A 144,179-nucleotide genomic window follows, 5' to 3' on the forward strand; every position below is an offset into this window, starting at 1 on the left:
ATCTGAAAAGAAGCAAAAAAATTATTTTCGATGTAATTCTTTCGTTAAATTTCAATAAAGTAAAAACAACATTTTGAATCTACGCTATTTGCACATTTTAAAGAAACGACTAAATACGCTTGCAAAGTAAGACAATTTAAAGGTCCACCCTAGGCCTACTAAAATTAAAGGTCCACCCTAGGCCTACTAAAATTAGAGGTCCACTATAGGCCTACCAAACGAGGCTCACTCAGTCTCACCTCGTGACTCAAAGACCATAACCATCTACCTTTTAGCCCAAATAAAAAAAAAAATTGAAGGATTTATGTTGGGGAGAAATCCCAAGCAAAAAGAAAAAAGAGAAAGAGAAAAGGGAGAGCGAAAAGAGCGAGCCATGAAGTACTTAGCCCGTACCTCCCGAAGTGCGAAATTTACCCAAGTAAACGAAGGGAAAGAATTGAGTTAGCCCGTACCTCCCAAAGTGCGGAATTTACCAAACAGACGAAGGAAAAGAATTGAGTCAACCAATCCAAATCATGCCACAAAAGCTACATAAAGTTCTACGATGTCTACCCTTTCCAGTCCTTATGTTCTTAGACGCCTTCGCTCTAGGGCCCCTGTTCAGCTCATTTAACCCATCCATGTTCTCATTGCCATAACCCAAGAAACCATTACCTCGACCCTTGTTCTTGAACTTGTTATCAACTGCAAACCACGTACGGCCATTGACACGTGCGTCATACCCATTATTTCCAAAACCTGCTCTTACATCACCATTAGCATAATGACTATATAACTTGTTTGAATACATCCTGTTGATATACCCTTGAGCCGTCCCCATGCTATTCATTGGCCTTGGTTGATGTAATCCTCGTGCTTGACTAATACCTATACAACTCATTCAACCCATCTTTCAAGCCGTCTTGAGTCGTGAATTAAAAAAAAGAAGACAAATGAAAAGTACATTCTACACTTAACGCTTAACAAAAATAATAATAAAAAAAAATACTTTGCAAAGCCCCTTTAAAGTTCGTCTAAAAAAGGGAAAAGAAGCATTTAGCGCACCAAAAAAGATCCGCCCAGAAATAATTTTCAGCGCCCACAGCTGGGCGCCGAAATCTTTAACGCCCCAGCCTGGGCGCTGAATCTCTCTGCTTGCCAAATTTTGTCCAGAAGTGCTCGTCATTTTATCCGCACATGCACGGAAAAATAACGAACACTTGGAGGGGTACAACACGTATTCAGGTATACGTACCAAAAAACACATGAAAAGATTTTTGTGCAAATACATGTACTTAAAAAATAAAACAAAATTTTGGCTTACGGCAAAGCGGCAGATTAAAATAATAATAAACTTCACTTATTTCACCCTATTTCAAACATTACGATTCCACTCGAACGTACTTGTTTAAAATCGGCATTCTAAAAAAACCATTTTCTGGCTAAGAACTACGCAAGACCTGATTCCAAATTAAATTTATTTAAGGCGGATACGTAGGCAATCCATGATTCGGTCAAACCAATTTGCAAAAATGTTAAAGCCTATAGAATAACAAGAATAAGAAATAGAGTCCCTTATTGAAATTTAATTACTTGCAATCCAAGTCGAAAGAAAAATTTAAGTCAAAGGAAGAATCCAAGTCATCAAGATGCCAAAACGAGCACACGTCGAAAAATAATAAGGGCACGTACCCTTGCTAGAAGGAGCACTCACACTCCTAGGCACTTAGCCAAGACTCAAAAAGATCGCTTTGCCTCAATTGAATGAGGGCTAGCGCAAGCGTCCATTACCTCTAAAGTACTCGACTTGACCCTCCCTAAAGCGAACTAACTCACTTAAAGACCTTCTTTCACCACTAGACATAGTCGTTCTCTTAAAGACCTTCTTTCACCACTAGACACAGTCATAATCGCCAACAAGTAGTAAAGGCAGTAAGCTTGCAATAAAGAGGATTGTTCTACGGCGTCGCCCCATCGTTCCTTCGAACTCAGGGCACCCGTTCATGGTAATTCAAATGCTTGCTAATCCCCTTTGGAAAAAAAATCAGACATTGTCAATAGGACTTGGCACTTAACCAAGGCTCACCCTACTCAGACATATGACACGGGCATCTAAAAATCGAAATCTGAAAGCATCACTAATGGGAAGACATAACAGCAACTGGGGGCTAAAAATTGAAATGAAAGATCTAGGGAAAGAACTAAGTATACCTTGACCTTTTGTGCAGATATACACCAAGTAAATCTAAGTCAATTTGAGAACGATTTATATTCCCGCAATTCTGGAAAAGATGGCCCTAAAAGCCTAAAAGCATATGCCAAACGGGCACAAGTATTATCTTGACACCTGCACCTTGGCTTCCAGCAAATCCTTAGACAGCATTCCAAAAATCGTAACAGTATTTTGATTCACTCATGTAATCCTGTACGAACCCTTCTATAAGTCAACCTACTTAGGACACCTCGGATTGTACACAGTAGGACTCGGATTTCAAATAATTTTCAAAGACTTCTTCGAACATAATAAAGTGTCGTTGGTTTAAGCTAAGTATGCGTTTATCTCGATGTTGCAAGTAAGTCAAAAGATTTCTAAATATGATTATGGGTAAAGAAAGGAACCTAGCTTTTGGTCAAGGCACACTTCAACATGTGACTACCTTGACCATGGCAATGTCGCACAATACGACAATTACAAGAGAAGTAGCAAATCACTACTCGAACGTACCTCGCACTAAACGAGTCTGGTTCAAACTATTCATGATCCATGTCACCATGAATGCATAAAAACGTATGCTAAGCATTATAGCACCAAGCCAATCCCGTAGCTATAATTGGGGGCTTGAGAAAAACACTCTAAAAATGCTCGAAATGACGATTTTACCACAAATTCTCGACGCTAATGCTATACATACGTCATAGGGGTACAATCCTAAGGTTTGATCGTGTAAAACAAACCTTAGAATGGCTACAACCCCTCCCAAATTCTAAGCACTACTTAGAATATATAAATTCACCCCACTAACAAGGGTAACTGAAAATCGCGAGTCACCACAAAACTCTGATCAAACTACTGCACATAACGCTCGCCCTACAAGCGCCCGTTACACATTCTACGTCGTTCTAAAGCAAAAGCGAAAGAAAAATCAAGGATAAAAACAAGAAATAAACATCTATGAATCCTCGCATCAGACGAAGTAATAAGTCGTAGGTGCTACACTTGTTCGAGCACCTGAACGAGGCGTGATGAGGTACCCCAATGCAAAAAATAATAATGATATCCTACATTATCGCGGGCACGACCAAGAGTAAGAGGCAAAGACTACTTATCGCCTAAATTCAAAATGCAAGGCCCACGACTTCTACATTAAGGATTAAAGGTAGCAAAACATTACCTACCACTGAAGGGATAGCTCGCACCTACACGAGCGGAACCCCAAGGCATCTTTCTCGAAAGAACCTACCAAAAATCGTACGCCAAAAGGAAGTATCCCAACATGCATACTTGGGGGCTCCAAGCTACGAAACAACCATAGCAAAATAAAAAATCTCGAAGCAAATGTTTGAACAATCAAAAGGGCACGATGTTTGAGCCCACTTCATGAATGGGCCTGAACCCTATCAAGCTTCTAAGCAAACTATTCAAAATCAGTCATTGCTCAAAAAAAAATGATTCAAGCAAACTGATTAATGGACCGCACACAACGGCCATTCTATGAACGCTCGTTCGCACATACATATCATCTTTTCTAAGTATCGAACATTTACAAACGCGTTCAAAAGAAAAAAAAAACGAACGAACAAGAGGCCAACTATGTCATGAAGAAACCTCGCCAGAAATCGTTTTCAGTGCCCAGCGCTGGGCGCCGAAATCTTTAACCCCCAGGCATGGGCGCCGAAAATGATCCCAGACCCAAAAAAAGGGCCCCTGACTTCTATAGGGCCCTGTCGTATCCGTTCGACTCGAAAATTGCCGGTTTCTGAAGGTCGCACCTCACGGCTTTGTTAAGAGTAGCACACCACTACAAAGATCACTCGCACTTACGAGCACGATCCCGAACACGATCAAGGACATTACGAAATGCGTATCCCCAAGGAACCTCTTTGACAAGAAATGACCGTTAAGCACGAATGCTTGGGGGCTCGAAAAAAATATATATTTCAAAAGAGAGTATGCAAAGTTAAAACAATATTCCCAGACTACGCTATACGAAATCCCGTGTTTGGATAATCTCGGAAGATAAAACCAGATTACGACCTCAAGACAAAGGTCGCCGTTGATACTTATACATGGTCCCCTGATCGAAGACCCAATTAGTGGCAAAATTGAGCCGTAAAGACTAGCTCAAAACCATGAAAGATGATGACCACAAGACAATGGTCCGTCTAAGCACGGTGTCAACCCATATTCAGGTTGTAACTAAATCCGAGCATCCCTCGAAAGAATTCTCTCCTACAAGAATGAATAAAAAGAAATTCTCAAGAGAAATCACAAGAAAAAATGAAATAGGGACTTGTCCACCTCAATCAGGCAAGACCGCGGCACGCGAATCCCAAATCAAAAGACGAATTCAGGTTCTCTCACCTCCAGCGAGCGGGGCATCCACCCTTAGCGGACAGGGCTCGCCCACCTTCAGCGGGCGGGGTCTGCGTCACTAGCCGCGCAGGTCCTCAGTTTTCGAAAAATAAAATCTTCAAATTCAAAATAGGCTCGCCATCTTTAGCCGGCGGGGTCTACGTCACAAGCCGCGTAGGTCCTTATTTTCAAAAAGCACAAACAAATTTCAAAATAGATTCGTCCACTTCTATCGGACGGGGTGTCCACCCTTAGCGGACAGGTTCGCCATCTTTAGCCGGCGGGGTCTACGTCACAAGCCGCGTAGGTCCTTATTTTCAAATTTCAAAAAACAGATTCGTCCACTTCTATCAGACGGGGTGTCCACCCTTAGCGGACAGGCTCGCCATCTTTAGCCGGCGAGGTCTACGTCACAAGCCGCGTAGGTCCTTATTTTCAAAACTTCAAAACAGATTCGTCCACTTCTTTCGTGTTAGGTTATGATACATATGACAATTCATAAATCATGCGGAAAAACCATAAAGCCAGGAAAGCATATTATTTACACATAATCATTTAGCATAGTTTAGATGCATACACTTAGTTGCGTGCCTTCCCTAGCTGCGCCCGAACCGAACAAGAACAAGTCTTTAGGACTCTAAATGTCGTCCCTCCGTTGATAGTCCACAGCACGTCTGGATCCGCCTTAAGCTTGACCAACTAGAATCGCCCTTAAGGTACTTAGAATTTTCGGCTAATGTAGGCAATTATATGATTGAATTTTTTCTCTCAAAAATCACTTTGAATACTTGAATCGTATGTGCAAATAATGACCCTAGGCCCTTATTTATAGAGGTATGGAAAAGGAATTGTAATCCTACTAGGATGTGGATTTGTTAATTAGAACTTTATTAGGACTCTAAATAACAAAGCAAATCTAATAGGATTAGGATTTTAATCTTCGCACGAATCCTTATAGGATTAGGATTTCCCGCACACGCATCGTACAAGCCGTGCACCCGCGCAGGCCTTGCGGCCCACGACAAGCGCACAGCCCATGTGCGGTGCTGCGCGCGCGCGCGCCCTTGGCTGGGCCTGGCCTTGCGCTGGGCCTGGTCGAGGCGTGCGTTGCTGCGTGCGGCTCGCTGGGCGATGGCCTGGCTTCGTGCTAGGCCTTCGTCTAGCGGGCCTCGTCCGATTCTAATTCATACGATACGCTTCCGATTAAATTCCCGATTCCGGAATTCATTTCCGATACGAACAACATTTAATATTTCCGATTCCGAAATTAATTTCCGTTTCGAACAAATATTTAATATTTCCGTTTCCGGAATTATTTTCCGATTCCGATAATATTTCCGATTCTGACAATATTTCCGTTTCCGGCAATATTTCCGATTCCGGCAATATTTCCATTTCCGATAATATTTTCCGATACGTACCATGTTTCCGTTTCCGGCAACATCTACGACTTGGATAATATTTATATTTCCGATACGATCCATATTTCCGTTTCCGGCAATATCATCGTTTCCGGAGTATTCATTTCTTGCCTGTGACGATCTCAGCTCCCACTGAAACCAAGATCCGTCGATTCCGAATATCCATAGATGGAGTATTTAATTCCATTAAATACTTGATCCGTTTACGTACTATTTGTGTGACCCTACGGGTTCAGTCAAGAATAAGCTGTGGATTAATATAATTAATTCCACTTGAACTGAAGCGGCCTCTAGTCAGGCATTCAGCTCACTTGATCTCACTGAATTATTAACTTGTTAATTAATACTGAACCGCATTTATTAGACTTAATATTATATGCATACTTGGACCAAGGGCACTATTTCCTTCAGTCTCCCATTTGTCCTTAGGGACAAGTGTGCATTTCCTAATTCCTTTGTCACTCGATGCTTGCTCTTGAACATAAGGTAAGAGTTGTCATCCTTATTATGTCCAGAGGTGTTCCTCGGTTTCAGAGTTCAACTGATCAAATAAACAGATAATCATAGCCTATGATTCATCCGAGCACGGCCATGCATTTCACAGTTTCTAGCTCTCCGAGTGGCCTTGTACAACTTTTAAGCATCTCATCCCGATTTATGGGAGGACAATCCCAATCTTGCGATCTTGAGATTAGACTTCGTTTGATAGGTGATTACCTGAGCGTTGCCTTTATAGCCTCCTTTTACGGTGCGACGGTTGGTCGACGTCAAAGCAACCAGTTCTCAAACAAGTAATCTCAAATCACTCAGGTATTGAGGATTTAGTGTCTAATAATTTTAATGAAATTTACTTATGACAGATTTTCATCTCTTACAATAAAGTTTCATAGGTCTTGTCCGATACTAGTCTTCCCAAAGTAAGTATCTATGCAAATGATTATGACATTGCCATGTCCACATAGTTCAAGAAACAGAACTACTAGTCATCTTGCATTCTAATCGTCTAACGTTTTCTATGCGTCCAATTTTATAGAAAACTCCGACTAGGGACCATTTTCAACCTTTGACATTCAAGTTCACTTGATAGACATTTCTTAGTCACAGGACTGGTCCTGACAGTCTATCTTGAATATATCGTCAAATTGAAGGGTCTCATCATTTAATACTAAACCAAGATTAAATGGAATATGAAAATACATTTCATATATGATAAATGTTCAACCCAATGTTTTACAACCATGGGCCTCAAACCCATCTTTAAAACAGTTCATGGAATTTCAAAGCTATGCTTGATTTCCAGTGCTACAACGTGAGTGTTGCTTCTCACTTGTTGCATAGGTTTAGTTATCATGCTTTGCCAATCTTAATATCCTTTTTATCGAATGTTCTTCGAGATATGATGATAAGATCTTTTGAGTATGTTTATTTTGTGATCTAGTCTTTCTTGCTACATTAGTGGTACTACGCATTTTGCAATGAAGAACCATTAAGTCAACAGACATGTGATCTTCCCAAGTTCAATGAAGAACTCATTAATATAAATAACTCTGTTTTATTGCTTCTTAGGCAATAAGTACTTTTACTTCAACTGTTTAGGTTGCTAGTGATGCTTTGTTTGGATTTACTTATCCAAGCAGTTCACAGATATGTGGAAGACTTTCCAGCTGTATCTTTGGAACATAGAAATTAATATTTTAATTTCCCACGCAACAACTCATGGTCTCCAACCCATGTTGCCATTTCAAAACACGATGCTCTATAGCTCGTCCTTATCAATGGTTTAACTCCAAGGGAATCTTGCTTGATCCTTTGCCAGTGTTTATGCGTGTAGCATCAATATTTAGCATATCTTTATTTCCTTGAATCAAGAACTATTCCTATGTACCTTTTCAAGTACCATAAGTATTCTTGATCTCAATCTAGTTGATCTTCACTTAGATCAATAGAGATTGGTATATGTTCGTCATGCCTAAAGTCATACGATACATTTTTGGCGATCCTCATATTATATCATACATGATAAATTCTTTTGCAGAATAATTCCCAATTGAATTGTATTCATGTAACTTTAGCTCATTCAATTTCAGTAGATACTGAATCCAGCTAAATTCTTTGACATATAATATAGGTTAAGAATCTCACTTAGATCCTTTGATGTTTTAACTTAGTAAATGCTTATACATAGTTCAAACATTAGATTTATTCACATGGGTCGAATATCTCCAATGGAGTATTTCGTGTTTGATTTAGTAAATGCCATTACTTAATCCAAAACAATATTATAAGATCTTTGTAAATAGATCTTAGTACCCAGTATGTACTAAGTTTCGCCTTGGTCCATCATTGATGAATAATCTCAAATCTAAGTCATTAGCATTTGAATGTTATTTCACAATAGAGAGATATGTGTGTGATACACATAGGACCAATTAAGTTTTACGTACTCCCACTAAACTTCTTATATATCTATAAGATTCATGTATATTTTATGAAACTAAAATGCTTATTAGCTTCACTTAAAATACAGTTCCAATTCCCAATTGCTTGCTTAAATCTGTACTTAGATTTTATAAGCTAGCTTCCTTTTCAAGCATTACTTGGATCCACAAATCCTATGACATGTCATGTGCATAGTTTCTTCCAACATTTGATTGAGGAATATGTTTTGTCATCCAATTGAATATGTACCAATATGCAATCATTGCTTGATTTATAGACTTGAGCATTACGATTATGCATGAGGTTTCAACACAATCCACGCCGTGAATTTACTTGTAACCTTTAGCAACTATTCTAGCTTTGTGTGTGAACACAATTTCATGTTTGATGGTTTTTATCCTTAAAACAAACTTGCAACCAATAGGTGTGAAACTATTCTTGCAAATCAACAAAATTTCAATTTTGTCATCAAAACATTGAGTATGTTTATGGCCTCTAACCATTTAAAACATTTGAGTCTATATATGGCCTCTAACCATTTTAGGGGATCTGGGTTTCGTCATAGCTTTCTTACAGGTCACAAACTCATTAATCTACATGATAATAGTTTGACTGCAAGTTGTAGGTTTCTTTACTATCTAATAGAAGAATCGCATAGATTCAGTGACCTGAACTCTATGCCTACTTGGTATAGAACATCAAACAATAGAATATCAATAGCCACTTGAAAGTCCTTTGAATATTCTGTTCTCCTTGAAGCACTTGTAAAGTCTTCTAAGAGATGTCTATTCTTTAAAGCCACTTCTAAAGTCCTTAAAGAATACGTGTTCGGATTTTCTAAAGAACTTCGAAAAGCCTCCGGAATGTCCATTTATGTTTGTTGTTCACCTTGAAGACTTTCGAGGTCTATTTTCTCCCACTTGTCATTTTGGAAACGAATCTCCAAAAGGACATTATTTCGAGCAAACAAACATTATGTTCTCAAAAATTCGTGGTAGAAACAATACCCTTGTGTCTCATTTGAATAAATCACAATGAAACATATATCTATACTTGGGCCTTAGTTTGTCGAATGACAAACACTAAGCTCCCACTGAGTTTTGCAACTCTCTAGATATATTTTATGAAAAGTTATTCTGAAATTACTTTTCAATAGCTTTGACGAATTTGGCTTAGTTTGGTGGTAGTTGAGCATTTTGTTTTAGAAATTATAGGAAAAGTCCTTATGATTCATCATTAATCGAATCAAGTACCAATTGACTTCGATTATTCCAACTAAGATATGCCATATCTTATGGACCTAGATTGTGAAATTACAACACACAACAATTGATGATCATATTTGGTCTCAAGTAATCATCAACATGATCTAACCTAGATCTTTATGATTTCTTGCCAAGTGGATTTTATACTTCTGAATCTTGGAACTACCCAAACAGATTCAACTTATATCACATTTGAGTCAATAAACCTATATTCACTCAAATCCATGTGAAATAATAAAGTCATAAAATCTTTCTTTAGCTTTGAACTCTATTGTCTAGGCGTTCTAACAATAGTTCATATCTTTTGTTACTTTCAACAAGTAAGACTAGTCGTCTTAAATTGATCTAGAAATCAATGAACTTTCAAAAGTTTATTAAAATAGAGCTTTTGAATGTTAACTTGTTGATATGGTCTAAGCAACAATGCCAAAGATTAGTGGAACTCAAATCAAGGGGTTGATTTGAACCTAGTAAAGTTTTTATTGTTAAGGAGTTGTTTGTTTTAATCAAGCATATTGACTCATCCCGTAAATGACCATTTCATTCAAATAAACAAACAAACAAACATTGTTTTTGTTCTTCTGAATGTGAGTCTTTCTGTGTTTGAAGCAGAAATTTAGGTATGCTGATTATGGAACAAAATATCCATTAAGTTCCAGCCTTTGAAAGGACTTAAAACAAACTAGATGACCCTACAACTAATGTAGCATTGCCATGCTTCATTTCCCACTTGTAGGTCATTAGTGTAGCCTAGCTTCCATTGTTTGAGTTATTACCGAAGTAAGAACCTCAAGCGGTATATGATACCAAGGAAGTTTGATTGCTAGGTCACTTTTCTTTAAACATAAACTTATAGGTAGAAACGGAATCGTAAACTCCTTTCATTTGTTCCTTGTTTTCCTATTTCTTGTACCCTTTCTTATAGTCTTAAGAATTGAATTCTTTAGTGTTGACTTTTATACTTTGTTAGACATGTCCAATGTCACCAACAAGGTTCTTTACCATTTTAATTTATGTTGAATATTTTGTTTCAACTAGATGATCTTACCAGAAGCTTCTAAAGTTCTCTAAGCATCGATCTATTCGAATGTCTAGGGACTAGACTCATTCGAGAATTAAATGGAAAAAAGATTTTAGGTTGTTAACCATTGGTAAAGCTGAGCGTTTAAACTCAATGCTTTATGATCTCAAAACTACATTGTATTTTGAATTCACAAGCACCAATTGGTTTGCCATTCGATTTTGATATTCGAAAACAACCATAAAAGTCTCGAAAAGAAACGTACATTTTAAATTGCTCATTTTCTCTCATTTCCGTGAATCGTTCTTGGATTCACTACCAATCGAGGAAATTTACTGTTACCTTCCTAAAAGGATTTATTGCAGTGCAAGATATTTAATTATAAACAATAATTAAAACATACATTGAAGCATGCAAAGTCTAAACATTTATCATGAGTAATAACTTGAAAAGCAATCATGCAATTTAAACAAGTTATTAGCATTTTATTCGAATTTATTGTTCCGGCAGGTGTAAATAAAATGATTCCAAGATCCTAAAACCATTGAAGAATTAAGCACAGTTTGTCGACTCAATTCTAAAACATCTTAGGTAAGCAAAAACCTTTTGCTAATAGTCTAGAAACTATTCTTGGTTGATAGGCACGTCTAAGAACTTATTAGGTAAACCTATCGATTTTGCCACGACATAAAAGGACTCCTTACTTATATCGTTGAGTTTCACCAAAACTAACATGTACTCACAATTATTTGTGTACCTTGCCCCTTTAGGACCAATAAGTAACACCTCGCTGAGCGAAAACTATTACTAGATTGATGTAAAGGATATCCAAACAAGTGTATATTTTGGCATGGCACCTTATAACTCAATTTTTAAGTTTGGAACTTAAGGCTCTTACTATGTTGGTTAGACTTTAAGTGAACTAAAATCCTTAATCATGCAACATAATCAAGCCACAATCTCATGCATAATTAAGACATATTTAAAGCAATAAATAACTTAAAGCATGCATAAGATAAATGTGATCTAGTATGGCCCGACTTCATCTTGAAGCTTCAACTTCAAAGTCCGTCTTGAAAATCTCCGTGGGAGGCACCATTTTCTTCAAATAGGATAAGCTATAATTAAAACTAATTACAACTATTTGATGGCACGCAGACCATATTTGAATTGAAAAACAATTTTTGGTACTTTAGACCAATTACATTAAAATTAATGGTACGCAAACCATATTTTCTATCCTATTTGGGCCATACTAGTCACTTCATAACCTGCAAAACAGTACATATACAATATATACCATTCACCCATTCATTATCATGAATGGCCCACATAGCTGGTTAGTTAAAACACATTATGCATCACATAAACATTTGCAGCAATTAATCAAGGGCACCAATAAACTACAAATTATTCAGTCCTTATTAATTCTAATCAAGTTGTTTTAACCTTAAGGATTTGTAGACCTAATCAAGAGTATATGACTAAAAAGGGCTCCCACTTAAACCAATAAATTCATATGCTTTACTAATTTTAAACATAAAAATGTATTTCTAGTCTAATCGGAAACATACAAATTTAATTAAAATTTAAAGCTCATATAAATTTATAATTGAATCCATAAATTTAATTTAATTTCAGTCGTATTTAAATTAATTCATGATTTTAATTTTAGTAAAATAATTAGAATAAATAAAATTTATTATAATTACAATATTCAAAATTAAAATCCAAGAAAATAATTTAAATTATTAATTTTAAAATTAATTAAAATTACGTAAACTGAAAATTTCAAATTAAAATTTCAAAACGATATAATCGCAACGCAACAATCCCACGCAACGCACGCCCATGGGCCACACGCACACAGCCATCGCTGGCCATGTGCGCGCAGCCCATGCGCTGCGTCGCATCGCTGCTGCTCACCATCGCAAGGCATCAATCGAACACGCGAGCTGGTGCTCGCTGCGCGCGCCAGCGCTCGATGCACGCGAGCCAACGCTCGCTGCGTTCGCTTGCCAGTGCTCGATCCATGCGAGCCATCGCTCGCTGCGCGCCTGCCTTTCCCGCACGCGAGCTTGCGCTCATCGCACGAGGCAGCAGTATGCGAGCTGGCGCTCGCTGCGCGCGAGCCATCGACGTTGTGCGTAGCGCTCGTGGCACGCGAGCTTGCGCTCGCTGCGCGCGAGGCTCCGCATGCTTGCGCGAGGCAGTGCGCGCTGTGGCGCAGTACGCTTGCTGCCCACACGCGACTGCTCGTGCCTTGCTCTCGCCCCTGCCCACACGCCCATAGCTCACAGCCCACGACACAAGGCAGGGCTGCTGCCTTGTGCTGGTGCACCATGCCCTTGCTCGCTGCATTCGTACCGCATGGGCGACGAGCTCCCTTGCTCGTCGTCGCATGCCCGCACTATACAACACCCCTTAAGGGTAACACGTAGCGTCCATTGCTTTGTGCGTGCAAGTTATATGAGCGAGTCGCATAAAAATTTAAAATTTATATTCAAAATTAATAAATAATATTAATTTCATAATTTTAGGGCGAAAAATCAAAAATTTATTATTTAATTGATTTCCGATTAACATGGATTCAAGTCTAGGTCATAAAAATTTAAAATTTAATAGAAATTTACAATTTTTATGGTGGTTTTTAATCATAGGTATCTAATTAAATTATAACTAATTATGAAAATCAAATTAATTCTAAATTATTCCAATTTTCAACAAATTAATCATAATTACAAATTAGATTGCATAATTAACAAGGCTAGGCATTCAAACTTGTTAAACATATACAGTAGGTCAATCAAAAATTCAAGATTTATCAACAAGAATCGCAAATAATTAATTTAACATCTTAAATTTACGAAATTTTGCATTCGAAAAACTAAAACCTCCGAAAAGTCATAGTAAGGCTTCGAATTTGAGAATTCTGGGTTCGGCCGAAAATTACTATTTTTGTCAAAATTTTAGAATGCCTTTTACATGCGGAATTGACACAAAAACCACTCGATTTGGATGAGTAACGAAGAAACTGCCGAAAAACTGCGTACGTATAATTAAATAAACGCAATTTGCAATTAATTAACAATTACGAAAATTAATCACCCCTTTTAATTCTTGCAAATTTGTAATATTTAACCATGTTTATGCAATTTAGATTATGAAAATAATAAGAGGCTCGTGATACCACTGTTAGGTTATGATACATATGACAATTCATAAATCATGCGGAAAAACCATAAAGCCAGGAAATCATATTATTTACACATAATCATTTAGCATAGTTTAGATGCATACACTTTGTTGCGTGCCTTCCCTAGCTGCGCCCGAACCGAACAAGAACAAGTCTTTAGGACTCCAAATGTCGTCCCTCCGTAGATAGTCCACAGCACGTCCGGATCCGCCTTAAGCTTGACCAACTAGAATCGCCCTTAAGGTACTTAGAATTTTCGGCTAATGTAGGCAATTATATGACTGAATTTTTGCTCTCAAAAATCACTTTGAATACTTGAATCGTATGTGCAAATAATGACCCTAGGCCCTTATTTATAGAGGTATGGAAAAGGAATTGTAATCCTACTAGGATGTGGATTTGTTAATTAGAACTTTATTAGGACTCTAAATAACAAAGCAAATCTAATAGGATTAGAATTTTAATCTTCGCACGAATCCTAATAGGATTAGGATTTCCCGCACACGCATCGTACAAGCCGTGCACCCGCGCAGGCCTTGCGGCCCACGACAAGCGCACAGCCCATGTACGGTGCTGCGCGCGCGCGCGCGCCCTTGGCTGGGCCTAGCCTTGCGCTGGGCCTGGTCGAGGCGTGCGTTGCTGCGTGCGGCTCGCTGGGCGATGGCCTGGCTTCGTGCTGGGCCTTCGTCTAGCGGGCCTCGTCCGATGCTAATTCGTACGATATGCTTCCGATTAAATTCCCGATTCCGGAATTCATTTCCGATACGAACACCATTTAATATTTCCGATTCCGGAATTAATTTCCGTTTCGAACAAATATTTAATATTTCCGTTTCCGGAATTATTTTCCGATTCCGATAATATTTCCGATTCTGACAATATTTCCGTTTCCGGCAATATTTCCGATTCCGGCAATATTTCCATTTCCGATAATATTTTCCGATACGTACCATGTTTCCGTTTCCGGCAACATCTACGACTTGGATAATATTTATATTTCCGATACGATCCATATTTCCGTTTCCGGCAATATCATCGTTTCCGGAGTATTCATTTCTTGCCTGTGACGATCTCAGCTCCCACTGAAACCAAGATCCGTCGATTCCGAATATCCATAGATGGAGTATTTAATGCCATTAAATACTTGATCCGTTTACGTACTATTTGTGTGACCCTACGGGTTTCAGTCAAGAGTAAGCTGTGGATTAATATAATTAATTCCACTTGAACTGAAGCGGCCTCTAGTCAGGCATTCAGCTCACTTGATCTCACTGAATTATTAACTTGTTAATTAATACTGAACCGCATTTATTAGACTTAATATTATATGCATACTTGGACCAAGGGCACTATTTCCTTCATTTCGGACGGGGCGTCCACCCTTAGCGGACAGGCTCGCCATCTTTAGCCGGCGGGGTCTGCGTCACTAGCCGCGCAGGTCCTTAGTCGCTGCAGCGATAACTTTTTCTGGTTTTCCCTTTTCCAAAAATAAGGATTGGTTTTCCGTTTTTTTCCAAAAAAAAAAGAGCGATGTGCTGGATTTTCCTTCGTTTTACGTCCTATAAAAACAAGGGGGTTTTCTCGTTTAGCCAGCCCTGAAAATGAGAATCTTTAAAAACATTTTTACCTCGTGGTTGGGCTTGGCCAGGCCCAATTACAATTTATACCTTTGATTTCGAAAACATCTGTAGCTACTTCCAATGACAAAGTGAGGGAGTTTCTACGCATCTTTAGATACTTCCAATGACAAAGTGAGGGAGTTTCTATACTATCCGTTGACAAATCCCAATGACACGTGAGGGATATGTTGACACTTCAAGTGATGACCCTTAAGTCAAATGTTATCACTCGGGGGCTCGTGAGACCCTCGCAAAAACAGGTCACCATGACTTGTGTGACGCACTCCGTCTAATACTTTGACCATCGTCTTACTCCAAGACTCAGTCAAAGTGGGGGCTAACTGTAGACACCTACTTTTGTCCCCATTCCCGAAAGGGAAGGTTCGATGATGAAACCATAAATCTCAACTTGGTAACGCATCTCCTATAAAATAATGAATCTCAATCCCCCTTTTCATTTCACCCGAAACCTGCTATTTATAGAAACCTTCTATTTATGGAAACCTGCTAAAAATAGTAACTGTCGTAATGGGTAGTTATTAAAAGTGGCAAGTCATAAAAGATAGAAACCTGTCAGAATTAGGTGTTGCACTCCAACATAAATCCTAAATGAGATAGAAATTGCGAAAGAATCCTATTCCTAATACGATTCGAAAATAAGAGTTACGTATTAATTAAAATCCTAACGAGCCTAGAGTTCGTAACGGGCCCAGACGCATTCCGTCATAAAATTAATACGCACTAAAAGACTCGGATAAGTCTCAAACACTCCGGATTCTAAGAGTCCAAATCTGACAAAGAACTCGGCCCAAACATCATTTTCAATGCCCAGACTTGGGCGCGGAAATTGCCTGGATCCTATTTTCAACGCCCAGAGCTGGGCGCCGAAATCTTTGATGCCCAGCCCTGGGCGCTGAAATTACCTGGGACGTGTTCTTTCCTAATTCCTCGTGGATTAGTGTTCTACAAATCTATCTTTCCACGAACTCTTTTCTATAAATATAGCCCGAAGTTCGACGTGAAAAACACAACACACAATTAATATTCTGAGTATTGACTCTTAACCCCTAAGCTTAAGCCTCACGCTGCGAAATTGATCACACGTTCTGTCGCAATCGATCCAAAAATCGAACATAACGTATCCTGTCCCGTAACTTGAGATTCGTTAAATAAAAGGAGAAATAGCAAAGTCAAAGTGGTTAATTTTCTGAGAACCGTGACGCACCTCTCAAGGGTGTGTCGTAATGTGCCCCTTCGCATGATTTAATTGCTTTCCTCGCCCTTTTATCAATTGTTAAACTAATTAAATCTGATTGTTATATCACGCCTAAGAAAGATAATATTTTGGGAAATTGGATTATCATGCTAGGTCCCTTAAAACAATCTAAATCAGATAATCGCGATCGATCTAGTATTATATGTTGCATATTGTTAAAATCAACTCAGATTAGTTTAATAGTTAACGCATGTCCCTTCAATTATTTATGCTGAGCTAGTAAGGATATCCTGCCTCTGGAGTTATCGAAGAGCGAGTACTTCTCTCGGTAGTTACAGTCCCCCGAACCCTCAATCTCTATCTTGCGGGTGTATGTTGAGAGATCCCCACACCAGGGATCATAAGGGAACCTATGGCCGTCGTGGTCAAACATAATTGCACTCCCTTTATGTCACGATAACCGGGTTTTGTCAGTTTTTCTCATTGTCGTTAAAAACTGAATGGCGACTCCTATATTACTAGTCAATTGGGTGTAAACTCACAGGAAATCCAATTACACTTGATTTGACAAAAAGAAACGTCACACCCACGAGGGACGAGGTCACGCATTAGCCTCGCGCTTTTTCGACCCCCTCGCAGTTCTAAAAATAGTTTAAGGTAACTACCAACAGTATAGACGGACAATTACCATAACATATTTTCAACAATATTGTCAATACTTAGTTCTAAAAATAGTTTAAGGTAGTTACCAACAATATAGACGGACATTTACCATCGCAAAAATCAACAACAATGTTTTTTATTTATTAATTTATAAATGAAAATTAAAATGAAAATAAATTACGAAAAAATAAAATAAATCTCGTGAATGATATAAATAATAGTTTTTTATATAATTTATTGACGAATATATTGTCAAATAACAAATAGATTATAATATAAATTTTTATAGATTAATCTTGCGAGTGACTCACTTTTCAAGTTATTCTCTGTATGTGCAAGGTTTTTTTATTTATTGAAATAAGATAATGCATAAAGGTCAATAATTTATTAAAAGAATATAAAAAAAAATTGTTAACAAAAATTGGCTTCATCAAGGTTTGAACCCTAGACCTACGGGACAAACAACTAAACTTAGCATGTTTGTAACCACCAAGGCAGAATCATTTAAGATAACTACCAACAACATACATGGACACCGCCAACGCACAAGCCAACAACAATGTTAATCTATATCGTGTTTTGGAAAATCTTAAAAATCACGAACAAAAACTTTGTTCTTGGCTTTGTGTGTTGGTAATGTCCAACCTTTATTGTTGGTAGTTACCTTAAACAATTATCCGAATAATTCGTTAAATTAACGATTTTTTTCTTTTTAAATCGTAACTATATAATTTATTTATTCATTAAAACCAACAAAAATAATAATTAAGTATATAAATTATATTTAAAAAACAAATAAGAAAAAAAGGTATTTAAAAGCTTAAACAAATTAAGATATAAATGAAAATTAAAATAAAAATTAATTTACGAAAATGGAAGAAGACAACGACAATTGTCGGTTTTGAAATTAATTCTTTTCTAGTTCTGTTATTCGAAATTAGAGTTATAAAATCAATTTATTTATTAAAATTCAAAAGTGTAGTTGTTGAATGTATTTATGTGTTCAAATTCGAAATTATAGTTGTTGAATGAGTTTCTTTGAGCTTGTTTTTGAAAATTCAATTTGGGTCTACTATAATTTGTTAACATCGTTAGTTAAACTAATGAAGCTACAAAATATGAAACAAAGGTAAAAATGAATAAAAAGTATAGTAAAATATCCCAGGGAAGAAGTATTTATATATAAAAATTGTTTAAGGTAACTACCAACAATGTAGATGGACATTACCAACACACAAAAGTTAAGAACAAAGTCCTTGTTCGTGTTTTGGTAATTTCAATATATTTCATGCTCTCCAAGTTGTAAATTATTTTGTCAATTTTGAATATTCAATTGACTTAATCTAAAATTAAAGGTTTTTTTATGTTTTTCCATCGCAAAAAAAATAATCTCGTGAGTGATATAAATGAAAATCTTTTAAATAATTATCTTAAAAGCTTAAACAAATTAATCTATAAATGGAAATTAAACAAATAGATTATAGATATATTATAGCATAAACTTTTATCTTTTTATATTTGAGGGTATAAAAGCAAACGCCAAAAAATCTCAAAAGAAAGTTTTCATCAAGGCTTGAACCCCGAACCTAAATGTCAATAATACTTTAGAATTTTTGAAACCACCAAGGCACAATTATTTTTTGTGTAATAAGTTACAGATTTTTGTTATATAGCAAACCTATACTTGGGAACCTCAAAAAAAAAAAATGTTGTCCGGGCCTCAATTGCCCGCCCAGTATTCTGCCTTCCGTCCCACCACCAACAGCGAACTACCGCCATCTATCTTCGCAACCACCACCAACGAACTATAGCCGTCACAGCCACGTCCCTACCACCAGCGCGTGGTCAGCCACATCACAACCACCACCACACGGTCAACCACGTCCTAACCACTAGCGCAACTTCCGCCGGCTTTCCTTCGCAACCACCAGCGCCTCCCAATCTCTGTTCGCAACTCCCTACCACCCTGCATCTCGATCTGTTCGCACGGCACAACCCACCAGCCACCGTTCTGCAAGACCACCCAACCACCGTTCTGTAAGACTACCCAACCACCGTTCTCCGAGACCACCCAACCACCGTTCTCCGCGAACCACCCTTCCGCCGTCCACACTACCACTGAGAGAGAAATGTTATGGGAATTTTATGAGAGAGAAATTTTTGGGTAATTTTAGGAGAGAGAAAATTTTGGGAATTTTTTGTGAGGAGAGAGAAAATTTTGGGTTTTCTTAACAAAATTGAGAGATGAAATTTGGAGAACCGCCAAAATAATTGAATTTGGGGAACTTAAATTTTGAGGAACCGCCAATTGTGCGTGCGTGTACTTTTTGTCACAGTAAGTCAAGGTAACTACCAACAACTTAGATGAAACTATCCAAAACAAGATATAATTGATATTTTTGATGGCTAGTATATTGGTAATGTCCATATATCTTGTTAGTTGTTACCATGAATACTTTTTAGATCTAAGTATTTCAAAATAAGTGTTTTTTCCCATTTCATTTGAATTCGTTTTTAAGCGTTCCGTGTTTAAATTGAAATTAAAGTTATCGTTACTATTAAAATTTAGCAATAATTGTTATGTTGAAATATTGAAAAACCTTGCATTAAATTAAATGGATATATAAAATTTTGTTATAAAGGTAGTTTAAGGTCGTTTATTTTTAGCAAAGTCGGTTAAAACTAAGTAATTGTTCCCATTCTTGTTCTATAATATAGCCTTGAAAACCCCTATTGTTACAAAATTTTAAGAATATGTTATGAAATGTGCATTGTTAGACATGAAATAGAAATTGAAACATCATTATTGAACCGAAGAATCATGTCACAATTCAAAACAAGCTCATATTCCGGCTAACTTGGCTAAAACCCCTTTCTTTTATCCGTTCTTTAAAATTCATTTGGTTAATACATTTTCTATACAATGTCAACACTAGATTATAGTGGAGCAAATGAGTCGATACTTCCGCGAACTACTCACAAACAAGCTCGGCCAAAACTTATCCAAACTCGTTTGTTAAGTTAATAAACGTACAATCTTGAACAAATAATGAATCCATGGAAGCTATGATTTCCATTTTAAATTGTTCACAATAGGGGAGAAAATGAGTCGATACTTTCACGAACTACTCGCAAACAAGCTCAGTCAAACCTCATCCAAACGCGTTTGTTAAGTTAATAAACGTACAATTTTGAACAAACTCGATTGTTGTAATTGAATAAAGCTCGAACAACTTCATTATCGACTCGTTAACACCCGTGAACAATTCGTTTGAATTATTTTTTAAGCATTCCGTGTTTAAATTGAAATTAAAGTTCTCGTTACAATTAAAATTTACCAATAATTTTTATGTTGAAATATTGAAAAACCTTGCATTAAATTAAATGGATAAATAAATTTTTATAAAGGTAGTTTAAGGTCGTTGAATTTTAGCAAAGTCGATTAGCACTAAGTAATTGTTCCGATTCTTGTTCTATAATATAGCCTTGAAAACCCTTATTTAAAAAAAAAAAAAAAAAAAACTAGAATATGATATGAAATTTGCAGTGTTAGACATGCAATAAAAATTGAAACATCATTATTGAACATAAGGTTGGACTTACCAAACAAACCATTGAATCTTAAATAATTCAACAATAAAATGATTTAAAGAAGGAAAATAAATTACCTTTGTTTCTCATTTTATAGCTTCATTAGTTTAATTGACGGTTTTTATTCCTTTTAACTCATATTTATATTATTTAATTATGTATTAAAACCAATAAAAATAATAATGTGACACCACCAACACACAAGCCAACAACAATGTTTATCTATGTCGTGTTTTAGAAAATCTTAAAAATCACGAACAAAGACTTTGTTCTTGGCTTTGTGTGTTGGTAATGTCCAATCTATATTGTTGGTAGTTGCCTTAAACAATTATCCAAACAATTAGAATTCATAGAATAATTTTCTATTAATTTTCTTTATTTAAAGTTAATAACCCAAGATAAATGACTGAGCATAAAATTGCTCAAGCTTGGTTAAATAACTACGAGTTAAAAAAGAATAAAAATCGTTAGTTAAATTAATGAAGATACAATATAAGAAACAAAGGTAAAAAAAGTATAGTGAAATATCCTAGAAAATGAAGAAATATTAGGATCTATAAGTTTTTTAAGGTAACTACCAACAACCATAGATGGAAATTACCATGACATAACCCAACAATAACGTGCGTATGACAAATAGTGTGTTGACACCTTTATTTATTACTTTGTAGCTTAATTAGTTTAATTAACGATTTTTTTCTTTTTAAATCATAATTATATCATTTATTTACATTAAACCCAACAAAAATAATAATTAAGTATATAAATTATATTTTAAAAAAAATAAGAAAAAGAATGTAATTAAAACCTTAAACAAATTAAGCTATAATTTTAAATTAAAATGAAAATTAATTTACGAAAATAAGGGTGGATACTATTTATATTGTGTTTGAATATTATCTATGGATTATGTTGGCAATAACCATAAGAACATAAGAACGATAACGCACATCCATAAGAAAATGGTTAATACTTAGTTCTAAAAATAGTTTAAGGTAACTACCAACAATATAGACGGACAATTACCACAACATATTTTCAAAAATATTTTTCATACTTAGTTCTGAAAATAGTTTAAGGTAACTACCAACAATATAGACGGACATTTACCATCGCAAAAATCAACAACAATGTTTTTTTATTTATTAAGCTATAAATAAATGAAAATTAAAATTAAAATAAATTACGAAAAATAAAATTAATCTCGCGAATGATATAAATAATAAGTTTTTATATAATTTATTGACAAATATATTGTCAAATAACAAACAGATTAGAGTATAAATTTTTATAGATTAATCTTGCGAGTGATTTACTTTTCAAGTTATTCTCTGCATGTGCAAGGTTTTTTATTTATTGAAATAAGATAACGCATAAAGGTTCAATAATTTATTAAATGAATATAAAAAAAAATTAGTTAAAAAAAATTGGCTTCATCAAGGTTTGAACCCTAGACCTAGGGGGACAATCATAAAAACTTAGCATGTTTTTAACCACCAAGGCAGAATCATTTTTGTGTAATTAGTTGCAGATTTTTATTATATGCTAATAATAAACTAGGAGACTTTAAAAACATATTGGCTAAATTTAACCCAGCCCGATTAGGGTTCGCCGCCCCCTTCCCGTCGCCGCCCCCAACGTCGCATCCCACCCCACGTTGCACCCCCTCCCCCGTCGCAGCCCCCCCGGTGCACCCCTCTCCCCCGCCGCCGCCCCTCCCCGTTGCAACCCCTCCCCCGTCGCAGCCCCCCACGTTGCACCCCCCTCCGCTGTCGCATCCCCTTCCCGCCCCCCTTCCCGTCGCGCCCCCCACGTTGCACCCCCCTCTCCCGTCGCATCCCCTTCCCCACGCCCCCCCTTCCCGTCGCACCCATCTCCCGTTGCGCCCCTCCCCCGTCGCTGCTCACTCCCATTCACATCCACCTCCACTTCGCCACAATCGCATCCACCTTTTACTCCTCCCCTCTTCCACGCAATCAACAACTCGCACCAGAACGACGCCGATCGATGGTCGTGCCTACCTGCCGCGTCCATCCACGCGTAGTGGTCCGGCGACGGCTTGGCCAGAGGAGAGAGAAAGCTACAAACCCCATTCTTCATTAAATTTGGCTAATTATCTTAATTACCCTAATTATTATTTTTTACATATTTGCAAAATACAAATAATTAGTTTTGAGAAATTCAGAAATTACAAAACTATTTTCATAAAAGAAATTGCGTATTTAAATTTAAAGATAAAAACAATTAAAATCATTAAAATATAATATTTATATTAAATTTAAAGATAAAAGAAAAGCTTTTTTTGTGGCCCATATTAATTCTAAGCAATGGTCATTTTTATGATGACCATGATAGAACTATCCGAAGAGAACCCAATTTTGTGTATTTAAAATCACTGTATATAGTCCATGTTTGTTAGATTCAAAGAGCAATGTTGTTGGGCCATAATACTTTGTATTTTTTTTTAGTATAGTTTTTAAGTGAAATTGTATTGGTTGCCGCTTTATAATTTGTCCAAGTTCCCCACTTCTATGAATGAACAATGAATGAATTAATTGATTGGAAACATGTATAGTGGAGATGACGATGATGTATTTCTTAAAAATATAGTAATGGACAAAAAAAGGAAGATTAAATCAAAGGAAATGAGCAAAAGTATTGTGATTGTGGATCATGGATTGTTGGAAGACTTAACAAAGAGTATGTTGATCCTCCAGATATCAACAAGTAAGACCAGTAGTTCTTTAATAATCTTTACTATGTACTTCTATATTTGGTTATATGTTCTGTAGACCCGAAATTTGGTTATATGTTATGTGCTCCCTGATAACACTCGTTGGACATTTAATGAACATGGTGAATAATTTCAATGTACACGTATTATATGTTCTTTGGATTTGAAGTATATGTTCATGTGCTATATGTTCTTTGGATTTGGATTATTTGTTCTTTGTATTTGAAGTATATGTTCATGTGCTATATTTACTTTGGGTACTTTGATTGATCATTGTGTACCGGAGTGCGTAAACCATATGTTCTTGTATAATGGTGGTGCCGATTGTAATTTTATTGACTTTGACTCTGTTCTTTTAAGCATTTTTCATGTGTTGCCTTTATGGTTTTTACTCCACATCATGTTATTTGGATGAGAAAGGATTATTAATATGTTATTTGGATGGGTATTATATGATCTTAATTGAGGTCTGAGTATAATAGCTGCATTGTTTACAGATATCACAAATTCTGCCATAATGAAATATATGTATGTTTTGTATAATTGTAATATTATGTCCTATCCTCTTCATAAATTAAGGACTTACAATGAGTTGACAAGAATTGGACTACGATCCAAATCCAACTCAATCCTTTTCTGTTTTATTAACTCTGCATTTTAAGTGTAAACTTTTTAGGATAATAATAACATGACTAATACTTATTTCCAGAGGGAGTATAAGGCTTGTTCAGTGACTACATGATTAGGCCTTGTTTGTTTTGACTTTCGAGTCCTCACTTTGGCTTCTTTAGTTTACTTCATTTGACTGGTTAAGAGAAGAAAATATAACTTAGATCTTTATGGCCCTTCGCTAGAATATTGGTTAAATAAGCGCCCTCTCTGCATAACAGTTGATATATGCTCTTCTGGCTGTTCTTTTTCGAAAGATATTAAACTTCCTTTCTTTTAATATAAGTTTTGTTCTTTTTTAAGGCAGCATGCCACATCTGTAGTTGTACACGATTCAAGTGCACCTAATGGGAAAGAAATACATGCTCCACCTTTTGAAAACGAGCCAAAAAACAAAAGAATACGGTTGAAGCTTGTAGGACAAAAGAAACCAGCTGCTCAATATATTGAAAGGTAAAGTAGAGAAACTTTTGTGTGAGACCGCCTCACAGGAAAGACCGCCTTGTTGGCATCCATGTGGCGCGCTCTGACGTCATGCTGACGTCATCATTTTCAAACAAAAAAATCAACATTTTTTTTTTCAAATTTTTGTTTTTTCAAAAAAATAAATTCAAAATTTTTTTTCAATTTTTTTTCCCGGCCTTATCTAATTGCCCTTTTAGCTTAACTAATTGACTTCTGGCTTAACTAATTGGATTTCAAGCTTAACTAATTCAATATAAGGCTTAAAATTTATTTTCGACATTTTTTTTTCTTCGAAAATTATATTTTTTAATTTTTTTAGTACTAACTAACTAGTGTAAAACATAACTAAAAGTCATAAAATCATAACTACCTGAATAACAAAATAGTTAAGATATAAAGACAAATAGTTAAACTTATGAGTCGAATAGTTATTATTTTTAAACAAACTTATTATTAACTAAAACTCATAAAATCTTAACTAATTAGTTCATATGCTTAACTAATTGGTTCCGTTGCATAACTAGTTGATTTTCATACTTAACTAATTGATTTCGGTGGTTAACTAATTAGTTCCAATGCATAACTAACTGGTTCCGGTGCTTCACTAATTGGTTCTCATGCTTCACTAATTGTTTCCCGTACTTAACTAATTGGTTATATTGCTTAACTAATTGGTTATATTACTTAACTAATTTGTTACATTGCTTAACTTATTAGTTAAAATTCTATAATAAAAGTCATAAAATCGTAACTAAACCCCGTAAAATTGTAACTAAAGCCCTAAATTGAAACTCAAAAATACGTAACTAAAACTCAAAGAACCTTAACTAAAACCAAGAAAATCGTAACTAAAACTTAAAAACTCTTAACTAAAACGTCAAAATTCCGAACTAATTATTTCAAACTAATATGAATTTAATTATAGCTAAAACGAAATTATTTTTAACTAAAACGAAAATACTCTTAACTAAATGTAACTAAAATGAAATTATTCTTAACTAAAACCAATTTAATCCTGACTAATATAAATAAATAAAATTATTTACATTTACAATACAAATTTGGATATTAAATTACATTTCACCACCACCATCTCCACCGTCAACATGAGCAGCACCGAGCACGTAAGCCACCGCAACCTCCAACATCAAGCGGCGACTTAGAATCGAAATCAAAGGAGGCGAATGCTTAACGGCGGCGGCTCTCCTTCACTTCCTCTTCTAGGCGACCTAACCGCCGCTTCTACCACCACCACTTCCACCAAGAAACGGCTGACAATTCATTTATTCGATCTACTCAAAAACCTAAAAACAATGAAAACCTGAAGTAGAAGAAAGAAGCGACGCCGGAGGTTCGATTACGACGATGGAAAGGAGGCAACGCCGGCAGCTTCAACGACGATTCCACCGCCGATATCATCATACTCCGATTCCCCCTTCCGTTGCAAAATCCTCCGATTCTTCACGCCACCGCTTCGGTAATATTCTCAAATCTTCAACGGCGGAGGAGAAGCATCAACTTTTTAGCAGCATAGTAGTCATGGAGAGGAGAGAGAGGGACCGAGGGTTTAGGAGAGAGAGAGGGGGGAGGCAGAGTGTTTCTGTGAAGGAAAGAAAATGAATTAGGGTTTGAAAAATAAGTATATATATATTGCTGATGTCAGCTATTGCATGGCAATTTGAGTGCCATCAAGGCAGTCTCACAGGAAAGACCGCCTTATACAAAAGTTTGTATTGTGTTATTAAATGCTTTTGTTCCATATATTCATCTATTTGTTGTATATTCTTCTACATGATAGTACTACTACGGATGCAATAGCAGGACCAAGCCACTCAATTGATATGATGGGAATAATATCTACTAAAAGTGTGCCTCAACCACTTATTCAAGGCAATCTAGGTACAACAATGGTAGTTTTGAATAAGCCAATCAGAAAGAATAAGAAAGGAGCTTGTTTAATAATTGACCTACTGTTCTTTTTTGGTATACATTATGTTCTTATAAAGTCAATTCATGTTCTTTATTAACTTGTTTAATAATTGGCCTGATGTTCTTTTTTGGAATTCAATATGTTCTTATATAATCACTTCATGTTCTTTTTTTACCTTGTTTAATAATTGACCTGATGTTCTCTTTTGAAATGCGTCATGTACTTATATATTCACTTCATGTTCTTTTTATAATTAACAATAGGGGAGAACACACCCATCTCTACACCAGCAATAACCATTCAAGCAGCAACTAGTTTATTATCCAAGTGAACACAAGAGACATGTTCGGTAGTTTTACTGTAGGTTTATGCGTTCATATAATGCAAATGATAAATTACAGCCATTGCCATGACTTTAACACATTACTTTCTGAAACAGGAGACGCAAAAGCTCACGAGCTATCAAAAATCCAACTCACAATATTGAAAACTACAGAGTAATAAATATTGAATTGTTATCATTAAAATACATATATAACCAACAAAATTAAAATTAAGTTATACGATAGACTTAAGTTATACACCGCAGCACATTAATGCAGTTTTTTTTTTTTGGTAAGCAAGCATTATAATTATTACCAAACAAGGTCAAATACAACCTAGCCAACTTAAACTGAGAAGGCATCAAAACACAACTAACTGCCACAGTAGCCAACACAAACACCTAGCAGCTAACAAACTAGCTACACGCAACTACACAGCAATTACAAACTGAGAAACCAACTACTGTCTCTTCTACTCACTTTCTGACTCATGACTACTGTGATCCTATCTCTCACAATATGCTTCAAACTCCCCATAACAGAATGCACTGCTGGCACAGAGTTTTCCCAGAAACTTTGATTTCTGCTTTTCCAGATCAGATATACCAGAGTTGCCACCCCTGCATAACATACTTGAGTTCTAAATTTAGAAAACCTCCTTCTTTTAATACTACTGATTACATTCTGCAAACTTGTACCAGTAATCTGAATACCAAGCTATGTAGTAAGACCTTGCAGACACAGCAGACTGTATTGACAGTTGAAAAGTAGGTGCTCATGAACTTCATCACCTTGCTTGCATATTAAACACTCAGCAGAAGTGCTAATCCCTAGTTTTGCTAGATTGGCTGTAGTCTGCAATCTACCTTGCATAGCCAGCCAACAAATAAACATATGCTTTGGCACATTCAATCTATTCCAGACCACCTTATCCCACTGAATATGAGGTTTATCACCAGTTAGTTTGCCATACACTTGTTTCACAGAATAGTGTGTCATGTTTTTAAGATCAGCCTAAGAGTACACTTGCTTCAATTGATCCCTTGTTGTACAAATTCTTCTCCAGTACCAACTTGCAGAAGCATTAGGTTGGTACTCCCACCAATCCCCATCCTTGAGATACACTGAATTAATCCACTTAATCCATATGTTATCCTGCTTATTGGTGATAGCCCACACATATTTCCCCATACTAGCTATGTTCCAAGTGAGCACATCCCTAAACCCCAGACCACCCTCCTGCTTAGGGGAGCAAACTCTTTCCCAAGCTATGTTACTTGGCTTATTACTGTATGCTTGTCCACTCAATAAGAATGCCCTATAGATTCTGGTAATATCAAGAAGTACACTCTTAGGAAGAATGTAAACCTTAGCCCAATACATATGCAAGCTCAACAGCACTGAATTAATCAGCTGCATTCTAGCAGTGTAGGATAAATTCCTAGTGCTCCACATTTTAATCCTTGCTGTCATTTTATCCACCGAAACATCACATTGGCCTGCAGAAATCTTTTTAGAGAAAATAGGCACTCCTAAATACTTGAAAGGCAGAACACTTCTAACAAACTCGGAAGCTTCCACCACTCTTGTCACATCAGAATCAGCCATGCCATGACAATAAACAGCAGATTTGCTTTTATTAACCATCAGACCAGATGACTTTGAAAACAGGGCAAAAGCTAGAAGAAGGGAATAAATGGAAGGATAATCCCCTTTACAACACAAGATGAGGTCATCAGCAAAACAAAGATGAGTGAGTTTAAGATCTTTACACCTGGGATGGTATTGAAATTGAGGCAACTCAGTCAGCTTATGCAGAATTCTGGATAGGTATTCCATGCATGTAACAAACAATAGGGGTGACATAGGGTCACCTTGTCTCAAACCTCTCTCTGACTTAAAGAAACCATGCATTGACCCATTGATCACAAGGGAAAACATTGGGGTTGTGACACAAGTCATCACCAGTTTCACAAATCTATCAGGGAAGCCTAGAATCTCCAACATCTCTTGAAGGAAGCACCAATCAACTGTATCATAGGCCTTTTGTAAATCTACTTTCAACAAAAAACTTGGCTTAACTGACTTCCTTCCATAATGTGTAACCAGATCCTGAATTACCATGATATTATGGACAATGTACCTTCCATGCACAAACCCTCCTTGATTCTCAAGAATCAAGTCTGGTAACACCTGTCTTAACCTCCCACATAGCACCTTAGTAACACACTTATAAAGAGTATTGCAACATGAAATAGGCCTTAACTCACTCACATTTTTTGGACATTTTATTTTTGGAATTAAGGTGATTACTGTGTGATTAATCTCCCTTAAAAGCTTACCACTATTCAGCATATCAAGCACTGCATTGATTACCTCATCACCTACAATATGCCAAGCATCTTTGTAGAAAAAAGAACCAAAGCCATCTGGACCAGGAGCTTTAGTGCCTGGAATAGAAAACAAGGCACTCTTCACTTCTTCTTTAGTGTAATCAGCAGTAAGAATTGTTCTATGTTGGTCTGTAATCACAGGGCCAGTCAACACAATCTCCTTGAACACAGGCTTCCTGTCAACTTGAGTTGTGCCAAGCAACTTCATATAATATTCTAGGAAAGCACCAGAAATTGTATCAGTTGTATCTTGCCATTTCCCATGCATATCATGTATGTTGTATACTTGATTCTGCACATTCATGGTCTTGATACTCTGATGAAATAATGCAGTGTTCTTAATCCAGTCCAACTTAACTTTTTGTTTTAAGAAATCCATATACACCTGATGATGCCTTTTGTATTCCTTGATTGCAGCTAACTCTAATTCAGCTAACTTTAAATCAGTAGCATTAGAGTGCATAGCTTTCTGGGCCTCCATCAGTAACTGGTGAGCTTTAATATCAGCAGCTTGGATATCAGTGAAACCAATCTTATTAAGCTCCTTCAAGGCAAGTTTAATCTTCTTTAATTTAGAAACTAGCACATACATCTTGCTTCCATTAATCTGCTCACTCCATACATCTTGAATGATGGCATTGAAATTAGGAGCTGTGTTCCACATTGTGAAGTATCTGAATGGTTTCCTTCCACTTGCAGCCCTTGGAGACACAGTGAGAAGCCCAGGAGAGTGATCAAACTCTCCTTCACTCATAAAACACACCTCTGCATCCTTATAAACATTCTGCCAAGCTGGATTAGCCAACACTCTATCCAGTTTAGAAAACACTCTAGCACTACCCTGCTGTTTATTATTCCAGGTAAACATATTCCCCACACATTTCACATCCTCCATACTACAATCATGCATACACTCATTAATGTCAGCAATTTCAGCTTGCCTCACATGAGCACCAATTCTCTCCTCACTAGTCATAACACAATTGAAATCACCACACATGATCCAAGGTTCCTGTGTGTTCAAGGTCTTTAAATCTCTCCATAACTCCAGTCTCTGCCTACTCTCATTAAAAGCATACACAAAAGTACAATAAAATCCATCTATACCACTCATAGGAATGACATGGCAATGAATGAATTGAACTGTAACAGCTAGAATACTCACAGTGAAACTGCCAGGTTTCCAAGCAACTACAATCCTTCCACCTTTATGAAAACTAACATTCCCAGTGAAACACCAATTTGTGAACACTCTTTGATAAAGTTTACCAAGATTGGCACCCTTCACCTTGTGTTCAAGGAGCCCAACCAACCCAATATCAAACTGCTGGATGAACCTTCTCCCTTCATCCTGCTTTTTAACTGAGTTGATGCCCCTTACATTCCAACTGAGTACTCTATCCTTACATTAATGCAGTTTATTATAGCTGATTTCCACACTTTCTGATTCCGTAATGCATAATTAATTGTTCCAAATACATACCTAGACACTTAATTAATGTCAAATTAATGCAAAATAAACAAATACCTTTAGTTCTATCAACAAAATTATCAGTTTGATTGTCAACATCGTTGTAGTCATTATTTTCTTGAGCATCATCCGACTCCATAGAGCTTGAATCTGCCATGACGAATTATCTACGGTTTGTTTATCTTTTTGTAGGCAATTTAGTTTTTTTTTTTTTTGAGTAAAACAAACGCTTAGTTAGTTAGGCGTAATTAATTGTGAAAATGGGTCAAAGTTTGTTGGCTTTTAGTTTGTTAGACGCAATCTTTATTTTTTCTTTTTTAATTATAAAAGGTAATTCTATCTTCTTTTTATTTTTTTAATTTTTTTTAAATGCAAAAAGTATCAAAACGACGTAGTTTTGATAGTGGTGCACGTAGAGGTATGTGCACCACAGTCCACCTTCTAAATTGCGGTAACTAACAACTCTCTCAGCTCAAGAGTAACCAATCACATAGAAATAATAAAAATCATAGAATATAGATAATACACAAGATAATAATACAAGAAAACTTAATATCAGAAAATAAATCAATGAAATAAGGAAAACGTTAAAGAATCCTTGAGAGAATAATAACCATTGAAAACATAACAAGTAAAGTAAGAAAAGTTAACCAAACCTAGTACGACATTTTAATATATATAAAATTTCATTTATCAGGTAGAGGTAAGAACGAAGCGCAAGTGAATCGCAAGACACTGTTCCTATGAGGGGGTCGAAAAAGCACGAGGCTAATGCGTGACCTCGTCCCTCGTGGGTGTGACGCTTCTTTTTGTCAAATCAAGTGTAATTGGATTTCCTGTGAGTTTACACCCAATTGACTAGTAATATAGGAGTCGCCATTCAGTTTTTAACGACAATGAGAAAAACTGACAAAACCCGGTTATCGTGACATAAAGGGAGTGCAATTATGTTTGACCACGACGGCCGTAGGTTCCCTTGTGATCCCTGGTGGTGGGGATCGCTCAACGTACACCCGCAGGGTAGAGATTAAGGGTTCGGGGGACTGTAACTACCGAGAGGAGTACTCGCTCTTCGATAACTCCAGAGGCAGGATATCCTTACTAGCTCAGCATAAATAATTGAAGGGACATGCGTTAACTATTAAACTAATCTGAGTTGATTTTATCAATATGCAACATATAGTACTAGATCGAACGCGATTATCTGATTTAGATTGTTTTAAGGGACCTAGCATGATAATCCAATTTCCCAAAAATATCATATTTATTAAGCGTGATCGAACAATCAGATTTTAGTTAGTTTAACAATTCACAAAAGGGTGAGGAAAGCAATTAAACCATGGAAAAGGGACACATTACGACGCACCCTTGAGAGGTGCGTCACGGTTCTCAGAAAACTAACCACTTTGACTTTGCTATTTCTCCTTTTATTTAACGAATCTCAAATTATGGGACGGGATACGTTCTGTTCGATTTATGGATCGATTGCGACAGAACGCGTGCTCAGTTTTGCAGCGTGAGGCTTAGGCTTAGGGGTTTAGAGTCAATACTCAGAATAATAATTGTGTGTTGTTGTGTGTTTTTCACGTCGAACTTAACGGTCTATTTATAGGAAAGAGTTCGTGGAAAGATAGAATTGCAGAACTCTAATCCACGAGGAATTAGGAAAAAACACGTACCAGGTATTTCCAGCGCCCAGGCTGGGCATCAAAGATTTCGGCGCCCAGCTCTGGGCGTTGAAAATAGGATCCAGGCAATTTCAGCGCCCAGGGCTGGGCGTTGAAATTGCTGTTTGGGTCGTTTCTTTGTCAGATTCGGACTCTTAGAATCCGGGGTGTATGAGACTTAATCGAGTCTTTTAGTGCGTATTAATTTTATGACGGAATGCGTCTGGGCCCGTTACGAACTCTAGGCTCGTTAGGATTTCAATCAATACGTGACTCTTATTTTTTAATCGTATCAGGAATAGGATTCTCTCGCAATTTCTATCTCATTTTGGATTTATGTTGGAGTGCAACACCTAATTCTGACAGGTTTCTATCTTTTATGACTTGCCACTTTTAACAGCTGCCCATTACGGCAGTTACTATTTTTAGCAGGTTTCCATAAATAGCGGGTCTCTATAAATAGCAGGTTTCGGGTGAAATGAAAAGGGGAATTGAGATTCGTTATTTTATAGGAGATGCGTTGTCAAGTGGAGATTTATGTTTTCATCATCGAACCTTCCCTTTCGGGAATGGGGACAAAAGTAGGTGTCTACAGTTCCTATATAGTCAAAGTCAGGAATACGTCCTTCGAGAATACGTCTCTAGTCTAAGTATGGCCACACTCTCAACGCAGTAGACAGCACCCTGAAGCTACTAGAGTCGAACGACGACAATGAACTAAAACCGTATACTCAACGGAATCCGTCCGTTAGAGTTGCATGCTCCTCTCCATTGGGAATCCGTCCCTCCGGATATCTTAATCTTAAAAACCATTTCGAAGGGTGACCCAAGTCACATAAAATAATAGGTCTTAAAATAATCAAAATAATTATATCGGAAATTTGGAGTCACCGCAACCTCATAATTAACGACTTAAACTCCGGGATTCCATTTCCCATAAATAAGTGAATCCGTCAATTAAAAATAATAGTTTTAACCACATACATTGTTTGATAAACAAATTATGAAATCAACTAATCGTCCTCCAGAGTAATTAACTCTTGCAAGACAAACACCTCTTACGACCAAAAACAGGAACATGTAAAATCATACCCAAAGTATACAAGACCAGTTTTACATATCTAATAGAATAGAAATTTATACGGAAAAATAGAAGAATAAACCTCCACATGCATACATAAATGTCATACTCATGAAATGCATAAGACAATAAGACAAAAAACTCCACATCATTGACGTAACTCTCTAAACCACTCTATATTTCTTTGTCATGAATAATGAAAAACATAATTAGCATTTGAAGTGATTCTATTATCACTAACCCATAAACTAAAATTAAAAGAGTCACGATACCAAAGCTAAGAACAAATTACAACTCAGCAATCCCAAACACTATGATAGCTCCATGATAATACACCATAACTTAGAAAATGACACTAACAACTTACAAAAGGAGACACGATCTTACCATTATACGAAATATGCAAGGTGAATCTTAAACATCTCATATAATATACTTTCTGAGTATTGCACAAAACTGACGAAAGAATTAACCCAAACATCATAGTCCTAAACATGGTAATACACAAACACTTTGACTATAATCTAGTCTTCCGATTATCGCTATCTAATAGATTAAACTCAAACAAGGACAACTATTAGTTACCTTGGCCAACTAGAGGAGTGCAGGTTACGTACGTTACGATTAACTAAGTGTTCCCGTTAGCTTCTTTGATCTTGCCTTCTCCTTGGAAAGTTGTGCATGCCAATACGTTATTAAAATGCCCAAATTATACTAAGAACTCAGCAATGAATTAAGAGTGAAGGGGGCAAGAAGAAGGAAGAGAAATAAAATGAAATGAATATGGGTTTCTTATTACTCGATCGGTGGAGGATAAAGGGATAATGAAGAGTTGTAACTCTAGAGAATTTGAATAGCTAGTCAATAAAACTAATGAGAGATTAATGGAAATTCAAAGATTTTAATTTTGAAAAAGAAAATTTATCATTAGGCCTTGACGGTAGAAAGACAAAAGGTTAGCTAATTGTGAAATAAATTAATTGGAAATAAAAAGTGGGTCTAAACAACATAATGTACATTAAGAGAAATACCAACTAAGTATAAAATAAAGTATAATTTGGCTAATTAAAATACGAAAATATGAATACGGTAATTTTTTAAAGATATTAATAAATTTTAAAAATATTAAAAACATGGGGTGTTACATCATGGGCTCCATACTTCTTAAGTTCTTTTGCAAGGTGTCCCAAATGGACTTGCTTGACCGATTGGTGATGAGGAAGTCAAACAAGATTCCAATCACATGATGGAGAATGTGAGCCCGAACAAGTTTGTTGTCTTTCTCCTTCTTGGTCAATGCTTCAGCCGCCTTCTTGACATCTTCCGCCGAAAGGGAGGGATCCGGTGCTACCGCCTTGCTTGCTTCAATTGCTTCAATAACATCCTCATAGAGCACATAATCTATTTCAAGTTGCTCAAAAAAAATCAATAATTTTTGTGACCATCTCTTGTAGTTCTTGCCATCAAGAGTCTCCCACTTAGAGTGGTCGGGAAGGGTCTTGTTCATCATAGAGTTAGCCATAACAATAGATATAATATCTCATTTTCAAATTGTTGTATTTTAAGTGTTTTCAAGGCTAAAATGAAGAACAATAAAGTAAGACTTACGGAACTTGTTGTGCCGTGGTAACCAAACCACTGCCTTGAAAACGAGATTCGGTGCAACCGGGGTGTACAATTGTATTCACCTATTTGTTCCCTAAGGTTTACACCACTCTCAACACACAATGGCACTCTTGGGTGTGAGATGGAGTTACTAGAACTTATGCCCAAAAGAGAGGAAGAAAAGGAGATGATAAGGGAATGATGTAAGCAACTCAAGAAAAGAAGCATGTATTTATAGGATTAGAGGAGGATACAAAACAGCCCTAAGAAATTAGATGACTCAATGGAATCTAATGACATTGAACAACCCATTAAACCCATGATAATGAAGGGTTTATAACCCCCATAATCAAGAGAAATAATGGAACAACTTAATCACCATAATCAGAATGATAGTTGTCCATAAATCATACTTAAAAGGCCATCATAAAAGAGGAATCCAAAGAAAATATCAAAACCGGACAAAACAAATGAATGATCTCAAAACCGGCTGGTTTCTCAAAACCGGTCGGTTCCGAGTTCAACAAAAAAAAAACCTTCATAAACCACCCTGTTCTCAAAGCTTGCCATTTTTCCTAAACCGCCCGGTTTTCGGTGCACATCAAGAAGGTCTTTTAATTTTGATTTTCCACTTGGGCTCGAAACCTGCCGGATTTGGAAAACCTAGCAAGTTTTCGGAGCACTTTTCCATCTTTAAATTCCAACAATTTCGCCATCAACGTTGATTTCTTCACTGTCATTTCCTTGGATTCCGAGCTCTGTAATGTTGAATTGTGTTCCATTTGCGGGAAATAATTAATCTAATCCGTTCGTAAGGCGTCTCTAAGTTCCTCATGCACTTTTCTCATTTTCTCCTGCGCCTTAATTATTTCCCAAAATTTCTACGGTTTATTTAAGATTCTTTTAAAAGTTCAAATAATTTTTTCAATGTATCCCCAATTTAGTGAATTTAGTGGTTTGTCGTCTTATCTTATTGAATTAATTCTCAAGGTCTTCCTTTCCCCCAATTTCTAGGGTTTTGCTGAGTTTTTGTTATGCATTGTATTAGCTTCTTCAACCTTGTAAAGTATTCTTATCAGTGCCCCCCTAAAAATCATTTTGCTTTTGGTGATTGCATTTAGATTTTGTGTTTTGTAGATAGCTTCAGTGTAGGATATAAGTATGAACTTTCCGCTATCCGTTTGAACCTACAAATAAGCAAGTGCATCTTATTTCGTGTGTTGTGTTTTTTTTTCGAGCAATCTACCACTTAATTCCTGATTTAATTTTTGTATGGTTGTAGAATCCTGCGGCTATGGCTATAAATCACACAAGCTATGCGTTGTCAGAATTTGAAGGTGACCATACCCCGTTTGCTGGTGATGACTTTATCGGATCATATGTCATATTAGGGACCAAGAAAATAGAGGGAAGTCCATTCCAGTCTTGCTGATCTGTTGAATTTTGTAGATCATCTTACATATATTTGGTTAAGACTTGTACATCTGCATTTAATAATTTTAGGAGGGAATTGAATGTGTAGCAGCTGATTGTGCTATTGGAGGGTCATCTATATATGTGTCTATTACTTTATATAGTGTTTTGCTTATCTTGTTTCTATTAACTACTAATAATAATATTCAGTAGTTATCAAGTGCCCGAGACTTACTGGACCCAAAATATCACTAGTTTCAGTCATGCGGGTATTTCATTATTCTAACCTCTTCTGATTTTCCTAAATGATAAGCTATATAAGTAAAATATATATAGTTATTGCAAGACCATACTCGTTTTTCGTGGACTTTGATAGATGTTTGTCATTTGATCTTATTTGTACTGCAGTCAAGAAACAACACTCATGTTCTTATCTCAGTCTCACTAAAACTTTTCAGTGACCGGTGAACTTTTCTGCCTCTATAAAAGTAACTTTATGTCTCTGGTCTCTTTGTTATTGGAGTTTATATTTATTTATTTTTATATTGTTGAATCTTGTTTCCTTTCTTAGATTTTTAAGATCAGGAGTGCAAAAGGCGTCGGAGAAGTCACTGTTGTTGTTGTAGTTGTTATTTCCTTTCATTGTGGTTGATGCTGCTGCTGTTGTGGGCTCTAGTTATTGGACTCTTGTGTTTCTACTTCTATCCTCTTGCTCAAGATTATAACTCTAGCCCAACTCTTCTTTATCTATTAGCTATTAGTTCAGCTTAAGCAGATTATAATCATGAAATGCAAATGTGATCTGGTAGACATAAGGTAAACTTATCCACTGTGATTCTGTCAAAGTTTCGATTTTGTTTGGTCGTATTTGAAGTTTTAGTGTTAAGTTTTGATCTTGGACATTGTTGAGATTGTTTTTTGGTAAGCCAAGAGTGGACCTATTTTCTCTAAGGCCACATAAAGTGGTTTAATCTGTATGTATAATACAGAGCTAGGCACTAGCGTAACTTGGAGGGAGTTGTTATAGACCAGGAGAATTAAAGATGATTCTGGAGATTTAATACGAAACACTGCTGTTTGGTTTAATCTGCGATGTTTGTTCTACTGTTGTATGTTCTCTTCGGTTGGCTTGGGTGTGTCTGATCTGATCCCGAGTTATAAAACTAGGCTGACGTGGTTGTGTTGTGCTAATACTAGTGCTCTATTGTTGTTATGATGTCCTTTTGGCAATGTTGTTTTGTTCTGCTCTGGTCTGCTCCTGCGTGCACTTTGTTGTTTTGCACATTGCTGTTGGCACATTACTGTTGTTAAAGCCTGATGGTGGTCGTGTATCTGAACATCATATAGCATGTGGTGCAATCATTTTGTACAAAGCTATTTTAGACCAATGTTTTGATCTAAATTTTAGCATGTGTTACTTATCATTTGTTGATCCTCTAAATTTTTCATGTTTTTTTTTGCTTTTTCCTTTCCCCTTTGTAAGTCATTTTTTCTTATCACTTTTTATTTTTTATTTTGTTGTTTCTATAATGATTCATGATTTTCTTTACAAAAACACAAAAAAGGTGAAGTGTTCTTTTAACTTTCCGCTCCTTTCTAGTTTGTTAAGGTCACAATGACGATCTCCTATGACATTCATGTTAGCCGACCCCAAATCATTTTGGGACTAAGGCTTTGTTGTGTATTTTTATACGGAGTACTTCATTTCTATAGACTTATAGTTGCATGTTACATTGAACTTTTTACAGGTCTAATTAATTACTTCTTATAAAGATTTATAATGCCCCAAAAGCGTTTAGAATGATGTTCTCTTTTCTTTTATTAGTGTACTAGTATAGTACCCGTGCGATGCACGATTTATAATAACAATATAAATTTATATGAAATCTGGTAGACAATTATCATCAAAGTAGGGTTTATAGATGTTCTACGTAAAATTAATGATGGATAAACCTGTTATTGCTCATTTGAAGTCGTCTTATTTATTAAAACAAATAAGAGTACATATCTGGTATGGTCCTTCCCAGTTTGCTGTCATCTTGCCTTGTTTTTGCGCTTTTCCAGTTGCGGAGGTTCTACGAAGTACCAGATCGCCTACCTCTAGTTTTCTATGATTTACCCATTTGTTTTAGGCCATGCTCATCCTATTCTTGTACGCTGCTGACTTGATTTCTGCTTGTAGTCTAATCTATGGCAAGAAATCTAACTGGTGTCAGAGCAAGTTGTCGTTCTCATGCTCTTCGTAATGCTGGAAGCGAAAGGTGGGCAGTGACACTTCTGTCGGTATGACCGTTTCTGATCCGAAGCTCAACTTGAAAGGGCTCTCTCCCGTTGCTTCTTTAACTGTCGTTCTATTCCCCCACAGCACCTCAGGGACTGTGTCGGCCTATTTGCCTTTGAATTCGTCTAGCTTTTTCTTTAATGTCGTGAGTATCTGTTTGTTGGCAGCTTCGGCTTGGTCGTTGCTCTGGGAATGACATACTGAAGCGTAAGCGAATTTGACTCGGTATTCTTCTAGGAAAGCCCGGATCGGTGTGCAGTCAAATTGGACCCTGTGATCAAACACTATTGTTGTCGGTAATCCGGACCTTGTTACTATATTCTTCCAGATAAATTTTCGTACCTGGTTGGCCGTTATCTTTGCTACCGGCTCAGCCTCTATCCATTTCGTGAAGTAATCTACGACGACAATCAAGAACTTTCTGCCCCCTGAGGATGTAGTGAAGGGTCTTACGATATCCATTCCCCATTGGGCAAGGTTTAAAATGGGAATCAGGTCGTTTGATGGCATTCGGATTACTGGGGCGAATAGCTGGCATTTTTCACATTTCTTAACATAATTTTGCGCGTCTTCTAGCATGGTTGGCCAGTAGTACCCCTGCCTTTGACAGATTAAGGAGAGTGTTCCCCCCCCCCCCCCACATGATTTCCGCAGATCCCCTCATGCATTTCCTCTATGATCTGTGGACTCGTATGCCGTTAGGCAGGGTAATAGGGGTAGGCTGAATGCCCTTTTATACAATTGCCCCTGGTATATGACGTACCAGCAGTCGTCTTTTTTCACCTTCTTTGCCTCATTGATGTCGGCTGGCAATATTCCTATCGTTTTATACGCCCAGATATTGTCATACCATTCTTTATTTGTCGTGATGACCATTACCTCTTTGCCTTTTCCTTCAATGCTTCTTCTGTGCATGATTTCTATCATCACAGATCTGTCAAGTTCTATCGCTTTTGAGCTGGCCAGTTTTGCAAGCCTGTCTGCAGCGGGTTTCAATGCTCTTGGGGACCAATGTGATCTCGAAAACTTCCAATCTTGCTGCCAGTGTTTTCAATTTTTCCAGATATCTCCTCATGGACGGCTCTTTGGTTTTATACTCCCCTGAGAACTGATTTGCTACCAACTGGGAGTCGATAGTCATAGTTACCCTCTTGGCGTCTTCCAACAGACATAGTTGTATCCCTGCAATTAATGGTTGCCCCGTATTCTGCCTCGTTGTTAGATGGCGTGAATGTGAATCTAATCGCGTACTCAAATTTGTCGCTTGCCGGTGAAATCATCACTATACCAGATAGTGTTAGGAATGTTACCTCTAAATAGATAATATCTAGTGCTAAAAAGTTAAACCAAATTAATACTATTAGTGCTGCTAATATTCAGATACTTTTGTAGTCATTATATGTTACTTTTCTAAAATCATTATAATATAATTTAGGAGTTTTTGCTAAAAAGGACCTTTTATAAGCATTTCTTTGCGAGAAATGACCTTTTATGTCAAAATTGGTAAGATGGGACCAAAAACACAACTTTTTTTGTCAAGTGGGACCTTTTGCCGGATTCTTGGAGTCAACTCTATTTTCAGGCATTGACTTCGACACGTGGCAACCGTTAACCGCCACGTGTCAAACTATTTAATAAAAAAAAATTAAAAAAAAATATTAAAATTTATTTTTTTCCCATTTCTTTTCCCTCCAAAACAACTCCTTTTACTTAATGTTTTTTACCTAAAAAAATGAAAACGCGATTCTCTCTCCTCTGCTCCTTCAACTTCTTCGTCCTCCTCCATTAATGCTGGGAAGGTGAACAATCATCAAATTCGCAATAAGTGCAACACATCCAACGTCACAGGTAATTATTTCACTCTCTCTCTGTAATTTCTCTCTCTCCCTTCTCTCCCCTGTCGTTTTCTTGCCCAGAATTGATTCCATTTGTACTAATATTCGTCCTTGCTGCAATTCCTGCAAAAATGGTGAAGAAGAGTCGTGGAAAAGGCAAAAAGAAGGACGAAAGCAAAAACGTCATATTTACTTTAAGGAGAATAATTAAACACAGGTCAGATTGCTTTCCCCAATTTTTATGCAATTTCGGAATTTTTAATTAAGTTAAGTGGAATGGAATCTGGGTTTTAGAATGATAATAAACTAATGGTTAATTAAATAATTAAATAATGAATTAGTAATTGTTAATTTTGTTGTTGTGACTAATGAATTGTTAATTGGTATTTGTTAATTTCAACGCATTTAGCCCTAATTTCAATTGAATTTGCCCTAATTTTCCCTAATTTGCTGTAATTCGCCTTAATTTGGATTACCCCTAATTTTCCCTAATTTTCCCTAATTTCCCCTAATTTTCCTTAATTTGCTGTAACTTGCCTTAATTTGGATTAATAATGAATTTAGTTGATGATTAGCCCTATTTTAAATTAAATTGAATTTGGCTTAAACGAAATTTGAAATGTTTGGTTTTGTTGGGTTTGTTTGCAACAGGTTTAACGGTAGGATACCGGTAGAATATCCGGTTTATAAATTAATGGAACCGATTAATATTAGGTTGTATCACGGGGGTCGGTTTGTTACTAGGAATGGTAAAACTACGTACGAGAAAGGGGATAGTGACAAATATGGGATGTCATTGCATCCTAATGTTAGTGAAGTGTGCTACTTTGAGTTTGTTGGTTGCGTGAAAGGGGATTTGGGTTATGGAGAGGCTGGTCAGTTTTGGTATAGGGAGCATGGACATACCTTGCTTAGTAGTAGGAAAGAGCTTAAGGATGACAGCGATATTCCTGATTTTTTGTTTTCTAAGGGAAAAGATGGGTGGTACCATTTATATGTTGTGCATGAGCCACCAACACCCAAGGTCACTAGGTATGGACCAAACTTTATGGGAGTGTATACTGATTCAGAATCTGATGGGGGGTCCACATTGGGTAGCTTTATGAGTGATTCAAATGTAGGTGGGGAGTCATCACAAATGAGCTGTGCCAATAATGAGAGTGGTGAGTCATCAAACCCTAATTCCTCAAACAACAAAACACACTCCTCACAACCTCCACTCACACACTCAGCTGCATTGCCTCCCTCTCAAAAAAACACTGCTGCTCTCACTCCCCCTACACAAACAAAACCAGATTCTGTGAACAACAACAACAAAACTTCAAATCCCAGCTCACTAAACACAGTTAACAACCCAGTCAAACCCCTTGTTTCCCTTGAACCTATACTTGAGCAGGAGGAGTGTGAGGCTGATCAGGGGAAGGGGTTACAGTTCACTGGAGATCAGGGAGAGGTTCAGGAAGAGCATGGAGAGCAGAGTGAAGGAGACAGTGAGGTTGACAGTGATGTTGTGTTGAGTGAAGGTGATTATGAGGATGACAGTGATGATGATTTGTTCACTGAAAATGTGGATCTTGATGTATCTGATATAGTAGCTAGCAGTTTAGAGGGGGTTCATATTCACAGTTCTAATCTTGATGTTGGGGATGGTTTGGATGCTGGAATAAATTTGGGTGAGGATGCAGACTTGAATGATGGCAGTGAGGATGAGGTGTTGAGTGTAGATGGGAGTGAGGATGAAGAGGTAAGCTACCCTGTGTTCAACCCTAGAACAGACTTCAAGATTGGGATTAAGTTGAGTGTTGGTCTTAAATTCCCATCTAGGAAAACATTTAGGAAAGCTTTAAGGAATCATGCCATTGAGAACGGATACAATTACTATTTTTTGCACAACAAAAGTCATAGGATCACTGTTTATTGTGCTAATAGGTGTGATTGTGAGTGGAAAAATGCTAAGAGGGTAAAATGCACTTGTGATGCTAAAAGAAAGTGCAATTACAAGGTCCATTGTAGGAAGGTCAAAGGTGAGGAGACATTTCAGATTAAGAGTTTAAGGTTAAGACATGCGTGTGGGCATCAACATGACAACCCTAAGGTGAGTTCTGAGTACTTGGCTGAAAGGTACCTTGAGGATTGGAGGGATGACTCATCCACAAAGATGGACACATTCATTAAAAGGGTAAGGAGGGAGGTACAATCTGAGGTTGGATATTACAAGTGCTATTATGCAAAGAAACTGAGCTTGAAAATGATTTATGGGGATGCTGCAGAGGAGTACAAAAGGGTTTAGGAGTATGTTGGTGCAATTAGGAAGCACATCCCAGGTAATACAGCAGTAGTGAAGCTTGAAGGCATTGAGAACAACACTCCCATGTTTCAGAGAATGTACATTTGCCTTCAACCTTGCAAAGAAGGCTTCATGGGTGGTTGTAGGCCTATCCTAGGAGTTGATGGCTGCCATTTGAGAGGACCATATCCAGGAATCTTGCTAACTGCTGTATGGAAAGATGGCAACAACAACATCTTTCCAGTAGCATGGGCTGTGGTAGAAACTGAAGATAGAGACACATGGACTTGGTTCCTTGAGCTACTTGTGAAGGATATTGAATCTGTGAAGGATGCTGTGACATGGGTGCATGAAAGAGGGGAAGAAATTAGTGATGATAATGCTGATGTTACTTACATGTCAGATAGGCAGAAGGTCTGTTCTCCCTCCTCTTTGCTCACTGTTTTTCTGGATGCTAACATTTTTGTTTTTTGTTGTTGCTAACATTGTTGTTCTTTCTGGTTTTTGGTGCTGTAATGCAGGGGTTGCTTGAAGCTTTCAGGACTGTTGTTCCAAATGCAGACACAAGGTACTGCTGCAGACATATATGGGCAAACTTTAAGTTGAAGTTCCCAGTGGAGGCATACAGAGAGAGCTTTTGGAAAGCTGCTAGGGCTTCTACCAAGGTCAGTGTTGGTTTTGATTTATTCATGTCAGATATAGTTAGCATAAGTGTGATGCCATAACTTGAGTGTTATGTGTTTATTTTTGGTTTTTTGTTGTTGTGATATCGGAAACGAATACGAGTCCAAGTTCTTGACTCGGGAACTTTTATCGGACACGAATACGTGTCCAAGTTCTTGACTTGGGAACTTTTATCGGACACGAATACGTGTCCAAGTTCTTGACTTGGGAACTTTTATCGGACACGAATACGTGTCCAAGTTCTTGACTTGGGAACTTTTATCGGACACAAATACGTGTCCAAGTTCTTGACTCGGAACTTTTATCGGACACGAATAAGTTCTTTACCCAATCTGTTTTTTTTTTTTACATAAATTGATTGTTCACATTGTTGTTTTACTATTTGTTTCATTTCAGCACCATTTTGATAAACACATGGCTGATATTAAGGATTTAAATCCAGAGGCATTTGTGTATTTGAATAGTATCCCTGTCATCCATTGGTCTAGGCATGGGTTTAGTTCTAGGGCAAAATCTGGAATGTTGTTGAACAATTGTTGTGAGAGTTTCAACCATGTTCTGAAGGAAGCTAGGGAGAAACCCATACTGTCTTTGATGGAGTGGATTAGGAGGTATATGATGAAGCGGTGTTGTGCAAAGAGAGAGGGGTTGAAACAGTTTGTGGGTTTGATAATGCCATCTGTGTTAAAGATGATTGAGAGGGGACAAAAAGAGGTGAGCAAAATGAGGTTGATTCAATCTGATTTGTATGAGTTTGAGGTGGATCATGATGGGGACACCTTTGTTGTGAATCTTCAAACAAAGACGTGTGGATGTTATAGGTGGACACTCATGGGAATCCCTTGTTGGCATGCATTGGCATGTATAGCAAAAAGAAGGTTGAACTACGAAGATTTTGTGCACCCGGCATACCATGTTAAGACGTATGCTGCCACATATGCACCACACTTCTCTCCTATGCCAGGTGAGAAACAGTGGGACAAGTCACCACAGCCACAGCCACTCCCTCCACCATATAGGGTGATGCCTGGAAGGCCTTCAAAGAGAAAGAGGAAGAAAGAGGCTGGTGAGGCAAAGGAGAACAAGGTGAAAAGGGCTAGGAAGCAAAACACTTGTGGGAATTGTGGGCAATTGGGCCACAACAGGAAGAAGTGTGGGAGACCAGCTGCACAAAGTGTTCCAAAGCAGCCTAAGGGAAGACCAAGAACAAAGACTGCACAGCACACCAATCCTGCACAGTCTGCACAGCAAGCAACAACCAACCAGTCTGCACAGCAAGCAACAACCAACCTCAACCAAGCTGCACCTATCCAAAACAGAAGGCAATCACCTGTCCCAAGGAAAGCTGCATCCACATCAGCACAGCCAACTGGTGGGAGAAAAACAGTGGCATCAAAGGGCAAACAACCAGCCCCTGCAAAGCATCCAAGTAAGAAGAGGAAGACAACTTCAGTAAACGCTCTACAAAGCTCACAATCATCACAAAAGGTTGTGTTTCCTTGGCAAAAAACTAGCATTTGAATTTCCTAAACTTTTGCAATGTTTGTATAACTTAACAGTAGCATTTCATTTTGGGTCAGATTAGTTGACAAGTTGTTTGTTCTGTAAAGTCAACTTTGGTCATATTTTGGAGAAAGTCAACTTTGATCATGTCTTTGCTTTGATAATTTTGGACAAATTCAGCTTTGCTATATATATGAATTGATGTGGATTACCAATCATATTTGCCTCGTGTTTTAAAAGTCTACTAAGAAACGTAGCCTCAACTCGTCTCGACCTCGATATTTGCCCGTCTCAAACTAGACATATATATCGAGGTCAGTCAAACTCTTTTAAGTTCATGAATAAAACGGGTTTATAAACCGACTTCTACTTCAAAGCTTCTTAAATTTTACATTTAAAGTCGGGTTTTTAAAACCGACTTCTACAATAAAGCTATTTAGGCATTTACATCGGGTTTATTAACACAACTAAAACAACACATGTCGAGTTATATTCATTTTACCTCGGGTTGCAAAACCCGACTACAAAAGCATTTTTTTCATATTTTATCCTCGGGTTTATATTACCTCGGGTTTATATGGCAATCATTCAAAGATTAGCAATCATTCAAAGATCAACAACTAGCAATGACCAACAATAGGGAAGAAATTCTTTATTAATCATCATTAACCATCAAAGTCATTGCACTAATACATTTCGTCCCGTAATTTCAGTGCATTCACCTAGAACTAATCTACGCAAACACCATGACATACAAAGCACTGACCACAACTGAAACAATAGCACAAAGAGAAATAAGAATGTAGACATGTTCATTCTTAATCTTCGAACTTCCTTCTGCCATCTTCCTCATCTTCTCGTACTTCACCTTCATCTTCTCATGCTCCTCATTCAACCTCTTCATTTCATGTTCCATGAATTCAGCTCTTCCCTTAATTATTTTCATCTCCATTGCAAGCCTCTGCTTTTCTGAAAGAAGATGATTAGTGACGTCTTTTTGCCACTCAAGAATGTCTTCATCAACCCAATCAAATGCATCACATCCCCTTTGCCCAGTTCCGAAGTTGTAGAATCTGCAACTTTTAAATTTCCTCCCCGGATTCTCATGTGTCCATGATGTTCTTTGAACAACGGGATACCCACAACCACACATTTTCGCTTTTTGATGGGACATTGTCAATCTAAAACACAAATACACAACAAATTACAAAATCCCCAATTTTCGTAAGAACCCTAATTTTTTCGACCTAAAATTACAACAATTGAAGAAGATTTTGGGGGGGAAAAATAGCATACCTGAATCGTGTAGGCTTGAGTAACAATTCGTGGCAATCAATTTGAGATATCAAACACTTTCCTTCAACCTTGAAACTTCACCAACAATGGCGTTTGAAGGAGCAGAGGAGAGAGAAAAGAATTGCGACCTTTTTTTTTTGTCAAAAAATTTCAGTTAAAAAAAAGTTGTTTTGGAGGGAAAAGAAATGGGAAAAAAATAAATATTAATTTTTTTTTTAAATTTTTTTTTATTAAATAGTTTGACACATGGTGGTTACCGGTTGCCACATGTCGAAGTCAATGCCTGAAAATCGAGTTGACTCCAAGAATTCGGCAAAAGGTCCCACTTGACTAAAAAAGTTGTGTTTTTGGTCCAATCTCACCAATTTTGACATAAAAAGGTCCTTTCTCGCAAAGAAATGCTTATAAAAGGTCATTTTTAGCAAAAAAAATCCTATAATTTAAATACCTTTTTCATCGGGAACTGTCAATGATAGTTCTTACTCTTGTTCCACCATGATTGTTGGGTCATCAATTTGATCTTCCATTGTCGATAGATCTTCGATTTCGTCTTCGACTTCCTCTCTATGGTCCCCATTATCACAAATCTGTAAATTATCCATTGAAATTTGAAGATATATTGTTCGCACTCCATTATTTTGTTCGAATCTGTAAATTGCACCTTTATTTTGCAGATCAGATCTTGAATTTTGAAAAAACTCAACTCCAAAACTTGATGGCTGCGGCGCAAAAAGAAATGATGTTAATGATGTGACCAGTCTCACCAAAGACGCGCCGTAAACAATAAGGAATACTGGTACAATTTGCGTTAAGCGGGTCCCCACTCAGTGAAACTACCTCCCGCCTTCCACAACCAATGATCCCAAAGGAAAACGAAATCCAGAAACTTGGAATTCGGAACCTTACGTGATCACCCTTCTTCTCTATCTTCTTTTCCTGAATAAATTCTTACCATTTTAAATCAATTTTCACTCTTCTGTTTCCCAGTTCTCTCTTTTGCATTCAATTTAATCCATTTGGAGTTGAAACCCAAATTCGAGATTGATTGTATACATTGATCAATTGATCAATGTTTGTACTCGGGGAATAAGAGTTGAATCGTAAAATACAAAATCTTTTTTCGATTTGGGAGGGGAGGAGATAGAAACACAGAGAGGGCGCGCGCTGCAGCAAAGATGATGCTGCAGTATAGTGGTTTCTCAGGGCTTAAGACCAAAAGGGTACTCTTCTTTTTCATCTAGTTCTACCTTTTCTTTTCTTTTTTTAATTATCTGCTAATTTTTCGCACTATTTCTCTGAATTTTACGAGATTAAAATGTGTTGATTGTACTAGCTGAATTTGTTGGTCTTCCTTTAATGTTTTGTGACTCAATAGTTTTGGGAAATAGCCGAGTTGTTGATTGATGTTAGATTGTGTAACTCCCTGAATTGGAGTTATTCCATAGATGGTGGATTACAACATTAGTCCTAGTTGCATTAGGAAATGCAGGATTACAATATTAGTCCTAGTTGTATTAGGGCAATGGAGGATTACAACACTAGTCCTAGTTGTATTAGGAAACCTAAGAGAATTCTTTTCTCTATCACACCCGGAGTCATAACGGGAGGTTTCTAAAATCCAAATATGTGTCGCGGAATGCTTTTGTGAAAATATCTGCAAATTGATATCGTAAAGGAACATGGAGCATCCGTACTTGCCCTAATGTAAATATCGGCGTGCTTGGTGCGTTAGTGTTTTACTGGGTTGCGAGTAAGACAAATTGCACTGACATTATCACAAAAAATAATGATGGCCTTATGAAGATGACAATGTATCCTAAGTAAGAGATTACGAAGTTAGCATGCCTCAGCAATAACATTTGTGACATCTGCCTTGTGTAATTCTTTTTGGAGGACCAAGTGGTATGATATTAATGTGACCCGTGATCAATGGTGCCCCAAATATTTCACAAAATCCGCTTTAGTATATCAAAGTGGGGTTCTGGGGATAATGCATGAAAAAATACACTTGTTGTACCGCATAAGTTATATCAGGATGAGTAAAAGTGAGGTACTGAGGAACACCTGTCAAGTTTCGGAAAGGAGCACCTGTCAAGTTTCGGTACTTAGTACGATCATGAACCTTCGGACCTGAACTTGCGTTGCATCCTTACCAGTGTGCATTCCTACACGCTCCAAAATTTTTTGTGCATACTTATGCGGAAAGAGAAACATAAAAGGAGTGCGAGTGACAGTAATACCCGAAAGATAATTAAATGGTTCTAAGTCATATATAGGAAGCTCGATCTGCAAATGAGTAATGATGCAGTCTCTCTCTGATGAAGTAACCAAAATATCATCAATATATAGAAGTAGATAGGCCATGTCATTGTCTGCAATAAAAAAAAATTAGCAAACCTTTGTTACCAGAAATGCAATGCTTGTTTGAGACCACATAATGTCTTGCAGAGTAGGGGCTCTACGATCCACAAAACCTAGGGTTTGATGCATACAAACTGTCTCTTTAAATCACCATGTCGGAAATGCATTTTAACATTAAGTGGATTAATAAACCACTTCAATAGTCGATTTAACAATCGGAATAAATGTCTCATCACTATCAACCCGAACACCGACCTCCTATGACCTATCTTCACAAACAAGACGGCCTTTATGCCTTATGAAGTTACCTTTGTCATTTTCTTTATGAAAAAAAATCCGCATGTAATTGACAATATTCATCCTCAGAGGCTTAGATGCCAAATCTCATGTCCCCGTTTTATTTAAAGCACCATATTCATCTTGCATTGCTACATTCGAATTAGGGTTTGCCAAGGCTAATTTATGATTTTTTGGTAAGGGTGAATAGTATTTGGTAGGACCTTGAGCTCGAAAGCTGAGGGCATACTTTGGATTTGGTTTAATAATTCCATGTTGGGATCTTGTTTGCATATGTGGATATTTAGGCAGGGGACGAGTTGGGGCGATGGGTTGAAGGCCTCGCATGGGTGAAGGAGTATATTGCGGTCCTAGACTAGGACAATAGGCGTGTAGAGGATGGTTAGACCACTGGGCTAAAACGCTAGGTACTCGCACGGCCCAACTGGTGAGCATTCTCCCCATAAGCAGCGGATATGGAAGAGTGAGTTGTTGACTGGGTTTGTTAAACCGGACTGGGGAGAGGAGGCATACAACCTGCGGTCTTAGTTTTTAAAGGCACGAGATTCACCAAGGCCCAAAAGACCCCGGAGCCTAGGCCGAAGGCGTGCACCTCTCGTATATAAGGTGCACAATTTAAAAAAAAAATTGTTGTGTCTGGAAAAAAAATAGTACTTCCTCCGTTCCACAATGATGCATCGTTTCTCTTTTGGACGCTATTCATTAACTAATTTGACGATTATTCTTTCACATTATGTAAAAACAAACATAGTCAAGTGAGATCACTTGTTAAATTCGTATCAATGCGAGGATTCCAAATACCAATTTTTTATAATTTTTATTTACACACAATTAGAGATATTAATGTTCAAAGAAACATGTTAGGATACGTGAAAAAAGAAATGATGCATCCTTTGCGAAACGGAGGAAGTATTACTTGTTGTCACAAGGAGGTAAAATAGTAATTATAGTAAAACTAAAAGCCTTTTTAAGGGGAAAAAACAAACAAAAAAGGGACTAAGGAAGGTTTAAGTAACTTTTTAGTCACTGGCTATTTATTAGATTCTCAAAAGAAGTGCGCCACACAACACATAAAATAGATATATTAAAATAGAAAAAGGAATAGTTAAAGTGACGTGAAAGACACAAGGAAAAAATGGAGAAACTTTGGCTTTTCTCTCTTCTCTTTTTAATATAAAAAATTATAACTATTAGGAAGTCATTAATCGCGTGGTTTTGGCATTTCTTTAAAAAACTATTTACTTGTCAACAATTGGACCCTTATACCATAAGGCACTGCTCCTTGAGCCTGGGAAAATGTGCATAAGGCGCGCGCCTTCTGTAGGGTGCCCGAGGGACCTGAACCTTGAGCCTACGCGCGCCCAAGGCACACCATTGAAACTTAGCGTGAGATAGTGGGATAGTAGGGGAGGGTGCCTATTATGGGGTGGTTATAGTTGAATTAATGGGGAATTGGGCATGACGTATAAGCACATGTGTGAGGAGGGGTGATCATTTATCGGAGCCCAAAATGTTTTAATCATTTGAACAATATTTATTCAAATTGTTGTACGAAAACTTAGATTTATCATACGTTACATAACGCGAGATGATGATCTTTTTAATGGATAAGTCTAGGATAACCCAAAAACATAGGAGTTGATCTTGGAGTAATTTGTGTGAGGTTGTGGCCGAAGATTTGGGTAACAAAGACAACCGAAAAACCCGGATATGATCATAGGATGGGGTTTTTCGAAACAATATCTCGGTTGGGGTCATGTGTATGAGAGCTTTTGTGGGAAAAATGTGTAGGAGTTACGCTGCGGTCTCAAGATTATAATCCCAAAATGACAGGGGAAGGGAGGCATGAAATAGTGAAGTGCATTTGACATTATTTATTGTGCAGTTCATTCTTTCGGCTTTACCATTTTGAGAAGATGTGCGAGGACAAGAGAACCTAAATATTAAGCCATGGGTGACACAAGATAATTTGAATGGACCATTGTCAATTCACGACCATGGTCACTTTCAAAGCTTTTATAGGTCGTTCAATTGCGTGTGTACATGTGATCTAAATTTATGAAATTTTGAAATGCTTGAGAATTTAAACTTGGAGTCCACAGATACTAAGTAAAATCATCATTAAGTACTAAATAATATGTGTGACCATTAGTACTATTAATAGTAGAAGTCCATAAATGGGCATGAATAATGTCAAAAGCACAGGATGTATTACTATGTGAATCATAAAACGGAAGTCTAACATGTTAACCAATCTGACAAGAGACACAAAAAATAGCATTATTGCTCCTCAATGTGTTAAGAGTATGAGGCCCGGGGTGACCTAAGTGGCCATGCCAAGTGCTAGTTGTAATTAACGACATATGCAGAGGGGAAGTACCGTTGGGTAGGTGGAGAATTGGTGATGGGTTATAAGTTATAACTCATAAGTCCCCTCCCTGACTGTTACACCTCATAACTATCTCGTCTAAGGTCTTGATCTTTCACAGAAACCCCAATAGGATCAAACTCAACAAACTATAGATACCTGATTGAGTGACACAAGGTTTTTGATTAAATTGGGTGCAATATTATTTAGGGATAAAGGAGGTTTAAGAGGGGGTAGTTGGGTATGTCCAAAGGTGGTGACAGGATTAGACTTGTAACTAAGGTATTTAGAGAGGGAACATGTGTAGGGTTACCTGATTCATGGTTTGCTTCAGTATTGGGTACAGGTTCGGGTTAGCAATTCGTGGGTTAGCTGGTTTTAGGTTCGCAAGAGAGATTTGGAACATTTTTTTCCCGGGTTTTTAAAAATTCGTTCAAAATATTAGATATTATAAAGATTTTATTTTAATACTCATACTCAAATAACAAGTATTTCCTTCTCAAGTAAAAGCACCAACATTTTTTCTTTTCTCGCCTTCCTTGGCCTTCAATAGCTAAAGCTTGGGTTTCAGATTTGGCATGACAGTACCTGAGATTTGGTTCGCCGGAGAACCGATTTGGTATGGGCGAACTAATTCGAGATTCGCGGGGGTACCCGCTATTTTGGTAATGCTGAACAGATGTTACCAAAATTAGATGCCATATGTGACGTAGCCCCTTTGTCGAAGTACCATAGATTGTCTGATGGAAGAGACGTCGTAGTAGGAAGAGTTGCCATTAGAACTGAGCGTGAATGAGTGAAGTTACTGTTGGTATGCGTGGTGGAAAATAAAAGTGAACGAACAGGACTACAATCAATCAACGCGTGAGAATCGAGATAATTGTGCGAGGCTATTTTGTACAAAGGACAAATTCCACCGCTAATCACACCAGAAGATGTAGTAGATTGAAATGCACAAATTCTATTCCACGCAGCAAACAAAAGTCAACACAAGACATTAACTTTAAAAATGGAATTTGTTATCTAATCAAGAATTCCCTTATTTATCATTCTTTTTTATTCTTTTTTTCCATAACCTAGCAACTTTGATAATTAAATTACCAATAACACACCACCAATTATGGAGGAGCAATGAGTGAGAGATTAATGAAAGAACAATTTGGTAAATTAAGCACGTTAAATTAAATACGGAGACAAACCAAGAGTTCAACTATACCAAGTAGTTTGTGATAGCGGAAGAAATCGCAGTAGATCGTGGACTTAGATTAGATCATGTCCTCGATGCTTGATGTGGGGGTTGATTAGGTAAGTAATGGTTAAGAACACAAGTCCTAATTAGATCTAAGAGAAAAAAAAATCTTTTTTTATGGAAACTAAAATTTTACCTAAGCTGTGAAACCATGTTAGGTTGTGCAAACTCCCCGAATTTGATTGTACTCCATTGATCATATTTATAGGTGGATTACAACATTAGTCCTGATTGTATTAGGAAACAGTATGCGACTAGAATTCTACTTTACATAAATATCCTAAGTGAATTCTGTTCTCTATCAATTGATCCTCATAGTTTGTTTCTTGAATTGGGTAGCGTGGTTAGAAATTGTTTTAGTTGTTTAAGTTGTGTTATTAAGTTGGCAATCCATTAAGTAACGTTGGGGCTTTAGTGATTTGTGAACTGAAATTGATTTCATCCGTTAAGATTATAAAACTTGCTTGTATTCAGGTGTTTAGTTATGGTTTACTTGTCAACTTGGTGGTATGGAATGAGCTTAGGCACTGGCTAACTATTAGGCTTGTTATTTGGAGGGGAGGTGCCTGAGTCGGGTCAGTGCGGGGTCATTGTATGTCCGGGCCTGTCACATGCTGTTTGATGTTCACTGGAGAAACAAACCAAGAAAGTTAAGGTGGGAGGGGGGGGGGGGGGGGGGGGGGGAGAGGATGGTGAGTTCTGGCTGTAATTAGGGAGGAAGAGGAAAATTCTAGTAATACTAGCAATTGAATTTCATGGATTTCGGGTAATATTCAGTTTTTGAACATACTTGAGACCGCGGTTTGTTGTTGATTTCTAAAATGATATTTTAATGAGGAGAAAATATGATATGTTGTTTTTCTAACTGTTAGATCATACTAATGTAATTTGAATATTAAGCATAGTGTTGATAAAACTCCTTGGCTAATAAGAATTCACTCGGTAGTTTTATTCTACGTAATTTATGACATTGCCTTGCTTCATGTCCTGTTTAGTGAAGTGAAATTTGAAAATGTCTTTTGAACTATAGTAGTTTGGCCTACTGGTACTCTTTCAGCAAGGGTGATGGTATTTCAAGGATGAGAAGGAGAGCAAATAGATTCTGTTTTTGTCCTGTTGGTGATAAGATTTGGTTTCTGTTTTGCTCACAGGTTGTATTTGAAAACGTATTCAGTGTGCTTGATTCTGTTAGTCTCGAACATTTGAAAGAACTAACTGCAAGGCGTAGATTAATTGAAGAATCGATTAATGCGACCAGTTGCATCACAGAAGCTACTGCAAGGGAGATGTCCGGAGGGCTGACTTCTCGTAGTCAACAGGTTAGTTATCAAGTGCAATGGTATTTCCTGGTATGGACCAGTAAACTTTCTTTTTGTCCCTACTGTGTTGGTTTATAGGTAACTCATTTAGACAAATTGAGCCAGTACCCAATAGTATTATCCTTCTATTCTATGTTCCCCTGATAACTGAAATATACTAACGGCCAGTTTGGCACATGGTAATAAAGTAATGTGAATGAAAAAAGGCAATAGTAATGGTAATCAAGGAATGAACATGAGATTTGGTAATTGAAATGTGTTTGTTTGGTATATATTAATAAAGAATGTGTAGAAATGAGAAAACCATAGTGTCACATGTATGTCACATGTCTCCCATGTGAGCAGTTTGTTTGCTGCATTGTGGCACTGTTTCATTGGCCACTAAATGTTGGTGTGCTGTCCTTTTGTAGTTGGTTGTTTTTCCTAGGTTAGGATCTTCCTAGGGATTGTAATGCGCTATTTAATATATGGAGTGATTGGTGTGCGCAGCGACCAATAATGTAATTATGTGCTTTGCTGAAAACAAAATGAGTGAAATGAAAACAGCAAACTTGCTGTAAAATCGTTCAAAACTTCTTGTTTTCCAGAATGGTAATGAAAAAAAAAATCCATATCTTGCCTTTGGTATGCAGTAATGGGAATACAACTAACCTCTCCCCTTCCCTTCTAGAATGGCTTCCACCGTCAAGTAACAAACAAATGGATTGAAAATATGAAGAAAATATGAAGAATATAACCAGCATAATCAAATATGATTGCAAACATCTAGCTTGCACCAGATGCTTTTCACGGAGAAGAGAGAAAGAAAAAAGGTAAGATAGGAAGTGTAGGAACATGTATTACATTTTCAAGAGGAATAATGCATAACCATTCCACTCTAATCCAGGGTTCTAGCTGGTAATGAAATTGTGGTAAATGACAAATTTTATTACCAGATTTCATTCCTTGGCATTACCATTGGAGGATGCCAAACGACCAAAACATGGTAATCAAATTTCCATTCCCATTACCAACCATCTATTACCAGTTACCAAATGGGCCGTAAAGAGTCTAAGACATGGCTTCTCTTTTGACGTCCCAAAAGGGAGAGTGTCAGCTTACAGTTGTGGTCAGTGGCAGCTATTCTGATTGAAGATAATCTGTCTTTTAATAAAATTCTCAGGCCTGCTCCTCGTCTAAAACGTTCTTATATACGTACTCATCATGCTACTGTTTATAAAGGCTTATGTATATTACAACAGCCTCTCTTTCCTCTGCACCGTGCCCAAGCCTAGGCTGGTTTGGATAGACATGATAATGAACATTCCACTTTCATGGTAGTTAGATGGCTGTTCCTTATAATTACTTCTTAATTTATGGTGCCTGTCCCGTTCTGATGGCTCTCTGATCAAACCAATTTGTTCCTTAGTAACACATTTTTTTCAAAATTTTCAGGATATCCAGAAACTGGAACAATATTTGCCAATATTGGAGAATTTCATGGTCCAAGTTGATTCGATTAGTCGAAACAAAAATTTGTTAATTTCAGAGCTGAGAATACAGTGGAGTAGCACCCTTAGTTCATTGAGGTTTAGATTTGGTGGTCCAAAGTTTTTCCAAATCAATAGTCTGAATTATGAACTTGGGATGTCTCTTTTCCTATATGGTGTGACTATCCGTGAGCGGGCTTTTGAAATTCTTTCAGAAGGTTAGTACATAGGTCGCATAATCTTAAACTCACCTGCTTATCAAAGTTTTCTATTGGTTCTTCATGGCCCCATCTGTACTAATTAAATCTGAAGTTTATCATTATCATAGATATGCAGCAGTCCGCCAGCCTTTTGAGAAAAGCTGCTGGAGTTTACAACTATTTGAAGGCTGAAGTCCTTCCACTGTTGCAATCTATCTTGCCTCCGGAGAAGCCACCTGAAACTACAACCAATGTCGCTTTTGTCATGAATAATATTTGCTTGGCGGAGGCTCAGGTATGTTATATAGCCTCACCGGATCAATGTTAATGATTTATGTCATCTTCTGTTTTATAACAGAGAAATGCACTTGGATAATTCGCTTTTAATTCTTTTTCAATTTTTCAAGTTTTAATTTACAGGCGATAGCCATAAGAATTGCTGAGAAGCAGGGAATGTCTGATGGTGTTTTAGCAAAATTACACTTTGGTGTTACACAGTTTTTGGGTGAAGCAAGTTCTCTTCTGCAATCAGGGCCTAGAGATATTTCTCGTACATTTTCAGTAAGTACATCGATTCATTTCTGCCCTGCTGTACTTTTGGTTTTACAACTGTGGTTTCTGTCAATTTTGATATGCCCATTCCTTTTTCTTGTCATAAACGCCATAGCTCCGATTTTGTTTTCCACAGGAGTATATAGTTTCATGCAGTACTCTACATGAATTGAGAAGTTATAGACACCTTGCTGAAAGCTACAAACAGTCAGAGCAAGTGGGAGTCGCTATTGGCCTACTAAACGGCGCACTCAGTAATTCAAACACCTTGCCTGTGGAACAGTCTTGGCGAGAAATTTTCAAAAATGAAGTTGATAGGATCTCCCTTATGCTTAAAAATTACAAGGAAGAGAATGCATTTGTGTGGAAGCATAAGATCCCATTGGATTTTGAGCTTCCATCCTTGGAGGGTAGAAAGGTTGTGATCGCCACTCCTTACGAGCCTCAAAGATGGGAAAGGGAAATTGCTTTCAAAAGAGGAATCTAAACCAAAATTACTTGTATAATATAATTTATTGTGTATAAAAGAGTGATTCTTTTAGCTTCTTGTGTATACATACATAATCAGCTGAGCCAGAAGTTTTATGACAGAAAATAATCAAAGGGGTTTTTCTCCTGCCTTGTTGATCTCATTCCAATAACTAAAGGACAGGAAAACGTATCCGTTGGTCGGAGAAGGATTTCACCATAAATAATGTGAAAATGTTGAAGCTGGAGCTGTTGACTGAAAGTTGGACGCAAAATTAAGTACCATTGAAGATAGAATGATATCATTGTTGATTTTTGATACAACTGTTTTATTTTTTTTACCATTATTTCCATTCTTGTTACCATTTGAATGTATCACAACACCATATAGTATAACCAATTGAGATTGGCATGAGTGGTACCCATGCAAACTCTCGCGGGAGATTAGTCCACTTGCTGAAGGCGATTGGGAACTCCTTGTAATAGAACAAAAAAAAAAAATTAATACCATATGTTATGATTTTATTAAACACCATTGTTTCGTTTATTTGGTACTATTGTCTTTTTTTTTGTACCATTTTTTTATTCTTGATACCATTAACTTGTTTTTTTTTTGTACCATTCAAATGTATCACAATAACATAATATGCAAAATGGTATGATTGTATTACTCAATGGTATCCATAAAACAGGAAAAAATAATCACAAAAAAATTGGAGTGTTTGCATAAAAGTTCAATGTATTTATTGCCTTGTTATATATTTTTGCTTATCTGTAATAGTTATTGAATATTGATATTTACTTCCTCATGACGGGTTTGGGTTGGTATTAAACGCATTATCCAACATCCACACCCATCGAACAGCCTTAAATTATTGTATAAAAAATTACATAATTTCTATAACAAAAATTAAATCGAAACATAAGAATTAAAAAAAAAAAAAAAATAAGAATTAAAAAAATTCGTGAAATAAATTTTTAAAGATAGTACGTAATTGTTTTTTTTAATAACATTATGACATCATATTCCAGTTATTTTTGCCGGAACTTGACTTCGGGTTGTAATTTAAAGTGGAAGTATAAGTTTAAAGTTGTACTACATAATTAATAAAATTAGAAGTTTGAGGTTGTAATTGACAAATAGAAAACTTTATTAGATTGTATTTTTGCCATATTTTTATAATGAGTCAACACTACAACGCCAGCTAAATTAGCGATTTAGACCACTAAATCACCAATTGAGTTGGCGACATAAGAGGCCAGTGCCAATTGAAATGGCACTGTACTAATGAAAAAGTTTCAATTGAAACCGACGAGTTACCTGGTAAAATTGTCGTTTCAATTGACGATTTTGCTACGGAACATCGACATTTCAATTGGCAATTTGATATTGAATAAAAAAGTCTTTTAAACTAATGCTGACGTAGACGATATATAGAGGAATTTTGAGAAAGAGGCATATTTCGGGAATGTTGACATCTTTAAATATTTAAACACACAAACTAGTGTTTTTAATACAATACTACAATCTACAATATAGAAAGAGTGGGGATAACTTAGTTGGTTACAGATTCCCTCCGATTTTAGGTCATCCTCGAATCGATTTTCATCTTCGCCATTGTGGCTCATTTGCACAACAAAAAAAAAAAAAAAAAACACACGAGCGATTTCCTTCAATATTGCTTAAAGAACGTTAAATTCACAAAATAAGGCAGTTTATAACATATTTCCCGTTATACGGTCCACGTCAAAACCAAAGGAACCGTACCCTGCAATGCCAAGTGGATTTGTGAGCACCACCCTTTTTCCCGAGACAAGGTTGGTAAATTTATGAGATGAAGGACATTCTCTTCTCCTCTTGTCGTCAGAGTGATCAATCATGGCTGCTCTTCGATGCAGTTTCAGACCATTTTCTTCTTATTATTATAAACCCTCAAAACTATTTCCCCCAACACAATCTCCAACTTGCAAATTTCCCAACGAGAAGTTATTGAACCCCTCTTCTCACAATCGCAGGTACTGTAATTATTATCTTCTTTCTTAATTCAAATGTTCCCCTTTTTATTATTGAATTGTCAATTTTAATTTCAATCAAACAGGTTAAGGAGGGCTTTATCAGCTTTGGTTTCTGAAGAAAGTGCAACTGGGTCTTCTTCATCTTCATTTACTGATTCTGGATTCAAACTCACTTATCTTGAGGTGGGTTTGTCAATTTTAATTTCTTTCAATCTATTGTGCATCATTGTCTTATTACTGTTTCAGATTGTGCATCATTGTTACATTACCCTTTAGTGTTTGAAATTACTGGCTTTGTTTGTTTTAATTAGCTTCTAGTGGCCCGATGTACTGACGTGCTGTCAAATGCCAATGTGTGTGAGAATTTAGTAATTCGTTATTCCATATTGTTCAAGTATGTAGTTTTGTTGATTAAGATCAGTAGATCACAATTTCAATTTTCTGTTTGTGTTTGATTAATTTCTTCTATTTTCCCAAAAGACCATGATGGAGAATATAATGTAGTATTTCTAAATTTATGTTATAAACATCGCATATTTACCGAGAAATGAAGCAAGCTTGCATTAGTTTATTTGAACCTCCTTCTTACCGCCTTTCAAGCAAGAGCCTCAACGAAGGGTTTGTTTTATGGTGTAGTTTGATTTAGTTAGGTCTAGTTTTGGACTTGGAACATTTTTATTTAGCATCTTTTGTCTTGTAGGGAAATAGCTGGTTATGGGAAGTAGGTGGTGTGAAGCTATTGGTGGATCCAATTTTGGTGGGTAGTTTGGATTTTGGCATTCCATGGCTCTATGATGCTACTAAGAAATTCTTGAAGAACTTTCAGGTATTGAGCTTTTCAACCGCTAAAATATGATCCAATTATATGGTCGGTATTTGTTGTTTCTCTTCGCCACCCCACATTAGTTGTTTAATGACCTTGACATGGTGTTCTATAGCTTAGTGATATTCCTGAAGTGGACTGTCTGCTAATCACACAAAGCCTGGATGATCATTGCCATGTAAAGACCTTGAAGCCACTCTCTGCAAAATTTCCTAATCTGAGAGTGGTAGCAACTCCTAATGCCCAGGCGATTTTGGATTCTCTTTTCAGCAAGGCAAGTCAATATAAATCATCCTCTTTTCTGCTTTTGCAGGGAAGCTTGAATGCTTGGCATTATTCAATTGGCTAGGAAGTTCCATAATTCCATTTGGAGTTTCTTTTTTTTGTTTGGTAGTTTATATTTGTCATTTTGCATGGAAAATATCATATATGCGCTAATGCAACAACGCATAAAGGTTTTGATTTCTCTATCATTTCTGATAAGCACTCCATGCACATCTGATGGCTTGTTAGCATATGTTTGATCTATTAGGCGGTTGTTTTAAATATCTTTGGAATTTGGTTGAGACGTTGAGTTGACCATATCCCCCCTAACTCTTTTCTTTTGCCTCAACATCATGCATTTTCTAACCTGAAAATGTCAGCTTTGTACATTACCCATGGAGGACCTTTCTTCCCCACTACAGTGGCTGATTGCTTGTTTTTGTTGTACTAGTAGATATAAGATGTCAAGGTACAGAGGTTAAAGAATATCAATTGGTATTTCCGAAGAAGTTATGCATCGATCCCTTAAATAAAATATCTGAAACCTGCAGCTCTTTGCTATTGTCATATACTCTTGATTGAATTATTGGCATCGCGGGAAATGTTTACTACTTTTATGTCTGGATTGGCTTCTTCTTTCTCTTGGTCTGCTTATACTTCTGAACTAGATGCATTGCCATCACTCCCATTGGAAAAGGACAACCTGAATTATACAAGCAAATCCCAATTTCTACATTCATTAAACGCCTTGACAGTTGAATGACTCAAAATATGGTTAGCACCTTGATAAAGATGGAGTTTAGGATGTGTAGGAAGTATATGGAGGACAATATACAGAGAAATTGCTTAAGAAAGGGAGCCTTTTGAATATGTGACTTAAATTTTTTGGTCAATGGACAGTTTCAATCATCAACCAAAGACATGTGAAGTATGCTACAAGATCATTATGGCTTGCCACATACTGAAAGAACTTCATACGTAGTCATATCTATATGTTGGAAACAGATTTCCAATAATCTAGACCTTTAGTGGAGAGAAACTCAAAATATGTTTTCTTTAAAAGACAACTACTCTTAATAATTGAGTAATCTCTATGAACTTATTTTCACAGAAGGAAGATGCAACACACTCAGATAGTCACGCACCCGCAGTACACACACAGCACAACACAATTGCAGAAGAAGGATATATTTGATTGATTAAAGCTTGAAGCTTGACAATACAACTAGAGACGTTCGAGAGGTCTCCTGCTCTCCCAGTTTTCTACTCAATAAATCTCAAGATATCCTACAATTCCCTTCCATTCTCCTTTTAATTACAATTGCTGATAATAAGACAAAAAGCAATTAATGAAAGTAAGCCAACAAAATAACAGCTCCAAGTGAGACAACTGTTTAGTCTGCTGCAGTGTTTCTCCCACTAAGTGGAGTGGTTCCTCCCCCTGACTTGGTTGCTGCTTCCTTCTCCCTTTTGTCTTGTAATGCACACTTCCCTTTCTTCCTCCTTGTATATGTCTGAAGCAGTTGTGGATGGTGCTGGGGTATTGCAGAAGACCTGGAAAATTTAAATATACTCTTAAAAATATGAGCACCTTGAGAATGATTCACCTTGCACTAATAGTTATCTGCATTGGCAGGAATAGCTTTTTAGTGCGTATTTATGTAGAAGATTATCATCTACCTTGTTAAGTTACTGGTGGGCTAAGGTTTTAACATTTTTGAGCGGTTTATGTTTACAATGTCCTTATTTTAAAATGTATCAGCATGATTCATGTCATTTGACTTTTAACTCACACGCTAATGTACTGATTTACAGGATGAAAAAAGATCTGAGCTAGATTTTTCTATAAAGAATACCTCAAAGTTTCATCTCCTTTAACTTTATCCGGTTCAATATTTTGCTAAGCATCGATAAGTTGTTAATTCGTTGAAGAAGAAGATAGTTAGTTATTTAGGGTAGAATTTCTATAAATAAAGAAATCAGACAGAGGGAAATAAGGTTGAATATTATTGAGAGTTAATTGTTAGTTTATTTTACAATTTGGTAGAGTACAAGCCTCTCAAATGATTGTAACTACCAATCATCTTCTTTTTTTTGTTCTTCCATTGATTATTCTCTAGCTATTTAATTCTTAGTATAATTACATGGCAATATTATTTTCTACGCCCATGTCTTTGGTACTGTTTGGCTCAGGTAGTCCTTGCTAAGAATTACCTTATCTTTGTAGTTATACGCGAAGATTAGGCCTTGGAGTAAGGGAAATATAACAACCTCACTATATTTTGAAGATATGTATTATTTTCTTCCTATGAGTCGAATTCAATTTTGAGTTCACAGTAGTTAGTACTCTAACTAAAATTAGATTTGAACTCGGCCCATTCCCAAAACTAGTCAAGCTGAGCCATAGTTTTTGCTGAAATGAGTCCAAACTGTTCACGAGCTGCTTTGTTCGTGGCGACCTCTATTCTGGGCTTCAAAACTGCAGTGTCACTGAAATTCATTGCATCCTAGCTGTCTAGCTCGGGTAGCTTCCCACAAATGCAGCAGCCACCCTCCTTTCCTTTGTCTTCCTGTTTGTTATTTTTAAGCATTGTTCTTCTCACTGAGTTGCTTGTGGTTTCTTTTTGCAGTTACTATCAACACCTTGGTTAGGCCTGTCATTCTTAAGAACAGTAGTCCACTAAGTTTGCTTTAACCCCGAAATTTCATTTGGTCAAGAGTTCTTTTCTTTTGGTTGATTAGCTTTCTTGATTTTTATGTTAATCTTCTAGTCTTCTGGGTAGGATAAAACTTAAAAGGACAAACATGTTAAGGTAATCAGCCTGGCACTATATTAGTAGCGTTTCACACATTATCCCATGATTCAGGATGCCAGAGTTTCTTACTCTTGAACTTGATTGATGATTAATTGGTTTGTCGTTCAACATTTGGATCTGTGGCCATCTTCAAGTTACATACATATTTTCTGTCAGTGCATACTTCTACTCTCTCCCAGATTGATTAGGCAGATCTGTTGTTAATGAAGAGATTCAACTCTAGATCAGTCATGTGGCTCATTAGGTGACCTTTACCATTTCGATATTTTTCTTGTACTTCTTGATTTTTTCAGCATTAGCTAGATGAAAATGCAAACCATAGTGAAGGTACAAGTTGGATACTTAGATTCTAGATAAGTCCTTGAATTGTTGATATACAGTCCATCTCTAATTGCTCGAAGGAGATTATAATTTGTGGGGGGAGTAGATCTGTAGATGCCATCAAGAGGCTCGAGTTTGGTGACATCACGGTGTTGTTGATTTGAAATTCCGCTCTGCGAACACTCATGCGTCTCGTGCAGGCGTGCAGCTGCACACACGTGTGATTACCACCTCTAGCCCAATCTATAGTAGAAGCACTTTGAGATGACGATAAATACGGAGTACCTCTATATATAAACCAAGTACAGTTTCTTCTTCTTCCTTGTACGAAAATGTCTAGAGGGGGAAAATGGGCTAGACAAATCAGGTTCAGTTCTGGTCTCTTCAGTATGTATAGTATTTAGGTGATGACCGATGAGACAATGGGTTTGGTTTCTAGTTGACTCAAGGCATATTCATTCGGGTATATTGTCAATTAGCTTGTTATGATAAGTATATGTCGGTATTAGTTATATTAGTTTTTGGGTCGGTTAAGTGCATGTGCATTAAGCCATTAACGAAGATTTAGCTTCCTCCCATCTGCTTCAGATTTTTAAGCAATGTTCCAGTGAAGCCCCTCAAATGCTTTTCGTTTCTTGATTTTCCAGGTGACATATCTCGAACCAGGTCAAAGCACCGAAATTGAGGGAAAAAACGGTTCAAAAGTTAGAATTTGTGCCACTGCAGGGCCAGTTCTTGGTCCACCTTGGCAGCGGCCTGAGAATGGGTACAGTATCCAACATTTTATCTGTTTCAAGCAAGTTCGTGCTTTATTGCTTTATGTTTTGGGAATTCCCATTTCATTGTACCTACAACATAGTTCGTTAACTGTGTAAATATCTGGCAGATACATTGTGTCTTCTTCTGAAGGCCAGTTGACCCTTTACTATGAACCTCACTGCGTCTACAACGAGGGGACCCTGAAGGACGAGCGAGCAGATATTGTCATTACACCAGTCATAAAGCAGCTTCTACCATATTTTACACTAGTTTCTGGGCAAGAAGATGCAGTTAAACTTGCAAAGTTATTGTGTGCCAAGTATATGCTTCTTGACTTCTGTTTTCATCTTTTTGATAGAGTTTTCTGTATCATGCATTCTCAAGCATCCATTTATTATCATTGAAGGTTTGTTGTTCCAATGAGCAATGGAGACCTCGAAAGCAAAGGGCTTCTTGCTAGTTTAGTTGAATCCGAAGGAACTATGGAGTCTTTTAAGGTTTGGTTTCTTCTCGTCTTTTTTTTTTTTGCTATTTTGGAGTAACAATAGTATTTTCCATCAATTTTACTAATCCTAATGTACTGTGTAGCTGCAATTACTAATCCTAAGTCTTCTTTGTTTTAGTTGCCAATCATTGAATAAAAGCACTTACTTCAAAGATATTTGCATTCAATTTTCTTCTGAAATTTCACGTAATCGTAAATGTATATGCCAAGATTTGCATCACCTTTTACATTTGTAAAATTCTTGAAACATGGAATTGAAGGCATGCATGCACCATCACTTGATGCACAAACTAGAAGATTATCAACATCCATTTTCATCTGAATGACATGCTTGTACAAGGTGTTAGGTGATGATAAATAAATACGGAGTAGAACATTGGCTAAATTTCTGGGCATGTCTTGAAGCTGGATAAGCCGGTTAGTTTAGGTCAGGGAGCTATCACCTTCAGAGCCAAACATTCAATTCATCTTACATAGTTAGATTTAGGGTGTTGGTTCAACATTTTGAGGGTTTCAATATTTTACAACTTCGTATTACTTAATCTGTGTCATAGCTGTACTTTTTGTCAAATTAAAAAGCATGGGGACACAATTCTCTTAAAAGATACAGTGAAGTAAGTGATACGATGATTTAGAAACATGAAATCAGGGTGATCAATCAGAAAATTTGGTCTATATAATTGATGAACTGAAAACCAAATACTTTATACTTTGAAAGAACATGCTCCATCATATTTCATACTCCGTAATGTTCTTCTACCTTTCTTGTTTGGGATGTTTCAAAATGGATGTGGCAGTTTTAACTTTTAATATAATTTTATGTATATTAATCCAATGAATTTCCACTTTTCTTAAGACAATCGTTAATCTTTTTGTGAAGTCAATAATGACGAACATAGTTAAACAGAATAAAGAGATAACTTTTGCTGAGATGGTTTTTCTTCTTGTACTCCATCCGTATTTTCTTAGGGCTACATTTCAATTTTTGGTTAGTTTTCTACCCACTCCCAAATTATTTAATATATTTACTTTCCTATGGGTCCACCGTTACAATAAAATCCCTCTTTACTTTGATTAAAATATTTTTCCCGCCTTATTTTTTCTATTTTTTTTATTGTTAAAATAATGGCCTCTCCTTTCACTTAATAAGCATAGGTTCATTTTAATTTACTATATAATTCAAACTCTATTATTAATGTTAAATTATCTATCATTTAAAAGAGGTGTAGAGAGAAAATCTCTCTCTACCTTTATTAGTTTAAGTAATTGATGTAGTATATATATATATATATATATATATATATATATATATATATATATATATATATATATATATATATATATATATATATATATGTTGTAAGAGAGAATATAAACATAACACATTTTTGTTCTTTAATATTTTCTCTCCAATTCTATCTCCACATTTTTTGCACAATTTAGCACAAAGCCTCTTACAAGGCTAACAATTGGTACCAGAGCCATTGATCCTCCGGTTTAATAAATTAAAAAAAAAAACTTTGACCAACATTTTCCACCAACTTCCGCATGGCAACTCAAAGTATTAATCATCAACTCGTCTCTATTTTCAATGGTGAAAACTATGACTTTTGGGTTGTAAAAATGAAAACAATACTTAAGTCAAGAGATCTTTGGGACATTGTAGAGAATGGCCCCGCAAAAAATGCTCCCACAACCTCAGGCGGTGGTGAACCTTCTAAGGATGCAAAATGCAATGACAGATGCTATATTTCCGAGAATAGTCACCGCTAAAACTGCAAAAGAGGCTTGGGATACGCTTAACACCGAATTTCAAGGAAGTGCCCAAGTTAGAGGCATAAAACTTCAAACCTTGAGAGCGGAGTTCGAAAACTTGGTAATGTCAAATGATGAGAATATTAATCACACGAGTTACAGACATTGTCAATCAAATGAGGATATATGGGGAAGATGTTAGTGTTATCCTAAGTACAAAAGATTTATCAACGTTGAGTGCGTTGGAAATGGTTGGTTTATTTAAAGCACAAGAACAAAGGGATAAAATTAGATCGAGATCATAGTTCATCCGAAAAAGCTTTTCAAGCAAACCAAAAAGGATATAGCAAAAAGTTTGAGGGAAAATATATTTCTAACAAATTTGGAGGAGGGAATAAAGGATAATACCCTCCATGTAGGATGATTTGCAAGAGAACTAACCACCTGGAGAAAGATTGTAGATGGAAAGGAAAACCTCAATGCAACTTTTGTAAGATTTTTGGGCATATTGAGAAGGATTGCAGAAAGAAGCCAAAACAAGCTCAAGCCCAAATTTCTGAGTGTGATGATGAAGATCATCTATTTTGTGCATACCACGCAACACAAACCTTTAATGATGATGTGTGGTTGGTTAATAGTGGATGTAGTAATCATATGACAAAGAATTCATCTTGCTTAATCAGTCTTGATAATTCAGTACGAATCCCTATTAGGATGGGTAATGGAGCAATTGTCCAATCAGATGGTAAAGGTACTATTGCCATAGAAACTACTAAAGGAAGAAGGCTTATTAAAGATGTTTTATATGTTCCCAAATTAGACAAGAACCTACTCAGGTGTTATTCAGATGATGAAGAATGGATATTCCGTTCACTTTGTAGGTAACACTTGCAAGATTCTTGATCCTTTCGATAAGGAGATTGCAAAAGTGCCAATGACAAGCAAGAGTTTCCCCGTGAAATGGTCATATTCTAACATATTATGCTTACAAAGCCGAAAGCAATGAGACATATTGGTTATGGCATCTAAGGTTGGGTCATAGCAATACTGAATCCCTCCGTATGTTATCCAAAAACCAGTTTGTCAAAGATATTCCAATTACATGAGTTTAAAGATCTTTGTGGAACATGCCAGCTTGGGAAGATGCACAGATTTCCATTTTCTAAGGATGGAGCATGGAGAGCGACCAGAAAATTAGAACTTGTGCACACAGATGTTTGTGGCCTTATGAAGACCCTTTCAATGGATGGAAGTAAGTATTTTATTCTTTTTATAGATGACTTGACGAGAATGACTTGGGTATACTTTATGAGGGATAAGTCACAAGTCTTCTCTATTTTCCTTAAATGGAAAAATCTTGTGGAGAATCAAAGTGGATGTTCGCTAAAATCCATAAGAAGCGATAATGGCACGGAGTATACCTCTAAAAATTTTGATAAATTTTGTCAAAATAAAGGAGTTGAGCATCAACTTACAGTTACATATACACCACAACAAAATGGTGTTTCTGAAAGGAAAAATAGGATCGTTATGGAAATGGGTAGATGTTTGCTTGAAGAGAAAGGACTTCCAAAGAAGTTATGGGCAGAAGCAGTATACAACTCGGTTTATATTCAAAATCGAGGAATGACCAAGGTTGTGAAAAGCATGACACCTCTAGAAGCTTGGTCTAGGTATAAGCCATCAATATAACATTTCCGTGTGTTCGGGAGCATATGTTATTTTCACGTTCAAGATTAGAAACGGAGCAAGCTACATGCTAAAGCTAATAAAGGAATATTTATTGGTTATAGTTCTCAATCAAAAGGTTACAGAATTCTCAATCAGAAAATGAGAAAGTTGTCATAAGTCGAGATGATACTTTTGACGAGGATGCATTATGGAATTGGGAAACAAAGAAAGAAGAAAAAAGACACATAAATATTCCAATAATAGGAACAATTTCTTTACAAGATGAAAGCGAAGTTGATTTACCTCATACACCATTAAGTTCACCTCGAGCACCACCGTTCTCAGATTACACCAGATAATATGAATGCCACTGGTCCTAGAGGAAAGAAGTCCATCACAGAGTTGTATGAAAGATTTCCGGAGATTAATGATATTGAAGATTCAGAATCTTGTCATGTAGCAATCATTGAGCCCGCTCATTATAATGAAGCCGTTCAGTTTTCAAAATGGAGGGCGGCCATGAAAGAAGAAATTCGAATGATTGAAAAAAATGAACTTGGGAACTAGTTGAGAAACCTCCTCATAAGAAAGCCAATGGAGTCGCGTTGATTTACAAGATCAAATTCAATCCCGATGACACTATATTAAAGTATAAAGCAAGACTTGTTGTCAAGGGTTATTCTCAACAATTCGGCATCGATTACAATGAGACATTCGCGCCTGTTTCAAGACATGACACAATTCGAGCTGTTTTTGCCCTAGCTTTAGCCCTAGCTGCCTCCAAGGGATGGAAGCTACATGAAATGGATGTCAAATCAACATTCCTCAATGGATATTTGAATGAGATAAATGAACAAAAACCGCTTAGATTCTCAATTTGACAGAGTCTTGAAGCTCAAAAAGGCCTTATATGGTCTAAAGCAGCAAGAGTCTGGTATAACATAATTGATGATTATTTCACTCAGCAAGAGCCTGTCAGATCAACGTTGATGACTTCATTTGACTTATACATCTTCCATTTTGACTCTCTTACTTTTAATTCGTGTGTGTTTTTTATAAAATGCTATTTTGAATTGTACTTATTTTATTTATTTTAAAATTTACTTATTTTTATTATCCCTTATAATATTTATTCCGTAATATATATATATGCGCTTCTTACTACTACTACTACAACAACAGCAACAACAACAACAAATCCTTAGTCCCAAAATAATTTGGGGTCGGCTAACATCAATCGTCATTGTGACCAATCAAACCAGAAAGGAGAGGAAAGTTAAAAGAATAAACAAGGAAAGAGGGAGAAAGTGGAATTAATGAAAGTAAGATACGAGAAAAGTATATATATATATATATATATATATATATATATATATATATATATATAATTATTTTGGGACTAAGGCTTTGTTGTTGTTGTAGTAGTAGTAAGAAGCGCATATTTTTATTTTAACTTATCAACATTTGATAGTTCACCTATTAGTCGTTGCCTGTTTTGTCTAATAATAAATAATCAAATTCAATGAAAAAAAATCCGGATGTAGCTTCATAGTTGCTGTTTATGTGGCAATTAGGTGCTTGTAAACATAGTCAAAAGTTAGTAGGAAATGCCTACTCTTGGTGTAGATGTACCATTAATTAATTTTTTTATTTTTTTAACTTTTTTTTATGGAACATGTGGATTTTCCCCTTTGTCTTTCTGTGTTCCATCAGTAAACAGATATACTTTGTATTTACTTTTGGTTCTGTATGTCTCAGAATTCATAGGTACCACGAGAGTGGAGTAAGACCACAAGTCGTAATATTTTTACTTTTTAGGTAGAAGAATGTGGCATTCGATGTTATATATTGTTTAGCATTTTCCTCCCTGTCAAGGCTTTGGCACTCGCTGCTAACTACTCCGTAGAATATAAGTGATAAGACGAGTGATTAGCATAGAAAATTGGAAAAAGATCAGACTATTTTCCTGGTGATGAATGACATTGAAACTGAATGTTTAGGGGCTCAGTTTATTGAGGCTGTTCACGCTATTATCTTCAAGGAGGAACTGATGAGGTATTTTGTGTTTGTTGAATTCAGGAGCTTTTATCAAAGGAATTGCCTGATGCGAAGGTCCTAGAACCAACTCCAGGTGTACCATTAGAGGTACCTGCAGTGTAAGCATCTGCCCTCGATCAGGATTACTGTAAATCATTACACTATACAGGGAAAAGGAGTACTCTGCAGTAGGAAAATTTAGCCATATTATTTTTTGTATAATTGTATATCAATACACTACTACAAAGTAGCGCCCGTAAGTTTATCAAAAAAAAAAAAAAAAAGTAGCGCCCTTAATTGTTTTTGAAAAATCAATACACCAGAAATAATACTTCCGCTACATTTGTATGGAGTATCTTTAATGCTAAACAAACACCAAGATTCAGACTAGTCGAGTTATAGCACCAGTCACCTCATTGGCCTCTCAAAAACATGAAATAAAAGCCAACTCGGAATTACTATCAAGAATACAAATCTCGCTTGATAGTTGATATATCGCCTGTTGGCCCTTGCATAGAAAAGCTCTATTTGAGGGCTTATATTATCTATTATTTGTGTAAATGTTCAACCTTTATCTCACTGCTTGGGTACGCATTCCTCACCTTTCAGTGGAGTACTTTGATCGGACTTTCCTTCACAAATTTGGAAGCAAAATAGGAAAGGTAACACGAATTGACAACAACACTGCCATGCCCCAACGAGGACAATTCACAAGGTTGAGTGTGGAACTCGATCAAACCAATTTGCTGTCCAAATTCTGGCTGAAAAGAAGGATATGGAAAGTCCAACGCCAAGACTCAGAATGATTTGCTTTCATTGTGGGAAAATAGGGCATCAAGGGAACAATTGCCCCAGCAAAACCCAAATCCCAATTGTTCCGAGTATGGAACTGGGAGGACGTTCCGAAGCACCTTGGCCCTGTCAAGCAGAGCAAACGTGAGCTAACCTCGGGGGTTTTACCGAGGAAACCCCTCCGATGCCTAAGTCAGCAAATAGATAAGAAGTCTTTAGAGAGAGAATATAGAGAGAAGGTGGAGCAAGTACCGTGTGTAAGAATCTGTCCCATCATGAGTGATGTGGGTGCTATTTATAAGCGTACTATTCTGTACTTTGGCCTATTTGGATGCCGCCACGTGTATGACGGCGATGTACTTTATTCTTTGTCGTTGTCGTTTAGCCTGCGGGTCCTTTCTTGGACTGATGCAACTTTATCTGGCTCTGCTCTATGTCCTACATGTGATCTGGGGAGGTTTGATCTGCCTGGGTTGCGTATGCTTGGCTTGGGGCTTAGAGTCTTTCTTTGACTTGGGTGTGTCCTGGGTGTCAGAGTTTGCTCTGTCATTAATGTTCTGTCCTCTCTGGATATGACCCCGTACACCAATTGAAATTGATGAAAAGAAGATTGATCAAGCCATTGAATCTGAGATCGAAGAACCTGACTTCGGCTCTTGGATGCTAGTGAAGAAACCCCCACCTCGTCAGAGGCCGAGCAAGCCCGATAAACAACACGCTACCGCCGGTAAAGATGATCCGCACAAGGAAGCAGTTTCAGGTTAGAACAAATCAATTACCGGTCAACGGGAGCTTAATGGGGGATCACGATTTGCAATTTTAGGGGAGCAGAATCAGGAAGTGAATGGAAACAAATCAGGAAGTCAAAATATAATTGTGGAAAAGGATTTGGAAATTATCTCAAATAATATGGAAACCGTGGATCTGGGGGATTCATCTCAACACGCAAATATTTTGGCCAATGTTAACCCCTTTTAATATTGGTGAATCGAATAAGAATCCAAATCCGCGTGGTCAATTTTTGAAAGGAGCAAGGAAATAGTGATTTCTATCCTAAAAGATAAATCTAATGAGCTGTCGAAGGAAGTCCAAAATACGCAAAATACTAGTAATCAACCAGGCAAAGAAAACAACCAATTAATTTTCCAAGCAAACAAAGAAGCTTTCATTATTCCTTCTCTCTCATGCACCACCAAGCCTTTCTCCTCGTCACACGTTGTACACTCAAGAAGCCATGGTACCACCAGTACCAACTCCAGTGATGCTCAACGTCCCTCTGGAGAAGATCATATGTGTAGGGTATCCAATGACGGAACTGTATATAGCCACAACCGACCCCCTGACCCACCAACTGGAGGTGGAGATACACTCATGGATGACATCGATGATGTTGTCACCCCAACCGATGGTAACGCTGAAGTTAACAACTGAAATCAAGCAAGCACTACACCACATCTCAGCAGCCTACATGTCCAATTTTTCAAACTCCCCTGGTTTGATGAATTACACACATAATATCAACACTAATTCCTTACCCATAACGTGTATGGTGTGGAATGCGCCAGGTGCGGGAAGTCGAGAGTTCTTGGCGACCCTTCGAGATGTGATAAGGATAAACAAGCATACGATCTTTGCCTAGGTCGAAACCCACATGGGAGGAGATCAAGCTCAACGGATTGCCTCTTTGGTCCATTACAGTGGTCACACAAGGGTGGATGCACAAGGTTTTAGTGGTGGGATCTAGGTCTATTGGAAACCTGAACTTGTGAGCATCGACCCAATAGAACAAAATAACCAGTATATCATAATGTTGATCACTAAACAAGGGGAAATTCCATGGTACCAGTCCACGGTTTATGCAAGCCCAGACCCGACTCGTAGACAGGAACTTTGGCGTGATCTTTCAGATTTTGCTCAAAGAAATGATAAGCCGTGGATCTTGGAGGGAGACTTCAATAAAACAAGATTTGGATGGGAACGAAGCTCTTGTTATGCAGAGACAGCTAGAAAAAGTGTTCGATTCAACCACTGGGTTGAAAGTAACCAATTGATTGAAGTTGAGTTTATGGGCTCAACCCATACATGGTCAAGAGGAAACTCTACTGACACTTACACAAGCGCGAGGCTGGACCGAGTTCTCTGCAATTCTGAACGGAGCATCCTCTATGACTAGGCAAGAGTCAAGCACTTGCCTGCGTTAGAATTTGACCATTGCCCCCTATTGATATCTTCTAATGGTTTTGCACCTTTGATGAATCATATTTATATAGGGTATTCTAGCCTCATTTAGGTTGCATTTCTAGACATTTGTCTCATTTAGTTGCATTTAGAGTCATAATTGCATAAGTCGTCGTTATTGTACTCTATTACGCTTCGTTTGTGTTTTCGTTGATATTTCAGGTGATTTTACAATCATTTGGGTGCTTTCGAAGTGTTTGGAGGTGGATCGAACGATCACCAGATGGTTTGAGTCGGAGACGAAGTGTTTGATCGGAGAACTAAGATTTTCGGGAACGATTATGTCAATCCGGACGATCAGCGATGTATCTCTTGTGCATGAGGTCGCTACATCCCTCGTTGTGTTTCATCGTGCATTGCTACGCCTCACTACGGCAACGAGGGATGGCTCGTTAGCTCCCTCGCTGCTTTGCATTGTGCTAGCTCCATCGCTACTTTGCATTGTGCTAGCTCCATCGCTGCCCCATCGCCTCATCATTGCTTGTGCGCACACACACAGGGCAGCGAGGGATGGTGGGCGAGATCCCTCGCTGCCTCGTTGCTCCGTTGCTTGTGTTGCTGCACTTCACTAGGCCAGCGAGGGATGGCTCGCTAGCTCCCTCGCTGCCTATAGCTTCATCCCTTAGCTTGCTGCACACACGCACATGGCAGCGAGGGATGGCTCGTTAGCTCCCTCGCTGCTCTACTTTCTTGCTAGTCGCTCATCATCATGCCAGCGAGGGATGGTGCGCGAGATCCCTCGATGCCCATGCCTCGCCATCTCTCTTGCCGTGTGCGTGGCTCGTGCTCGGGTTTGGCTGCCACGTCATCGCTCCATCGACCAATCATCGACGACTTTTATCTTTATTTTCTTATTTATTTATTTAATTTATTTTAGAAAATAGGGAGCATATAAATACTCAAGGGAATTAATTTATTTTCCTCATATTATTATTTCATTAGAATTCTTTTAACGCTTATTACTATTTTTCTCTCTTCCATTGTTGAACGCTATTTTTCGGATTTCTTTCATTCATCAATCTAAGGTAATTTCATAATTTCTCTTGCTTTAATTCATTCTTATTGTTTTCGTTTCTTAGATTAATTTGTTCTTTGATTATGAAATTCATTCTTATTATTTATTTCATGCTTGTTAAATTAATTATGAGCGAGTAGTCTTTTTTAGGGCTAAGTGAGGGAAGCCATGTTTATACCATAATCGTATGCATTAAAGTTTGTTAATTTATAGATTATGATTGAGTAATTCCAATTGATTTGTTTTTAATCGTTGATTCATGTTATCGGCCAATTTCATGGATTGATTATCTAGCTAATATGAATTAGAATCGAAAGATCGTATATTTAGAGGCTTGGTACAATTGGCAATTCTGATTATGTTAGCGATCGTACTGCATATGTTGAATTGAAAGTGTTAAGACCCGACCGTAGGATTAGCATGTACTTTAATTACTCGGCTTAGTTTATTCATTTCCGAATTGATTTGTGTTCTTAGATTGGTATAAGCATGGTGAACCGAACAGACGCCCTAGACCTTTAATTCATCGATAAATTCTCATTTACATTATTGTTTTAGTTTCTTTAGTTTATAAATCAAATTCAACTTTCGTTTATTGAAATAGTTCGTATAATTGGACAAAAACTAATAGAACTTGTCTCCCTGTGGGATCGACCCGTATTTGTTAAGTATCTGCTAACAACAGACACCGTGCACTTGCGGTATCACTTTTTAATTCATCAAGTTTTTGGCGCCGTTGCCGGGGAGACGGCTAGATTCTATTAGTTTTTGTTTGATTATTTGAACTGTTTCCATTGTCTCATTGGAACTCTAAGTTCCAATTGAGGCAAATCTCACTGCGTTTTCTTTCGTTGTTGTTTATGCCCAGGTCTGCCAGAACGGATACCTTGGTTCCCCCCGATCCCGATCTTGGAAAGACCCTTCGTCAACTAAAAAAGCAACAGAAGAAGAAGAAGCAGTCAGGGTCCCAAGACTCACATACTCCACCGAGTCACACGATGTCTAAATCCCTGAAATCATATGGGGTTCCTTCCTCGAATAGTGTTCCGATTGGGCTCACAATGCCAACTATTGATGCAGTCAACTTTGAGATCAAGCCCGCTCTAATCTCCATGGTCTCACAAAATCAATATGGTGGCCATCCATCTGAGGAACCCACCAACCATTTGCAGAGGTTCAACCAACCGTGTGGTACTATCAAGCATCAAGGGGTTACTCAAGACCAATTGAAAGTCATGTTGTTTGGTTTTAGCCTTCGTGATAAGGCTCAGACATGGTTGAACGATGTCAAGGAGACAGAGTGGAGTGCTATTTCACAGGCCTTTCTAGAAGAATTCTTTCCATCCACCAAGACTGCTGAAATAAGGCATAAGCTGACTACATTCACTCAAGAACCTGGTTAATCACTTCGAGAAGCCTGGGATAGATCCAAGGCTTTGCAGCGGTCGTGTCCGCATAACAACATTGAAAAATGGTTCTTGGCTCAGATTTTCTACCGTGGTTTGCAAGATGAAACAAAGAACACGGTTGATTCTGCTGCTGGGGGTGTTTTTCTTGACAAAGAAGTGGATGCAGGTTATGATTTTCTTGCCAATTTAGCTGCCAACCATTACAGCACCACCAGAACCGCATCTAAGAAGGGAAAATTGGATGTCGATGCTAATGCTCTATTGTCCTCACAAGTGGCAGCCTTGAACCTGAAGATCGATTCTTTGAAGGCTCCTCAGCCTGGTACTCCCCCAATGAGTCAATGCTATGTCTAGTGTAGCTCCAGTGACAACTTTATACTGCGAAGTATGTGGCATCCAAGGTCACTTTGGTCATGAGTGCTCTTATAGTTCGCAGGATACTACGCAAATGGAGCAAGTGAATGCTTTTCAACAGAGACAACCCAATGACCCATATTCCAATTCATTTAATCTGGGTTGGAGGAATCATCCAAATTTCTCATATCGGGGCAACAATGTTCAGAATCCTCAACCCCAGCAACAATGGTCACAAACACAGTTCCATCCACCTCAACCACATGTTGCTAGGCCTCCATTTCAACAAGGAGCCTCACATAATGCTCCCCCGGGGTTTAATAGGCCCCCGCATCAAGGATATCAACAACCCCCTCAGAGCAATGCTACTCCAGAGCCTAACATGGGTGATCTGTATAAGCTCAATGAAAATATGCAGAAGACCGCAGAGATAGCTCAAAAGAACCATGATGAGAGCATCAAAGAGTTGAAGAATCAGAATAGAATGTTGGAGAATCAAGTTGCTCAACTTGCTGACACTCTATCTCAAAGGCAACCGGGTACACTACCAGGGGAACCTACTCCGCCCCAGAATAAGGAAAATGCCAATGCTATCACTCTTAGAAGTGGCACTAAATATGATGGACCCCCGATGCCCATTGATGATGCAACTCTTGCTAAGGAGAACACAGATGGACCAGAGAAAGCAATTGATGTAGGGCCTCAAGTCCCGGAAGTTGATAATGCTGATGATGTTGGCGCAAATAAGGGGAAAGAGAAGATTTCTGATTCTCTCCCTATTGTGCCTAAGTTGCCTTTCCCTCACCGGATGCAGAAAACTAAGGTCGATCAACAACTTGGTAAGTTCTTGGCAATGGTCAAGAATCTTGAGGTAACGGTCCCTTTTACTGATTTAATATCTCAAGTTCCTGTTTATGCAAAATTTTTGAAAGAGATGATCACTAAGAAAAGGGATTATGGTGGTGTGGAGAAAGTCTCTCTAACTGAAGAGTGTAGTGCCATATTGCAAAATAAGTCTCCACCCAAACTCAAGGATCCGGGTAGTTTTTCCATCCCCTGTCATGTAGGTGCATTGTTCATTGATAAAGCATTATGTGATTTAGGTGCAAGTGTGTCTGTCATGCCCCTTTCTGTTTGTAATAGGTTGAATATGGGAAAACTTAAATGCACACAAATCACGTTGCAAATGGTAGACCGTTCTATAAAGTATCCCTTAGGTATTTTGGAGGATGTTCCTGTCCGGGTGGGAAAATTCTACATTCCTGTTGATTTTGTGGTGCTAGATATGGAGGAGGATAGTCAAATCCCCATAATTTTGGATAGGCCATTCTTATGTACTGGGGGGGCTGTCATTGATGTCAAGTCTGGGTCTCTTACTTTGAGTGTTGGTGATGATACTGTTACTTTTAATCTAATCAATGCTGTGAAGTCTCCTATGCTTGAGAATACTTGTTGCAGGATTGATATTGTAGAACAGATTTCTCTAGACAACATCCCTAGAATGTTGTATGATGATCTATTGTTGGAGACTCTCACCTTGGAGGCCCAGAAAGGAGAAGCAGATTGTGAGATTGATTCCTTGATCTTGGATTTAGATGGAATTGAAGCTGAGAAGGTCAATGGTTTTGAGGTATTAGAAATTGTTTGCTCTATTTCTGAGCCACAGGTAACGAAGGTAGAACTAAAACCATTACCATCTCACCTTAAATATGCATTTCTTGATGATAATGAGGATTTTCCTGTGATCGATAATGCTGCACTCGACGATAGCCAGCTTTCCAAGCTTCTGACCGTGCTCCGTATGCACAAAAAGGAAATCGGGTATAGCATTGACGATCTCAAGGGAATTAGTCCTGACTTTTGTATGCATAGAATTAATTTGGAAGCAGATCACCGTCCTCGCATCCAGCCACAACGTCGTTTGAATCTCAATATGCAAGATGTGGTGAGAAAAGAGGTAGTGAAACTACTTGACGTGGGCATCATCTATCCCATTTCAGATTCCAAATGGGTGAGCCCGGTGCAAGTCGTTCCCAAGAAGGGGGGGACAACGGCTGTTAAGAATGATAAGGATGAGCTTATCCCCACTCGTGTTGTTACAGGTTGGCGTATGTGTATAGATTATCGAATGTTGAATACGGCCACCTTAAAGGATCACTTTCCCCTCCCTTTATTGACCAAATTCTAGAAAGATTAGCAAAACACAACTTTTTCTGTTATTTGGATGGATATTCAGGTTTCTTTCAGATTCCCATTCACCCAGATGACCAGGAGAAGACGACGTTCACTTGTCCTTATGGAACTTTTGCATACCGCAAAATGCCGTTTGGTTTGTGCAACGCCCCTGCTACATTTCAAAGGTGTATGATGGCCATTTTTTCTGAATTCATTGAGGATATCATGGAGGTATTTATGGATGATTTCAGTGTCTATGGTTCTGACTTTGATGTATGTTTGCATAATCTTTCTAAAGTGCTTAAACGTTGTTATGAAGTGAATTTGGCATTGAACTGGGAAAAGTGCCACTTTATGGTCAATGAAGGAGTGGTACTTGGTCATCTTATTTCTGAGCGTGGTATCCAAGTTGACCGAGCAAAAATTGAGGTGATTGAGAAACTTCCCCCTCCCGTGAATGTCAAGGGAGTGAGGAGTTTCCTCGGTCAGCGGGTTTCTATCGTCGTTTTATAAAAGATTTTTCTAAAATTGCGAATCCCCTTACTCAATTATTGCTCAAGGATGCCACATTTGAGTTCACTGATGCTTGTTTGGAGTCTTTTGACAGGATTAAGAAAGCATTGGTAACTGCTCCAATCATTCAGCCTCCGGATTGGGATTTGCCGTTCGAAATTATGTGCAACGCTAGTGATTATGCTGTTGAAGCAGTGCTTGGCCAAAGAAAGAACAAGGTGTTGCATGCCATCTATTATGCAAGCAAAACCTTGGATGGAGCTCAGATGAATTACGCTACTACTGAGAAAGAGCTCCTTGCGGTTGTTTATGCTCTTGACAAATTTCGGACGCATCTTGTTGGTTCGAAAGTCATTGTACACACTGATCATGCCGCCCTGAAGTATTTGTTGGCCAAGAAAGAGGCCAAACCGAGACTTATTCGATGGATTCTTCTTCTACATGAGTTTGATTTGGAGATTCGGGATCAGAAGGGTGCTGAGAATGTTGTTGCAGATCATCTCTCTCGGTTGAAATTTCAATCTAGCACAGACGGGCCTATCAATGATTCATTGCCTGACGACCATCTATTCTCTGTGTCTACTCAATCCCCATGGTATGCGGACTTTGCAAACTATTGTGTTGGTGGCTCCTGTGAGGGGGTCGAAAAAGCACGAGGCTAATGCGTGACCTCGTCCCTCGTGGGTGTGACGCTTCTTTTTGTCAAATCAAGTGTAATTGGATTTCCTGTGAGTTTACACCCAATTGACTAGTAATATAGGAGTCGCCATTCAGTTTTTAACGACAATGAGAAAAACTGACAAAACCCGGTTATCGTGACATAATGGGAGTGCAATTATGTTTGACCACGACGGCCGTAGGTTCCCTTGTGATCCCTGGTGGTGGGGATCGCTCAACGTACACCCGCAGGGTAGAGATTGAGGGTTCGGGGGACTGTAACTACCGAGAGGAGTACTCGCTCTTCGATAACTCCAGAGGCAGGATATCCTTACTAGCTCAGCATAAATAATGGAAGGGACATGCGTTAACTATTAAACTAATCTGAGTTGATTTCATCAATATGCAACATATAGTACTAGATCGGGCGCGATTATCTGATTTAGATTGTTTTAAGGGACCTAGCATGATAATCCAATTTGCCAAAAATATCATATTTATTAAGCGTGATCGAACAATCAGATTTAGTTAGTTTAACAGTTCATAAAAGGGCGAGGAAAGCAATTAAACCATGGAAAAGGGACACATTACGACGCACCCTTGAGAGGTGCGTCACGGTTCTCAGAAAACTAACCACTTTGACTTTGCTATTTCTCCTTTTATTTAACGAATCTCAAATTATGGGACGGGATACGTTCTGTTCGATTTATGGATCGATTGCGACAGAACGCGTGATCAGTTTTGCAGCGTGAGGCTTAGGCTTAGGGGTTTAGAGTCAATACTCAGAATAATTGTGTGTTGTTGTCGTTTTCACGTCGAACTTAAGGCCCTATTTATAGAAAAGAGTTCGTGGAAAAATAGAATTGTAGAACTCTAATCCACGAGGAATTAGGAAAAAACACGTACCAGGTATTTTCAGCGCCCAGGCATGGGCGCCGAAGATTTCGGCGCCCAGAGCCAGGCGTTGAAAATAGGATCTGGGCTGTTTTTCTTAGTCAGATTCGGATTCCTAGAATCCGGAGTATTTGAGATTTAATTGAGTCTTTTAGGGCGTATTAACCTTGTGACGGGATGCGTCTGGGCCCGTTACGAACTCTAGGCTCGTTAGGATTTTAATTAATACGTGACTCTTATTTTCGGATTATATTAAGAATAGGATTCTCTCGTAATCTCTATCTCATTTAGGATTTATGTTGGATTGCAACACCTAATTTTGACAGGTTCTATCTTTTATGACTTGCCACTTTTAACAACTACCCATTACGGCAGTTACTATTTTTAGCAGGTTTCCATAAATAGCAGGTTTCGGGTGAAATGAAAAGGAGAATTGAGATTCGTTATTTTATAGGAGATGCGTTGTCAAGTGGAGATTTACGCTTTCATCATCGAACCTTCCCTTTCGGGAATGGGGACAAAAGTAGGTGTCTACAGTTAGCCCCCACTTTGACTGAGTCTTGGAGTAAGACGATGGTCAAAGTATTAGACGGAGTGCGTCGCACAAGCCATGGTGACCTGTTTTGGCGAGGGTCTCACGAGCCCCCGAGTGATAACATTTGACTTAAGGGTCATCACTTGAAGTGTCGACATATCCCTCACGTGTCATTGGGATTTGTCAACGGATAGTATAGAAACTTCCTCACTTTGTCATTGGAAGGATCTAAAGGTGCGCAGAAACTCCCTCACTTTGTCATTGGGAGTAGCTACAGATGTTTTCGAAATCAAAGCTATAAAGTGTAATTGGGCCTGGCCAAGCCCAATCACAAGGTAAAAAATGTTTTAAAAGATTCTCATTTTCAGGGCTAGCTAAACGAGAAAACCCCCTTGTTTTTATGGGACGTAAAACGAAGGAAAATCCAGCACATCGCTCTTTTTTTTTTGGAAAAAACGGAAAATCAATCCTTTTAATTTTTTGGAAAAGGGAAAACCAGAAAAAGTTATCGCTGCAGCGACTAAGGACCTGCGCGGCTTGTGACGCAGACCCCGCCGGCTAAAGATGGCGAGCCTGTCCGCTAAGGGTGGACACCCCGTCCGATAGAAGTGGACGAATCTATTTTTGAAATGTGAAAATAAGGACCTACGCGGCTTGTGACGTAGACCCCCCCGGCTAAAGATGGCGAACCTGTCCGCTAAGGGTGGACACCCTGTTCGATAGAAGTGGACGAATCTGTTTTGAAATTTGTTTTGTGTTTATTTTTTGAAAAATGAGGACCTACGTGGTTTGCGCCGTAGACCCCGCCGGCTGAAGATGGCGAGCCTGTTTTATTTTGAATTTTGAAAATTTCATTTTTGGAAAACTGAGGACCTGCGCGGCTAGTGACGCAGACCCCGCCCGCTGAAGGTGGGCGAGCCCTGTCCGCTAAGGGTGGACATCCCTGAATTCGTTTTTTCCTTGATTTGGAACTTGCGTGGTTCGCGGCGCGATCTTGCCTGATAAAGGTGGGCAAGTCTCTATTTTTTGTTCATTGTGATTTCTTTTTTTGAGAATTTCTTTTGTTCAATCTTGCAAGAGCGAATTCTTTCGAGGGATGCTCGAATTTAGTTGTAACCTGAACGTGGGCTGACATCGTGTTCAGACGGACCTTTGTCTTGCGACCGTCTGCTTTCGTGGTTTTGAGCTGGTCTTTATGGTTCGATTTTTGCCACTACTTGGTCTTTGATCAGAGGACCATGTACAAATGTCAATGACGACCCTTTTCTGAGGTCGAACCTGTTCTTTTGAGATCATCCAAACATGGGACGGCGTATAGCGCAGCCCGGGAATGTGATTTTGATCGCGCGCTCACTGTTGGAGTATACTTTTTGCGAGCCCCCAAGCACTCGGGCTTTGGTGGTCATTTTTCGCATACTTCATAACGTCTTTTAATCATGTTTGGGGTCGAGCTCGTATGTGCGAGCGACCTTTCATAGTGGTGTGCTACTTTGGCGAAGTCATGGGGTGCGACTTCAGTCTTCGGGCGACAAGGTTTAATATCATTCGGTTTAGCTTGGCCCGTTTTAATCCTTTGACAGACAAACATTTTTTATTTGAGAAACCAACGACTTAATAACGTTTTTTGGTGTTTCGAAGAATGACCTTGATATTTTTTGTTTTGAAAAGTGTACATATATGTTTCTTGAGACAAGTCTAAGTTTCGACCAAGTTTTACCATTCATTTTTGCTATTTGGGAGCTTAAAGGTGCTTTTGGGCTTGATCTTAATTGTACATAGGGCCTCGTGTCTAGCAACACGGTTTTAAGTCTTTTCATGCTCCGCGTTTTGTGAAATCTGGGCCTTGGGCTGCATTTTCGGCGCCCAAGGCTGGGCGTTAAATATTTCGGCGCCCAGCTTCGGGCGCTGAAAGTCCTTTCCTAGCGAATTTTGACTTTCGGATTTCTTAACGCGTTTCCGAATGGGATCAGGATGTCACTTGATGCGTTCAGCTATATATAGAGGCTAGATACGTCCCTATTTTCTAACACTCTCAATTTCCTTCTTTCTTTGCTGTGTTTTAATTGCTCCTTGCTTTCGTCATGTCGATTCCCACTTTCTCACTCCAACGGGCTGTTAGGTGTTGGCTACGGGCCCTTAATCCTACAGAAAAGGCTTTGTTGAAAGAATACCACTTAGAGGCACTTTTAGGCTTACAACAAATCAACATTGACTATAATTTTCTGCACGCATCCCTAAGCTTTTGGGATTCCGATCATCATGTTTTTGTCTTTCGGGGCAACGAAATATGTCCTTTGCCAGATGAATTTGCTGCGATCCTTGGCTATCCTACTAATGCTACCCCTGCCACTCCTGGCACTATTGAAGAGAGTAAAACAACCATAGGGGCTTTCCTAGGACTAGATGCTAACATGCTTGCTGAAGTTGTTGTAGGTGATGAGGTTAATTTGGCAAAACTTGTAAAACACCACTTTAGGCCTAGTAAGAATATGACCGAACAGAAATTGAATATTCGAGCCCTTGTATTTTGCTTGTTGAATCATTATTTGCTGTCAAATGACAATGGTGAGTTCGGTGACATAAGGTTGATCCCCTTGATTAGCCAGATGGAAAGTTGCTATTCTATTATGCCGTTGGTTGTTGCCGAGACTTTGCTGAGTGCGGATGAGCTGAAGAAGGACGCCAAATCTGAATATTTTAAGGGAAGCCCCCTATTACTGCAGGTAATCGATTTTTTTTGCGCACGTATACGTTTTTTTTTTTTTTGCATATATATTTTCCATTCGTCCTGCCTTGGGGCTGAGTTTCAGCGCCCAGGGCTGGGCGTTAGAATTTTCGGCGCCTGGTCCTGGGCGTTGAAACTGCGCCCCAGGAACTGTTTTCTTTTTATTATTATTTTTTGATCGTACCCGTTTTTTTGCAGATTTGGCTCGTGGAACGGCTTAGGCTCTTGGAAGCTCCTGCCGATCCTAAAGATTATCGCCCTATAGCCTTGGGTAACCGAAAATATTTGCACCAAGGCCAGGACGAGGCCGAATGGGCCTCCTTTTTTACTTATGGCATCTGTTCTATTAAGTGGGTGGTACCATAGTGGGGTTTGACTACTATGACGGGGGGTTCTGATGTATCGGTTTATGTTTCTTTGTTGGGGCTATCTCGGCCCATTTATATTTTCCCTTACCGAGTCATGCGTCAATATGGTTTAAGGCAGACTATCCCCTTTTCTGATACGGTACCACCTAAAGTAGCGGCCTTTTCACAAGCACGGGTTCTAGCGTGGGCTAAGTATTATGATGGTCTCCCGCGTTGGGCCGTGGCTACAAATGGCTTTGTGGGTCTTTCTGAAAACTACAAGTTGTGGATGAGCTCCGATGATAAAGCTGTGAGGACCGAGGCTCGAAATGGGGAGCCGGCTGAGCTTTTGATACCTCGTATTCGTGTTAAGTATGAGGGTCCTGATTCTGCCAAACCTCGTACCCATGGTATTAAGACTGTGAAAGCTCGTCCTGATCGAAAGCGAAAGGAAGTTCCTCCCCGTTCCAGTTTCAGGCCTAAAAAGATGCATAACATGAAGGGGCCTGCTGTTGTTAAAAGAAATGCAAGCTCTCGCGAAGATCGTCGCCGGAACAATGTATGGGTTAGGAAGGCTCAGCCGCCTGTAGAAACATCGACTAGTCTAGTTGATGATAATAATCCTTCTCCCACCATTGTCTGTGCCCTTGAGGCTGAGCGGGCTATAACTGAGAATGTTTCTGAAGCCTTGGCATCTTTGGAAGTTAGTGTCCAGGAGCTGGTTCTTATGGAGATTGATATTGGGGCAGCGCAGAAGACTGTGGGGGTGGATCCTGCGAACATTGCCCTCTACAAGACTTTATTTGATGATCCGGAAGAACTAGAGTAGTGTAGTTCTTGCTAGGGTGTAGGTGCCCTTTATTTATTTCAGTTGTGTTTGTTTTTTCATTCCTTAGCACTTTGTTTTCCTTCTTATTATTTTTTCAATAAAGGCGTATTTTATTTTTTTCATTTTCATTTTTTGTTTCTCCTCCTTTTTTTATATTTTTACATGCCTAACACTTTTTGTACAATTTATGTATGTTTGTTTTTTTTGATTGGACCGAATCCTTGGTAAGGATTGCCTACGTATCTTGTCAGAATCAGGTCACGCGTAGTTCTAGCTAGAATAAGTTCTAGGATGCCAGATTTTAATAGATATGCCCTGAGGTGGTAGCATATTACTTAATCGGTCAAATGAGTGAAGTATTATCATTATTTTCGTCTGCCGTTTTTTGTTTGCCGTAAGTCGCGTAAGAAATGAAATTCGACTACTTTTTGTATGGCTATATTTTTTTTGGTGAGCCTATTCGGATACCTGCTGTACCCCCCAAGTGTTCGTTATTTTTCCGTTACGTGCGGATAAAATGACGAGCACTTCTAAAAAAATTAGGCAGGCGGAGAGTTTCAACGCCCAGGCTGGGGCGTCAAAGATTTCGGCGCCCAGCCCTGGGCGCTGAAAATGATTTCTGGCGGTCGTTTTTGACGCTTTGTTTCACGTGTTCTTGCATTTATTTCTTTTTTTTCGTTTTAGTGCTATCCCTTTTTTACTTGTATAAAAATTGATTTTGAGGCTATTTCGGAGGCTTTTTTGACTGTTAGCGTGAGATGCATTTTTGTCCGGATTATTTTTTTCTATCCGTGACTCGAAACGGCTTTAAAAATGGAGTTAGGGTGTGGAAGATATGAAGATCTTTGTGTAAGATTTTGGGTGGGTTGAGGTGCGTGTCGTTAGTGAAGGGTATGATGGAATTATGTTTTATAAACCTGTTTTTTTTTGTAACATTTGCATTGTTTTGGATTTTGATTTCCTTTGATTTCTTTGGGGTGCATGGATTGACTTTTATGATGATACTGGTTGACTTTTATGTTTTGGGGATGTGAAGGGGAGAGTACGGTTTATTTTGTGGGTTTCGGGAATTGGTTCCCATGGCACTATTTCAAGACCGAGTGGGCCTCGTTTGTTGGACCTAGAGTGGGCCGTCTCTTTATTTTTGTATTTTGCAAGTATATTTGGTGTTTACTTAGTGTTAGAATATTACGCCTTTATTAATTTGGAAAGTAAGGAAAACACACTGAAATAAACTTGACCTATATTCTAAGGGGTCTTAGGACCATCTAAAGTCTTTATTATTTTTCTACCAATCTAAAGAACTACTAGGCGCTTTTTATTGAGGTGCTCTATGTGGCTCAAGCCTTGGGTTTAGTCTCGTAAAACTTTGGTCCTTCACCGGTACTCATCTTGAATTCTATTCCTTTTGCATTGACCCACTGATATGTCTTCACCCATCTGTTCTCGATCTCTTCTAGTGTTGATGCAGGAGCGATTAACCGGGTTGGATCGAAACCTTCATCTTGTAAAGCTAGGGTAGTCATCACAGTCTCGTCCTCCATAGGCCTCGATTCGTTAAACAATGTCCATAGAGCCTGGTCGTCCAATATTTCAGTTGTTTTAGTCTTGGTGAGGTGGGGTGCCTCATCCAAGGTGTGGCAGTCATGGAAGATTTCAAATCCTGGTTTTAGCAAGCCATCCTGAACGAAGGGTTCAGGAAAATCACAGCATGGGTGTCCTTCTCCTTCCCGAACGAACATCCCGTTAAGGGTTCTTTGATATGGGGGAAGGAGGGTGGTTTGTTTGGCTTTGTTAAGGCGTAGCCTAGACAGGCGGTCCACAATATCTTCCTCCGTTGGCTCATAGCCTAAGCCAAAGGGAGTAGATTTGTTGGGTAAAGGATGGAATGTGCGTTCCTTCTTCCTTATGCCCAATGGGGTTCCAGGGAAATAACCTTGAGCTAACAACATTCTAGGGATGACTCGGGATGCATGCGGGTCTAGGAATGCTGGATCGTAATCTTCGATGAACTGGATTGTTTCTTCCATTTGAAACCCGTAAAGGTCGTCTGCAGTTCCGGCCGTTCCAACCATAGTACAACTGACGTCGAGAGGAGGGGCGCGGATTTTTAGTATTACCCCGTTATGGTTAAGTTTAACCATTTGGTGCAAGGTAGAAGCCACACCTCCTAAGTCATGGAGCCAAGGTCGCCCCAAGAGGAGGTTGAAAGTGGGCTTGATGTCAATTATTTGAAACTCCGTGGTGCGTGCCACAGGCCCGGTTTGTATGGTAAGGTTGATTTTTGCCAACACAGGCCTTCGGGAGTTATCATAAGCTCGTACCCCTTGCGTGGAGGTTTGGAAGTCATCGTTTCCTAGCCCCAAGCAATGGGCGGTTCGCAATGGGCAAACGTTAACCGCCGAACCGTTATTCACGAGCGCTAGGGGGATGTTTTGTCCTTTGCATCCAACCACTAGATAAAGGGCTTTGTTGTGAGCACCCCCCTCTTTGGGCAAGTCTTTGTCAGTGAAAACTATGGCCTTTTCTCCGGCATCTCTCGTGACATGGCTAACCAGTGAGTCAGGTGTGATATCTGTAGGTACTGAGATGAGGTCGAGTGAGCGAATAAGCTTTTCGCGATGTTCCTTCGAAGTACACATGAGATCCCAGATGGTAATCTCGGCCTTGGTTCTTTTTGGTTGTTTCAAGAGAGGATTTTCAATGACTTCTGCGACGGTGGCGTGCCGTCCATTCTCAGGAGTTTGCCTGGGATGTCGTCCATAGGAGGTGGGCGAATATTCGGTTGGTATATTCTTCCGGATCGGGTGAGGTTGTCGACCTCGGGCCCCTGAGGGGTGGTGTCAACGAGAGCATACCCGGGCCAAGTTTCAGTAAAGAGGTCCTGGCCCGACACTTGAGATAGGTAAATATCTTCAGCATCATCATCCCACACACCGCACACTTCTCTCTCGATTCGATCCATAGGGACCACAGCGAGTGGTGCACCTTGAGGCGTAATGTACACCGTGGGGTCGAAGTTCTCTGGTTGGTCGAGAGAGATGTGACAAGAGCCGACTGGGCTCTTGTTGTTGTTGGGTTTGCCAACTTTAGGGAGAGGTATCACTTCATCCTCTATCATGTCCTGGATCGTATGTTTTGGATTCCAGCAGTTTTCAGTGTCTTGCCCATTTCCTTGATGAAATTTGCAGTAAGTACCTTCGACCCAATATTTGCCCTTGACAGGAGGGTCACGGGTGGGGCCTATAGGTCTCAACTTTCCTTGATTGGTTAGTCTTTCGAAGGCTTGTACCAAAGTTGACCCGAGTGGGGCGAACTTTCGGTCTCGGACCCATCTTCCAAGGCTTCTTCGGGCGGGAGTCTCCTCTACGGCATGGACTTCTTGGGCTTGGGACGTGTTGCCCCTGTTGTAGGTGTTGCTTTTGTATACGGGTTTACTTTGTATTGTTTTTGCGAGATCATCCTCGATTTTTATTCCCACATCATAAACTCTTTTGAAAGTGTCAAGTCCCAGGTACCTAAGGTGTTGTCTGTAGGCCGGGTCCAGGTTGTCAATGAATTTTTGGACCAATTCTGCTTCGGGAGGCCTATTGATTAGTTGGGCCGCTGATCCCTCCATCTAGCAAAGTAGGTTGTGAAACCCTCATTTTTCTTTTGGAAGAGGACTTCCAGCTCGCGCATGGTGACTTGAAAATCCATGTTTGACGAGTATTGCTTGATGAAGACATTGACAAAGTCTTCCCAAGTGGGGAAGAGCTTAGGGTCCTGGTGATAGTACCATTTGAGCGGCACAGGTTCCAAGGACAAAGGAAAGGCAAGTAAATACATGGACTTGTCCACGCCTTTCAAGTTCATGGCATTCACAAAGCTCAATAGATGATCACGGGGATTGTCCGTGGCTTTAAACTTTGGTAAGTGAGATGAACTAAACTTTTCTGGTAGTTTGCCAGGAAAAGGTTCAGGATCGAGGGAGAAGTACTTGCTCCCCATGGTTTGCTGTAGGACCATTTTTTCAATCCTCTTCTCGTTATCGAGGTCATTTTTGGCTTGTGCAGCCGCTAAGGCTTCGTTTTCCATTTTCAGTTGGCCCATGAGTCGGGTCATTTGAGCCATCTGCTCTTGCAATTCTTCGATGGACATGTTTGAGGGTGCGAATCGAGGTTGGGGAAGCGGAGATCCTTGAAATGAGGGATGACGGACAGAGCTTGGAGTCACTAAACCTGGTGTTGGCGATGTATCTTCGAGGCGCACTAACCGTTGATTTCCTGATCGGCACCAAGTGGCAGGACCAGTCCTATGCATAAGATAAGCTAAAGTTTAGGTCCCAAAGTTTCAAGTATTACTTAGTCTAGACTTCGACTCTCTCTATTGGTTTTTTACTCTTTCTTTTGTTGGTACACTTTTTAGTTCTTTCTTTTGGTCATTCTTTGGATTTTCGAAACACTTGCCCGTGTGACATTCATAATTATTAGCATGTTCGATTTTGGTGCCGAACATTGTCGTCGTAGGAGGCCTAACAACGACGCAAAGAGTTATTTTTTTTTATGAGTCGCTTTTAGAATCGAGTGCTTTTCTTACGCCCTCGTAGCAATTCTTTTTACGAACGGTTTTTTCTTGTGCTACGTATTTTCCTTTTGCGCAGGCACCGAGGCTGCTGCGCCTGACCAGAAGGTCAAACAGCAACTTCAGCGCCCAGCGTCGGGCGTGAGAAATTCTGGCGCCTAGCCAGGGGCGTTGAAAATGCGTCCCTGGCTGGTTCTCGTTTTCTGTTTGCGTCTACTTTTGTTTATGCGACTTCGATTTTGCGTGCTTGCCTAATAACGTCCTTTACGCGTTGTGCAGCGTTTGTGGGATTCGTTACAGGCCATCCCGAGCGTCGCTTATTTTTGTGGCGATCGTTCGGGTTTGCGGAACACGTATTTCGGTATAACTCTTTGGAAAATTGGTTTATGAATGTTTGGGAAATTTTTTAGGTCGTTGGTTTTCCTAGGATAGTTTGTCACACACAATCATACACTTCGCTACACATAACTAACATTTCATCATGAGGCAATAATAATATGTCATGTAGTTTATGATAGGCTTCTATGGGTAGTTATTTGCGCCTGGCTTGGTACCGCTTCTATCGCAGATCCAACACATGCCCCGGTCGAGGTAGTGTCTTCAACAGACGAATTTCGTCCCAGAAGGCCAACCCGCAAGTGCATGCCAAGGGGGCATGCAGGCGAGAGGGACCTAATGAGCGAGCGATTGGGTTTGGGACGGGTGTACTACTAGCGAAAGTGCCGAGTGGACAACATTCGAAGCGTATGCACCCCCCGGTTGGCGATGGGTATCCTTAGTCCCAACTCCCGAGATGAAACACCAAGGGAGCCAAGATTTGTTATGCGGTTCTGCCCGTTCACATTAATATGCTGATTTTCAGGTCGTCCCAACTTGATGGGGAAATAAACGCGGGGTAGGATCGTTTCCCCCTTCGGCTATTTTGATTACCTACAAGCACGAGTATTTCCTTCACTTTCCCCAGTGGAGTCGCCACTGTGAGGGGGTCGAAAAAGCACGAGGCTAATGCGTGACCTCGTCCCTCGTGGGTGTGACGCTTCTTTTTGTCAAATCAAGTGTAATTGGATTTCCTGTGAGTTTACACCCAATTGACTAGTAATATAGGAGTCGCCATTCAGTTTTTAACGACAATGAGAAAAACTGAAAAAACCCGGTTATCGTGACATAAAGGGAGTGCAATTATGTTTGACCACGACGGCCGTAGGTTCCCTTGTGATCCCTGGTGGTGGGGATCGCTCAATGTACACCCGCAGGGTAGAGATTGAGGGTTCGGGGGACTGTAACTACCGAGAGGAGTACTCGCTCTTCGATAACTCCAGAGGCAGGATATCCTTACTTGCTCAGCATAAATAATTGAAGGGACATGCGTTAACTATTAAACTAATCTGAGTTGATTTCATCAATATGCAACATATAGTACTAGATCGGGCGCGATTATCTGATTTAGATTGTTTTAAGGGACCTAGCATGATAATCCAATTTCCCAAAAATATCATATTTATTAAGCGTGATCGAACAATCAGATTTAGTTAGTTTAACAGTTCATAAAAGGGCGAGGAAACAATTAAACCATGGAAAAGGGATACATTACGACGCACCCTTGAGAGGTGCGTCACGGTTCTCAGAAAACTAACCACTTTGACTTTGCTATTTCTCCTTTTATTTAACGAATCTCAAATTATGGGACGGGATAAGTTCTGTTCGATTTATGGATCGATTGCGACAGAACGCGTGATCAGTTTTGCAGCGTGAGGCTTAGGCTTAGGGGTTTAGTGTCAATACTCAGAATAATTGTGTGTTGTTGTCGTTTTCACGTCGAACTTAAGGCCTTATTTATAGAAAAGAGTTCGTGGAAAGATAGAATTGTAGAACTCTAATCCACGAGAAATTAGGAAAAACACGTACCACGTATTTTCAGCGCCCAGGCCTGGGCGCCGAAGATTTCGGCGCCTAGAGCCAGGCGTTGAAAATAGGATCTGGGCTGTTTTTCTTAGTCAGATTCGGATTCGTAGAATCCGGAGTATTTGAGATTTAATTGAGTCTTTTAGTGCGTATAAACCTTGTGACGGGATGCGTCTGGGCCCGTTACGAACTCTAGGCTCGTTAGGATTTTAATTAATACGTGACTCTTATTTTCGGATTATATTAGGAATAGGATTCTCTCGTAATCTCTATCTCATTTAGGATTTATGTTGGAGTGCAACACCTAATTCTGACAGGTTTCTATCTTTTATGACTTGCCACTTTTAACAACTACCCATTACGGCAGTTACTATTTTTAGCAGGTTTCCATAAATAGCAGGTTTCGGGTGAAATGAAATGGAGAATTGAGATTCGTTATTTTATAGGAGATGCGTTGTCAAGTGGAGATTTACGCTTTCATCATCGAACCTTCCCTTTCGGGAATGGGGACAAAAGTAGGTGTCTACAGCTCCCATCCTCCCGAGTTGACATAACAACAACGTAAGAGATTCTACCATGATGCTAACCGGTATTTTTGGGATGATCCACATTTGTATCGGAAGTGTGCCGATGGTATGTTTCGTAGGTGTGTAGCGGACTGGGATACCCACGGGGTTCTTAAGCATTGCCACAGTTTACCTTCCAGTGGTCATCTTGGTGCTATTCCGACCGCCCATCGAACTCTTCAAAGTGGGTTCTATTGGCCTTCTATATTCAAGGATGCTCTTTTCTTTTGCAATGCATGTGACGAATGTCAACGAACGGGCAACATTTCGAAAAGGCAAGAACTGCCACAGACTAGAATTCTTGAGGTTAAACCATTTGATGTATGGGGCATCGATTTTATGGGACCGTTCCCTTCTTCATGTGGGAATCGGTACATCTTGGTTGCAGTTGATTATGTTACAAAGTGTGTGGAAGCTAGCATCGCCAACCAACGACTCTAACGTCGTTAAGAAGCTTTTCAAGAAAATCATCTTTCCGCGCTTCTGTGTCCCAAGGGTCGTGATTAGTGATGGGGGTTCCCATTTTCATCAACGGACTTTTAAGGCTCTTCTCAAGAAGCACGAAGTTACTCAAAAGGTTGGCATGGCTTATCATCCTCAAACAAATCAAGAGAATTCTCGATAAAGTGGTCAACAAGTCTCGAAAAGATTGGTCGTTGAAGTTGGATGACACATTGTGGGCGCTGCGCACGACCTACAAGACTCCGTTAGGGACAACTCCGTATCGGTTGGTATATGGCAAAGCTTGTCATTTACCAGTTGAAATGGAATATCTCTCTAATTGGCCGTCAAGGAGATCAATATGGATTTAGAAGCGGCCGGTGAAGCAAGACTTCTTCAATTGAATGAGCTAGATGAACTTCGGTTTGAAGCTTACGAGAATCATAGGCTCTATAAGGTGCAAACGAAGAAGTTTCATGATAAAATGATCCAAAAACGAGAGTTCAATGTCGGTGATAAGGTCTTGCTTTACAATTCACGACTACGGCTTTTCCCAGGAAAGCTTAAGTCTAGATGGTCCGGGGCTTTTACTATCACCGGAGCCAAAGAACATGGAGCTATTGAGGTCGCTAGTGAAAATGGTACCAAGTTCAAAGTGAACGGTCAACGTTTGAAGCTATACACTGAGGGAGCGTTTATCGGAAAATTGGAGACGATCTATCTCTCCGATCCACCCATCGACGCTTGATTTTTAAGGTTGGGAGTCAAGCTAATGACTTAAAACGAGCGCTTATCGGGAGGCAACCCGATTTCTAACTCTGATTCTTTTCAATTTTTTATTTTATTTATTTATTTCTATTTTAATTTAATTATATTATTTATTTGGTTATTTTATTGGAGAAAAATAAATTAGAAACAACCAAAGAACAATTTTTTTTATTTTGAATTCACTTAAATTCATATTTTTATTCAATTTTTAGATTAGGTTTTCCGTTAATCGTATTTATTTATTTATTTTTGTGTGTTTTAATTTTTACTAACGATTCTAATTTTTCACTTTAGTGGTGTTTGATTTTTTTTTAGGATGTGTAGGTGCACGATCAAGCTATTCCGAGAATTTTGATGCATCGACAAGCCTTAGCAACTCCTCGTGTGACCGCACTTCCCAGCGCCTCCCCAGCGGGCACGCTGGCCTGTATGTATACACTCATAGCGAGCCACTGTTTTCCCCGCTGGCAATCCAGCGTGGGCGCTGGATTCTTCGAGCCACACTGCACCATGCCATGCCTCGCCTATGCGCTCAAGTCCAGCGAGGGAGCACTCGTAGCAGCGAGCCATGCCCTCTATTGCTCGCACTGCTCTTCGTCGCGCACCAGCTCACCATCGTCGCAGCTCCCGGCGAGCGCTGGCTCGACGCCAGCGATCGAGCTCGCGCAGCACGCCCTGCAAGCTAATCAACTCGCTGCTCTTCGTCACTCTCTCCCAGCGAGCGCTGGCTCGACGCCAGCGATCGAGCACTCGACGCAGCAAAAGATCTCGCCCATGCCTCGCCCCCATGCCAGCCCACCCTCACAAAACACTCTATACTCTCCTTCCTCACCCTCGCCCAAACACACCGCCACTCTATCTCTCCATCTCTCTCACCCTCACTGCCCAACACTCTCCATCACCATCCTCACCATCACCCAACATCCCATCGGCCAACACCGCGACCCACACCGCCGGCGACCACCCCGTTGCCGGCGCCGCCTCAACCCAGCCAACCACCCCTTAAATTCCCCACCTTTTCCCACTTTAAAAATCATAAACCCTAGACTTAATCAATTTGGGGCTTTTTGTTTCTCATGGTTGGAGTTCAAATTGGTTGAATTTTGAACTTCATAAGGGTTAAAGGAGGAGATTTACATCAATTTCATGCTCTATTCATCACCAAATTGGTAGTAAGATTCGAATTACTCTCTCTACTTTACTCTTTGACATTATTCAAGAATTTCTATGCTTATGGTTAAATTGAATTACATGAAATACTTGATTGTCAATTGAAATTGATTGAGGGACAAATTACTTCATTGTGGATTCTGGATTTCATTGATTTGACTATTGCTTGGAGTATTGGAGTTTGGATTTACTTGGTTTATTGGCATTGTTGATTGCGGTGACACTTATCACATATTTCATACACCATGACACCACCAAGACGCTCGAATCCTAAGCGTAATGCCACTAAACCAACTGCACCCAAACCTGCCACATTCAAAAATCCACCCACGCCAAAACCTCCACCACCCAAAATCACCCCACCCATATTACCACCACCCTTACAAGCCCCCACACCCATAATACCACCACCACCACCACATCTAAATCCTGAGCTTCGCCAACAAACTTTGCTAGCCGCCTTGCACAAAAGACCAGTTCGTTCTACACTTTTCTACTGCATAGATGCGGCTACCAAGTTGGGACTTCATTCTAGTATTGTAGAACTTCTTTCTAGTTCGTCTTGGGAGAAATTTCTTGGTATTACTGAGCTTACTTTTGCAGATTGGACTTATGAATTCCTAGCTTCCTTTGAGTTTAAAGGAGAGCCCTCAAACCTGTATTTTAAACTTGGTGGTGTAGCTCGTGAATTGACTGTCGATGAGGTAAATGATATATTTGGATGGGAGAAAGGATGCATAATTGATTCATACAGGTTCACCACTTTCTTGGATGACAAGATAACCGAGGATGATACGCCTTGTAACCTCTCTCACTTTTGGTTTTGAATAACTGGAAAAAAGGATTGGAATCCCGGACATAGCAAGTGTGGCTCGATCATCAATCCATCCCTCAGATTACTCCATCGGGTGATTAAGAGTGTCTTCTACCCTAAAAAGGAGATGAATCAAGTCACCACATCTGACCTCAAACACTTATTGGCTTTCACTATTGAAAGGCACCCGGACCTTGCTACGATTGATTATGGTTCTTTCTTGGTCTCAGCCTTTCATACTGCTCATAACAGAGATGTTGGAGATATTCATTGTGGCGGTTTTATCACTTGCATTGCCAAGCATTTTGGGTTGTCAACTGAGGGCAAGAAGCCACTTTCATCGAAAAAATATTTGCTTGACATTAAGGCATTGGGTCGTTTTGGTTGGCTCAAAGAGACAGGAGATCGTTATGTTTGGAACGTGAAACGAGGGGGACACCGTCTGGCCGACTCCCCTTATGCCTATTTCCCGTGTTCTCGGGCATATCTCACTACCTCGGGATGTTTGACATTCTCACCTGACTTTCGACGATCGGGGAGCCGGGCAGCAGACTCCGCGCGTACACCCCCCGGACTCTCAGTGAGTACTAGTGCGTCTCACGTTGCTGCTACCCCGGAGGGTCCAACATCACCTAGTCTTGTTGTAGGGGAATACAGTTAAACATAATAACATGTGCGGAACAATCCCCAAAGCCAGGAAACATGTATAAAGCACAGATTAAGCAAACTTACATTCGAAGCGTGTTTTCCACAATAATCTGTCAACGAACACGAACAAAGAACTCCACTTGTCGTTCCTCTACTTGGTTCACCGACACGACCAGATCCGTCTTGATAATCGTAGCTTAGACAATTGATCAAGATACTTTGTTTTTGGGAAGAACTCACTTTGGAGGCACAGAGAGAATTAGGGTTCTCTGTGTCTCTAGGGTTTGAGTAACATGAATTGTGTTAAGTTGGAAATTGGGTTGTAAGGTTATTTACATAACCTTACTAACCGACCAAGCTAAGAAGCAAGGCCGGCTAGCAAGCCGTGCAAGCCAAGCAACACGGACCGCACGCCCGCGCCCAGCGACACACTGCAGGCCGAAGCCCACAGCGCGCGTGCCGAGCAGCTGGGCCGTGGGCCTTGCTCGCTCGTCGCTGCAGTGCGCTATTGCGTGCTGTTGCGTGCTCGCGCCCAATGGGCTGGCCTTGCTCGCCCTTGCTCGCGAGCTTGCTGGCTCGTTGGGCCTTGCACGCTTACGGGCCGGCAACTCCGATGCCCTTCGTATTCGCGATTTAATATATTTCCGATATATTATTTATCGTTTCGTATACGACGAATCACCATCGTACGATACGATTTATTTGTGTCGCCCAGCTTACGAATATTCGCGATACGATATACGATTCCGACAAAGGTCGTATCGTATAATACGTTTCCAACTAATTCCCGAAAAGCTATGAAATGAATTTCCGATTCATTTAATCTGGTGATCTGTTACGTGTCATTGGTGTGACCTTGTAGGTTCAGTCAAGAGTAAGTTGTGAGTTCAATATCCATTAGAACTCACTGATCGGAAGCATTGCTCCAGCTAGCTTATCCGATCACTTGATCTCACTGAATTAATTATTCGCAATTAATCTGAACCTTGGTATTAGACTTAATGCACCTTGGGTGATGGACATATTTCCTTCAATCTCCCACTTGTCATTCAGACAAGTGTGCATCCACATTCCTTTGTCTCTTAGTGTTACTTACTGAACATAAGGTAAGATCCAAGCCATCCTTATTAGGTCCAGAAGTGTTTCTCGGATTACAGAGTTCAACTGTCAAACTTTTGCAGAAGGTTAAGCCTAACCATTCTGAGCACGACCATGCATTTTACAGTATCTAACAACAACACCATATCCTATCAAAGATAGGAGGACAATCCATTCTTGCAATCTATGAACACTCACTTTGATTCATAGTACGCCAAATAACTGCTTTTATAGCCTCCTTTTACGGTGCGACGTTTAGCTAGTATCAAAGCGAACTAATTCTCAAACGAGCAGACATAATCGCTCATGTTCTGAGGAACGGTTTCTAATCACCATTAATGAGAACTACCTATGACATGACTTTAATCTCTTAAAGCGTTCTCATGGCCAATCCGATACAAGATCCAATAAGTATCTACGCAAAAGATTCCGACATCCAGTCACTCTAGTTCAAGAAACAGAACTAAGTAATCTACTTGCAATCTAATCTTCATTAGTCATTGGTCGTCCACCTTTCAATGACCTGGATTAGGGATCCTTTGTGACTTCAATATTCAAGTTCACTTATGGGTGTTTCTTTGTCAAAGAATCCATCTTGACATCCCATTTGAAGGATTTGAATCACATGGACTTATCATTTAATTCTAAACCACAATTAAATGAATATGAAATAAATAAATTTCATAAATATGAAATGGTTAAACCAATTGCTTTAAACATAGATCTAACAGATGTTCTAAAACAATACTTAGAAAATCAAAGCCATTCTCCAACATGCTTGATTCCCATGGTTGCTACATGTGCGTTGTGTTTCACTTGTGGCAACGGTTTAGTTAATGGATCCGCGACGTTGTCGTCAGTTCCAACCTTGCAAATCTCGATTTCCTTTCTTTCAACGATCTCTCGAAGTATGTGAAATCGCCGCAGTACGTGCTTGGACTTCTGGTGGTTCCTAGGCTCCTTTGCCTGGGCAATCGCTCCGCTATTGTCGCAATACAAAGCCACTGGTCCTTTAATGGAGGGGACAACACCAAGTTCTTCGATGAACTTCCGAATCCAAACAGCTTCCTTTGCTGCTTGTGAGGAAGCAATGTACTCGGCTTCAGTTGTAGAATCCGCAATAGTGCTTTGCTTAGCACTTTTCCAGCTTACTGCTCCGCCGTTGAGGCAGAACACAAACCCATCTGTACCACCATAAACCAGAAACTGATCCTTAGTGCTTTTCAGGTACTTTAGAATGTTCTTGGCAGCAGTCCAATGTGCCTCACCTGGTTCTGACTGGTACCTGCTCGTTGCACTGAGTGCGAACGAAACATCCGGCCTTGTACAAATCATAGCATACATGATGGATCCAATAGCCGAAGCATATGGAATTCCCCTCATCTTTCTACGCTCATCAGATGTTTTGGGACACTAATTCTTGCTTAGATATACGCCATGTGACATGGGTAGATGGCCTCTCTTGGCTTCCATCACATTGAACCTAGCTAGCACTTTGTCAATGTAAGTGCTTTGGCTTAGTCCAATCACCCTTTTAAATATATCCCTATAGATCTTAATGCCCAATATGTACTGTGCCTCTCCTAAGTCCTTCATTGAGAAACACTTCCCGTGCCAAGCCTTTACAGACTCCAACATAGGAATGTCGTTTCCAATAAGCAGTATGTCGTCAACATACAAGACTAGGAATGCAATTTTACTCCCACTGACCTTCTTGTATACACAAGATTCGTCCTGATTCTTGATGAAGCCAAACTTATTGACTGCTTCATCAAATCGTTTATTCCAACTCCTTGATGTGTGCTTTAGTCCGTAGATGGACTTCTTAAGCTTGCATACCTTTCCTTGGTTCTTTTGATCGACAAAACCCTCCGGCTGTGTCATGAACATAGTCTCTTCAAGAACATCGTTCAAGAAGGCAGTTTTGACATCCATTTGCCATATTTCATAGTCATGAAAAGCGGCAATCGCAAGGATTATCCGAATAGACTTAAGCATCGCGACTGGAGAAAAAGTTTCATCATAGTCAACGTTGTGAACTTGCCTGTAAACTTTTGCTACCAATCTAGCCTTGTATATGTATACAATTCCATCTTTGTCTTTCTTCAACTTGAAGACCCATTTGCATCTGATAGGTGTGAACCCATCCGGCAAATCAACCAAATCCCAGACTTGATTTTCAGACATGGAGTCTATTTCAGATTGCATGGTCTCTAACCATTTAATGGAGCTTGGGCTCGTCATAGCTTGCTTGTAAGTCAAAGGTTCATCACTATCCAATATGAGAACGTCTAAGTTTTCAGTCAAGAGGACGCCTGTCCATCTGTCCGGCTGAAAAATAGTTCTATTTGACCTACGAGGGGCAACAACGTTTTGAGGAACTACTCCCACTGGCTCTTCTAAAGACCTTGGAGGTTCATCAACTTGAACTGCTTCTAAAGAGTTCGGAGTTCGTTGTTCGTCTCGAATCTCTTCGAGGTCTATTATTCTCCCACTTGTCAATTTGGAAATATGACTTCTTTCCAAAAAGAGACCGTCACGAGCAACGAATACCTTGTTGTCTGACTTGTTGTAGAAATAACACCCCATAGTTTCTTTTGGATACCCAACGAAGAAACATTTGTCAGATTTTGGTTGTAGCTTGTCCGAAATTAATCGCTTGACATATGCTTCGCAACCCCAAATCTTCAGAAAAGACAACTTTGGAAGTTTCCCAGTCCATAATTCGTATGGAGTCTTTTCAACAGCTTTTGACGGAGCACGATTCAGTGTGAGTGCTGCAGTTTGCAACGCATGTCCCCAGAACTGTAAAGGAAGTTCGGCCTGACCCATCATTGACCTGACCATATCGAGTAAGGTCCTGTTTCTCCGTTCCGACACTCCATTCCATTGAGGTGTCCCCGGAGCAGTCAATTCAGAAAGAATACCGCATTCTTTTAGATGGTCATCAAACTCGTGGCTAAGATATTCACCTCCTCGATCCGATCTTAGAGCTTTGATTTTCTTGCCATGTTGATTCTCTACTTCATTTTGAAATTCTCTGAATTTTCTCAAACGATTCAGACTTGTGCTTCATTGAGTAAATATAGCCATATCTACTGAAGTCGTCCGTAAACGTTATAAAATAGCTGAACTCACCTCTAGCGTTCGTACTCATAGGCCCACATACGTCCGTATGTATTAGCCCTAGTAGTTTGCTTGCTCTTTCTCCCATCTTTGAGAAAGGTTGCTTTGTCATTTTGCCAAGTAAACAAATTCGCATTGATCAATCTTCTCTAACTCGAATGATTCTAGAATTCCTTTCCGTTGAAGTAATTCCATGCGCTTTATGTTTATATGGCCTAATCGACAATGCCACAGAAATGTGAGATCCGAATCACCAGTTTTAGCCTTTTTGGTATTTATGTTATAAATGTGTTTGCTCGTATCTAGCACATAAAGACCGTTTTCTTGTTGTGCTGAACCATAAAACATTCCATTCAAAGAAAAAGAACAACTATTGTCTTTAAATTGAAAACTAAAACCTTTAGAATCCAAACTTGAAACGGAAATAATGTTTCTGGTGATACTAGGAACATAGTAACAGTTTTCTAGTTCCAAAACAAACCCACTAGGCAAAGAAATAAAATAAGATCCTACGGCTAATGCAGCAATCCGTGCTCCATTTCCCACGCGTAGATCCATCTCGCCTTTATCAAGCCTTCTACTTCTCCTTAGTCCCTGTGAATTGGAACATAAGTGTGAGCCACAACCAGTATCTAATACCCAATAAGTAGAATTAGCAAGATTACAATGTATAACATACATACCTGAAGGAGAAGCAACGTTTCCGTCCTTCTTCTCTTCCTTTAGTTTGGGGCAATCTCGCTTGTAATGACCAATTTCATTACAATTGAAGCATTGTGATGTAGAAGGAGAAGCATTCCTCTTCATCTTGCTCTTGGAAGGCGCCAGATGCCCTCCGGGAGTGGACGAAGATGCAGCCTTGCTTTTCTTCCCCTTGCCTACTTTCTTGAATTTAGTGCACCTCACATTCAAAGGGTCTTGATTGAACTTAAGGATTTTCTCGCATTTCATGAGTAATTCCACAAGTTCACAGAATGTGCTCTCTTTCTAATGAAAGAGATAGTGCATCTTAAAACCCTCATAATCCTTATGAAGAGAATTCAACACTAGTGCAATAGCTACCGACTCTTTGATGGAACCACCAAGTCTCTCAATTGTGAAAAATAATCCAGACATCATATCCACATGAGACCGAATTGATGTGTTTTTGTCCATCTTGACAGAGTAGATGCGCCTTTGTGCCTCCAGAAGTTCGATTTCTAGGAACGACTTGCGTGGGGTTATGAGCTTGAGATCGCTCATCGAATTAGTCAATTCGTCAACCCCATTGCCACCAGTTTGGCACAAGGGTCGAAAACCCGCACACTTATCCTCGAGGCTACTCAGGAGAGCTTGAGGTTCAAAAGTAATGAACCTTCCTCTCCAACCCTCAGGGATAGACTTAAGGATGAACTCTGTGACAAGGTATTTGTGAAGTGCCCAACTTCTGTACCTTTCAGGAGTCATGCCTCGCGCATCATAGCTAGGGAAAGTTGTTCAATGACATAGTGTATGCCATTAACTTTCAAAACTTCGACAAGTTTCTCTTTCCATTCAAGAAAATTGGTCAAGTCTAACTCGACATCCAGAATTTCAGATGATATGATTGTTGTTATGTTTGCGACCATTTTGATTACTACAATCGAAAAGAATTTGCAATAAATAACCATTCATACAATTCAATAACTTTGAAATAAAAGCAAAAACATGCAATCATTAAAGCTATTAAAACATTTCATTCATGCAAAAAACATGGTCCAAAATGAATGAAACGATTCCAAGACCCCAAAAGTCCTAAATCCTTAAGCAGCTTTAGCATGTCTTAAGTAGTTTAAGATTTTAGGTAAGCAAAACCTATTGCTAGTAATCTCCAAATTACTCTTGGTTAATAAATTAATGCCATAATTTATCCCATTGCCACAACTTAATGCCATTGTTGTTTGAGTTGTAACCACAATCAACGTGCTCCTTTAGGATGCCTTACCACCTAAGTCAACTAAAATAGCACCTCGCTTTAGCGTAAACCTACTATCTTAGATCCCTAGATTTTTGTAAGTGTTGATTTGGAAGGCAATTTTTAAACACAATATTACTTGGACCTAGTTGTTTCTAGGTTGGTTCGATTATTTAGTGAACTTAAAACTAATCGATTCATGGGAAACAACCTGTTCATGCAAAGCATACATACATTCATACATTCACGCATAATATATATATATTAAATTGCATAAATAAATGGTGATCTAGTATGGCCCAAAACATCTTGTCTTGAAGCATCCAATCTTCATCACCTCCTTGTTAGCTTGGCATCGTCTTGAATCTTCGTTCAAATGCTAACTTAAAGTTCTAAACTTAGAAATACTTGAAAATAAAAAATTACATCAAAATTTCCATGGTACGCAGACCATATTTAAAACTTTACATTCAAAGATAGAACGGTACGCAGACCGTATTTAACTATCCTAAATTGGCCATACTAGTCACTTGGAGTACCTGCATTGCATAAAATATATATTCTATGCATTCACCCATTCGTATGCTAAAACGAATGGCCCATGTTAATATGCAAGTATTTACGTGAATTAATTAAAATTCACGTTCACATAAACGCGTCCTAAAAGATTAATCAATTTCCAAATTATTAATCCTTAGACTTTATTCTAATTAAAATGAATTTAATTAAAATAATGCGACCTACGAAAATAATTAAAATAATTATTTCATTTTAATTTCATTTAGTGGCTCCCACTCAAACCAATAATTATTCCGGATAATTAATTATGAAATATTAAATTAAAACTCGCGGCCTGGCCCAAGCTAATAAAATATTAAAATTAAATATCCCGTTAGCCCAAATTAATGCAAATATACGAAGCCCAACGAATTAAACGATTTTTAATATAAAAAAAAATCCAATTGCTAAATCGGGCTAGGCTTGCGCCCAGCCCCGCCTTGCGTGAGGCCCAAGAGCACACGAGAAAAGCTCGCGCACCCCCAGCCCCATCGCGCGCGCGTGCGCACCGCGTCCACGCAGCCACGCTGCCCCTGCGCTGCGTGTTGTGCATCGTGTGTGTGCTAGACGTCGCAAGGCTTGCGCCTCGCTTCGTCGCAGCCCCGCAAGCTCCCTCGCCTGCCCCTTCCTCACCTAGCGCGCACGAGGCGCGCAGCACAGCTGCTGCTGCCCGTGTCGCGTGGCTCGGCCTGAGCGCAATGGCCTCGTATGGCTCGCCGAGCCATACTTCCATCATGCTCATGTTCGTGTTTTTGGTTCGTAATACGGACCAACTTAATTAAAATTAAATTTAATTCACGAACTTGCATTAATTTTGTTTTTCAAAAAAAAAAAGTTACGATTTTTATTTTCGAAAAACAACGATTTTTAACGATTCAATAAACTTTAATGACAATCCAATTTCGTAAAATTATTAAATCAAGGGCTAACAATATTCAAACTTTTATGAACGAACGATTCAACATTAAAGTTTGAACTTTTAATTAATAAAATCCGAAGCTTTAAATCGTTCATAAACAATTAAATTTCAGATTATTAATAATTTGTTTTAAGTGCGATTAAAATTAACGAAACCATTCCAAATTTTAATCCAATAATTGTTAAAAATTAGCCACTGACCCATGAAATTATACCCCCTTCCCCAATTAACCGAATTATTAAACCAAAATTAATTAAAATTCAATTAGGGTTTTAAATTTTACGAATTGGGGAAAGGCAAAATTAGGATTTATACTAATCGGAAAAATCTGAAATGTTTATCATAGATCAAGCATGTACCCAAAAACATTGTGTCAAAATTTCAAGCAATTCCGAATAGTTTAGGTCGACCTTTTAATTGAATTACTGTCCGACACTTTTAATTTTTAATGAAAAATCAACAAAAACGCCCAAAAAACGATACTTCGAGGACTGTTTTCGCTTTTCTATTTTCATGAGTTGATCTTAGAAAATCGTTTTCCATCAGATTAGGGTTTTAAAAGTCGAAAAATCGATGATTTTTGATTTCGGACCTGATTATACGCAATTCATCCAATAATTCGTAAAAAAATTCCGAAAAATCAACAAAAAAATCCAAAATTTCGACAGATGCAAAAACAATAATAATCATGCTAATTCATGTTTTGAATACATAAGGCTCATGATACCACTGTAGGGGAATACAGTTAAATATAATAACATGTGAGGAACAATCCCCAAAGCCAGGAAACATTTATAAAGCACAGATTAAGCAAACTTACATTCGAAGCGTGTTTTCCACAATAACCTGTCAACGAACACGAACAAAGAACTCCACTTGTCGTTCCTCTACTTGGTTCACCGACACGACCAGATCCGCCTCGATAATCGTAGCTTAGACAATTGATCAAGATACTTTGCTTTTGGGAAGAACTCACTTTGGAGGTACAGAGAGAATTAGGGTTCTCTGTGTCTCTAGGGTTTGAGTAACATGAATTGTGTTAAGGTGGAAATTGGGTTGTAAGGTTAATTATTTACATAACCTTACTAACCGACCAAGCTAAGAAGCAAGGCCGGCTAGCAAGCCGTGCAAGCCAAGCAACACGGACCGCACGCCCGCGCCCAGCGACACACTGCAGGCCGAAGCCCACAGCGCGCGCGCCGAGCAGCTGGGTCGTGGGCCTTGCTCGCTCGTCGCTGCTGTGCGCTATTGCGTGTTGTTGCGTGCTCGCGCCCAATGGGCTGGCCTTGCTCGCCCTTGCTCGCGAGCTTGCTGGCTCGTTGGGCCTTGCACGCTTACGTGCTTGGCTCGACGGGCCGGCAACTCCGATGCCCTTCGTATTCGCGATTTAATATATATCCGATATATTATTTATCGTTTCGTATACGACGAATCACCGTCGTACGATACGACTTATTCATGTCGCCCGACTTACGAATATGCGCGATACGATATACGATTCCGACAAAGGTCGTATCGTATAATACGTTTCCAACTAATTCCCGAAAAGCTATTAAATGAATTTCCGATTCATTTAATCTGGTGATCTGTTACGTGTCATTGGTGTGACCTTGTAGGTTCAGTCAAGAGTAATTTGTGAGTTCAATATCCATTAGAACTCACTGATCGGAAGCATTGCTCCAGCTAGCTGTTCCGATCACTTGATCTCACTGAATTAATTGTTCGCAATTAATCTGAACCTTGGTATTAGACTTAATGCACCTTGGGTGAAGGACATATTTCATTCACTTGTTACCGGCTCTGTACCACTTGAGCACCAGCTGGGAGCCCTTGTTTCGCTTTGCGAAACCTTTCATACTGTTGTCTTCGAGCGTCTCACTGCTCTTGACGACTAGGTTGCCTCTTTGCGTCAGGATGTTTCCACCATTCTTGCACGGCTTCCAGCTCCTGCCACGACTCGGTTGTGCTATACATTGATAGCTGCTTGGCATTGTGTGAACCAATTGAATGGTATGCGGTAAGATGTTGGTCTTGTGTCAAGAATAGCTAGCCAATTACCTTGTAGGTCACCTTACTATGTATTTGTGTGATTGATGTGACTTGTTATCGTATGATTCTGGCTTGAGATTCATAGTAGTTTAGTTGTAACTCACGCATGCCGCATATGACAGAGGCCATTCTCTTAGGAAGCCTTCAGACGAATTTAGAAACATCAGTTCCTACCTTTCATACCCATGTTGTAGCCTTGTCCGTTTATTCTTTTAACTCCACAAAATTGAGCCCTATTAGCCTCGTTGGTTACTTGTCCCTAGTCTAGCTTGGGGGAGCTTCGGTGTTCGTAATGGTTTCATTGATGTTGATTGATTGGCACACTAAGCCAATAGTTCGTGGTTCGAGGCTATGGTTGGATATGTAGTTTGGAGATGGTGCATATTATTGTTTGCACTCAAGCTTGTAACAGTTAGCATTAGATTTTATTTATGTCATTTCGTTTTCATTATTTTGTTTCAATTTCATAAACAAAACAAAAAAAAAGAGAAAAAATATAGAAAAAAAAGGAAAAAAAAAAGAAAAAAAAAGAGAAAATCAAAGAAAAAAAAAATTTATGTTTTTAATTTTTGTATATAGTTTGAAGGCAAGGAAAGGGGATTGAAGAAAGATCATTTGACATTATATTATGTTCTTCCCCTTGGTTATAATTTAGTTGATTGTTCGGATTTCATTGTTCGATTGAGTTGGATTTTCGGCATTATCGTCGACGCATATAGTTCACCTTTGCTCCCCAAGTTGGACCTTACTCTCACTTTTTCCCAAATTATATCCTACCCTTCCTTTTCACCTAGCCCCATTAAAAGCTTATTATAAAGACCTCTTGATCGGCATGTTTGTTTTGTGATTGAGCGAAAATTGTTTCTTGCTATTGTCATCTTACCCCACGTTGCATCATATATTTATATTCTACAAGGTATGGGGCGACGACTAGCTTGATTGAGAACAGTTTGTGGCTAAGCTTGGTTGTATCAATTATGGATCATGATGCTTTGTGGTTCTATTTGTATCCGAGCTAGATTTCTGTCTTAATAACTTTGTTTGATTGGTTGCCTGAGAGTTGAGTAGGTTTGTTAAGGTTCAATGAAAGTCATGTGCGTCTCATTTCTCTGTCTTCGGTCTAGTGTTGCTTGGGGACAAGCAACAGTCTAGCTTGGGGGAATTTGATGAATCATATTTATATAGGGTATTCTAGGCTCATTTAGGTTTCATTTCTAGGCATTTGTCTCATTTTAGTTGCATAATTGCATAAGTCGTCGTTATTATACTCTATTACGCTCCGTTTGTGTTTTCGTTGATATTTCAGGTGATTTTACAATCATTTGGGTGCTTTCGGAGAGTTTAGAGGTGGATCGAATGATCACCGAATGGTTTGAGTCGGAGACGAAGTGTTTGATCAGAGAACTAAGCTTTCCGAGAACGATTATGTCAATCCGGACGATCAACGATGTATCTCTTGTGCATGAGGTCGCTACATCCCTCGTTGTGTTTCATCGTGCATTGCTACGCCTCACTACAGCAACGAGGGATGGCTCGCTAGCTCCCTCGCTGCTTTGCATTGTGCTAGCTCCATCGCTGCTTTGCATTGTGCTAGCTCCATCGCTGCCCCCATCGCCTCATCCTTGCTTGTGCGCACACACACAGGGCAGCGAGGGATGGTGGGCGAGATCCCTCGCTGCCTCATTGCTCCGTTGCTTGTCTTGCTGCCCTTCACTAGGCCAGCGAGGGATGGCTCGCTAGCTCCCTCGCTGCCTATAGCTTCATCGCTTAGCTTGCTACACACACGCACATGGCAGCGAGGGATGGCTCGCTAGCTCCGTCGCTGCTCTACTTTCTTGCTAGTCGCTCATCATCATGCCAGCGAAGGATAGTGCGCGAGATCCCTCGCTGCCCATGTCTCACCATCTCTCTTGCCGTGTGCGTGGCTCGTGCTCGGGTTTGGCTGCCACGTCATCGCTCCATCGACCAATCATCGACGACTTTTATCTTTATTTTCTTATTTATTTTATTTTAGAAAATAGGGAGAATATAAATACTCATGGGAATTAATTTATTTCACTCATATTATTATTTCCTTAGAATTCTTTTAACGCTTATTACTACTTTTCTCTCTTCCATTGTTGAACGCTATTTTTCGGATTTCTTTCATTCATCAATCTAAGGTAATTTCATAATTTCTCTTGCTTTAATTCATTCTTATTGTTTTGTTTCTTAGATTAATTTGTCCTTTGATTATGAAATTCATTCTTACTCCCTCCGTCCCGGAATACTCGACCCGATTTGACCGGCACAAAGTTTAAGGGACTTGAATTGACTTATTTAATTTAATAGGTAGTAGTTGATAGTGGGGTATTATTTTAATGTAGTTAGTCGGAAATGTGTAAAGGGGTGAGATTGGGGGAGAGTAGGGGTTGAATTTTTAATTATTTTTTGTATGGAGTAGGGGTAGGTGGGTTAATAGGGGTGGAGTGAGAAACAATATAATATTGTTAGAATATTTCCATTTTTAGAAACAGGTCAAGTATTAAGGGACGGCCCGATAAGGAAAACAGGTCAAGTATTCCGGGACGGAGGGAGTATTATTTATTTCATGCTTGTTAAATTAATTATGAGCGAGTAGTCTTTTTCTAGGGCTAAGTGAGGGAAGCCATGTTTATACCATAATCGTTATGCATTAAAGTTTGTTAATTTATAGATTATGATTGAGTAATTCCAATTGATTTGTTCTTAATTGTTGATTCATGTTATCGGCCAATAATTTCATGGATTAATTATCTAGCTAATAGGAATTAGAATCGAAAGATCGTATTTTTAGAGGCTTGGTACAATTGGCAATTCTGATTATGTTAGCGATCGTACTGCATATGTTGAATTGAAAGTGTTAAGACCCAACCGTAGGATTAACATGTACTTTAATTACTCGGCTTAGTTTATTCATTTCCGAATTGATTTGTGTTCTTTGATTGGTATAAGCATGGTGAACCGAACAGACGCCCTAGACCTTTAATTCATCGATAAATTCTCATTTACATTATTGTTTTAGTTTCTTTAGTTTATAAATCAAATTCAACTTTCGTTTATTGAAATAGTTCGTATAATTGGACAAAAACTAATAGAACTTGTCTCCCTGTGGGATCAACCCGTGTTTGCTAAGTATCTGCTAACAACAGACACCGTGCACTTGCGATATCACTTTTTAATTCATCAACCTTTAACGACTCTAAATCGCCCGTTCAGATTTCAAGCAGCATGGATGTCTCATGAGAAGTTTAGTGAATTTGTTACAGAAAAATGGAATAAGGATATTCATTTACTTCCACAACTCCAGCAACTCTCGTATGATCTGCAGGATTGGAATAAAAATGTCTTTTATAACATTTTTCAGGAAAAAAGAACCTTGATTGCTTGTATAGGGGGTATATACAAACAACCCTGGCAATGGAACGAAACCTTAGCTTAATCAAATTGGATGCAAAACTCCGTCGAGATCTTGACTTAGTCCTTATCCAGGGGGAGACTTTATGGTACCAAAAGGCCCATGTGGAATGGTTGAAGGATGGGGATCGAAACACCGCCTTTTTTCACTTGAGCACCATTATCAGGAAGTGGAAAACCAGAATTGTGGCCATTAACAATGACGCAAATGAATGGCTTTCTGACCCAATGCATTTAAAGATAGATTTGCGGAATGGGGAGAAAACTGATTCCTTTTCTCCTTCCCGGGGAATACGACAAGGTGATCCGCTCTCACCATATTTGTTTGTCTTGTGTATGGAGAGATTGAATCAAGTAATTCAAGAAGGAATCATCAGAGGGCACTGAAAACCAATACACACAAGTAGAGGTGGACCGCTCTTGTCCAACCTTTTCTTCGCGGATGATATCATACTCTTTGCAGAGGCTTCGACAAAGCAAGCAGAATTAATTAAAAGCTGCCTGGACAATTTTTGTAGAGCTTCGGGATAAAAGGTCAGCCTCCAAAAAGCAAGTGTTTACTACTCAGCGAATGTGCCTGCAGACAAGCAGATTACCATCAATGCATCCCTTGGCATGGAGTCGACTGATGACCTTGGCCTTTATCTTTGCATGCCTACGGTAAATAGTTGGGTTACTCAAGACACTTACGCTCATCTTTGTGAGAAGATAGACAAGAGACTAATAGGATGGAAATCAAAGTATTTGTCTATGGAAGGTCCAATTACTCTTGCAAACTCAACCATTACTACCATGGCAAACTACTCAATGCAACGGCCAAAATTCCGAGAACAATCTGTGATAACATTGATAAACGAACTAGAAGGTTTATTTGGGGCGGGGTTGATGATAAGAAATGTATCCACTTGCTCTCATGGGACACAATTCAGCTGCCTAGGGACAAAGGTGGGTTAGGTGTGAGATAGGCTAGACAAGCTAACCCGACCTTTCTCACCAACTAGGATGGAGAGTGTTGGCTGAACCCAATGCATTATGGTCTCGGGTCCAACATCACAAGTATTTCAAGGGTAGGTGTGACATCGATATGTTTCGACCCACCTCAAGTATGTCCAATGTTTGGAAAGGACTCACAAATTGAAGGAAATAATGCCCTTGGTCCAAGTATGCATTTAATGCTAAGTCTAATAAATGTGGTTCAGAATTAATTAACAAGTTAAATAATTCAGTGAGATCAAGTGAACTGAATGCCTAGCTAGAGGCCGCTTCAGTTCAAGTGGAATTAATAATATTAATCCACAACCTACTCTTGACTAAACCCGTAGGGTCACACAAATAGTACGTGAACGGATCAAGTATTTAAGTGAATATATTATTCATTAAGTACTCTCTTTATGATCATTCAGAAACGACGGATCTCGGTTCCAGTGGTAGCTGGAATCGTCAAAAGCCAAAATAAATAATACTCCGGAAATGATTATATTGCCAGAAACGGAAATATGGTTCATAACGGAAATATAAATATTATCCAAGTCGTAGATGTTGCCGGAAACCGAAACATGGTTCGTATCTGAAAATATTATCGGAAATAGAAATATTGCCGTAATCGGAAATATTGCCCGAAACGGGTATATTACTGAAATCGGAAATATTAACGGAAACGTAAATATTTGTTCGAAACGGAATTGGATTCCGGAATTGGAAAACGAATCGGAAGCTCGACGAGCGACAAGCCGGCAAGGGAGCCGACCCATCGCTCGACAAGCAAAGGCCGAGTGCATAGCAATGAGCACGAAGCCCAGCGCCAGCGCCCAGTCGATGGGCCTGGAAGCACAGTGGGCCACGCCAAGCAAGCAAGGCAGCAACAGCATAGCAGCCCTCCAAGCAAGCAAGGCAGCAGCAGCGATGCAGCCCGCCAAGCAAGTAAGCTAGCCCGCCAAGGCAAGGCTTCAGCGCGCTGGGCCTCTGGCCAGCTGCGGCTGTGGTTGGGATAGGCAGGAACGCGCACCAGCGTGGCCCATTATGGTTGCGTTGGTTGCTTCGTCTTGGGCTCCAAGAAAAGTCCGATTACTTAGTTGCCAAGTAACTTTGGGATTAAGTATTCCTAGTCCTACTAGAATTGGTTTGATTAAGAGTTTAATTAATATTACAATTCTAATTAGATAAGAATTTCAATCCTAGTAGGGTTGGTAATTCTTCTCCTAGTAAGACTCAAATTCCTTATTTCCTACCCTATAAATATGAGGCTAGGCCCTCATAATTATACAGATTATAAATCATATTCTTTACTTACATTGTGTTCAAGGGAGAACATAATATATCCTAACCCGAATACATAAATCCCTAAGTACAATCCTAGTTGGTTGAATCTAAGGTGGATCCGAACGTGTTGTGGACTTTCTACGGAGGGGCAACGTTTGGGGCTCTAAAGACTTTTTCTTGTTCGGTTCGGGTGCAGCTAGGGAAGACACGCATCACAATGTATGTAATCTAAATTATACTAATTGACTATGTGGAAATTAATTTGGATTTTGGCTTTATGGTTTTTCCGCATGAATTATATTATTGTATTATTCAGAACCTAACAGTGGTATCACGAGCCTCTAATTAATTCTATATTTGCGAATCTTGTATGTAAATCTTGAATCTATGATTGACCTACTGTATATGTTTAACAATTTTAAGGTCTAACTTTGTTAATTATACAACCTAATTTGTAATTATATTTAATTTTTAGAATTTCAAATAATTTAGAATTTGTTTTGAATTTCAAATAATTTAATTAGGATCCTATGATTAAAAACCACCATAAAATTTGTGAAAATAGAAATATTTTAAAATTTTATGACCTAGATTTTAATACCTAAGAAAATTTGTAATCGGAAATTAATTTGAATAATAAAGATTAAATTTTTCTTCTAAATTTAGTTAAATGAATATGAATTATTAATTTGTCATCAAATTTAAATATAAAAGTTTTGATTTTTATAAATCGTTCACAAACTTGCACGCACGAAGCAATGGTAGCTAAGTGTTACCCTTAAGGGGTGTTGCATACTGCGGGCATGCGACGAAGAGCAAGGGAGCTCGTCGCCCATGCGGTACAAGGCAACGAGACAATGCACGAGCCACACGCATGGGGACAGCGCCTGTGCAGTGTGTGTTGTGCAAGTGATCGAGCAAGGCAAATGGGCAACGCTGCACATGTCCAACAGTGCTAGCGTCGAGGCAGCGTGGCGATGGCTTTCGAGATATGTGCGTTGGCTTTCGAGCCATGTGCGGTGGCTTTCGAGCCATGTGCGTCTTCCAGCGCGCGTTGTGCCCAGCAGCGATTGCGACGAGGCATCAATGGATTCCCTCGTGCCATGCGCGCAAACTAAGCAATTAGCAGCAACAGCCAGCGATGGCGTCGAGCCAATGGGCGCTGGCGAGGGCCTGGCTGTGCGATGGCCTCGGCCATGCGTGCAGTCAGCTCTTGCGACGCTGCAAGCCTTGGCGAGGCATGGGCCTTGCGCCTATGTGCCTTGCCTTGGCCGATTAACTTGTTTCGTTTTGTTTTTTTATTTTCGGTTGAAAACGATTTTAATTAAATTTAATTTCGTAATTTAATTTTTCTCGGAATTTAATGTTGATTAATTTAATTATTATGATTTGTTTTATACTAATTATTTGAATAAAATTAAAACCTTTGTAAAATTTAATTAATCAATTTTAATCAACTGAAAATAAAATAAAAAGGGATTTAAAATTATTTTATGTGAGCTTTAAATTTTAATTAAATTTGTAAGTTTCCGGTTGGACTAGGAAATACAATTTTATGTTTAAAATTTGTAAAGCATGTAAATTCTTGGTTTTAGTGGGAGCTTTTAGTCATTAAACTCTTGATTAGGTCTTTATTCCTTTAAGGTTAAAACAACTCAATTAGAACTAATAAGGTTGAATAATTTGTAGATTGTTGGAACCTTTGATTAGTTGCTGCAAATGTTTATGTGATGCATGATTTTTCTACTAACTTTCTATGTGGGTCATTCATTGATAAATAAATGGATGAATGGGATATTGTAAATGTACTGTTTTGCAGGTTATGGAAAGTGACTAGTATGGCCCAAATAGGATAGTAAATATGGTATGTGTACCATTAATTTGAATGTAAATTGGTCTTATGCACCAAAGTTTTTATTCAAATATGGTCTGCGTACCATCAAATAGTTGTAATTAGTTTAATTATAGCATATCCTATTTGAAGAAAATGGCGCCTCCCATGGTGAAATTCAAGATGGAGTTTCCAATCCATTTTCAAGACGGAGTTTGAAGTTGAAGCTTCAAGCTTCAAGATGAAGTCGGGCCATACTATATAGATCACATTTAAATCTTATGCATGTTTTAAGTTATTTATTGCTTTAAATATTTCTTAATAATGCATGAGATTGTGGCTTGATTATGTTGCATGATTAAGGATTTTAGTTCACTTAAAATCTAACCAACATAGGAAGAGCCCTAAGTTCGAAACTTTATAAAAATTGAGTTAAAAGGTGCCATTCCAAAATAACACTTACTTGGATAACCTTTATACAATCTGGTAATAGTTTTCCGCCATAGCGAGGTGTTACTTATTGATTCTAAAGGGGTAAGGTACACAATTTTGTGAGTACATTTGTCGATCAATTAGTGATAGTTTTCCGCCATAGCGAGGTGTCACTTCTGATCGTAGTACACAATTGGTTGTGAGTACAAGTTGATTTTGGTTGAACTCAACGATATAAGCAAGGAGTCCTTTTATGTCGTGGCAAATGGGATAGGTTTACCTAATAAGTTCTTAGACGTACCTATTAACCAAGAGTAGTTTCTAGACTATTAGCAATGGATCTGCTTACCTAAAATATTTTAGAATTAAGTCAAATCGTGCTTAATTTTTCAATGATTTTGGGTTCTTGGATTCATTTTATTCCACCTGTCGGAACTAAATATTTTGAATAAAATGCCAACGACTTGTTTAAATTGCATGATTACTTTAATTTTTAAGTTATTACTCATGATAAATGTTTAAACTTTGCATGCTTCAATGTATGTTTTAATTACTGCTTATAATTAAATATCTTGCACTGCAGTAAATCCTTTTAGAAAGATGACAATAAATTTCCTCGATTGGTAGAATCCAAGAACGATTCACGGAAATGAGAGAAAATGAGCAATTTAAAATGTACGTTTCTTTTAGCGACTTTTATGGTTGTTTTCGAGTATCAAAGTCGAATTGAAAACTGATTGGTGCTTGTGAATTCAAAATACAATGTAGTTTTGAGATCATAAAACATTGAGTTTAAACACTCAGCTTTACCAATGGTTAACAACCTAATATCTTTGTCCATTTAATTATCGAATGAGTCTAGTCCCTAGACATTCGAATAGATCGATGCGTAGAGAATGCCCTTGGTCCAAGTATGCATTTAATGCTAAGTCTAATAAATGCGGTTCAGTAATAATTAACAAGTTAAATAATTCAGTGAGATCAAGTGAACTGAATACCTAGCTAGAGGCCGCTTCAGTTCAAGTGGAATTAATAATATTAATCCACAACTTACTCTTGACTGAACCCGTAGGGTCACATAAATAGTACGTGAACGGATCAAGTAATTAAGTAAATATATTATTCATTAAGTACTCTATTTATGACCATTCGGAAACGATGGATCTCGGTTCCAGTGAGAGCTGAAATCATCAAAAGGAAAAAAAAAAAGAATACTCCGGAAATGATGATATTGCCGGAAACGGAAATATGGTTCATAACGAAAATATAAATATTATCCAAGTCATAGATGTTTCCAAAAACGAAAACATGGTTCGTATCTGAAAATATTATCGGAAACGGAAATATTACCGGAATCGGAAATATTGTCAGAAAAGGAAATTATTTCCGGAATCGGAAATATTAACGGAAACTTAAATGTTTGTTCGAAACGAAAATGGATTCCGGAATCGGAAAACGAATCGGAAACTCAACGAGCGACAAGCCGGGAAGCGAGCCGACCCATCGCTCGACAAGCAAGGGCCGAGCACATAGCACTGAGCACGAAGCACAGCACCAGCGCCCAGCCGATGGGTCCGGAAGCACAGTGGGCCGTGTAATACCTCGTATTTTTATAATATTAATAAATATATTTTATTATATTTATAAAGCATTTTACGATTTTTAGAATTTATTTCGCATTTAAATATTATTTAAATGTATTTTAATTAATTAGAATATTTATTATTTTAATTAATTACGAAAGGAATTTAATTTTTGAGTCGGGAAATTTATTGGGTCGCAAGTAATTTTAAAAGGCTTGGGTTTTAAATGAAAAGTCCAACTCGTTTTATTAATTAAGCCCAATCAAAGAATTTAATTCTAAACTTAAGGCTAGCCCAATCATTTAAATGCTAAGCCCAATATCAAATTGCCAAGCCTAGCCCACTAGGGATATGAGAGCCTATAAATAGGGCTCTCCTCATTAAATGATCCCCCTTATTTTGCCTAAACCCATTTTCCTCTCTTGCTTGCTCCTCGCTCTTCCTCTCTCCTCCTTGCTCGTCCGGCCCTCGTCCCGCACACGAGTGCCCGCTGCTGCTCGTGCCCCTCGCACAACACAACACCCCTTCCCCTTGTTGTTGTGTGGTGCTGTCGCTGCTGCTCTCCCTCGCCCAGCCGCACATCCACACTGCTCTCTCTCTCGCCCTCGCACACTCACGCTCACACTCCCTCACTCTCTTCGCCCCGCGCTGCTCTCCTCTCGCCCAGCACTGCTGCGCGCACCCCCCCTGCTGTCGCGTTCCTCTTCGTCGCTGCACACACGCACACGAGTAGTGCGTTGTGTGTTGTCGTTGTTGCTTGTTCGTTCGTTCTTCAATCTTTTTCGCCCAATCATATTAATTCGTGGTTGTTCCGTGCTATAGGCCGGATTGGTATAATCCTAATTCCCTTAAACTATTTTATTTTAATTTCGTATTTCAAATTATATTATTATTATTATTATTGTTTTCAATAATTAAAATGACGGGAATCGGTTATGAACACCGTACTTTGAGGATTTATATATTGTGATTCATGAGGCTTGTTTTAATTACTAAAGCATGAATTTTCAGATTCGTTTATTTAATAAAGAATTGATTTTTATGATGTTAAATTGGTTTTATTGGGAACTCCAAGTTAGGGTTTTAACCTAGACCTAATGGGTCAATTGATTAGCATAATTAGGTGATTAATATAATTACGATAATCAATTATATTTTCAGATTTATAAAAAGGTCTAAAGCGTTGATTTTTATTGATTTTAAGGGTGGAAAAAGTATGTTTTCATACTAGGGATTAGTTTTGCAAATTGAGACGATTATTTTATTAAAGGACGATTGAATTCTAATTTTTAACAAGGTTTTATATTTTATAAAGTTGCTAGAAATTTAATGAACATGGAAATAATTAAAGTTTCATTATTTTGGTGATAGGAGGTGATTTCTAAGTGAGTGCTCGTTGTTGCAAAGTGGCCCCTACGCTTAGGTATTCAAGGTACGTACAAGTCTAGGGCGACCACCATTTGTCAAGAAGATTTACATGATTGTTGTTAATGTGAATTATATTATGTGGATTCATATTTGCTTTGGGTGAACGATCATGTGGATTATTATATTGGAATTGTTGAATTATTGGCTGAACAAGCATGTTGGGATTATTATGAGCATGGATTTCATTATCAATCATGTTGTTCAATATTTATGCATGTATGGTTTGGTTTCACATGCAAGGGATGAATTATTTATTGTTATGCTATTGTACAGGATGTCTAGCATACTTTTGAGCCAATTATTCGTACCACGTTGTACTATTTATTTTACCACATGTGAAGGGTTAGCTCACGTAAGCCACCTCACATGTAAGGTTCAGTTGGGAATATTGTGTATGAAATGAATTAGGATTTGTCGTGCAAGGGCACAACCCTCATGTTAACAGGCATGATGTGGAATCTCACTTTTGTGAGAAGGAACCTGGTAGTAATTTCACTGTGTCTTGCTTATTGATCACAAGTCCTAAAAGATTAAAATGAGATTGTTTTGGTTGTCGTTATTAATTGTATGTATGTAAGTGTGTTCGAGTCTCGAGTTCGCCTTAATAAAATATTAATAAACGTAAAGTGCAACCAGAACAAGCTTCAAAACTCTTGGAACGTATATAACTTGAGTATGAACAATGGGGGGAGACTTGCCGGAAACTCGATCTCCTACTAATGATACAAGACGTTTTTTCATTCATTTTATGCGCTGGAATTCCGTCGGTATGGGCCGACACTCGGTATGGTCTGTTATTATTATTTATTATGGTGTTTGGTGGGCTCCCAACACCCTTCCTTTATGGAATATTCTTTTGGCCCGTTCGAAGCTTATTCTAATTAAATTATGAATCAAGAGTCGAGTCAAGAGTCGAGTCTTGTATTCATGATTTACTTGATTTTTATTAAATGGCTTTCGCATGTTGATTAGTACTTAGTGAGTGATGTATGCCTATGGTTTTATTTCACTCCATTCTTTTAAATACTCAGCTTTTTGCTGACTACGTGCTTTGTGTCTTTTGGTCATGGCCTTTGCCTTAATGACCCTATGATGATCCATCATTTGCACTTGCATTGTTGGGGAGTAGAGTAATATAGCAGGTTGGTAGATCGAAGTACGATCGAAATCATGTGGCTTGGGATGATTGATGGAGTTGCATGTTTTCGTAATTTAAAACTATTTTATCTATACTTTAATTATGTTTTGAGTTTGTTGAATTTTTAATACTTTGGTTTTTGGGCCATTATGGCTCCAATTTGTAGGAGGCCTCGATAATTTAATTATTTATGTTTTTGAAAAGTTAGTTGACATTAAATTCCGCTGCGTAATTCTGGTAATAGCCGGTGATGCTTTAGTAATTCCTTTATTTTAAGTTGGAAAATGGTTTTATAAAAGCAAGGAATTATTAGGGTTTCCAAAGTGGTATACTAGAGCTTAGTTTCATTCCTTCTTTGTAGTAAGCAATACTACAAAGTGGTAATCGAAGACTAATGCAGAACTTTAGGATTTTTAAAATACTATTTTCCTAAAGTCAAAACGTATTATTTTGAGTACTCAATATTTTAAAGGTCAAATATCAATTACTTTGGGTCGTTTGAAATAAGTTGAAAAGTTGGATTATTAATTGAAATTTTTTCGAAATTTTTAATTGTTCAAAATTTTCGAAATATATTCGAATTAAATTTTTCATTTTCGGATTTTCCTATTAAATATCTGAATTTATTTATTTATTTATTTATTTAATTATTCGATTTTTTCGATTTTTTTTAAAAAAAATATATATATTTTTCGGATTTTCTTAATTATTATCCGCATTAATTAATTTAAATTAATATTACTTTCAAGTGAGGATTGGGTAGATTAAGAAGGGCATACTAGCTTAAGAATGCATTTTATGTGATTATGTGAGCTAATAATTGCCATGTATGTGTTTTAACCATGTTTTATCTTTCCTTGAATGATTATTTGCATTATAATTCATGTTGAGCATATAATTGTGCATTGAAATTATATGGCTCCACGAACTATTTATTGTATCCTTTTTGCGTTGTAATTTCTATGGGAACGCGTTAGTAAGACTTTTTAGTTGTGAATTTTCAGGAATAAATAATGCTACCTTCTAAGTTCACCAGTCTAGGATACCTAGAGAAGCTGGATAACGAGACTCCTCATATGTATGTCCAGAAGATCGTGTTTGCTTGCAACTATTTTGCTTCAACCAAGGATATGCCCCATCTTAGGCATAAGGATATGATGGCTAGTATGGTTATTCATTGTTTGCCCCGTAAGAACCCTTACATAGACCTTAAAAACAAGTTCAGTGATATGCACTATAATGATGGTACCCCTAATTGGTACAAATATGGGACTGGAGATGGTAGGTGAAAGTATGATACTAAGGTTCTCACTACTATCTTAGAGGTTGCGGAGAATAACTATGAGGATGGGAAGTACTCTGCGGGTCTAGGTATGGGCTATGGAGGAGTAGAAAGTGATGGTGAAGATGGCATGATCCATGATGAGCAAGCTAATGATGTTGAGGAGGATGATGATGATGTAGTGGAGATTGAAAATCCTAATCCTATAGTTCCTGAACCAACAATTGAGATATCTAGTGGATCTGAGGATGAGCTTGAAGAGAACAATGTGGTTGATAGTGAGCCACAACTGGATGATGAGGCTATGGATGAAGACTTTGATCCGGAAGAAGACTTGGATGATCCTAATGATCAAGACTTTACTCCAGAGCAATTCAAGGAAAGAAATTATTGTCGTGATGACATTAGTCTTTAGAGAAATGTAATCCTTAGTTATTTATTTTGTTGAATAATAAAGTGGCAAAGCTACTACTTATGGTTATTATTTCTATTATAGTTTGGAGAAATAAAAGTTATATCATTGATGGATGTAAGACTTTATCATTGAGGTATTACTAAAATCATAGAATTTTATTTTCGTTATCTCTTAAGTTCAATCTCCAATTCTAAGTTTCGTGGGTATCGCAAAGGGATTAATTGTTATTTCTTCAATGAAATTTTATATTCAAGGTGGTCAAAGTAGCAACCATCTAAAATTACATGCATCGAATAGTTTGGAGAGAAGGCCTAAAAGTGATGCCAACTCCCCCTAGGGCACGTGTTGTTTGTGTTCTTGTTGTGAGTGGGTTCGTTGTCGAACTAGTTGAAGGAAATAATTCCCTTGGTCCAAGTATGCATTCAATGTTAAGTCTAATAAATGCGGTTCAGTATTAATTAACAAGTTAATCATTCAGTGAGATCAAGTGAGCTGAATGCCTAGCTAGAGGCCGCTTCAGTTCAAGTGGAATTAATGATATTAATCCACAGCTTACTCTTGACTGAACCCGTAGGGTCACACAAATAGTACGTAAACGGATCAAGTATTTAATGGCATTAAATACTCCATCTATGGATATTCGGAATCGACGGATCTTGGTTTCAGTGGGAGCTGAGATCGTCACAGGCAAGAAATGAATACTCCGGAAACGATGATATTGCCGGAAACGGAAATATGGATCGTATCGGAAATATAAATATTATCCAAGTCGTAGATGTTGCCGGAAACGGAAACATGGTACGTATCGGGAAATATTATCGGAAATAGAAATATTACCGGAATCGGAAATATTGCCGGAAACGGAAATATTGTCTGAATCGGAAATATTATCGGAATCGGAAAATAATTCCGGAAACAGAAATATTAAATATTTGTTCGAAACGGAAATTAATTCCGGAATCGGAAATGTTAAATATTGTTCGTATCGGAAATGAATTCCGGAATCGGAAAATTAATCGGAAGCGCGTCGTACGAATTAGCATCGGACGAGCTTGCTAGACGAAGGCCCACCACGAAGCCAGGCCCACGTCCAGCAAGGGAAACGCGCGCCACAACACACCAGCCCAAGGCTGCGCCAGGCCCACCGCAAGGCAGGCCCAGCGCGCGCCCAAGGCTGCGGCAGTCGTGGGCTGCGTTGCTCGAGCTGTGCGCGCGCGCGCATGGGGCCCCTCGTGGGCTGCTGTGCGTGCGTGTGTGTTTTTGTTCACATACGAAACCTAAAACATACAGGATTCGTTTAATGATTAAATTCCTAATCCTATTTGATAAATTAATTAAATAAGAGTTTCATTAGGATTCTAATTTAATTAATTCGTATCCTGATAGGATTCCAATTCTCTTTCCATACCCCTATAAATATGTGGCCTGGGTTCACAATTTATAATGAGTTTTCAAGTATTCAAAGTGAGTTTCTGAGAGAAAAATTCAGTCACATACCTTGCCTAAAAGTGCCGAAATTATTAGTACCTTAAGGGCGATTCTAGTTGGTCAATCTTAAGGCGGATCCGGACGTGCTGTGGACTATCTACGGAGGGACGACACTTGGAGTCCTAAAGACTTGTTCTTGTTCGGTTCGGGCGCAGCTAGGGAAGGCACGCAACAAAGAGTATGCATCTAAACTATGCTATATGATTATGTGTAAATAATATGTATTCCTGGCTAAATGGTTTTTCCGCATGATTTATGAATTGTCATATGTATCATAACCTAACAGTGGTATCACGAGCCTCTTATTATTTTCATAATCTAAATTGCATGAACATGGTTAAATATTACAAATTTGCAAGAATTAAAAGGGGTGATTAATTTTCGTAATTGTTAATTAATTGCAAATTGCGTTTATTTAATTATACGTACGCAGTTTTTCGGCAGTTTCTTCGTTACTCATCCAAATCGAGTGATTTTTGTGTCAATTCCGCATGTAAAAGGCATTCTAAAATTTTGACAAAAAAAGTATTTTTCTGCCGAACCTATGACTTTTCGAAGGTTTTAGTTTTTCGAATGCAAAATTTCGTAAATTTAAGATGTTAAATTAAATATTTGCGATTCTTGTTGATAAATCTTGAATTTTTTATTGACCTACTGTATATGTTTAACAAGTTTGAATGCCTAGCCTTGTTAATTATGCAATCTAATTTGTAATTATGATTAATTTGTTGAAAATTAGAATAATTAATTTGATTTTCATAATTAATTATAATTTAATTAGATACCTATGATTAAAAAACCACCATAAAAATTGTAAATTTATGATAAATTTTAATTTTTTATGACCTAGACTTGAATCCATGTAAATCGGAAATCAATTGAATAATAAATTTTCGATTTTTCGCCCTAAAATTATGAAATTAATATTAATTTATTAATTTGTCATTAATTTTAAATATAAATTTTTTAAATTTTATGCGATTCGTTCATATAACTTGCACGCACAAAGCAATGGACGCTACGTGTTACCCTTAAGGGGTGTTGTATAGTGCGGGCATGTGACGACGAGCAAGGGAGCTCGTCGCCCATGCGACACGAATGCAATGAGCAAGGGCATGGTGCACGAGCACAAGGCAGCAGCCCTGCCTTGTGTCGTGGGCTATGAGCAATGGACGAATGGGCATGGGCGAAGGCAAGGCACGGCAGTCGCGTGTGGGCAGCAAGCGAGCTGCGCCACAACGCGCACTGCCTCACGCAATCGCGCGCAGCCTCGCGCGCAGCGAGCGCAAGCTCGCGTGCCACGAGTGCTGCGCCCAGCGTCGATGCCGCGCGCAGCGAGCGCTGGCTCACACCAAGCGAGCGCTAGCGAGCGCGCACAGCATGCGCTGGCGAGTGCACGAAGCGAGCGCTAGCCCGCGTGCAGCGAACGCAGCGAGCGATGGCTCGCGTGCATTGAGCGCTGGCGCGCGCGCAGCGAGCACATGCTCGCGTGCATCGAGCGCTGGAGCGCGCGCAGCGAGCACCAGCTCGCGCGATGGCTTGCGAAGGGTAGAAGCAGCAGCTATGCGACGCAGCGCATGGGCTGCGCGCACATGGCCAGCGATGGCTGTGTGCGTGTGGCCCATGGGCGTGTGATGCGTGAGGTGTTTGCGTTGCGATTAGATCGTTTTGAAATTTTAATTTGAAATTTTCAGTTTACGTAATTTTATTTAATTTTAAAATTAATAATTTAAATTATTTTCTTGGATTTTAATTTTGAATATTGTAATTATAATAAATTTTATTTATTCTAATTATTTTACTAAAATTAAAATCATGAATTAATTTAAATACGACTGAAATTAAATTAAACTTTTTGGATTCAATTATAAATTTATATGAGCTTTAAATTTTAATTAAATTTGTATGTTTCCGGTTAGACTAGAAATACATTTTTATGTTTAAAATTAGTAAAGCATATGAATTTATTGGTTTAAGTGGGAGCCCTTTTAGTCATAAACTCTTGATTAGGTCTACAAATCCTTAAGGTTAAAACAACTTGATTAGAATTAATAAGGACTGAATAACTGGTAGATTATTGGTGCCCTTGATTAATTGCTGCAAATGTTTACGTGATGCATAATGTGTTTTACTAACCAGCTATGTGGGCCATTCATGATAATGAATGGGTGAATGGTATATATTGTATATGTACTGTTTTGCAGGTTATGAAGTGACTAGTATGGCCCAAATAGGATAGAAAATATGGTCTGCGTACCATTAATTTGAATGTAATTGGTCTAAAGTACCAAAGTCGTTTTTCAATTCAAATATGGTCTGCGTACCATCAAATAGTTGTAATTAGTTTTAATTATAGCTTATTCTATTTGAAGAAAATGGTGCCTCCCACGGAGATTTTCGAGACGGACTTTGAAGTTGAAGCTTCAAGATGAAGTCGGGCCATACTAGATCACATTTATCTTATGTATGCTTTAAGTTATTTATTGCTTTAAATATGTCTTAATTATGCATGAGATTGTGGCTTGATTATGTTGCATGAGTAAGGATTTTAGTTCACTTAAAATCTAACCAACATAGTAAAAGCCTTAAAGTTCCAAACTTAAAAATTGAGTTATAAGGTGCCATGCCAAAATATACACTTGCTTGGATATCCGTTACATCAATCTAGTAATAGTTTTCGCTCAGCGAGGTGTTACTTATTGGTCCTAAAGGGGCAAGGTACACAAATAATTGTGAGTACATGTTAGTTTTGGTGAAACTCAACGATATAAGTAAGGAGTCCTTTTATGTCGTGGCAAAATCGATAGGTTTACCTAATAAGTTCTTAGACGTACCTATCAACCAAGAATAGTTTCTAGACTATTAGCAAAAGGCTTTTGCTTACCTAAGATGTTTTAGGATTAAGTCGACAAACTGTGCTTAGTTCTTCAATGATTTTAGGATCTTGGAATCATTTTATTCACACCTGCCGGAACACATAACTTGAATAAAATGCTTAATAAACATTGAATTATGCATGTATGCTAGAATTTAAGTTTATTAAGAGAAACTGTGAATGGTTATTTATTTGTTTATTCTTTTCAATTGTAGTTTTTAATATGGCAAACAACAATTCATTCAACATTCGATCAATTCTCGAAAAAGGAGAAGTTGAACGGGAAAAACTTCCTTGACTGGCAAAGGAACTTGCAAATAGTTCTTATGCAGGAAGAAAAGGAGTATGTCCTAGAAGAGGCGATGCCCGAAGCCGCAGGCGACGGGGTCACTCAGGCAGCCCTCAATCGTTGGATTGATGCCAACAAGGATGTGAAATGTCTAATGCTCGCCACCATGAGTGCGGATCTGCAGAAAACGTTCATCAACTCAGATGCTTTCACAATCATCAGTGAGTTGAAGAACATGTTCCAAGATCTGGCTCGAGTCGAAAGATTCGAGACTCATAGGCAAATTCTTGAGACCAAGCTTGAGAAAGGCGAGCCCGTAAGTCCACATGTTCTCAAAATAATTGGACTCATTGAGAATATGAGTCGGCTGGATCAGCAATTTTCTCAGGAAATGGCTATAGACACCATCCTCCATTCTCTTTATAGCGGGTATGATCAGTTCAAACTGAACTACAGTATGAATAGTCTGGACAAAACGCTCACTGAGCTTCACGGTATGCTGAAGACCGCTGAAAAGACGCTCAAAAGCGATAAGCAGGATGTGCTTATGGTGCGTGGGGGCAAGTTCAAGAAATCTGGAAAGAAGAGGAATGCTAAGAAAGGTGGCAACAAGGCCAGCCCAACTAAGCAAACTAGCGCCAAATCTGTAAAGAGGAAGGTCAGTCAACCCACTTCTGAATCCGAATGCTTCTACTGCAAGAAGAAGGGGCATTGGAAGAGATATTGCTTGAAGCTAAAGGAAGATCAGAAGAACGGAACAGTCGTTCCATCTTCAGGTATTTTCGTTATAGACTGTATACTTGCTAATTCAACTTCTTGGGTATTAGATACAGGTTGTGGCTCACACTTATCACTACTACAAAAAGAGGAATAGGTAACGTACAATAGAGAACGGTCAAGTTGGATATGCGCCTTTTACATACATAGAGTACACCTTTCATACCCAACTGTTACCCAAAAAAAGAATAGAAAACGGTTAAGTTAGATAACCGTCTTTTCCCTTAATTCATGAAAAAAGAGAAAGTAAGTAAAAAATTTAACAAAATAATATTCCCGTAGAAATAAATAAATAATGGTTTACAATGAAAACTGTACTATAGATCTCACAAATGACAAACCTAAATTTAGATCTCCAGTTACCACTTTCCCTCTGCTCGCCTCCTCTATCATCTCCTCAAAATCTCCTTCTCTAATTTTTTCGGTTTGCTCCGATTCAGATAATCGAGTTATCGGTGATGGATCCTCCATGCAAAACATCAAAATTGAATACTTCGTATAAAGATTTACCGGATGACAGCAACCTAATTTGCGAAATGCTAGTATTTGTGAATTGAGAGAAACTTCCATTTTCCATTAACGCCGCCATGCTAAAGTATTTGCCGCCGTCAGTCATAATAACAAAATCCAATTGGCGGTTGGTAATTTTCTACTTTCTCTCGTAGGGTGATTTTTTCAGTTCATTATTTCGTATTATTTGTTATTTTGATGGTATATAATTGTAATTTGACAAAAATGTTTTGTTGTTGATGAACTAATATGGATTGGAATGTTTTAATTGATTTGTGTGTGATCATCTAATTCTTTATAGCTTTATTAAACAACGAAAGTTGTATTGAGAAAATATGTGAGCTATTGTTTAAGCTTCGAATTTGTCTTCGAGTGATTATCGATTTAACCTGTTTTTATATGCGATAGAATTGCGCTGACTTAAAAAAAATGCTGGAGAGCATTATGTTTTTTTTTTTTTATTTGTTATCTTTTCCATTTATATCTCTGATTTATTTTATTGATATTAGTATTTAGGATCGCCATATGTGAATTTGTTGTTCAGTAACTTGGGAATTTAATTTCTAGTATTAGCCCTGATGTTAATCATGTTTATTTGGGATACTGATTATGATTTTTGAGAATACATGATTATGTATTCTGATATGAAAACAGAAATATTTTTCATGATTTTTGGTTAGTTCGCATGACAACTTATTTTCCTAATTCTTTTGTTTGTTATGCTGCAGAAGTACAGGTTATTTTGTTTTTGGCAAAGTGGAGAATTAAAGTTTGCAGCTTGAAATGGTGATCAAGCGAGAAGAGATGGTCTTTTATGGGTTTTGTTTTAGTTTATGTAATCGAATGATATTATATGTAGTTATTACAGAGTAATTGTAATCGTTGTAAGATGTTGTTTGTTTCTTTGCAATCAAAATTAAAGCCGCAATTGGAATATAATGAAGTACTTCGTATTTGTTGTTAACTTATTTTGGGTATTGTTTATGATGATTGAATGATTCTTAGAGCATTTTATAATAAACTAATGGCCAAAATGAGGCCAAAATATTAATTTGGCGTAATAATATCCCAATAAAAAAGAGCTGCTTTTATTTTTTATTTTAAAAAAAGGGAATAGAGAACGTTTGTCTAAGGCACCCGTCTTCTATTCTAATATAAATAGAACGGTTAAGAGTGGTAACCGTCATGTATTCCTTCTTTATTTTCATATGTTAGGAAGAGAATAGAGGACAATCATCATATACCACCGTACTCTTTAAATGAGCATATAAAACGTCTCCTACACCCGTTTTATAAACTTTATAGCGCGTTGAGTTGGAGAGCGCCTCTAAGACGTTCTATAAAGCCTATTTCAACAGTACTCTTTAGCCTTTTTTGTAGTAGTGTATGTTCCAATCCACAGGGACTAAGAAGAAGTAGAAAGTTAAGCAAGGGTGAAGTCGACCTACGAGTGGGAAATGGAGCACGGATTGCTGCATTAGCTGTAGGAACTTACTATTTGTCGTTGCCCTCCGGGCTAGTTTTGGAACTGGAAGAATGTTTCCATGTTCCAAGTCTTACTAAAAACATCATTTCAGTTTCTTGCTTAGATGCTAAGGGATTTTCCTTTTTAATAAAAGACAATAGTTGTTCGTTTTATTTTAAAGAGATGTTTAATGGATCTGCTAGATTAGTCAATGGACTTTATTTATTAGATCACCACAAACAAGTATATAACATAAATACCAAAAAGGCCAAAAGGATGATTCAGATCTCACCTATCTGTGGCATTGTCGATTAGGCCATATAAACTTGAAACGCTTAGAAAGACTTCAAAAGGAAGGAATTCTAGAACCATTTGACTTAGAGGATTATGGTAAATGCGAATCATGTTTACTTGGCAAAATGACAAAGAAACCTTTCTCTAAAGTTGGAGAAAGAGCAAATGAACTATTGGGTTTAATCCATACAGATGTATGTGGACCAATGAGTACAAATGCTAGAGGTGGTTTCAGCTACTTTATCACTTTCACTGATGACTTCAGTAGGTATGGTTATGTCTACCTAATGAAGCATAAGTCTGAATCCTTTGACAAATTCAAGGAATTTCAGAGTGAAGTAGAGAATCAATTAGGCAAGAAGATTAAGGCACTGCGGTCTGATAGAGGCGGTGAATATCTGAGCTATGAATTTGATGACCATCTGAAAGAATGTGGAATTCTATCAGAATTGACTCCTCCAGGAACACCACAATGGAACGGTGTGTCGGAACGGAGGAACAGAACCTTGCTAGACATGGTCAGGTCATTGATGGGTCAGGCCAAACTTCCATTAGAATTTTGGGGACATGCACTAAATACAGCTGCACTCACTATAAATAGATCTCCGTCTAAAGCTGTCGAAAAGACTCCATACGAATTATGGTTTGGAAAGCCTCCAAATGTGTCTTTTCTTAAGATTTGGGGATGTGAAGTATACGTCAAACGATTAATTTCAGACAAACTTCATCCAAAATCTGACAAATGTATCCTTGTGGGCTATCCAAAGGAAACAAAGGGGTATTACTTCTACAATACATCTGAGAACAAAGTGTTTGTTGCTCGAGATGGTGTCTTTTTGGAGAAAGATCACATTTCCAAAATGACAAGTGGGAGAAAAGTAGACCTCGAAGAAATTCGAGTCGAACAACAAACTCTAGAGAATGCTCAAGATGACATTCAGGATGAAACTCAGAGATCTTTAGAAGAATCTGGTGAGAATCATGGTCAATCTAGAAATGTTACCCGGCGTAGATCGCAGAGATATAGATCTCAACCAGAAAGGTACTTAGGTATTTTGACGAACGAGAGCTATGACGTTCTATTACTTGAAAGTGATGAACCTGCGACTTACAAACAAGCTATGACGAGCCCTAGCTCCAAGAAATGGCAAGAAGGCATGCAATCTGAATTAGACTCCATGTCTGAAAACCAAGTATGGGATTTGGTCGATTTGCCAGATGGCTACCAAGCCATTGGAAGCAAATGGGTTTTCAAACTGAAAAAGGACAAGGATGGGAAACTTGAAGTTTTCAAAGCTAGATTGGTTGCAAAAGGTTACAGGCAAGTCCACGGTGTGGATTACGATGAGACCTTTTCACCAGTTGCAATGCTAAAGTCTATTCGGATAATGTTAGCAATCGCTGCATATTACGATTACGAAATATGGCAGATGGATGTCAAAACTGCTTTCTTAAACGGCGTTTTAACAGAAACTGTGTTTATGACACAACCTGAAGGTTTTGAGGATCCAAAGAATGCTAAAAAGGTATGCAAGCTAAAGAAGTCAATCTACGGATTGAAGTAGGCATCCAGGAGCTGGAATATACGTTTTGATGAAGCAGTTAGTGACTTTGGTTTCATCAAGAACGCAGACGAATCTTGTGTATACAAGAAGGTCAGTGGGAGCAAAATTGCTTTCCTAGTATTCTATGTCGATGACATATTACTTATCGGAAATGACATTCCTATGTTGAACTCTGTCAAGATTTGGCTTGGGAAATATTTTTCGATGAAAGATCTAGGAGAAGCACAGTACATATTGGGCATCAAGATTTACAGAGATAGATCTAAAAAGATGATTGGACTTAGTCAAAGCACTTATATCAATAAGGTGCTTGATAGGTTCAAGATGGCGGACTCCAAGCGAGGCTACCTACCCATGTCTCATGGAATGACTCTAAGCAAGACTCAGTGCCCAAAAACACTTGATGAGCGTAGACGAATGAATGGGATTCCATATGCATCATTGATTGGTTCAATAATGTATGCTATGATATGTACACGCCCGGATGCTGCGTACGCACTCAGTGCTACGAGCAGATACCAGTCAGACCCAGGAGAGGCGCAATGGACTGCTGCCAAGAATATTCTGAAGTACCTGAAATTGCACAAAGATGACTTCCTGGTCTATGGTGGAGATGATGAATTAATTGTTAAAGGCTATACGGACGCAAGTTTCCAAACCGACAAAGATGATTTCAGATCACAGTCTGGGTTTGTCTTCTGCCTCAACGGAGGAGCAGTAAGCTGGAAAAGTGCTAAGCAAAGCACCATTGCGGATTCTACAACTGAAGCGGAGTACATTGCTGCACATGAAGCAGCAAAGGAAGCTATATGGCTAAGGAAGTTCATAGGTGAACTTGGTGTAGTCCCCTCCATTAACGGACCAATAGCCCTGTATTGTGATAATAACGGAGCTATTGCACAGGCAAAGGAGCCTAGACACCACCAGAGAGTCAAGCATGTACTTCGTAGATTTCACCTTCTACGAGAGTTCGTTGAAAAAAAAGAAGTCGAGATAAGCAAAATTGGAACTGATGACAACATATCAGATCCATTGACTAAACCTCTGCCGCAGGCGAAGCACAACTCGCACACTGCAGCTATGGGAATCAAGCATATTGGAGAATGGCTTTGATGTCTCTATTTAATGTTTTAAAGTTTTAGAGTTTAAATCTTTGTAAAACATTATTGGTTAATCATTCACAATAAATGAAAAGAATTCATTTTTCCATTTAATTTGTGGTTTATTAAATGATGAGTCCCTTCAATTTGACGATATATTCAAGATAGACTGTCAGGACCAGTCCTGTGACTAAGAAATGTCTATCAAGTGAACTTGAATGTCAAAGGTTGAAAATGGTCCCTAGTCGGAGTTTTCTATAAAATTGGACGCATAGAAAACGTTAGACGATTAGAATGCAAGATGACTAGTAGTTCTGTTTCTTGAACTATGTGGACATGGCAATGTCATAATCATTTGCATAGATACTTACTTTGGGAAGACTAGTATCGGACAAGACCTATGAAACTTTACTGTAAGAGATAAAAATCTGTCATAAGTAAATTTCATTAAAATTATTAGACACTAAATCCTCAATACCTGAGTGATTTGAGATTACTTGTTTGAGAACTGGTTGCTTTGACGTTGACCAACCGTCGCACCGTAAAAGGAGGCTATAAAGGCAATGCTCAGGTAATCACCTATCAAACGAAGTCTAATCTCAAGATCGCAAGATTGGGATTGCCCTCCCATAAATCGGGATGAGATGCTTAAAAGTTGTACAAGGCCACTCGGAGAGCTAGAAACTGTGAAATGCATGGCCGTGCTCGGATGAATCATAGGCTATGATTATCTGTTTATTTGATCAGTTGAACTCTGAAACCGAGGAACACCTCTGGACATAATAAGGATGACAACTCTTACCTTATGTTCAAGAGCAATCATAGAGCGACAAAGGAATTAGGAAATGCACACTTGTCCCTAAGGACAAATGGGAGACTGAAGGAAATAATGCCCTTGGTCCAAGTATGCATTCAATGTTAAGTCTAATAAATGCGGTTCAGTATTAATTAACAAGTTAATAATTCAGTGAGATCAAGTGAGCTGAATGCCTAGCTAGAGGCCGCTTCAGTTCAAGTGGAATTAATGATATTAATCCACAGCTTACTCTTGACTGAACCCGTAGGGTCACACAAATAGTACGTAAACGGATCAAGTAATTAATGGCATTAAATACTCCACCTATGGATATTCGGAATCGACGGATCTTGGTTTCAGTGGGAGCTGAGATCGTCACAGGCAAGAAATGAATACTCCGGAAACGATGATATTGCCGGAAACGGAAATATGGATCGTATCGGAAATATAAATATTATCCAAGTCGTAGATGTTGCCGGAAACGGAAACATGGTACGTATCGGGAAATATTATCGGAAATAGAAATATTACCTGAATCGGAAATATTGCCGGAAACGGAAATATTGTCTGAATCGGAAATATTATCGGAATCGGAAAATAATTCCGGAAACGGAAATATTAAATATTTGTTCCAAACGGAAATTAATTCCGGAATCGGAAATGTTAAATATTGTTCGTATCGGAAATGAATTCCGGAATCGGAAAATTAATCGGAAGCGCGTCGTACGAATTAGCATCGGACGAGCTTGCTAGACGAAGGCCCACCACGAAGCCAGGCCCACGTCCAGCAAGGGAAACGCGCGCCACAACACACCAGCCCAAGGCTGCGCCAGGCCCACCGCAAGGCAGGCCCAGCGCGCGCCCAAGGCTGCGGCAGTCGTGGGCTGCGTTGCTCGGGCTGTGCGCGCGCGCGCATGGGGCCCCTCGTGGGCTGCTGTGCGTGCGTGTGTGTTTGTGTTCACATACGAAACCTAAAACATACAGGATTCGTTTAATGATTAAATTCCTAATCCTATTTGATAAATTAATTAAATAAGAGTTTCATTAGGATTCTAATTTAATTAATTCGTATCCTGATAGGATTCCAATTCTCTTTCCATACCCCTATAAATATGTGGCCTGGGTTCACAATTTATAATAAGTTTTCAAGTATTCAAAGTGAGTTTTTGAGAGAAAAATTCAGTCACATACCTTGCCTAAAAGTGCCGAAATTATTAGTACCTTAAGGGCGATTCTAGTTGGTCAATCTTAAGGCGGATCCGGACGTGCTGTGGACTATCTACGGAGGGACGACACTTGGAGTCCTAAAGACTTGTTCTTGTTCGGTTCGGGCGCAGCTAGGGAAGGCACGCAAAAAAGAGTATGCATCTAAACTATGCTATATGATTATGTGTAAATAATATGTATTCCTGGCTAAATGGTTTTTCCGCATGATTTATGAATTGTCATATGTATCATAACCTAACACTAGTGCCTTAGTAATGTCATGTCCAACCAATATTAAAGTTAGTCTTTTATTCTATTCAGGAGAAGGGATATGGCTAACCAAGAGATTTCTGAAGTGGTTAGACAACTAGCTGAGGTAGTTCGAGACCTAGCTCAAACTAGATCCAACCCAGTGCATGATCCGGCTGGAGAAATGTTTAAGGAAATAGCTCAAAGCAAGCCTCCACTGTATAGCGGAGAGATTGAACCAACTGTGCTTGAAAACTGGTTGAGAGAATTTGTTAAGCTTATCGTAGCTGTGAACTGCCTCGAAAACCTTAGGGTAAACAGTGCTGTGTACTACCTTAGAGGTGAAGTTGATTTATGGTGGCAACGATGTGAGAATACCCTTAGAGCCACACCTAACTTTGGGTGGGAAGCGATCAAAACAGCATTAAGGAACAAGTTTTACCCACCTTATCTGAAGAAGCAAAAGGCGCAGGAGTTCATCGAACTCAAAATGGAGGGTTTGTCTGTAACTAAATACTATTCTAAGTTTATAGAGCTGTCTAGGTTTGCACCTGAAGTGGTGGCAACGGAAGAGCTCAGGGCTCAAAGATTTGAGAATGGATTGACCATGGACTTTGATAAGCGTGTTTTCCGTCATTGATAGAAAACCACCTATGCAAACAATATTTATAAAACCACTTCAACTACCGGCAAGCGGCAAGCAAAGGGATCGTCCCAAAGAAACGGTGAATTATTGAGTTGGAAGTCAATCTAGTTCGAACAAAGGTTTGTTTTGAATTGTCACTTTTTAAGAGTCTAAAAACAAATAAAGAACTATGTAAAATTGAATCTAGAAAGGGAAACGTTAGGGAGTCGGGGATAGCCAAGGGAAACCGGGGGAAATCAATTAAACTATTTAGCAATGGTGATCATGCAACGAAATGGTGATTAGGCAAACGGCATCTAAAGACGAACCCGCCACCTATCGGATAGGGAACGCTAAGCGTCTAATCCACAGAAGAGCTTTCGCCTAATCCTAGACTAAACTAACTAGCATATAATAGGCACCGCCATTTGATCAACACAAGATAGGTCCACAATGTCTTGCCAAACCTATCCTATGGTTCCACGGAAATCTAATCGAATAGCATTTGCAACTACCACCCAACTAGCATGGATTTCCTATCATCAAATCTTATTTAATCAAATGAATCAACCAACAATCAATAATCTATTTCCCCTAATACATCCCCTAGTTTCTTCCCTTTCCCTAACCTAAAACTACTCACTAATCATCCTAACAATCAAGCTATCCATTAGTTCAAAACTAGCTATCATGAAATTAAAGGAGAAGAAGTAGAGAATAGGAAACTCAATTGCACAATCAAATCAAAAGCTGAAAATCAAAGTAACAAGCCAAATTGAAATCAAGAACTCAAGGTATTGAGGAATTGCAAAACAATTATCAACTAAGCAAGTGAAAGAATTAAAGAACTAAGAATTCAATTGTATAAAGAAGAGAAGAGTTGAAGAAAATTACTGAATTGATGCTTGGAATTAAAGAGTTTCTCTCTATAGATTGAAGAACAAAATCACAAAACCTCTAGAATTCAAAGTGTAAAAATATGAAATATAAAATATGAAAGCGTAAAATGAAAATAATCAAAAATCCTATTTATACTAAACCCCAAAAATAAGAGTTTTAAACTCGAAAAGTGAATCCCGCGCAGCCGTGCGAACGTGCAGACCCAGGTGCGATCGCATCGGTGCGATCGTGCTGTGCATCAATGCGAACGGGCCCTGCGACGATTCTTCTCCTTCGTGCCGTGCGAACGTGCCCAACAACCGTGCGATCGCACGGCTGTAACTTGGCTAAATCATAGAAAATCCTTGTGTGCTCGCACAGGAATTTAGTGCGAGCCCACCGAAATTCCGTGCGAGCGGGCTCCTCTGCGGTGCGATCGCATGAAATCACTCATAGTTCCTGCATCGATTTTCCAGATTTGTGCGAACAAACGAATTTGAGGCACGAGCGCACACACTGCCTTGACTTTTGGAGCCAACTTTGTAGACTCGTGCGAGCGCACAAAATGTCCGTGCGATCGCACGGCACCTGCTCGAGCAAATCTCAGCTGTTTTTCCATCATTTTCAACATTATCACCTGAAAAGCACAAATATGGAATAGGGGAATAAAAGAACAGGAAAACTATATAAAACTAACAAAAAAGCATAATAAAACTCTATAATATCCTAGCCTGGAGCGACATAAATGCCGCTCATCAAACTCCCCCAAGCTAAGCGTTTGCTAGTCTCTAGCAAACAAAACTCAACTAGGGAAGAATGAGCAACCTATCAAGTTCTAAAATTTACCAAAATCGAAATCTAGCAAATCTAATCAAGGCAAGACTAAAAATGGAAAACGCAAATCAAGAAAAGAGAGAAAGAAAAGAACAAAAGAAAAGAGAAGAAAAGAAATTAAACTACAAAATCCAAGATGGGGGCTTTATTATGGAACAAGTATAGAAGAACACTAATATTACTAATCAAATAAATGAGTACACGCTAACTAATGTCTCAAATCGAGTGAAAGATTCGAGCACCAAGCCAAGCGAACTAAAGGCAAACACTAGTCAATCCCCCTACATCCGGGCATACCACGTCAAAACTCTAGATCTTATTCACCTTTGAGAATAGCGTCTCGAGACACCGCGAAGGCGCCAGAAAATCAATATTAGGCTACCCGACATCTTAGCATGACAATCTTGTTCCTTAAACTTGACCAAATCCTCCCTCCACCGTCAATGACTCAACTCTAAAGGGTCAAGAGGGCTTTTAGGGCGTAACGTAGGCTAGGGGTAAGGTGTGGAATAAATTTGGCAATTTGGTGCTCATACCTAAAGTGAAGCGCAATAAGAACTCAACTCAAGCATAATCAACCGAAAACAAACTTTTCCACTTATTTGGGATACCCCCAAGCTTATTCAACAACAACTCTAAACTACAACTCTTTTTGTTCTTTTTTCCTTGATTTGATTTTCCTCTTTTTTTTTTTGTGTTTCAATTGAAAATTTTCTCATGCCTTGTTTTTTCTCTAATTTTGGCTTTTTCAAAACTTTTATTTCTCATTTTTGCTTTTCCATCATTTATTCACTATATACAACATTCTTCCAAAACTTTGTCATTCACACCTAACAACATTCATTTCTCAACTTTGCATATTCAATCCAAAACATCAAGCATCATAACTCAAAGCTTCACTATCACTTCTAAGGGTGAAAACAAAACAAAGGCTATTAGGCTTGTATTGTGCTCATAAGAAATGAAGGGTCAAGGCTCAAATGGCTAGCAATGGGGCAAGTGCAAACAAAAACATATGAGAAAAATAGAAAATAAAGTTCTAAACTAAAAAAGAAAAATAGTCACCGAAAGAAATGCCTCTATCGTCCCCTAAAGTAGTTCGGTCGCGGTCTCGGGAAGGAAATGGTCAAACTCGGGAGACAAGAAAGTCAATGCTAAGGATCCATGCCACTCGAATGAATATATGAATATGTGATTGGGCTAATTTGAACATGAACCTCACAAGGGAGCAAATACCATTCTCTCCGGCTTCAAATCACTAGAGAATTCAACACCATCTTACCACAAGCCAAGAGTTCATGATGCATGCTACCCAAAGTTCAACCAACTTCCTTGACACCAAATCCTAGACTCGACCCAAGACATTAATAACCGTGTAAAAATCTACCAACTAGGAATAAAAGCATTCTAATCTACAAGTTCCAATTTTATATGCCCCAATCAAGAATATTGCCTAGAAAACCTAGAAAACTTGCCTTGACGAAAAAGAAATCAAAACAAAAAGAAAAGGAAGAAAATAAGAAAACACACCAAAAAGGAAACAAAAACAAAGAAAAAGAGAAGAAACTAAAAATCAAGCTAAATAAAACTAAAAACAAAGAAACGAACATGTATTGGTATGATTTCAAAACAATGAGCATCAACAAGTAGGCATCCACAAACAAAACTCCCCCCAAGCTAGAATTAGGCCATGTCCTCAAGGCCTAAAACTAAGCAAGGAGGGGCACAACTACCCATCAAACCAAATTCCCCAACATGATGTATGCCCGTCCCCTAAAGAATGCATAAGAGTCGGAAGGATGTTACCGGAAGTATCGTGGGAGCAAGTCCCGCAAAGAACCGTTAAAACCCGAACAAACTCACCAAAAATGGACGGACAAGGCACAAGGTGGAAAGTGAGAACCCACCGCAAAGAATCATACCAAAACAATGCTCAAAAACAAGTAAGAAAAATTGTTAGTAGACAAGGGCCAAATGGCCAAAACACACCAAGAACATCATCAAAGACTCATCATCATCATATATACAACCACATGAAGTGGCAAGAAGACCAACAACACCAACAAGCTGCAAAAGATCCCAAGCAAAAACCCCACTCCGCAATTCTCCCCCAAGCTAAATGCAAGCATACCATCATATCAAGATGGGGGAGAAACGGAGGGAACCCTAAGAAGAAGGACCCGGGGCATGCGCCTTACCCTTTGCATCATAAATCCTCCAAAAGTCATCCCGCTCAAGGCGATGGGCACGAGCCGCATCGTCGGTGAAAGGGGTGACATTGTAGGTGGGGTCCACGTCGGGCCCCGAAGCATCGGTGTAAGGCGGCCAACCATATTCGGGCCGAAGGGGGTAGTTGCCATGGGAAGGCTCTCCTCGGGGACCATCCCAACCTCCCATGTAGCCCCTAGGCCACCCGGTGAAATCCTCGGGCCAACCTTCTGGTCGATCAACCTATGGGGGAGTGGGATACATGGGGTCACCTCGGTAGTCACTCCCGCCCATCATGGTATAATCATAAGGCGGAAAAGAGGGAGGAGTGACTCCGGGTTGGGATGGGCCCGTCCAATACGGGTAGGTAGGTGTACGCTCCTCATTCCAACTAGGGATGGGCCCTTGTTGGGGAGGGTGATAGGGATAGTTGACATAGGGGGCAAAATCCCCTTTGTCAACATGAAAATCGTACACCCGCCTACTGTAATAGGACGAGTCAAAATAGGGATAAGAATCCCCCGTGCGGCTTCCTTGTGAAGCAAGAGAAGCCAAGGTGTTAGCTTGGATCTCTTGTCCTTGCAAGATAGCCGCAAGGGTGGATTGCAAGCCTTGGAAATCAAAAGGAGAGGAAGAAGAGGACATACCACCCTCATTAGGGGAAGGCTCCAAGATAGGAGGACTACGGGGAGGACCATGTTGAGGAGAATCCGGATTGGGTTGAGGAGGAGGAAGCTGCTATGCTTGGGCAACGAATCGCGGGTCACGGGGAAGCAAGTACCGGACATTAGGAGTCCAAGAAGTGATGGCGGGATTGGGGAGGATGCACCAATCTCGCTGATTTACCATCCAAATATACTTGTCGTCCTTGGTGGCCTTGATCCACTTGGAAATGGAGAGTGTCCTCAAGTCAAGGAACTCCCCTCCGGGAACCTCATCCAACTCAGCTAGGATGTGCTGATAGGGATCACCGGGGAGTGCCCTCAAGAGAAGAGTGAGCATCCCTCCTAAGAGAATATCCCCACAAGTCGGCTGCCCATCCCGATGCTCAATGATTCGGGTGATCAACAGCTGCCCAAAATCTAGGATCCCCTCATTCTTCTCCGTGGCTAACCATAGGGCGCCAAGTTCCGCACTAGACAAGGATCTGGTGGCCCCCTTTGCAAAGACCGCATATAGGAGCATGCGGTTCAAGTAACGGATGGCGGGGTGGTGAAAAGAAGAAGACTTGGCCGAGGAGGAAATGAATTTCTTCTCCTCTCCCGTGAGCTCTCCCCACCAAATATTTTCATCATAGTTGTCCACACACTCCCCCACCGGATTAACGATCAAACCCCGGTTCGGGTGAGTGGTAAAGAAATCATTCGGGTAGATGTTAAAGAAATCATTGATCGCCTCGTCGGTGAGCACGTGTTGATTATTGAAAGCTTGGAAATGAAGCTCAACCGACTTTTTTCCATTGTCATGCACCCGACGCCTCCTAGCCGAGGAAAGAACCTCAAGAGTGACCCTCTTATAAGTTTTGTCATTCATGGTCACAAAATCCTCAAGCTCAAGCCCCGCAATTAAAGCGTTTAGCTCCTTTTCGAACCCCAAGTCCTGAACGGTCTTCTTGTGATAGAACTTTGTCGGGCGGATGTTCTGCTTAGACAATTCCTCATAGTAACTCCAAGACCGTTGCTCCGGAAAAACAATTCTGTAGGTCTCGAAGGTCGGAGGAGTGATAGCCTTCCTCTTGTTCGCTTGGGGGTTGGGTCCCTTCTTTGTACGCTTGGTCATCATGATGAATCTTAGGGACAAAAATCTACACACAAGCAAGAAAAGAGACACAATGCAAGGCAAAAGGAAAAACTAAGTTAGTCAAAAAAAAGCTACAATCTACTATCAAAATTATCACCAACAAGTATCACTTCATCACTCAAGTTCAACCTAAACAATCCTCATCAACCAATCCTCATCATCCAAAAACAACAACCCATCAAGAATTCCACCAACATTTCACCAAAAATCGATCAATAGACTAGTCTTGACAAATATTCACAATAAACATGCATAATAAGTGTAGGCTAGCAAGGAACAAACACAAAAACAAACATGCAAATCCAAACAATCAAAATCAAAGATTTCAGAATTTCACCCAAATAGTATGAACAATGAGCTTAAATGTAAAGAACAATGAAGAAAGAAGGGAAAGAAATCGTCACCACAAGTAAGGGAGGTAGATAAGATCCCCCAAAAGCAAACTCCAATGCTCTAATCACAACAAGGAATCACAAAATCAATGTTTAACCAAACCCTAGAAATTTGGGGTTTTTGAGAAAAATCTGAAATTATTGGTTTTGAGGTGAGGAATGAGGATGAATTTGTGAATGTGGGTGGTGTAGAGTGAAATGTGTGAGAAAGATTGAGTAGGAAATGGAGTTTTGAGGAGTTGGAGTAGAGAGGAAAGTAGAGAGATGGTGAAGAAATGAGAAGTGAGGTGAAGAAATGAAAAAAGAAGGGGACGGATTTTCCAATAAACACGATCGCAGAACAGCTCCGCCCGACCCGTGCGAGCGCACGAAATAACCGTGCGATTGCACGGTTCGAGCCCGATCGCACGCCCAGCAGCGCTCGATCGCACGGAATGGCTGGGAGCAACTGCCTCAATTTTCCAGTTTCGTGCGACCACACGAATCAACCGTGCGATCGCACGGAACTGGAATTATGTTTCTTGGCTTGCTCGACTATTGCACACCCATCTCATCATATTTATTATGAAAAGAAAAGTAAAAGGATGAAAACACACAAAAATAAACCAGTACAAGAGTTAGACAACCGGGTTGCCTCCCGGGAAGCGCTCGTTTAACGTCATTAGCTTGACGGACCCCCCCAAAAAGGTCAAGGGGGGTCAAACACGACCAACTTTGGGTCAACACTAGTCACCATGCACTTATTTGCCCCTTTGGGCACAAAGATCTTACCGATACCGCCTTTCAAGAGACGAAAGCCAAACGATCCACCAACATGCCCCTCCTCGGGAGTTGATGGATTCTTGACCTTCTTGGACTGCTTGGCTTTCTTAGCCGACCTATGGAACACCTTGGAGCGTTTAGCTCCATTAACATCTTCATCATGCATCTCAAATAACTCGGGGATGGTTACAACATCATCAAACTCATCCCCAAGAGTCTTTGGATCTCCATGGACTTCCTTTACACCGAGAGAGGACCTAGCAAGCTTATTAGCACACTTAGAAACATGAAAATCGTTAGAAGAATTAGCACAAGTATGGTTGTTCTCAACACAAGCAAGAGTGTCGATTTTCATGCAACTTTTCATTTTGGGACAACATTGATCATCAATAGTGAGCTTGAAGCTAGCTTTGGCATCTCCAGCCTTCAAGGTGATAAGTCCCCCTTGCACATCGATAAGGGCACCCGCGGTGGCCAAGAATGGCCTCACCAAGATAATGGGGGTGTGGGCATCCTCATCGATGTCCAAGACAACGAAGTCAACAAGAAAAGTAAGCTTGCCAACTACGAGGGGAACATCCTCAATCCTACCCAATGGAAACATAACCGATCGATCGGCTAGTTGCAATGACATAGCGGTAGGAGAGAGATCACCAAGAGTAAGCTTCTTAAAAATCTTATATGGCAAGATGCTCACACTTGCCCCCAAATCACAAAGAGCATTCTCAAATTTTAGCTTTTGAATGCTACAAGGGTTAGAAAAACTCCCGGGATCATTGAGTTTTGGGGGAAAGGAGTGCTGAATTAGAGCGCTACAACTCTCCGTGAGTTGAACAGTCTCCTTGGGTTCACACCCTCTCTTGCCACTAAGAATGTCCCTCATGAATCTTGAGTAGTGGGGCATTTGTTTGAGTGCCTCGGTAAAAGATAATGACACATAGAGTTTGCTAATGGTTTCCCAAAATTTGTGGAATTGGTCATCCATCTTCTTACCGGCAAATCTTTGAGGGTAGGGGGGAGTAGGAGTTGGGAGAGGAAGAAGGGTAGTCTCTTTCTACTTATCACCATCACTCATGCCATCGACATGAGACTTCCCTTCCTCATCATCATGGTCCGAGGACTCATCTCCCTTAGAATTTTCCCCCCCAGAGCATTGAGCTTCAACATGCGTAACACCATCATCTAAAGTCTTCCCACTCCTTGTCACAATTGCGTACATTTGCTTAGGAGGTTGACCTTGGGGTGGGAGACTTGTGTGCACTTGTTGCTCCTTGATGGTGCTAGCAAGTTGAGCTAGTTGGGTCTCAATCATCTTAAGATGAGTATTGGATTGCTTGAATCCATCCTCAAATTCAACGTTTTTCTTGGCTTGCGCCCCCACAAACGACTCCATGAGAGCCTCAAGATTCGACTTGAGAGGCGGGAGTGGTGGAGGTGCAACGCCATAACCACTTGGGTTGGATTGATATTGGTTGCCAAAGGTCCTCGGTCCATTGAATCCGGGAGGTGGCAAATGAGATGCACCATAAGGAACTCCCGAGTTCAAAGGATAACCCCCACTTGAGGCACCCCTAAATTGCCTATAAGAGTAGTTATAACCCCCTCCACCTTGATGGTTGGGATTATAACCCCCTTGGTTGTATTGGCCTTGATTGCCAAAACCTTGAGATTGACCGTAGGGCGCTTGGCTTTGATAGCCTTGTGCTCTATAGCCACCTCAGCCTTGGTTATCATACCCACTTCCTTGGCCATAGCCTTGGTGGGGACCATACATGGAGGGCCCTCTAGGTTGCCTAGCAAAATTAGGATTGTTAGGGTTATCATTCCTAGACCTCTCATTGATGGCATTAGCATACTCTACATCAAACTCTCCTTCATACGAAGGGCCATAATCCACAAATGACAAGTTATGAACTAAAGGGCATGCATCGGGGGAATGATTATAGTCTTGGCAATTTTCACAAAAGAATGTGCCCGGAGGCATTGAGCCATAAGAACTAACCTTGCCCTTCCCCTTATTGAGAAGAGTTGCCGAAGGAGATGGAATTGTGGACGGAGATGGTGGCTTGCTTGCTGCACTTCCCGCAAATGGTGTATTCTCAAGCTTCTCTAATCTCGAGCTAAGCTTCTCTATCATCCGTGCTTGCTCTATGGCGTACACCGAACCCTTTCCATCCTCAATCCTACTTTTCCCATCATAACTTCTTGCACCTACATGCCAAGATTAGTAGTTTTGAACTACATCTTCAATTATCTCCTCAATTTGATCTTCCATTTTGTTCATGATGGGGCCTCCCGCGCCCGCATCCAAACTTGTTTTCGAGCTTGGACTCAATCCTAAGTAAAAGGTTTGTAACAACAACCACTTGGGAATCCCATGATGAGGGCATTCCCTTTGGTACTCCTTAAATTGGTCCCAAGCCTCGAAAAGCGATTCATCACGCCCTTGCTCAAATGATTGAATCTTGTGGCGCAACTCCGCCGTCTTCCCATGAGAATAGAACTTGTTCAAGAAGGAACTAGTTACTTCGTCCCATGTGCGAAGTGAGTTGGGCTTGACCTCCTTGTCAAGCCAATCACTAGCACGCCCAAGAAAAGAGAAGCGGAACAAAGTCAATCTCACATAATCCGAGGTCACACCGTTGTGTTTTATTGTGTCACAATAGTGCTCAAACTGCTTGAGATGCTCGTGAGGCGACTCATTGCTTTTCCCACAAAAGGGATGACTTTGCACCAAATTGATCAAGGCGGGCTTGATCTCAAAATTATTAGCACATGTTGTTGGTGCTTGAATCCCACACGTAGCCTCAAATGCTCCCGGTATTCCCAAATTCTTAACCGGAAGAGCCATGTTCTCACTAGCTTGCTCACTCACTTCTTGTTCCGTGTCAACACTCAAAGCCTCAAACCTATTATGATTTGACGAGCTAGAATGAGCACGCCTAAGTCTCCTTAAAGTCCTTTCCAATTCAAGGTCAAGAGGATGGAGGATCCTTTGACGAGCACGTCCCCTATCAAGCATAAACACTCAAGAAAACCGTGAGCAATGCAAAGGAAAAACTAAAGCAAGAATGGAATATTTTTTTATTTTCAATTAATGAACTAGTCTCAACTAAACTCAATAACAACGACCGTTCCCCGGCAACGGCGCCATTTTGATAAGCGTGGTTTCCGTCGTTGATAGAAAACCACCTATGCAAACAATATTTATAAAACCACTTCAACTACCGGCAAGCGGCAAGCAAAGGGATCGTCCCAAAGAAACGGTGAATTATTGAGTTGGAAGTCAATCTAGTTCGAACAAAGGTTTGTTTTGAATTGTCACGTTTTAAGAGTCTAAAAACAAATAAAGAACTATGTAAAATTGAATCAAGAAAGAGAAACGTTAGGAAGTCAGGGATAGGCTAGGGAAACCGGGGGAAATCAATTCAACTATTTAGCAATGGTGATCATGCAACGAAATGGTGATTAGGCAAACGGCATCTAAAGACGAACTCGCCACCTCTCGGATAGGGAACGCTAAGCGTCTTATCCACGGAAGAGCTTTCGCCTAATCCTAGACTAAACTAACTAGCATATAATAGGCACCGCCATTTGATCAACACAAGATAGGTCCACAATGTCTTGACAAACCTATCCTATGGTTCCACGGAAATCTAATCGAATAGCATTTGCAACTACCACCCAACTAGCATGGATTTCCTATCATCAAATCTTATTTAATCACATGAATCAACCAACAATCAATAATCTATTTCCCCTAATTCATCCCCTAGTTTCTCCCCTTTCCCTAACCTAAAACTACTCACTAATCATCCTAACAATCAAGCTATCCATTAGTTCAAAACTAGCTATCATGAAATTAAAGGAGAAGAAGTAGAGAATAGGAAACTCAATTGCACAATCAAATCAAAAACTGAAAATCAAAGTAACAAGCAAAATTGAAATCAAGAACTCAAGGTATTGAGGAATTGCAAAACAATTATCAACTAAGCAAGTGAAAGAATTAAAGAACTAAGAATTCAATTGCATAAAGAAGAGAAGAGTTGAAGAAAATTACTGAATTGATGCTTGGAATTAAAGAGTTTCTCTCTCTAGATTGAAGAACAAAATCACAAAACCTCTAGAATTCAAAGTGTAAAAATATGAAATGTAAAATATGAAAGCGTAAAGTGAAAATAATCAAAAATCCTATTTATACTAAACCCCAAAAATAAGAGTTTTAAACTCGAAAACTGAATCCCGCGTAGCCGTGCGAACGTGCAGACCCAGGTGCGATCGTGCTGTGCATCAATGCGAACAGGCCTTGCGACGATTCTTCTCCTTCGTGCCGTGTGAACGTGCCCAACAACCGTGCGATCGCACGGCTGTAACTTGGCTAAATCTTAGAAAATTCTTGTGTGCTCGCACAGGAATTTAGTGCGAGCCCACCGAAATTCCGTGCGAGCGGGCTCCTCTGCGATGCGATCGCACGAAATCACTCATAGTTCCTGCATCGATTTTCCAGATTTGTGCGAACACACGAATTTGAGGCACGAGCGCACACTGCCTTGACTTTTGGAGCCAACTCTGTAGACTCGTGCGTGCGCACAAAATGTCCGTGCGATCGCACGGCACCTGCTCGAGCAAATCTCAGCTGTTTTTCCATCATTTTCAACATTATCACCTGAAAAGCACAAAGATGGAAAAGGGGAATAAAAGAACAGCAAAACTATATAAAACTAACAAAAAAGCATAATAAAACTCTATAAAATCCTAGCCTAGAGCGACATAAATGCCGCTCATCAAACTTACAATTGTTGTTTTCTGGAGAGACCTTTACCTCATTAATTAGACACCCTGTACGGAAAAGGTGCTCACCTATATGGGTTACAACAAAGGAAGAATGGAAGTACTGAGAAAAGAAAGGATAGTGGGAACTCGAATCAAGGGAATAACCAACAGAATCAAGGGAATTTTAAGAAGTACAAAGGGAATGGGAATTTCCAGTTTAGAGCTAACAATGGTGGAAACCGCAACAACCAAGGTGGTGAAAATCAGTCTGGAAGGAATGGAGTAAGGACCTACGACTGTAGGCGCTGTAACATGAATCGCCCTAGAAAGAATTGTGACGGAAACTTAGTGACTTGTAGATTCTGTCAGAAGTTAGGCCATAGGGAGTATGAATGCTATTCTAAGAATGGAAAGCCCGACCAAGGTAACCACCAGGACAATAATCAGAGTAATCAGAACCGAAATCGGGGAAATGGAGGTGGAAACCAAAGGAATTACCAAGGTGGTAACAATAGTAATAGCAATGGTAATCACCAGAACCATGGAAATCCTGGAGGAAACCAACAGCAGAATGGGAACCG

The 144,179-nt window shown here is 39.0% G+C and overlaps 7 protein-coding genes, 1 long non-coding RNA gene and 1 pseudogene across 9 annotated transcripts; 7 read left to right on the forward strand and 2 right to left on the reverse strand.

The window, feature by feature from the left end:
• Positions 1–27,465: 27,465 nt before the first annotated feature.
• Positions 27,466–28,103, reverse strand: LOC130469929 (uncharacterized). The gene is made up of 3 exons (XM_056839459.1): positions 27,836–28,103; positions 27,585–27,724; positions 27,466–27,480 (listed from the first exon to the last, which is right to left on the reverse strand). The coding sequence occupies exons 1-3, from the start codon at positions 28,101–28,103 to the stop codon at positions 27,466–27,468; spliced, it is 423 nt and encodes a 140-aa protein (XP_056695437.1).
• A 15,130-nt stretch (positions 28,104–43,233) lies between these two features.
• Positions 43,234–45,342, forward strand: LOC110796549 (uncharacterized). The gene is made up of 3 exons (XM_056839460.1): positions 43,234–43,551; positions 43,659–43,802; positions 44,218–45,342. The coding sequence occupies exons 1-3, from the start codon at positions 43,234–43,236 to the stop codon at positions 45,340–45,342; spliced, it is 1,587 nt and encodes a 528-aa protein (XP_056695438.1).
• A 624-nt stretch (positions 45,343–45,966) lies between these two features.
• LOC110796546 (uncharacterized) lies at positions 45,967–46,929 on the reverse strand. Its single transcript, XM_022001607.2, has 2 exons — positions 46,621–46,929; positions 45,967–46,505 (listed from the first exon to the last, which is right to left on the reverse strand). Exon 2 carries the CDS (start codon positions 46,496–46,498, stop codon positions 46,058–46,060), a length of 441 nt encoding a protein of 146 aa, XP_021857299.1. The 5' UTR covers positions 46,499–46,505; positions 46,621–46,929; the 3' UTR covers positions 45,967–46,057.
• Positions 46,930–47,076: 147 nt separating this feature from the next.
• On the forward strand, positions 47,077–57,450 carry LOC110796545 (uncharacterized). 2 transcript variants are annotated; one of them, XM_022001606.2, is made up of 7 exons: positions 47,077–47,209; positions 47,295–47,840; positions 54,047–54,214; positions 55,649–55,901; positions 56,012–56,178; positions 56,304–56,444; positions 56,572–57,450. In XM_022001606.2, the coding sequence occupies exons 2-7, from the start codon at positions 47,796–47,798 to the stop codon at positions 56,920–56,922; spliced, it is 1,125 nt and encodes a 374-aa protein (XP_021857298.1). In that variant the 5' UTR covers positions 47,077–47,209; positions 47,295–47,795; the 3' UTR covers positions 56,923–57,450. The 2 variants fall into 2 exon arrangements, with proteins under 2 accessions (XP_021857298.1, XP_056696592.1); XM_056840614.1 differs by lacking the exons at positions 47,077–47,209; positions 47,295–47,840; positions 54,047–54,214 and adding an exon at positions 54,874–55,026.
• Positions 57,451–58,720: 1,270 nt separating this feature from the next.
• Positions 58,721–70,225, forward strand: LOC110796547 (uncharacterized). The gene is made up of 8 exons (XM_022001608.2): positions 58,721–58,919; positions 59,003–59,102; positions 59,620–59,745; positions 59,858–60,016; positions 63,791–63,909; positions 64,030–64,221; positions 64,309–64,399; positions 69,913–70,225. The coding sequence occupies exons 1-8, from the start codon at positions 58,783–58,785 to the stop codon at positions 69,991–69,993; spliced, it is 1,005 nt and encodes a 334-aa protein (XP_021857300.1). The 5' UTR covers positions 58,721–58,782; the 3' UTR covers positions 69,994–70,225.
• Positions 70,226–78,373: 8,148 nt separating this feature from the next.
• On the forward strand, positions 78,374–87,537 carry LOC130470452 (uncharacterized). Its single transcript, XM_056840615.1, has 2 exons — positions 78,374–83,175; positions 83,376–87,537. Exon 2 carries the CDS (start codon positions 83,559–83,561, stop codon positions 84,351–84,353), a length of 795 nt encoding a protein of 264 aa, XP_056696593.1. The 5' UTR covers positions 78,374–83,175; positions 83,376–83,558; the 3' UTR covers positions 84,354–87,537.
• Positions 87,538–92,186: 4,649 nt separating this feature from the next.
• Positions 92,187–92,573, forward strand: LOC110796550 (uncharacterized). The gene has a single exon (XM_022001612.1). It carries the CDS (start codon positions 92,187–92,189, stop codon positions 92,571–92,573), a length of 387 nt encoding a protein of 128 aa, XP_021857304.1.
• Positions 92,574–124,331: 31,758 nt separating this feature from the next.
• Positions 124,332–125,614, forward strand: LOC110796555 (uncharacterized). The gene is made up of 2 exons (XR_002535623.2): positions 124,332–124,781; positions 125,379–125,614. It is a non-coding gene; the product is annotated as an uncharacterized lncRNA (long non-coding RNA).
• A 15,583-nt stretch (positions 125,615–141,197) lies between these two features.
• Positions 141,198–141,298, forward strand: LOC130471157 (uncharacterized; annotated as a pseudogene).
• The last annotated feature ends 2,881 nt before the right edge of the window (positions 141,299–144,179 follow it).

This window comes from Spinacia oleracea, chromosome 3, assembly GCF_020520425.1.
Source record: "Spinacia oleracea cultivar Varoflay chromosome 3, BTI_SOV_V1, whole genome shotgun sequence".
Classification (NCBI taxonomy): Eukaryota; Viridiplantae; Streptophyta; class Magnoliopsida; order Caryophyllales; family Amaranthaceae; genus Spinacia; species Spinacia oleracea.

What these genes read in the sequence shown, in the direction of transcription:
- LOC130469929 (XM_056839459.1), bottom strand. Translation starts at nt 28,103, where the DNA reads ATGACACACTATTCTGTGAAACAAGTGTATGGCAAACTAACTGGTGAT. An exon ending in CAGTCTGCTGTGTCTGCAAG is followed by an intron (nt 27,725 to 27,835) that starts GTCTTACTACAT and finishes TATGTTATGCAG; the next exon opens with GGGTGGCAACTCTGGTATAT.
- LOC110796549 (XM_056839460.1), top strand. Translation starts at nt 43,234, where the DNA reads ATGTACATTTGCCTTCAACCTTGCAAAGAAGGCTTCATGGGTGGTTGT. An exon ending in ACATGTCAGATAGGCAGAAG is followed by an intron (nt 43,552 to 43,658) that starts GTCTGTTCTCCC and finishes GCTGTAATGCAG; the next exon opens with GGGTTGCTTGAAGCTTTCAG. An exon ending in CTGCTAGGGCTTCTACCAAG is followed by an intron (nt 43,803 to 44,217) that starts GTCAGTGTTGGT and finishes GTTTCATTTCAG; the next exon opens with CACCATTTTGATAAACACAT.
- LOC110796546 (XM_022001607.2), bottom strand. Translation starts at nt 46,498, where the DNA reads ATGTCCCATCAAAAAGCGAAAATGTGTGGTTGTGGGTATCCCGTTGTT.
- LOC110796545 (XM_022001606.2), top strand. Translation starts at nt 47,796, where the DNA reads ATGATGCTGCAGTATAGTGGTTTCTCAGGGCTTAAGACCAAAAGG. An exon ending in CAGGGCTTAAGACCAAAAGG is followed by an intron (nt 47,841 to 54,046) that starts GTACTCTTCTTT and finishes TTTTGCTCACAG; the next exon opens with GTTGTATTTGAAAACGTATT. An exon ending in TTTTGAAATTCTTTCAGAAG is followed by an intron (nt 55,902 to 56,011) that starts GTTAGTACATAG and finishes TCATTATCATAG; the next exon opens with ATATGCAGCAGTCCGCCAGC.
- LOC110796547 (XM_022001608.2), top strand. Translation starts at nt 58,783, where the DNA reads ATGGCTGCTCTTCGATGCAGTTTCAGACCATTTTCTTCTTATTATTAT. An exon ending in TCAAACTCACTTATCTTGAG is followed by an intron (nt 59,103 to 59,619) that starts GTGGGTTTGTCA and finishes TTTGTCTTGTAG; the next exon opens with GGAAATAGCTGGTTATGGGA. An exon ending in AATTCTTGAAGAACTTTCAG is followed by an intron (nt 59,746 to 59,857) that starts GTATTGAGCTTT and finishes GGTGTTCTATAG; the next exon opens with CTTAGTGATATTCCTGAAGT.
- LOC130470452 (XM_056840615.1), top strand. Translation starts at nt 83,559, where the DNA reads ATGACGGGGGGTTCTGATGTATCGGTTTATGTTTCTTTGTTGGGGCTA.
- LOC110796550 (XM_022001612.1), top strand. Translation starts at nt 92,187, where the DNA reads ATGGATTTAGAAGCGGCCGGTGAAGCAAGACTTCTTCAATTGAATGAG.